This window comes from Pongo abelii, chromosome 3 (assembly GCF_028885655.2).
Source record: "Pongo abelii isolate AG06213 chromosome 3, NHGRI_mPonAbe1-v2.0_pri, whole genome shotgun sequence".
NCBI lineage: Eukaryota > Metazoa > Chordata > Mammalia > Primates > Hominidae > Pongo > Pongo abelii.
The window spans coordinates 190202648-190340899 of NC_071988.2; the positions used below are offsets into that span (position 1 = coordinate 190202648).

General features: G+C 36.3%; 1 protein-coding gene across 1 annotated transcript; it reads left to right on the forward strand.

The window, feature by feature from the left end:
- Window positions 1–20290: 20290 nt before the first annotated feature.
- ANXA10 (annexin A10) lies at window positions 20291–120319 on the forward strand. Its single transcript, XM_002815276.3, has 12 exons — window positions 20291–20472; window positions 63470–63551; window positions 74932–75026; window positions 97232–97345; window positions 98900–98990; window positions 99942–100021; window positions 110624–110677; window positions 110774–110867; window positions 112112–112207; window positions 114295–114353; window positions 117150–117272; window positions 119950–120319. Exons 1-12 carry the CDS (start codon window positions 20455–20457, stop codon window positions 120016–120018), a joined length of 975 nt encoding a protein of 324 aa, XP_002815322.2. The 5' UTR covers window positions 20291–20454; the 3' UTR covers window positions 120019–120319.
- The last annotated feature ends 17933 nt before the right edge of the window (window positions 120320–138252 follow it).

The following is a 138252-nucleotide window of genomic DNA, read 5'->3' on the forward strand; positions in this document are numbered from 1 at the left end:
TTCTAAAAATTTTCGTAACTCTACAGGTTTGGTCAAGATATAACAGATGGTATAAGGAGCTGCAACTGCTTGGACTCCTTATTTGACTTCATTATTGCAGGGATAAGATGGGATGAGCGAAACTATGGAAGGATTCCTTGTCCAAGTACTGCAAATAAGGGTTAATGATGGAAAAATGATTAGGATTAATAAAAAGAAAAGGAAATATGGATAAAAGGGGTAAAAAAAAGTCCTGAGAAAATTTAAACTGAATACTACTGTTCAGAAGGTTGATTAAAAATAACATTAATAAGGAAGAGACAGATGTTATAACCACTAAAATTGTAATGAATTTCTATGTAAAGATTAGGTGGTCTGGCTGCTCCATCAATTTTTCAACCTGTAAAGGAATTGTGACAGTTTTGCTCAATTTATTTTAGTCTCAATAAATTTTTAAGAATCTGATTATTGTACAAAAAGAAATTCATAATCCCCCAAGTGTCAATGCCCATGAAAATTGTATGGCGGAAAAGAGAAGATTCTGACTCTGGATGACAGGAGGGCCAGAGTCCCTTGACTCAACACCCCAGCCAGGGATCCAAGGCTGTTTCCATTGGTGTGAGTAAAATGGCCCGAGGGTGGTGAAGGAAATTTAGTTGGCTTTCTGGACACTGGTGTCCAATATAACATCATACAAAGCCCATTAAGGAAAAGTTAACAGGCAATAGAATTGAGTTAGGGAGATACAGTGAGCAACTCCAAGGAACAGCAGACAAAAGTACAGCTAAAATGTAGGCATTTATTAACAAAAGTTATGTAAGGTTGTTGCCTCACTCTGCCAGAAAGTATCGTTAGAATGATCTAATGTCTGAATGCAGGATTCTTATCTTACCCAGGTTATTAGGAAAAAAGTTGCCTTGCAAATCTGTTTTTAATCCTTTTTTATTGGAGCATAGTAGATGGGAAATTTCAAAATTATCTAAGCCCACTCAAGCGGCCAATTTAAAGCAATTACAATAGACTAGGTTTGGATACCTGAGGCACATAAAGAAATTTTGTTTTCAATTAAAAATGTTTTAGATGTAGGTATATTAATATCCACAATTTCCTGGTTTAATAGCCTGTGGAAGAAATTATGAAACCCAGAGATTCACTATAGAGTACAGAAATAATAATAAATAATAACCCTCATGCCACGCGTAGTGCACAGTATCATATTAACTATTCAAGCTAAACAACAAACTAAAGGAGACTATTATTCTGTGACCAATTTGACAGATGCTTTCTTTTCCATTTCTACTTATGAAGAAATTTAAAGCCAATTTGCATTCGTGTGAGATGGATGGAAAGATACACATTTACCATGCTCTCGCAAAGATATTTAAATTCTCCTGCTTATTGCTGTACCTGATGAGATGAAACAGATTTGAATCAATTGGAGAGTGCTGCTTTTTGTGATAGTAATGATATATTGTTTATGTATCAATCTCAACACTAAGCTAAAATTGCATTATAAATGCTTGTTAACCATGTGATTCCAGAAGATGGCTGATTAACTATCATACAATACATATCTCAGAAAAATGGTGAAATTCCTTGATATCTCTTGAACAGAGGAGACTAGGGCATCCCTCAGAAAACAAAAAATAAATGATTTTCTCTGTGAACTCCAAAATCAAAGCAAGCAATATAAAGATTGATTAGGTTCTTTGGTTTCTAGAGAATTCACATACAACATCTGAGAAATGTTATCAACCGCTATTCACAAAATTACCAAGACAAAAATAACCTGAATTTGAGCAAGAGCACTTCTTTTATTTTTTTTACAGTTTCAAAGAACCTTAGCACAATCAGGTCTTTGTGACCTTACTAAGCACATGGTAACTTTATTACCTCCATGTTCCAATGATTTTGGAAATGTCCAGTCAAAGCAGCCATGCTGACTGAAGTATTTGGCAAAAGCCCTTGACTGACACCCAGCGGTCATTGCTGGTATTTGGGACAAGAAAGTAGCCTATTTCAACTTCAAGGTAAGCATCACTTGAAAACTATCATTGGCTGGTTATTGTAATAGGGGCTTTAATTGAAATCGTTTTTATTACAAAAGAATATAAATTTATTTTGAGACATGAGATACCTATTGTTGTGGGTTATGTCATACCATCATTCCTACATGGAAGCAAATGAAGGAAATAATTTCCTCATCAAATAAACATGTACATTAAGTCTCTCTGTGGAATTGTGTAAGGACATAACTTGTCCCTATGACAAGTTTCCAAGGGTGCCAAAGGGTGTCAAACAAGTAACTGAAGTTTAGATGGTTCCCAAGGGTGGAAGACCAACACAATAAAAATTCAATCTAGAAAGCAGCCCCACTGTTGAAGTGTTGGTGACCTTACTTTAGGTGAAGAGGTAAAAGATAAATCTGCTTAATAGGCAGAAATGAGTCATGTTTCTTCTGGCATCCGAGGAACTGGATAATAACAAAAATGACTCTTGCCAATTCTTTGGTAAAAACCAATAGAGTTGACATATGGGCTGAGATAATGGGAAAATAAAGGAACCCCATAATATGAAATTTGATATGGAATTGGAGGTGGGCATCAAAGTGCATCACTCACAAAGTAAACCCCAAATACCTCCCAAAATAACACAGGTAACTCCTATTACTGATTACTCACCTTGGCTTAGCTACATAACTACAGGACATAAAAGATTCCACCAGAATACTTTTAAGAAGTTTTCCCAAAACAAGGCTCACTGCACAAATGGAAGCCGGAACTGGAGATGAAGCATGTTCTGTGCATATAAGGACTTTGATAAGCAGGTCCCTAATATTTGCCTCAACTCTTTCTCCTACTCGACTGTGTTCTTTACCTTTACTGAAAGCCTTATACAAGGATGCTCTGTGAAGTCTTGTGAGTCCTTTCAATTATCAAAATCTGATTTTCAATCTATGGAATCTCCATCTGTATTATGAAATAATAATAATGCCTACTTTGTAGGGTTGTTTCAAGGAATGAATTAAACCATTTAAAGTGCTTAGAACAGAACTGGCACATTCATTGCTTTAAAATCTTATTTTATATCACTGGAACAATGGCATCATCACAGTAATTTATGTATAATCTTTCATGGTAAATGACAATACACACTTGTATATATAAATTATAATACATTTAAATGACTTATGAAATCCTGTATTTCCATAAAAACCTATTTTTTATTTCAATGGATAAGACTATTATATGTATACATTGGAAACAGAATATTCTTATATTATAATACAAACTTTAGTGATTCCAACAAAAGAACAATCAGGTTTAAAGCTCTACTTATTGCCACATTTGTTCCATAAGAATAGAGTTTTCCCTACTGCAGGTTAATCATGTTGAAGATAAATAAGATGTACAATATGTAGTTTATTTCAAAACAAAAGTATTTATAAGCCAAAAGGTAAATATGATTCAGAAACACTTGCTACTATTTTAATATACTTTGCTTTTAATTGTAATATTACCTACTAAAATATTCAGATGAGACCAATTTAGCAGCACCTTATTTTTTCTTTAGTGATAATGATCCTCTGACTACTAATCTGTGTGTGGATATATGAAAATTATTATTCCAAGGATGTGAACTTTGTTTCAAATTAATACACATGACTAATATGCTAGAATTTAATTTTCAAAGTGATGAAAATCTTTATAGTAAGTTACTTTTCTTTGACTTTTAATTAAATTTCTTCTACAAGGATTAGGACATATAATTTTAAAAATAATTCAAATCGAATTATTTTTATTCATGACTTCTATTGCTACAAATTGGAAAGGGTCAGTGCAAATTTCTAACCAGAATGAATCTTAAATGGACTTTAGAACATCAGAATATGTCCAAAGTACAGAAATGAAGATAATTTTTAAAATCATATTTTGTTCATTTACCTAAAACATGGATATCTAGCGTATATTGTATGTAGATATTCAATCCTGGAAAATTGCTTTACATTTCAACATTAATTCTCTTTGACCAGCCATAAAAAGTAGTGACATTTTGAGAGGGATACATGGTATCTACACTAAAAATTTATTGTTCTAAATGATATGCAATATAATTCAAGAAAGACAGTTTTTGCTATTTTGCTTTACAAAGATTCATGAAGTATGCAGAGAAGGAGGTTACAGATATTGCTAGCTAGAATGATCAATGATAACATTTTTAAAGTTATAGAAACAGAAATTCAAAGAAAAGAGAATCTGGTGACAAATAACATTGGTTCTTAAGCTAATAGATGTTCTGTATACACACCAGAGGTTAAGAGACCTGCCACAGAGGATGGTCACCAGGGAAAGTATAATGGCCCCAACAACATAGACGATAGCCTTGCCCTCAGCTCCAGATTCTTAAAAATAAAATTCATTCAAAAAATACTTGTTGGATGCTGTTTTAGATGTTTTATACACTATTTTATGTATTGTCATTATGGTAGTGAAGAAGACCAAGACATTTTCTATCTCCATAGAGTTTGTTCTAATGTTAGAGGGGCATTTTTAAATAACATATTTTTAAAAATATAACACATATATATTTTTCATTAGTGAAAATATGAACCAAAAAACAGAATAATATAAAGATAGTAACATAAGTGGAATTTACAATAAAGGTGACTAAGAAGATACAATCAATCTAGTCAAAGTAAAACCAAGGGAATGTAAGTTCCAGAAGAATGTGTATCATGAAGGAGAGACAATTATGTCAAGATGAGAACAGAGAATAATCCACTAGACTTGCAAAGGTGACCATTATTTATGACAACAGCAGTTTCAGTGTTGTGTGGGAATACTTGATTGACGTGGGATAAAGCAAGAATAGACAAGTGGACAGAGAGGGTATAGAAAACTGTCTGAAGAAGCTTTCCCTGTGAAAAGAACAGAAAAACAAAAATGAAGTTGCAGCAGGTAGAGAATACAAAGCCAAGGGAATATTTCCATTTGGTTGCCTGCTTGCTTTTTAAAATTACAGTTGCTGTAACATAATTTTGGGTTGTTGGAAATAATAAAAGAATAAAATGATGATGTATAAAAATGAGATAATTTCAGGAATGAAATTCCTGGATAAGTGAGAAGAATTCATATAGTCAGCTGGTAGGAAAAGGAGACCAAGTTAGAAGCAATGTGCACTGTGAAAGGGGAAGATGGGAGAAAATACAAAGGTACAAATACACATAGTAGAAGAATGAAAAATCTCCCATTTGCATTAATGGATGTATCCTCAATAAAACAACAAGGGAGGGATCAGCTGAAAATTAGTAGGGTGAAAGAGTATAGGGGATGGAAGGTTGATAAAAATAAAAATGTGAAATAGATCTTCAAGAGAGTGACACAGCAAACAAGGATTTTCAGAAAGAACTGGTTATCACATACTCGATATTTGCTGTCACATATTAAAATTGTAGCCAATAAATATAATGTTTTTACTGTGAGTGTGTTTCTTGTATTTATTATGACTTGACCATATACTTTTCCCTCCTCACATATAAGTCTTAAGTATACATTTTAGATTTATATAAACATAACAGAAATGTGAATTTTATAATAAACTATTCGCTTAACAGGAATTACTAATGTAATTTGTAAGACCTGCACTTTTACTGGCCTAATAGTTACTCACTTTGATTGTTGTTAATACTCACAGAGCAAACAAGCCTGCGTTCTAAGAAGAACACCTCAACTTATACATAGGTGTAGGACAAAATGTCCTTTACTGCATTCTGAAACATAATGCCTAATATTTTGGAGTACCAGATTCATTGAATTAGGATGAATTATTCTCTCTCACAGATGTTGATATGCTGCTCTAATTCTGTCAGTCAAAATCTTAAACTTAATTATAGTTGACCCCTGAACAGTGTTGATTTGAACTACATGGGCCTGCTTATATGTGGATTTTCTTCAGCCTCTGACACTCCTGAGACAGCAACACCAGCCACTCCCTACTGAACATGAAGACCGTGAGGATGAAGAACTTTATGATGATCCACTTCCACTTAATGAATGGTGACTATATTTTCTCTTGCTTATGATTTTCTTAATATTTTTTTCTCTAACTCATATTACTACTATAAGAATACAGTGTATAATACATATAAAATACAAAATATGTGTTAATTGGTTATTTATGTTATTGGTAAGGTTTCCAGTTAACAGTAGACTATTAGTTAAGTTTTGGGGGAGTCAAAAATTATATGTAAATTTTTTACTGTTCATAGGGTCAGCACCCCTAACACCTGCACAGTTTAAGGACCAACTCTATTTTCAAACATGATATGAAATTACTAGTATATCTATATAAATATTTCTAAAATGTCTGTGCTTCTTTCCACTTGTCCTTTTCAAAGAACTTCAAGGTAATTAAGAAAATTAAACATTAATACATTACTATATAGGTTTTGTTACCAGGTGACAGAAACAGTTTGACCAATAGGTTTCCCGTTTATAGGGTTGTTTTTCTCTGTTTCTGTCAATTTTTAATTGTGATGACAAGGTGTATCTGGGAAAAGGATAACAACACAATAGGAATTGAGAAGTCTTCTCTTTTGATGTATTTATTAAAAAATTGAGATGATAAATGAATAACATATCCTTCTGCACCAAATTTATGTTGGTGATAAATTATAACATTAGTATCACTCAGGACTTGAGTCAGATTTCTCAAGAATTGAGTCAGATTTCTGTAATGAAATTTCTTCTCTTCACATCAAAATACTTATTTTAATATGCTTCTCAAGAACATGTACCTATTAAAGAAGTAAAACCAGAGTGTATGCTGTAGTTTTCTCTAACTTTAGCCATCCGTGGACACATGTACTCATTGAAAAAATGCTTTAGCCATCTCATTGTATTATAATATATCTGGAAATATAATGTTTTTTTTGGCAAATTGTGCACAATTAATCTAGGGGAATCTCCATCAAGAAAAAAAATTAACACTAAGGGGCTTATGTTTACAGATTTTTTAAAAAATTAAATCACAATATATTAAGGAAAGACTTTCAGTAATGGTATTTAAGTAAAGTTGTCATGTAAGCCCTCCCACAGACAGAAACTAGATAAAACTTAAAAATCAACTACATAAAAGCACTTAGAAATTGTCCAAAATCAGACAGAAACAGTAGCAAATGTTATTCCCTGCCCTCACCCCATGAAAAAAAAAAAAAAGCCAGCTCCCGAAACAGTAAGGAACGTGGGTTTGATGCTTTGAGACCTGACTGTGTGACTTTTTAATTAAAGACCCTCTCAACCCCACAGCCAAAGTGATGTAAACAAGCAGTAGAAAACCATTGTCTTACATGGTAAAAGTACCAGCAATGAGAGTTCAAGGTTGAAAGACCAGTTAGAAACTTAGAGTTAAAATATTGGCAGCAAGAGGACTGAAAAAGAAAGGAGAACAGGCAGCCTAGCCTTTTACAAATCTTAGGGGGAAGCATTCAGTTTCTCATCATTATGTATACTATTAGCTATTGGTCATTAATAGATGTTCTGTTTCATCTGAGGAAGTTTCTAACCACATCATTGGCTGATACAAAGTACATTTGTACAAAGAAGTCCTGAAATGTAGGGGTAGCAAGTAATAAAAAGGCAGGTAGAAATCAAAGAGAAATCTATTCTTGAAAATTTTGTGACTTTTTGTTTGTTTGTTTTTGAGAGAGAGTCTCGCTCTGTCACCCAGGCTGGAGTGTGGTGGCACGACCTCGGCTCACGGCAACCTCCACCTCCCAGGTTCAAGCGATTCTCCTGTCTCAACCTCCTGAGTGGCTGAGATTACAGGTGCGTGCCACCACACTTGGCTAATTTTGTTATATTTTTGGTAGAGTCTCGCTCTGTTCCCCAGGTAGGAGTGCAATGGCATGATCTCGGCTCACTGCAACCTCCTCCTCCCAGGTTCAAGCAATCCTCCTGCCTTAGTCTCCTGAGTAGGTGGGATTACAGATGCCCGCCACTACACCCAGCTAATTTTTGATATTTTCAGTAGAGATTGGGTTTCACCATGTTGGCCTGGCTGGCCTAGAACTCCTAACCTCAAATACCCCTCCTGCCTCAGCCTCCCAAAGTGCTTAGATTACAGACGTGAACCACTGCATCCAGCCAAAAAAAAAAAAAAAAGTGACTTTTATGAGTCAGAGTGCACTCTGACCATGCACAGTTTGAGTGGCAAAAGAAGAAGTCTTATTGGCTTAAAGTATGAGAAGAGAGCTTAAGGCCAGAATAGTAGTAGAAAATTACACGTGAATTTCTAGAAACAAGTAGGCCACAGGCATGGAAGGACCACATATCTAACTATAATCTCTGGCCCAAAACTTGGCTAACAGTGAATCCAGGCAAATGGAAACACCCCCTACAAGAAACAAGATAAGAAAAGCAGTAGCTGGAAGTTGTTAAGACCAGAGCAGAAAATTCAGCTGTTGCATAACATAGGGAAGACACATTTTCTGTCTGAGTCTAGGCAACTTGACTACCTATTAGAAAAAAATCAAGCAATCCTTACAAAAATGCAACAGTATCCAGAGTTCATTACCAGTGGTTGGCTTTAAAACAAAAATTACTAGACATTCCAAGAAACAGCAAAGTGTGGCACATATTCAGGAAAAAGGATAGTTCCTTGAAACTGGTTCTAAGTGGGTCCCCCTTTAAATTTACAAGAAAAGTCTTCAAAGTCCATATTAAAAACATTTGAACATAAAATCAAAGAGAAATTTGGACAACTATAGAAATTGCATCCATAATTTATAAAATAAACCTTTTCACATAAAAATCTGGATAAGATTGGCTTCACTGGTAAAATCTACCAAATATTTTAAAAAGAAAAAATATCAATATCACACAAATATTTTTTAAAATGGAGAAAAATTGAATACTTTTCAACTTGTATTCAGAGGCCAGCATTGCTCTGATAAAAAAAGCTAGACAAAGTCACTATGAAATTTTAAAAAGTGCTACTGATGAATATCCCTTGTATTATATGCAAATTTTTAAAAAATAATTTAGCAAATCAAAGTTAACAATATATAAAATATGTAATGCCGAATGACCAAGTGAAGCTTTTCCCAGAAATATAGGTTAATTTAATATTCAAAATAGATTACTATAACTCACTACATTAATAGAATTTAAAAAAATTGATCACCTCAGTTTCAGAAAAAGGAATTATTAAATCCACTAAACTATGAATAAAAGGAAACTTCTCAGATGTCCTAAAAAAGGACATCTATTACAAAGCCATAATTAATAACGTACATAGTGATGAAAAATGAAATGCTTCCTCCTAAGAGTCATAAAAGGCTATATTGCCTCTACCATGTATCCAATATTATACTGGAATTCATATTTAATAAAATAAGAAAAATGGGTTTTTTGAAAGGATCAACAAAATTGATAGACCACTAGCAAGATTAATAAAGAAAAAAAGAGAGAAGAATCAAATAGATGCAATAAAAAATGATAAAGGGGATATCACCACCGATCCCACAGAAATACAAACTACCATCAGAGACTATTACAAACACCTCTACGCAAATAAACTAGAAAATCTAGAAGAAATGGATAAATTCCTCAACACATACACCCTCCCAAGACTAAACCAGGAAGAAGTTGAATCTCTGAATAGACCAATAACAGGAGCTGAAATTGTGGCAATAATCAATAGCTTACCAACCAAAAAAAGTCCAGGACCAGATGGGTTCACAGCCGAATTCTACCAGAGGTACAAGGAGGAGCTGGTACCATTCCTTCTGAAACTATTCCAATCAATAGAAAAAGAGGGAATCCTCCCTAACTCATTTTATGAGGCCAGCATCATCCTGATATCAAAGCCTGGCAGAGACACAACAAAAAAAGAGAATTTTAGACCAATATCCTTGATGAATATTGATGCAAAAATCCTCAATAAAATACTGGCAAACAGAATCCAGCAGCACATCAAAAAGCTTATCCACCATGATCAAGTGGGCTTCATCCCTGGGATGCAAGGCTGGTTCAATATACGCAAATCAATAAATGTAATCCAGCATATAAACAGAACCAAAGACAAAAACCACATGATTATCTCAATAGATGCAGAAAAGGCCTTTGACAAAATTCAACAACACTTCATGCTAAAAACTCTCAATAAACTAGGTATTGATGGGACGTATCTCAAAATAATAAGAGCTGTTTATGATGAACCCACAGCCAATATCATATTGAATGGGCAAAAATTGGAAGCATTCCTTTTGAAAACTGGCACAAGAAAGGGATGCCCTCTCTCACCACTCCTATTCGACATAGTGTTGGGAGTTATGGCCAGGGCAATCAGGTAAGAGAAAGAAATAAAGGGTATTCAATTAGGAAAAGAGGAAGTCAAATTGTTCTTGTTTGCAGATGACATGATTGTATATTTAGAAAATCCCATTGTCTCAGCCCAAAATCTCCTTAAGCTGATAAGCAACTTCAGCAGTCTCAGGATACAAAATCAATGTGCAAAAATCACAAGCATTCCTATAAACCAATAACAAGAAACAGAGAGCCAGATCATGGGTGAAATCCCATTCACAATTGCTTCAAAGAGAATAAAATACCTAGGAATCCAACTTACAAGGGATGTGAAGGACCTCTTCAAGGAGAACTACAAACCACTGCTCAAGGAAATAAAAGAGGATACAAACAAATGGAAGAACATTCCATGCTCATGGGTAGGAAGAATCAATATCATGAAAATGGCCATCCTTCCCAAGGTAATTTACAGATTCAATGCCATCCCCATCAAGTTACCAATGACTTTCTTCACAGAATTGGAAAAAACTACTTTAAAGTTCATATGGAACCAAAAAAGAGCCTGCATTGCCAAGTCAATCCTAAGCCAAAAGAGCAAAGCTGGAGGCATCACACTACCTGACTTCAAACTATACTACAAGGCTACAGTAACAAAAACAGCATGGTACTGGTACCAAAACAGAGATATAGATCAATGGAACAGAACAGAGCTGTCAGAAATAATGCCACATATCTACAACTATCTGATCTTTGACAAACCTGACAAAAACAAGAAATGGGGAAAGGATTCCCTATTTAATAAATGGTGCTGGGAAAACTGGCTAGCCATATGTAGAAAGCTGAAACTGGATCCCTTCCTTACACCTTATACAAAAATCAATTCAAGGTGGATTAAAGACTTAAATGTTAGACCTAAAACCATAAAAACCCTAGAAGAAAACCTAGGCATTACCATTCAGGACATAGGCATGGGCAAGGACTTCATGTCTAAAACACCAAAAGCAATGGCAACAAAAGCCAAAACTGACAAATGGGATCTAATTAAACTAAAGAGCTTCTGCACAGCAAAAGAAACTACCATCAGAGTGAACAGGCAACCTACAAAATGGGAGAAAATTTTCACAACCTACTCATCTGACAAAGGGCTAATATCCAGAATCTACAATGAACTCAAACAAATTTACAAGAAAAAAACAAACAACCCCATCAAAAAGTGGGTGAAGGACATGAACAGACACTTCTCAAAAGAAGACATTTATGCAGCCAAAAAACACATGAAAAAATGCTCACCATCACTGGCCATCAGAGAAATGCAAATCAAAACCACAATGAGATACCATCTCACACCAGTTAGAATGGCAATCATTAAAAAGTCAGGAAACAACAGGTGCTAGAGAGGATGTGGAGAAATAGGAACACTTTTACACTGTTGGTGGGACTGTAAACTAGTTCAACCCTTGTGGAAGTCAGTGTGGCGATTCCTCAGGGATCTAGAACTAGAAATTCCATTTGACCCAGCCATCCCATTACTGGGTATATACCCAAAGGACTATAAATCATGCTGCTATAAAGACACATGCACACGCATGTTTATTGCAGCATTATTCACAATAGCAAAGACTTGGAACCAACCCAAATGTCCAACAATGATAGACTGGATTAAGAAAATGTGGCACATATACACCATGGAATACTATGCAGCCATAAAAAATGATGAGTTCATATCCTTTGTAGGGACATGGATGAAATTGGAAATCATCATTCTCAGTAAACTATCACAAGAACAAAAAACCAAACACTGCATATTCTCACTCATAGGTGGGAATTGAACAATGAGAACACATGGACACAGGAAGGGGAACATCACACTTCGGGGACTGTTGTGGGGTTGGGGTGGGGGGAGGGATAGCATTGGGAGATATACCTAATGCTAGATGACGAGTTGGTGGGTGCAGCGCACCAGCATCGCACATGTATACATATGTAACTTACCCGCACGTTGCGCACATGTACCATAGAGTCTAAAGTATAATAATAATAATAATAATAAAGGAAAAAAAAGAAAAATGAATTTTTTAAAAAGTTCAGATTGGAGAGAAAGAAGTAAAACTATCTTTTAAAAAAATTGACCTGGTCTTAGTCTGTTTGCATTGCTATAACAAAATACCACAGAGTGGGTAATTTACAAACAATAGAAATGTATTTCTCAGAGTTCAAGAGGGTGGGAAAACCATGATCAAGGCACTGACAGGTTTGGTGGCTGAGAAGGGACCAATCTCTCTGCTTCCAAGATGGTGCCTTGTTGTTGCATTCTCTGGAGAGAATGAATACTGTGTCCTCACACAGTGGAAGGGCAGGAAAGCTAAAAAAAAAGAAAAAAAAATTTAAAAAAAGGTTGAGCTCTGTGTGAAGCCTCTTCATTAAGGGGCCTTAAGCCCATTCACAAGGAAGGATTCCTTATGACTTAATCATCTTCAAGGCTCCACCTCTTCAAACAATTGTTTTGGAGGTTAAGTTTCAACACGAATTTTGAGTGGGTTGCAGACATTTAAACAATAACCTGATTGTATAAGTACAAAACTCTAAAAATTCTACAAAATAGCTGTAATAACTAACAATTTAACTTAGCAAAGTCACAGAATACAATGTGAACCTATACAATGCAATAGTATATTTATTTATTGACACAAATAATTCAAAAACAAAGTAACATATATGATTTTCAATGAAATCAGAAAATATGAGATATTTTAAGATAAAAATAAATGCACTGAAAAAATATTAATGAAAGTGGAGACTTCAATAGATTGAGAGATACACTATGTTCATGGATCAGAAGACTAGGCATTAATGTATTATTTATTCTTCCAGATAGTCCTATAGATTTAATGTAATTGTAATTAAGTTCCCAGTATACTTTTTAAGAAATTGACAAGGATATTAATAATTTATAAAATAAAAAACATAACCTATGGGAGCCAAAGCAATTTAAAAAGGAAGAGAAGGAGAAAAATAGTAACAAATTTGCAGAAATCACATTACTTGATTTTCACAATTATAAACCTACAGTTATGAATTAAGATGATGTGGTATTGGTGAAAGGAAGGACATCTAGATCAATGAGGCATAAGGTAGAGTCCAGAAATAGACCCATACATATATGGTAAAGTAATTTTTGACTAATGTGTAGAAACAAATCAATGAGAAAAAATATTTTAAATAAATAGTACTTTAACGACTGAGTATCCCTATGAAGAGAAAAAAATGAAACTTGACTATACGATACAAAATATAACTGAGTAATTATTATATTTCATAAAAGCTGTAACTATAAATTTCTAGAAGAAACATTGTGATCTTGGGGTAGGCAAAAATTTTTTAAACATAAAAAGCTTGAAAATGAATAATTAATTGGAGTTTATTCAATTATAAATTAAAAGCAAACAAAAACTACTCTATTCATGAGACATTTCAAAAATAAAAAGACAAGCCACAAACTGAAAGCAAATGTTTATAAATCAAAGCTGATAAAGGTTATGTATCCAGAATTTATAAAGATCTCTTGCAAATCAATACTAAATATACCAACATTGTTGAAAATGGAGAAAATATTTGAACAATTTGCGTAAGAACATGTAAGGATGGCCATTTAACATATAAAAAGATTACACTCTTAGTAATAAGAGAATTGCAAATTAGAAGCATGATGTGATACAAGCACACAACAATTTAATGGCTAAAACTTAAAAGGGTGAAAATGTCAAGTATTAGCCCGACATCATCTTTATTAGTAACAGTCAAATGATTATCAACATGTAAATGGATAAATAATGTGTGGTATATCTACTTTATTGGGTGATTTATGAAAATAACAAAGATTAGTGGGAAGAGCCCATGGCTTCCAGTTTGAATAAGGATGGAAATCATTACAAGCAATTTTCTTTAAGTTATAAATATAATTTATAAATATATGATAAGGTGATCCCCTAGAAGATATTCAGGCATAAATTACTTCATAATAAATGACTGTGCAGGAAATAGAATGGAAATAAGAATTAAGAGAAAGAGAGAAATGATGCAAAATATTCAATTGCTAAATAAGAACTTATTTTACATATTTAGATGAATTAAGTGGACATTGAATTGCTATGGTATTGAGATCACATTGGATGCTTTGAGAAGAGTAAAAAATAACTGTGACTATTTAAACTTGAATGAAAATATTTTATATGACATTTGTAAAAACGTAGAAGAGGTACATAGTTTTCCCAAATTCTTTGGGGAATGTTGAGACAAAACAATTTGAAGATCATTGTCTAATTGGAAAAAAAATGTTCTATGTCTAGCCTTCTTCTTATGATTGTTGTTTTAGGCAATTTGCAGTACTCAAAAAAGGCAGTGTCAATGTCAACCAGACATAAATATATATAAACATATTAAACGACTTTTGTTAATTATACTTTTTCATCATGTATAAAATAAAAATTTCAAATCATTAATTAATGTACATAAGCACCATAAAGCAGAGATTTTTGCCTATCTTGTTTCATGAAGTATCCCAAATACCTATTACACTGTCAGAAACCTTTTAGTTGCCTGATAAATATTTGCTAATAAATTGAATGAATGATAAAATCTGACTCCAAGAAAGATTAAATGCTTATTTAATATGGCACAGTAGACAGTAATTCAAATTTTTCTAGATGCTGACACCAGCAACATAGAAGAATAGGAGGATTCTAACTATCCCTCCTCCCACAGACACACCAGATTAACATCTACACATCAAACAATTCTTTCCAAGAGAATGACAGAATTTAGTTGAAAGACTCCTACACACTGGAGAATTGAGAAAATACACACATCAAAATGGGTAGGAAAGGCAGATATAAACCACCAAGCCCACCCTGAGCACTGCGCCTTATGATCAGGAAGAAATCCCCAACTCCTAGCTGCATCTAGAAGGATGAAGGATTTGTACCACACATAGAGTGCCCAACATTTATAATCTCTAACAGACAGCTTGTCTATTAAATTACCTTGCTTGAGGAGCAGCAGGAAAAGGGTATCAGAGAATTTCCTTCAAGCAAAAAGAACAAAGAGGAGTTTTAATCCACACAACTATTCCCAGTATCTGTAGTCCCTCAGATCAATCCAGCTTTCGACTTCTAGAAAGAGTTTGGATACACAGATTTCCAGAAGCTGCCTGTGATCCTGGCCTCGAACAAGCCTTTAGTTGGGAGCCTACATAGCAAATAAAAAATAAACCTCCTCAACCCTAAATAAGAGAGTCAGCAATTTCTGTGCCTTTGTCCTTACCTTTCTCTAGTGATAAATCCCTACAATCTTTCATTGGAAGGAGGGTGGGCTACCTTGCTGTGCTGAACTGGAAGCTCAGTGGATACCTATTGAATAAATCCAAAGAGATCCACATCAACACATCATAATCAGACTGTCAAAAATTATGGACAAAGAGAGGATACTGAAAGGACAAGGGGAAAGCAAATCATTACATACGAGGGAGATTTCATAAGACTATCAATGGGTTTTTCAGCAGGAATCTTGTAGGTCAGAGGGGACTGAGATAATATAGTCAAAAAGCTAGAAGAAAAACAACTGTCAACCAAGAATATTATACCCAGCAATACTATTTTTCAAAAGTGAAAAAGAGATAAAACCTTTTTTAAACAAACAGAAGTTGAGGGACTTTATCACTGCTAGCTCTGCCTTACAACAAATGCTGAAAGGATTCCTTCAAGATAAAGGAAAAGGTCACTAAATAGCAATAGGAAAGTATATAAAAATATATTTAAAAAACTCACTGGTAAAAGTGTACACAGAAAGAAGTAAAAGACATTTACACATGAAAGGAAGAAATGAAATTTTATCTGTATGCCGATGACATAATCTTATACATAGAAAATCCTATCAACTCCACTGAATAACTGTTAGAACTGATTTTAAAAATTCAGTAGGGGTGCGGGTTACAAAGTCATTATGCAAAATCAATTGTGTTTCTATATGCTAACAACAAACTATCCATAAAACAGACTAAGAAAACAATCTTATTTAAAATTGTATCACGAAAAAATAAAATACTTAGGAGTAAATTTAACCAAGCAGGTAAAATATCTGTACATTAAAAACTACAAAACATTGACGAAAGACTGAAGACAACACAAATAAGTGAAAATATATTTTATATTCATGGACTGAAGGATTAATACTGTTAAAGTAGCCATACCACTCAAGGCAATCTACAAACTTAATACAATTCCTATAAAAATTCTGATGTGATTTTTCACAGAAAAAGGCAAAACAATTTTAAAATTTGCATGGAATCAGAAGAGACCCCAGATAGCCAAAGAAATCTTGAGCAAAAAAAGAGCAAAGCTGGAGGCATCACACTATCTTATATCAAAATGTATTATAAATCAATCGTAACCAAAACAGCATGGAACTGGGATTAAAACAGACACACTGACCAATGGAACCAATTAGAAAGCCCAGAAGTAAGCCCAAGTATTTATGATCAATTGAGTTTTTTGGCAAAGGTATCAAGAACACACAATGATAAAAAGACAGTCTATTCAATAAATGTTGTTGGAAAAATAGGACATCCACGTGCAGAAGAATAAAATTGGACTATTAACTTACGCCCTACAGAAAAATTAACTGAAAATGGATTAAAGACTTAATGTAAGACCTGAAACTGTTTAAAATTGCTAGAAGAAAACGTAGGGGGAAGTCCATGTCATTGATTTCAGCAATTATTTCTTGGATAGGACCCCAAAAGCATGGAAAAGAAAATCAAAATTAGACAAATAGGATGGCATCAAACAAAAATGCTTCTGCACAGCAAAGAAAACAATCAAGAGTTACAAAACAATCCGTGTACTGGGAGAAAATATTTGCAAACCACACATCTGATAAGGTGCTAATATCAAAAATATCTAAGAGACTCAAACAACTCAATAACAAGAAAACAAGTAACCTGATTTAAAAATGGGCCAAGGACCCAAAGAGACAGTTCTCAAAATAAAACACGCTATTGGACAAAGGATGTTTAAAAATGTTCAGCATCTTTAATCATGAGGGATATGAAAATTAAAGCTGCAATGAGATATCACCTCCCACCTGTTAGAATGGCAATTATCAAGAAGACAAAAGATAAGTGTTGGTGAGGTTGTGCAGAAAAAGGACACCTGGTATTCTGTTCATGGGAATGTAAATTAGTATAGCATTTTGAAAAACAGTATGGAGATTCCTCAAAAAACAAAACATGGAATTACCATATGATCCACCATCTCACTTCTGGATATATATCCATAAAGATTGAGATCAGTATATCAAGGAGATGTCTGCACTCTCATATTCATTTCGGCACTGTCTACAAAAGCAAAGATATGGAAACAACCTAAGTATCCATCAATGGATAAATGGATACAGAAAATGTAGTATACACACAATAGAATAATATACACGCTTTAAAAAGAAGGAAATTCTGCCATGTGCAACAATATGGATGAAACTAGAGGACATTGCGGTAAGTCACATTTCAAACGCTAATTCATCTGTGAAGCATTCTTCATTTACTTGCTGCCTAAGTAACTTGCCTCTTGAGAAATTGTTCAAAATAGTTTTTGCAACTTGCTTATGGCTCTTACCATTTATCATCTTATATTCTGTTAATTTTTAAAACCTACTAAACTGTAAATCCTTTTGAATCAAGAAACATGCCTTTTCATTTTCTTTTTAAGTTGCTTTGTTTTATTCCTTAATAGAATATCTATGTAACATTGAGATTGAGGTTACAGGTTCTCTCACTGGACTGCTTAGGTTCAAATTTCACTCTCCCACTTCAAGAGTGACATTTTAGGCAACATTCTTGACTACAGAGTAATTCCATTTCCTCTCTACTATCTATCTATGCTGTGGATAAAATATGGGCAATAACAGTACCAAGCTAATAGAGTTGCTGTAAGAATTAATTTATACAAGTATATTGACTTGAAACAATGTTTAGAATAGAGGAAAAGCTTTATTATTGATAACATTTATTACTGTACAGGTTGTAGATAATCAAATGATATTTCAGTATAAGTAAATAAGTTACAACCAAACATTTAAAAATTTTCATCAGGGAAATTTTCATAAACATAAAATAGAATTATATTAACTAATTAACTACCATCTTTCCCAATAGTTTTCAAGATTTTGCCACACTGGTATCAAAAGATGTCTCATGACCCTCTTTTCCATGGAATATTATAAACCAAATACCTGATATCATAATTTCCCTTAAGGATATGTTTTTTAAAAGCTAAATCACAAAATAATGATGAATAAAATTATACATTAAGTAACTATTATCTGGGAGAGAATTAGGGATTATTATCAAATCTCTTTTCTCTGAATTATCTAATAATCTTAGGGAAAGGATTTTGGTCTCAAATATTTTGACAATTTTTGTTCATATTCACATATTTAGTATATAATAAAAGCCATAAGACCTGCAACTTACTAAAATAATCATAAAAAATCATTGTAGTTGAAAACTCTTCTATTGTTTCTAATTAAAAAATAATTGTAGTTAAAAATTCTTCTTTTGTTTCTAATTCTGAATCCTATAGTTTTAATAAGTATATCTATTATTTTATCATTGCTATATGCTGTCTACATATAGCAATTATACAATATAAATTATACAATTATAGCAATTATACAATATAAATTATACAATTTTATAATTGCTATATGCTGTCTACATAGCAAAAACACAAGACCCTGATTCATACACAGACACATACACATACATAGTAGGACCTACTAGATTTTAATGTTTTTGAGCCAAGCAGCATGGTTCTATATATCTCTCATAGTACCAGGTATATTGGTAAGGTAATCAGATAATATTATAAATTGAATGCTGAAGAATATATATATATAGTTGCTCATTTTATATATATATATATGTATATATATATATTTGTGTTTGTGTGTGTGTGTGTGTGTATGTATTATATAAATACATCCTGCTTCATGGCTTTTACTCATATTTTAACATCAGAATTATTTTGGGTAGTTCTAGACCTATGGATGCTGATCAGTTGACACTTGTCTTGTAGTATTTTGTTCTTTCAATAAAGGATTATTTGCTCCTAATTCTTATTCAAAGTATTTTAAAATTTTTATAAATGAACACCATATTGTTCAATAAATAGCAAGTAGCAGTAAAATAATATAACACAGATTCATTTTGTTATTTTTGGAATGATATATGAATGTATCTAGATAGTTTCCAACACTATATTGAACTTTACAAGTTTTTCTAAAATTTGTTTCCTTAAAATGCAATAGTTAAATATTAAAATTACATATATATAAATATAGGAAAATTAAGTGCAAAAAATGATGGTGAATATATTTCTCCAAAGACTTTTATTGGTGGATAATGAATTCTTTTCTAAATATATTTAAAATAATTTTTTTTTAATTTGTGTATTTTTAGTAGAGATGGGGTTTCACCATGTTGGGCAGCCTGGTCTCGAATTCCTGACCTCAAGTGGTCTGCCTGCCTTAGCCTCCCAAAGTGCTGGGATTAGACACATGAGCCACCAGGCCCAGCCCCTAAATACATTATTTTTTAATATAAGAGCAGATAAACAGTAGTTGAAATATTTTTTTAAAATTGTATGGATACACATAGAACCTAGCAATTTAAGATAGGAAACTAGGGCTGGAGCACCTGAAAGAGTTTCCATGTTAACAACAATTAATCAGAAAATAAATGATTAACTTTATGGGTAATCAACTTAGCTTTCCATAAGTCATCAGCTTTTTCAAAAGATTACATTTCTTTCATTAGTTGGCTACTTTATGAGTCTTAAATCAACATACAACTGGGGATTAGGTTAATGGTTCTATTTATTTTGTGCAATAATTCTGCCTACTCACCTATGACTGATAACTAAGTATAAATACAGTATCTCAAGTCATGCTGTATCCAGATTTGCTTTTACATTTTCTTGCCTGAGTCTGAGGTGAACAGTGAACATATTTAGGTTTGATTTAACAGTGAACCTCAATTCTTTCTGGCTTCACAGTGAAACAAGTTTATGCAATTGATCAAATATTTTCATCCCTGAAGTTAACGATTACCATCAAAATGTTTTGTGGAGACTATGTGAGTATAATGCTTATTTCTGTAAAGCTTTTCACTGTTTTGAAAATTTATTTATAAAATTTCATTTGTGTTTTTTGACGTTTTTAACAGAAAATATTGTTTTAATTTGTTTTTATTAAATTTTTAATTAGTGGGTCTTCAATATAACTATTAAACAGAGTTAATATTATGAAATCTTAAATCCATGCTAATTTTGAAACATCATATTATCCCACAGAGGCAAGTTAGTTGTCCCTACTTTCATATGTAATTTGATTCAGAATTCTAACTGAAGTTATCATAAGATTTTTATCTCAATATTTATTTCTATCTATAAAAAATTAAAATAATTTTGACTATTAATTTTATTTTAAATCCATGCTTTCTTTAGAAGATAGCTTATTTCTGAATAATTTTCTGTTGAATAGAAGCAATATATAACAAGATTTGGTCTTTTTTTTCTTTTGGCCTTGTCTGAATCATTTTAGTCCAACTGCTCTAATAGTCATTCACTTTTTCAAAAGCCAACATGAACATTAAGTTGTCTGAATATGCTTTATATGAAAAGGTCTCCATTTCACATGGTCTTGAAAATTATATACAAATGTGAATTTATGCCTTGTGGTCTTAGAAATTATATACAAGTCTATGTGTGTCAATGATGATTCTTTACAAATCTATATTATAAAAAAAACTTTCAGGAGGCTGAGGCAAGAGAATGGCGTGAACCCGGGAGGCGGAGCTTGCAGTGAGCCGAGATCGCGCCACTGCACTCCAGCCTGGGCCACAGAGCGAGACTCCATCTCAAAAAACAAAAAACAACTTTCTGGGAACTTTTATACAAAAAAATTATAGCATAATTATTTTGTTAAACTTTGGCGCACAAAACATATTGTTTACTCATACAAAGTAATCAATGCAGGAAAATTTTACTTATGTATTGTGTTTCTTCAGATAAATATTGAATTAGGACTTAAAAGGCGGCTATTTTCCATCACTGTTAGTTTAACAATCTTAATTTCATCTTAAGATTTCAAGATCTCATTTTGCAGTTGAAAGTTACCATTATTGTTTTATTAATTGTCAGGTGGTCATATTTCACTACAGAGAAAAAATGTATCAAGTAATTAGGCCAGCATAGTAAATGATTAAATTTGCAAATGCCTATTGTTTTCTCTTTCTGTCCATTTGAGTATAATTATTTGGGAGTAATTACTATTATATTCTATGCATTGTGCGGTCTAACATTACTATTTATATGCCCATTTTTCAAAAGAAACATTTATAGAATATTTAAATTATATTTCTGGGATTATTAAACATTACCATGATAACAAGATTTTTTTTAAATGCAATTATTTGCTATGCTTCTGAAGCAAATGAAGAAAACTGAAGATTAAAGATTTGGATTTGAGCATACCTAAGAATCCATTTTAAGTACTTTTGATTAGCTATTTTAGAGGTGAATGTTATGTTTTATGTATAATCTCAGCAAGTGTGGATGGTAAAATGGTTTTACATAATCAATATCAGTATAGTTTAAAGTAATTTTCTATCTTAAGGTATATGACCCCAGTGGTCAGAATTTAGCGTCAAAAAGGCCAATATTTGAGGCCAAGCTTATCTCTTTAATCTGATGTTCTCAAGCAAGAGACAGGCTCTTCTGTTGACAAGTAATTTCTTATTTTATAATGTGAGTAGTAATTGACTGAGTTGTTTGTTAAAGATACGTCCCTAGATCCTCCTTATTTGGCAGTCCTGATGCAGTATATATAACATCTGAACTTATACACTTGATATAAAATGGTTATCATTTTTCAGAGCACTACCGCAGAGATAGGTAGTGCATTACTCTGTTACAAAGTATAGAAAATTTAAATATACTTCAAGCAAGAGACAAGAATCATGGAAAAATGGTTACAGTTCTGTAGGAGATAAACATACATAATATGTTAAAATTACTTCCTATATTTATGGGGTTAGGTGGGCCCCAGTGATTAAGGTAGTTTAAGTGTGCTTGTTACATTAAGAAGGAAATTTATCTTTGGTGCAATAGTGTATTTTACTTACGTGCTTGACTGTAAGACCATCTTTCAAAAGCAAGGTTTAATTAAGAGATTATTGCAAGCCTGAGTTTTGATATATTAGTCAGATATAAATCACCTTGTAGGAAGATATTATTATAATATTATAATAGCTCTCTTTGAATGGAGGAAATTTTACTATACAGTGTACTTGCCCAAGTCAGGATCTAAACCCAGATATCTCTACGGCCCTAGGTTCAAATTCTTTTTATTAATATATAATGTCTCTTTAGAATACACCTGCCTCTTTAGAATACAATTTTCTTGTAAAAATTGTTCACTGATTTTGTCTTGTTTTGTCATCAACTGATCCCCCTTTTTCATACAGTAGCATCTTATTTACTATAGATTCATTTCTTAGATGATACCCTTCCTTTTGACCTCTAATAGGATTAGAGTTAACTTTAATCCTATTCCCTTTTCTACCCTTTTGACACTTTTTCCTATTTCTATCATATTTATTGACTGACAGAAAATGTTAATCATAGCAGTATGAAAAGTAGGATACATGTTGATATCATATTTCTTACCTAAAATAGCATTATGTATTATACAAACATATAGAAATTATAATAATAATTTACTGAGTGTCTATATACATCATCCATACCTTGTTTAATTTAATCTTCACAGCAAATTGTCCTATAAGAATACCATTTAACATGCAAAGGTTTGAAGTTCTTTTGGAAGTACTAGATATTCTACCCAAATGTTTTATATATATTATTTTTGTGTTTGCAAACTTCTAGGACAATATTATCATCCCCTTTTTCCAGATGAAAATACTAAGGTTCAGAAAAATTAAATACTTTTCCCAGGAGTTTAAAGCCAGGAGGTGACAGATACATAGGATCCTGTGTAACTCCAAAATCATTTCTACCACAATGAGAGAGAGAAAAAAATCCCTAGGTATGATTATTCTTTGTGACCCCAGTTAAACGAGAAAAACTTAGCAGCGGTATCTTTACAAAGATGCTTTGACTCATGAGTTTGCCTCAGAATAGCTCAAGAGCACCAAAGTCAGGCAACAGCATGTTAGGCAGTGTCTACTATGGGCAATGAGACATACGGCATTTTAGCCTAACTAGAATAAAAATAAATGCATTGGTTTTTAGCAGTGGATTACATGTAGCGAAGGAAAAGCACTCCATAAATCAGAAATGAATTCAGGGCATATTACCTGGGAGTGATTGCAGACTGACAAGACATCTCATGGGAGGAGAGGCTGTTGATAAGGCAAGATTATTTTCAAGACTGTCTTTTCCTATAGAAAGTAATTCCCAGGACAAAAACTTCCATCCAAGAAATCTGACTTTGATTGTTTATCTGCAATATGACTTACTGAGCAAATATTATTAAAAGGTTATTCATACTTTAGATTGCTTTTCACTATCACAAGGCTACATGGTCTGAACTTTACACACTTTGATTCAACAAAAGTTATGAATCATGCTGTTATGGCTTCAACTTTTACTGAAGCTTCTGTAGAACTAATAAGAGTTGGATTGGAAAAATTAAATTTAACTTTTTCCTTGAAGTGGCATGCATACATGTTGCTAATTTTTAAAAATATACCATTATAACAACCATAGATTGCTTTTAATCTAGGGGCTGGGCATATAAAGCACCAAGAAGAGTATCTGGAGCATAGAAGCATCCCAAAAAGATGAGCTATTATTATTCACAGTTTTATTTAGTACCAGTGCCAAAGCTTGAATCCAACTCTGTCTAATTCAAAACCCCTGGCCTTCAGCAGCCCAATGCACTGTTTCTAGAGGGGAGGTTAAGTTTGTATCCATTACTAATACAATGCATATATACATATATATATGTATATACAATACATACATAAGCATATATGTATGTGTAGATACATATATGTATATACAATACATACATAAGCATATATGTATGTGTATATACATATATATGTATACACGGTACATTCATAAGCATATATGTATGTGTATATACATACATATGTATATACAATACATACATAAGCATATATGTATGTGTATATATACAACAGTCCCAAATTTTATAAAGAAATTTGAGAAACAACAAAAGTTTCACGGGGGAAATAAATTTTCTCTTGTACTTACCATAATGTTTATTTGTAAGTAGATTGTATCATGCAAAAAAAATTTCATAAACCCACTTACTTCAATTTCTGGTAACTTCTCTTCTTTATTATGGTAAAACTCCTCAAACATGTGTTACACCCATTGTATACATTTCTTCTCCTTCAATTCTTTCCGTATCCACTCATTAGGTTTCTTTCTCAAATGCCCTGCCTGAACTGCTCTTATTAAGGTAAACGATGACCTTCATATGGGTAAATCCCATGCCTAATCCTCTCCTCTCATCTTACTAGATATACGGGTGTTATTAGAGGGTGTTATTAGACACAATTGCCTTTGCCAGAAATATTCCAGGGCTAAATTCTTGAAACTCTTCTCCTTCCTCCTTGCAGCCTCTCCTTTGGTCATAACATCCAATATAATGGTTTTAATTACATTCTATATACAGACTCTTTTCTGAATTTATGTCTCAACCCAGAACTTATGCATGAACCCCGGATTCCTGTAACCAAGTGTCTACTCAGTGAGTAGAAACTCATCCTCTTATTAGTACAGAAAAAGGAAAGTTAAAAAAAATTAAGCCTTGCTATTATCTTTGGCTCAGGTTCTCTCACACCTTACATTATCATTGCCTGCCAACTTCCGCAGTGGCTTCCTACCTGGTGTCCCTGGTCACTGTCAGACAGTAATAAATATGATTGTCATAAATATGATTTTCATAAACCCTGCCCTCTTGAAAAATGTATTTCATTGATGTATAGGATTCATACTCACTCTGAAATTAGACAAAGTAATGGAATAGGAGGTAAATGTCAGCAAAGAGGATATTTTGAGAAAGCCATCTCGGTTTGCAAGTTCTTAATTTATCATAATAGCTAGAAAAATAAGAAGACTTCAATTTGTAGAATCACTTGCATTTTTCCAAGTGAGAAGTTAGAACACCTCTCTAGATATGTTGGTTTCTCTTGAATTGGCTAGTTTTTGAGATTATTATAAAATTATCTGTTATTTTGATATTGTACTTATACCATTAACATTAGTACAGTGTGCCCATTTAAATAAGTATTACTTTAAATCTAAGGCACTCTTGAAATTTAAAAAAAAGATGGTTAACTATATGTTCTTTTTTTAATTTTTCCTAATTAATCAACGTATTTAACAAACAGTAAAGGAAGAAAGTCATTAGATTATCACAAATGACAAGCGTTAAGAACATACTTCTTTCCTTAACCCTTAAGGTGAAGTCTTCAGAAATTATGTTTAAGCAGTATGAATCATAGTTAGTTTAATGAGTCATTTATTTCCCCAATTAGGTGGAAAGGAAAAAGCAGAAAGAAAGGAGTCATTTTAAGGTCATTACTTACCAACTTTTCATTTTTCAGTACAGCCTCACACACCAACATCCGACCCTTATCTACCTTAGCGTTCTTCTATCAGTAGAAATTATTTGTAATCAGAAGTAGCTCAGCCTGATTCATCCAAAAGGAAGGGTTTGCAATAATTTTTAAAAAGAGATTTCAGAGTTTATGCTATCAATCTCCCAGCATCAGCTTCTTCTAAATAGTCTCCAGCTATTTGTAAGACTTTACTCATAGCTTTTGGACATGCATTTGTAATCAAAGGCAGAGTAAAACTTGCTTCCTGGGGCCTATTTTTCTTTGCCAGTATCACAGTCTTACACTACACAGTTATGAATATATTCTTCCTCAGTTACACTTTTATTTATGTCCTGTAGACATTCTGGGGAATTATGCTAGAAGGAACCAGAAAAAAAAAAAAAAGACTATTACAAGTATCACATATAAAACATAAAAGTAAATCCACACAAGATAATGTGTTTTATATACCCTATTATAGATACAGTGGGAATCAACTTCACTCACAGCAACTTTGGATTGGCTTTTCATCTTTATTTGGTAGCAATTTGTAATAATAAAGCAACAGAATGTCTTCATGAATTTTATCATTCTATCTCTTAATTAAAACATTTCTACCATTTTATAAATAAGGCAGAATGGAAGGCATTGTAGTAATACTTTTTCAGTTATGTAAAAAGAAAGCACTTTAACTACAGCAGATATAGCATTCTTAGTACTGTGTATTAGTAATCGTTTTAAAATATGTAAATCATATTGTATTTTATTGGTGGGTTATTCTTTTATTGTTGCCATTAGTACAGTAGTAAACTTCTTGATTATTGTTCAACCCTTTGGAGATATTGAATAAATGTACATATTCTGCTAGGCATTCATTTAGTTGCCAGTCTGAAAATATTGTTTGAAAAGGTAAGTAAGAAAACGGTCAAAGGTGCCGAAAGACAGAGGCGTCAGTACCTGGGGACACATGCACCTTCTGTGTACCTTTCCTCACCTGTGGGCTGACTGCTGTGTGTTTAATCAAGAGTGCAACTCACATATAGAAACGTAAATATTCACAGTGAATACAGTAGTCCCTTCACAGTAGAAAAGGGTTAGATTCATGAACCATCAGTGAAAGGTAATTAGTGGTTTTGAAGTAAGACTTTTTCATGTAACAATGGTTACAACTGAACCTAATACAACTTAAGTACCAGAAGAAACTCTTCGAGATCTCACTCCCTGCTGGTTCTTCTTTTGTTTCATTCCAGATATTGTGAATACTAGAATGACTGTGGGCGGCTATGCTTGGTTTTCCTTCAAGATATTCAATGACTTCTAATTTCATGACTTAGTGGACTTGCTCTTTTTTTTAATATATGATCCATATGTCTCTGAATGCTTCAGAGACAGAAATGGTTTTTATAAAATGTTATTTTAGTCATTTGGCAGAGGGAAATCAGTATCAAATAATACCTCCTCTCAGAATCACAGGGTTACGTATAAACTGTCTGCCAACAATAACAGAGAAACAAGTGAGTTAGTCCCTTTCAAATATTAGGCTTCTTTCTCTCTCCTACAACATGCAAGAGTTCAGCTTTATAATCTAGGTTCATCTCCTTTTTGTTCTTTCTCAATGCTTTTTGCATATTGAGAAAATTTTCAAACAAAAATTCACGTAATCTAGAATCAGTCGTAGAAATTAAGATAGGTGCACTAAACTCAGAAAACTAGTCAAATGGTGTATTGTAATTAAAAGCATCAGATTAACTTTTCTTACATTTAGTCATGTTTTTAATCTAGATTTTTTAAGTCTGATTTAGAGAGACATGTAGACAGGTTGAATTTTCAAAAATACTTAGCTTTATTGGCAATGTAGCTTATTCTTCTCTCATCTGATTTTGATTTACAAGAACATTCTTTCCTTAGAGTGGGATATAAAACAGATTCATCATAAACTTGTACTTCCCTGTAAGGCTTTCTGTCACCTCACTATGACAATGTGTGAGGCAGGACATTTCCATATGGTTAAGATGATTGTCACCTGTCTTTCTATTCACAAACTTGTTCCCTCCTTAAGCCTCTCATACAGGTTCCTTCATCTTTAGCTCTAAGTGCTCTGCTTCTCTCTCTTGTATGGGGTGCTCTTCAAAGTGAAGACAAAAACAACTGGTATCTGTTTCCTGCTACAACTCATTATTATTCTCACGTTTGAACCTCTATCTTAATTTTACAGTTGTAATTCTTGTGAAATTATTTTGTCAAACTATACAGCTTGAAGCTAAATTCAAACCAATGTGGCAATTTCTGATTTAAAAGTTTGCCATATTTGGTTTTATGAGACTAGATATGCACCTAAAAATACTATGTTTAATCTTTTTGTTTTGGGAACATTTCAGATTTACAAGAAGTCATCAAAATAATTCATAATTTTAATTACCCTTCCCGCAGCTTTCCCTAATGTTTACATTTTATATAACCATATTGAAGTTATCAAAACAGGATATTAAAATAAGCACAGTGCAATTAACTGAACCACAGATATTGTTTAGATTATACCAGTTTTTCTGCTGATCTTTTGGTTTCCTGCTTGATATGGTTTGGATCTGTGTCCCCACCAAATCTCATGTAGAATTGTAATTCCAGGAATTGAAAGTGGGGCCTGGTGGGAGGTGATTGGATAGTGGGGGCTGTTTCTCATGAATGGTTTAGTACTATTCCCTTGGTGCTGTTCTCATGAGAGTGAGTTCTTGCAAGATCTGGTTGCTTAAAAGTGTGTAGCACCTCCCACTTCGTTCTCTCATTTTCCTTCTCTGGCTGTGTGACGTGCTGGCTGCCCCTTTGCCCTCCTCCATGATTGTAAGTTTCCTGAGGCCTCCCCAGAAGCTGAGCCCATGACAGCATCATGCTTCCTGTTCCTGTGGAACTGTGGGTCAATGAGACCTCTTTTCTTTATAAATTACCCAGCGTCAGATATTTCTTTATGGCAATGTGAGAATGAACTAATACACTGCTCCCAGGAGCTAATGGCCATTGGGAACACTTTTAGGCTTAGTCTTATTTTTGACATTTCTTTTTTCTTTGTTTTTTGTTTGTTTGTTTGTTTGTTTGTTTGGTAGAGGGCAGGGGGAAGCTTTTCCTTACTTACAGCTACAAGATGCGTTCATCTAATCTTGTATTTTTTCTTATTCCAGCCCTGGAATTAACCACTTCTCCAAAAAGCCCTGATTCCTTTCATTGAAGACCAATATTTAAAACCAAGATCTGGATACTAGTTATACTCATTGCTACTGGGATATCACTGTTTATATGCCCTCTTAAGAGTACAGAGCAAAAAATATGTGTGTATACTAACCCATTTATCTGTACACATCTATATTTACTTTTGTACATGTGTATGCATATATGTTTGCATGTATGCATGTCTCCATCTACCTTCCTACTTATCTATTTCTCTGTCTCTATCTATACATCTATCTACCATCTATCTTCATACTAATACCTCCAATCTAATCAACAACACTGTTCTAACCTTCACCATTATTTGTTACTTCTTTCTCAGACAGTGAAAACTAAGACTATCAATATCTGAAACATGTTTGCTGATTTGTTTAACCCTACCATACATGTAGTTTAAAACTTCCTAAGCCATTACTCTGTGAGAAACAACTTTACCAAGAGGAGTACATTGTTTGGATTATTTTTATTTTTAGCTTTACAGTTCAGTCAAAACACTGTTTTCTAAAGTTACTTAGGGCACATCCCCTCTCTCCACTGAGCTTATTGTGGTTATGAGATTTATTTGTCATATAAATAGATAAATTTGCTACAAACTGCATTTTCTGTTGGATTTCCCATACATCTTTGTTGATTTTGTTAAACTTACATTTACCAAAATGTGCTTTTTGTGGTATAAAATTTTATGATTTAAGTCATGTATCCAATGCCACATTTCCTTATAGAAGACTTCCATTATCCAAAAATTCCACCACACTGCCTGCCTGTAGTCAGCTACTGACCCCAAACTCCAAACTCTGGCAAATATTGCACTGTTTGCCGCTGCTATAGTTTCACCTTCTCCAGAATGTCATACGAACAGAATCATAACTATTGAACCTTTTGGACATGGCTTCCTCCACTTAGTAGAACACATTTAACCCTTATTCATATTGTATTAATCAATAGTTCTGCCATTTTATTGCTGAGTCGCTGTCTGTTGTATGGATGTACCATAATTTGTTTATCTATTCACAGTTTGAATGGATAAACTGTGGGTTGTTTCAGGATTTAGTGATTATAAACAAAGCTGCTATAAACATATCAAGTTAAAGTTTTTGAGTGCAGTTATGTTTCCATTTCTTTTGGGTAAACACTTAGGAGCGAGATTGTTAGGTCATATGGTAACAGTACGTTTAGCTTTAGAAAAAACTGGCAAACTGTTTTCCCAAAGTGACTATACAATTTTGCATTCTCACCAGCAATATATTACAGTAGAATATCATTGTAGTTTTACTTTGCATTTCTTTATGGGTAATGATATTGATCATATCTTCATGTGTTCATTTACTATACCTTCATTGTGAATGTGTTTGTTTAAAATACTTCCCTATTTTTATATCATTTTCTTTGTTTATTTATATTGTCCTATACATATTCTGGAGTAAACGTTTTATGAAAATGTAACTTACACACCTTTCCTTTCTTTCTGTGGATTGTCTTTTCAGTCCTTTAACAGTGCTTTTCACCAAGCAAAAGTTTTCAGTTTTGACAAAGTCTAATTTATTTTTTCATTATGGATCATATTTTTGTTGTCATTTCTAAAAATTCTTTCACTGACCCAAGTCATGTAGATTTTTTCCTATATTTTTCTTCTAGAAGTTTTATAGACTTACATTTCTATTTAGGTCTATGACAAATTTTGAATCAATTTTTGTATAAGGCATGAAGTATAGGTCAAGCTTTTTTTTATATGAATCTTCAATTTTTATAGTACCATTTATTGGGAAAACTGGGTTTTCTCTATCGAATTGTTTTCACTACTTTGTCAAAAGTTACTTGTCTGCATTTATGTGAGTCTAGATTCTTTATTCTGTCCAATCAAGCTATACTTCAAGATTGTTACCTAATAGCAGAGTTTCATTAGTACTATGACTTAATAATAACAATTCTTAAAATCAATTAGCATTACTTCCACAATTTTGGAGTTTCTTTTCAAAATTGTTTCAGCTATTCTAGGTATTTTGCATTTCCATAAAAATTTTTGAATAAAATTGTCAACGTCGACACAAAATTCTGCCAGGATTTCTACTGGGATTTTGTTGAAAATGTAGGCCAATTTAAGGAGAATTGGCATCTTAACAATATTAAGTTTTCTAGCCATGAAAATGGTACATATTTTTATTTATTTAAGTCTTCTTTAATAACTGTCAGAAGTATTCTGTTTCTTCGATTCCAATATGTGTAATACTTATTTCTTATAATTTTCTTATTGCATTGCCTAAGATTTTTCGGTATGGTATTGAAGTGATGAAAAATAACATTCTTGCTTTCTTCCTAGTCTACAGCACACTGGGGTGGTGGAAAGGAGGTGAAGCATTCAATATTTCACCTTTAAGTAAATTTTAGATGTAGGGCTTTTGTAGATATCTTTTACCAAATTAATGAAGTTGCTTTGTCTTTTAAGTTTGCTGAGTTTTTAACATGAATAGATGCTATACTTGTCAAGTGTTTTTTCTGCATCATGTTTTGATGACCACATAAGTTTTATTTCTTAAATTGTTAATAAGGTGAACTAAACTGATTGATTTTTGAACGTTGTGCCAGTCTTGCATTATTGGGATAAACACAACTAAGTTGTACTACATCCTCCTTTTTATATATTACTACATTGAATTTTCTTGTATTATGTTGGGCATATTTGCATTTATGTTCATAAGGGTTACTAGCCTACAATTTTCTTTCCTTGTAATGTTGATTTGGTTTTTGTATTAGTATAATCTAAATTCATAAAATGAGTCAGAAAGTGTTCTCTTCTATTTTCTAGAAAAAATTTGGTGGAATTGGTATTATTTCTTCCTTAAATGGTTGGCAGAAATATCCAGTAAAACCATGTAAGCTGGAGATTTTCTTGCTGAAAGGTTTCTAAATACAAATTCAATTTTCTCAATAGATATGAGGCAATTTAAGTTAACTGCTTTTCTTGAATGAGTTTGGGTAATTTTAGTCTGTCAAGAAATTTAAATTGAATATATATGGGCATTGAATCATTCATAGCATTCCTTTTGGTAGGAATGTCGTCACCTATTTTTATGTTTATAGTTTGTATCTTAGTTTTTCTTTGTAAATTGGCTACAGTTCTATCAATTTTATTGTTATCCAAATAACTTTACTTCATTTTATTTATTTTTCTCTTTTTAATTTTATTGATTTTACTCGTCTTTATTATCTGCTACCTCCTGCTTGCATTGCATGTAAATTTCTATTATTTATCTAATTTCTTAAGGTGAAAACTTAAATTTTATTTTGTTCTAATATATATATTTAATGTTATAAATTTTCCTTTAGGCACAGAAATATATGAGTATTAAAAGTGGCAGAATTGTGTGATAAATGTAGATGAGTGAATTTGTTTCTTCTCTTGTTTTGATCAGCAAAGGTCCATGTGGTCTTGAAAGCTTTTGGGATCTGTAGATTTGGGCACTTTTTTTTTTAACTTTTATTTTGAGTTCAGGAGTACATGTGCAGGTTTGTTATACAGGTAAACTCGTGTCATGGGAATTCACTGTACAGATTACTTTGTGACTCAGGTATTAAGCCTATTACCCCTGAGTTATTTTTCCTGACTCTCTCCATTTTCCCACCCACCTGCCTCCAGTATGCCCCAGTTTCTGTTGTTCCTTCTATGTGTCCATGTGTTCTCATTATTTAGCTCCCACTTATAAATGAGAACATGGGATATTTGTTTTTCTCTTCCTGTGGTAGTTTGCTAAGGATAATGGCCTCCAGCTCCATCCATGTTTCTGCAAAGCACACAATCTCATTCTTCTTTATGGCTATGTAGTATTCCATGTTGTATATGTGCCACATTTTCTTTATCCAGTCTACCATTGATAAGCATTTAGGTTGATTTCATGTCTTTGCTATTGTGAATAGTGCTATAGTGCTATAGTGAACATACACATGCATTTGTCTTTATGATAGAATGGTTTATATTCCTTTGGGTATATACCCAGTAGTGGGATTGCTGGGTCAAATAGTAGTTCTGTTTTCAGCTCCTTCAGGAATCACTACATTGTTTTCCACAATGGTTGAACTAATTTACACTCCCACCAACAGTATATAAGCATTCCTTTTTCTCTATAAGCTCAACAGCATTTGTTATTTTTTGACTTTTTATTAATAGCCATTCCGATTGGTGTGAGATGATATCTTATTGTAGTTTTCATTTGCATTTGTCTAATAATCAGTGATGAGCTTTTTTTTCATGTGCCTCTTAGCCACATATATGTCTTCTTTTTAAAAGTGTCTGTTCATGTCCTTTGCCCACTTTTTGGAGTGTTTTACACATACTCCAAACATGGAATTGTTTGTTTTTTCTTTGTAGATATGTTTAAGTTGCTTATAAATGCTGGATGTTAGACCTTTGTCAGCTGCATAGTTTGCAAAAGTTTCTCCCATTCTGTAGATTGTTTACTATGTTGACAGCTTCTTTTGTTGTAATTTATTAGATCCCATTTGTCAATTTTTGCCTTTGTTGCAATTGTTGGTATCTTTGTCATGAAATCTTTGTCCATTCCTATTACTTGGGTACTTTTCAATGCAAACAATTATAGGTCAACAATAAGTACAAACAATTTTGGGCCAACGATATTTTAAAAACATTTATTATGAATTTCTATAGTATAATGTGTGGGAAATTGATAAAATATAGATTGTGGACCTGTAAAAATCTTAAAGTTTTAATTTTACAACTCAATTAAGCTAGGGCATTTCTAATTTTATATCAGTGTGATTCTTGAAAACAATATAGTGTTTCATGGAACTCTTGGAAGAAAAAACAAAACCTGTGTGATATTCCAGACAGGTACTAATTATAAGAAGAAGAAAGAAGAGAAATAGGATGAATGATAATTACTATTAATTGAAATACATATCTCATTAATCTTCATAGTAACTGAAACTTGCAAAATGTCTACAACTTTTACTTTACAAGGTGTGAAGTAGGGGAGTTAAAATAATTTACCACTTTGTACAGCAAGGAACAAAGATGATTTAAAATCAAGTCGGCTTTACTGCCTTACTTTAGTGAGATATCTATGTCTGTTATCACAAGAGAAATGGAGAGGAGGTTGTAACATTTTCTGGCTGTGCTTTATTTTTTACAATGTCCAGGGAAGATAATTATCAGATGTTTTCTGGTTACATGATACATGATTTTTGCTCCAGTTTGTCACTTACTTGATAGATGCATGCTTCTTTTTATGCCCTTCTCTTCCCAATCAGAAAAAAAAGTTAAATCATATAGGATAAAATGCATTACATATAAAAGTTCCTGCTATTTTTAGATGTGTTGCCCATGAGATGCCTCAAAGATGGAGGCATTTAAGTTAGTGGCAAAAAGTATGGAGAGCCTCATGGAGTTCTTAGGAATATTATCCCCCACATTGCAGGTTAGTTGAGAGCCTCTTCAAAAGACCAAAGTATACTGTAAAATTATCACATTAGAATTCCTTTTATATGGATTCCATTGGCAGTAATATAAGCAGACCAATAAAAAAAGAAAAAAATATGGATTTACTTGAGTACAAAACTGTTAAATAGTTCTTTGAGGATAAAATAGATTTAGACCAAGAATGTCAATAAAAGGGGGCAACAGAGTCAAGGAAACAAAGAGTTTCAGCGGAGAATAGGAGCAATTTAAGTGTTTAGAGATTTTTTAGTGAATATCTCTCTGACATTGTTAATTTCACTTTCCAATTATGTAAAGTGATGAGAAATTGTTGTATTTATCCTTTACCTAAAATATATTTTTGAACAACACTGAAATGTTTTTATCAGATAGTATAATTAATTAAACTCAGGATAATTACTGGAGGCAAAAACCATGTGCATTTATTTCATTCTTAAATTGTTCATTGAAACTCACTAGGACTAGTTTTCCATAGGTCCTATATTAGTAAGTTTAGGCTACTATAACAAAATACCATAGACTGGGTAGCTGAAATAACAGAAATTTATTTATCACAGTTCTGGAGGCTGGAAAGTCCAAGATCAAGGTATCAGCAAATTCATTGTCTGCAGAGGGCCCTCTTCCTGGCTTGCAGACGGCCACTTTCTTGCTGTATCTTTACATAGGGGATGGAGACTCAGCTTTTTCTCATAAAGATACTAATCCCATCATAGGGTACCCATTCCCATGACCTCATCTACGTCTAATTATTTCCCAAAGGCCTCATCTCCAAATACCATTATATTGGGGGTTAGGGCTTGAACATATTAATTTTGGGAGACATGAACATCCAGTCCATTGAAGTACCATTACTTTTCTGTTACTCTTAGATAATTAAATGTTCATAAGTCACTTGCACTCACAAAAATTTATAGAAATTTAAAATGTGTAATGTTGTGTCAAGGTAAAAATTGTTCCCCTTTTTAGACCATATAGGGTAACTTCCTGACATTGCCATGGCATTTGTAAACTGTGATGGCACTTGTGAGAGTGTCTTTTAGTATGTTAATGTATTATAACTAGAGTATAATGAGCAGTGAGGATGACCAGCGGTCACTCTCATTGCCATCTTAATTTTGGTGGGTTTTAGCCGGCTTCTTTACTGCAACCCCTTGTATCAGCAAGGTCTTTATGACCTGTATCTTGTGCTGACCTCCTGTCTCATCCTGTGACTTAGAATGCCTAACTGTCTGGGAATGCAGGCCAGGAGGTCTCAGCCTTATTTTACCCAACCTCTACTCAAGATGGAGTTGCTCTTTTTGAAACACCTCTGACATTTGGTGTCATTTAGCTGGTATTATAGTCATTTAGCACTGATACACTATGGCCTTCAAAGATGTTTCTTTGGAACCATTATAGGTTTTTAGGATATTTCTCATGGCAAACAATCTTCTCTTGCCATCTTCTTATCAATCTGCTCCCTCTTAGAGTTCCTGTCATTCCTTCTAAAGGAGAATTTGGAGCCACATCCCTTCAAAATGGTTTATGGCCAACTCCTCCTACTTTGTAGCACTTATGTAGTCTGTGGCAAAGTCTCACATCTTATGTGCCAATAAACTCTGGGAGTGCAACAAATTATTGGAATTCAGATATCCATTGTGAAGCCACCCTCTCACTTAAAATAGCTACGTAGCCACGCAATCTGAGCTTTAGACATTTCTCAATGTGCACCTAAGGTGTTCCCCAAATATGGTACACATTTCAAGTTCTCTGGGTGGACTCCTTGATGCTGACATCACCACCCTTCACCTCATTCCCCATGGCAGGACAAGGAGGTCTCAGAGAACACTATCACCTCTACCCGAATAAATCCCCTTTATAACCTCATCTAGGTTAGTAAGTGGCTATGAAAAACAACACTGATTTTTATAATTTTCTTTGCAAACCTGGTCTAGGGAACCTGTTCTTCACTTTGGAATGTGAATACTCTTGGCAGCTATTATTTTGCCATCAGGTTACAGCCTCAGTGAAAACTGAATTATAAAGGGACCAATTTTAAAATCTTGTTATGGTGGTACATGAACACTTTGATGTTTCCCACATTTTTTTCTACTATGTACCCATCGAATGAGAATTTCTACCAACCCTCACTTTCCAGAAAGGAGATCAATATGTGTTTGGTGCAGAGCAACCCATAACTGATTTCTGCTCAACATACCATATTTATTCAGCAAAAATTTTCATTTTAATATAAAACACAGTATGAATTTTAAAGGATTTTAGTCTCCTAGGCATATGTGCTCAAGTTTTTTTATATTATCAAAATTCTCTTACTCCTATCTTTGTAGCTATTACATTTTTTAAATGAAGAAAATTGATATCAAATACTCCAAATGCAATTTATATCAGAAAATTTATTTGGACTTAAGTACATGTTAGGAAAATGTTAGATACATTACCAACAATTCAAAGTATAAAATAAATCACCAAGTTAGTATTATTTTTTAAAATAAAATGATAAAATTTCATTCCCCCTTTAGGCAAGTGACTTTATCATTTCCTGAATCTGTCATTGAGTGGTTTGGCAAAGAGCTGACAGATAAATTTGAAGATTTTTTAAAAAATAACTGCAGACTCCTTACCATATAATTTCATGATAATCAATATTTGCTGAATCATCTTTTTCTTACCTATATAAAATCATAACAAAATATACATTCAATGTCTTTATAAAACTAGGTACTCCTGAGAAATTAAAAATTACCTTTAAATATATTTTAAAAGCATTTTAGCTATATTCAGCTAAGTTATCTAAGTTATCTCACTTAGTTTACACTCCTTACTATAATGCATCAATAAACTCCATGTTAGGCCGGGCACGGTGGCTCATGCCTGTAATCCCAGCACTTTAGGAGGCCAAGACGGGCGGATCACGAGGTCAGGAGATCGAGACCATCCTGGCGAAGACGGTAAAACCCCACCTCCACTAAAAATACAAAAGAATTAGCCAGATGTGGTGGCGGGCACCTGTAATCTCAGCTACTCAAGAGGCTGAGGCAAGAGAATGGCAGGAACCAGGGAGGCGGAGCTTGCAGTGAGCCGGGATAGTGCGCCACTGCACTCCAGCCTGGGTGACAGAGTGAGACTCCTTCTCAAAAAATAATAATAATTTAAATAAATAAAAATAAATAAACTCCATGTTAGAAGTAGAAACCTGTTAACCAACTGATAGAAAACCAATCAAGATAAAATGTGCTCCTTTTGTCTCCATCCCCTGGTTTAGTTATAGCTAGATGTATAGTTAATGTTTATAAAGAAAACTAGTAATGAAATGTCTTCCACCCATATTAATGATGCTACAACATTTTTATTTGTGTTAATTCTTTTTTTTTTTTTTTTGAGATTGGTACATCTTATTTCATTGACTAGAATAGAAATGCTGTGTAAGACATTCATTTAAAATAGTTTAAGGTAAAAATTACCCTAAACAAACTGGCTGTTATTTCTAACTCTGTAATATATATTATTTGTCTATCAAGGTTAATTTCAAAATTCTGAAACTTTTGTTTTCATTGAAATTCTTTCATATAGAAGTCTAGAAGTTCTTTAGTATATAGTTAAACAACTTATTTATGGATTGCCCAGCCCAGGTTTTGTTTAGCTGCAAACTGGCTTTACTTTAAAATCACATACTGTTGCTTAAGTATTAACTCAAGGAAAGGAAGAAAAAAAAACAATAAAACCAACCAGAGCCGTGCATTATTATAAAGGTAAAAATCTGCTGGGAATAGAATTTCATGATACTTTCAATGATAGTCTATTGGTGTACAAAAAGGAGGAAAGTAAAAGGTAATCTAAAGGACCATTCTTTTTCTCATTAACATCTCAAGAACATACAGTTCTCTAGATAACAATATCATTGGTCTCTGCTACTGAAAGCTAAAGAACTTTTAATCTCCAGGAATCTGTTTCTGTTTGTGAAATAGATGACTATGCTTTGTGAGTGCTGATTATTAACCTATCTAAAAACATCAAATGAGATTAAAGTTGTTGAAATTTTAGAATCACCATTCATCTAAGGTTTTTAATACCATTTTGTAGAAATTTTTCTAATAAATCTACAGAATTCAGTCCTTCACACATTAAATGTCAGCATAATCTCTGTTTTAAGTGTGAGATTCAGGAGTGCATGCGTTCCCTGAGGATGAGCAAACACTTAGATCCTATGTTAAATTTGCTTTATGCTGAACCCTTCAAAAATCTTAAATTACTATATGTTTTATCCTTTCTAGATTAATTTATGTGTACTAGGCCTTTTAACCACTTTATGGGACATGAAAAACATAAAATAAGCCTTAATTTTTCAAAATGTGAGAATAATAATCAAAAAAAGAGTAGGAAAGCATAAAATTGACAGGTAAGATACACTATAAAAGCAGTTTAAATCCAGAACACTTTAGAGAGGACACAACATTCAAGGCACCTATTCTAGGCTGCCAATTAGTAAGCCACTGGCCTTGTATAAATATTGTCATTTTTTCATATATAATATAGAAATAGGAACACTTACCTTGCCTGATATACTCGTATTAACATCAAATAAGATAAAGAATATGGAGGTGCTGTTTAAACTGCACAGTAGCTATAAAAATAGTATAATCCTCCTTCGTCTCTAGAATGTCATGATTTGCAAAATATACTTATCACTATTTTATTTGGGACACAGATATGTTCACTGAATTTAAACATTATTTCAGTTCTTTTTAAATAATATAGTACTGATCAATAAAAAGCATGTAATGACATCTTATTATTAATTAAACTATTTACGAGGAGGGCTGAGTAGTATTTTCAGATCTGCTCCTTGACATTTATCTTCAAGATAAGCACAATAGACTTTAAGAAATATCCTATTAGTGGTATATTATGAAAAAGAAAACCCAGGCTGGGTGCAGTGGCTCACATCTGTAATCCTAGCACACTTTGGGAGGCCGAGGCAGGTGGATCACTTGAGGCCAGCAGTTCAAGACCAACCTGGCCAACATGGAGAAACCCCATCTCTACTAAAAACACACAAAAATTAGTCAGGCGTGGTGGCATTCACTTGTAGTCCCAGCTACTCAGGAGGCCAAGGCAGGAGAATTCCTTACACCTGGGAGGCAGAGGCTGCAGTGAGCCGAGATCGTACCACTGCACTCCAGAGCCTGTGCAACAGAGCAAGACTCTGTCTAGGGGGAAAAAAAAGGCAACAAAAGAAAAGCCGGATTACAAAAAAAATATGTAAATATGACTTCATTATTTCATTTAGAAACAAATACCTTATGACTATATGTAAAGATGTGAAAAGTACAAGAAGAGCACTTGGTGGACTATTTTCTCTTTTGACAGCTATTAAAATATTTAACAATAATTTGTAGACAATGAGATCATAAATGATTTTTCTAAACTTTTTATGTCAGAGTTTTTTTATTCACCAAATTTAATACATTAAGTATATATTAATTTTCTAATGACTAAAAAATATTCCCATCTGTATTTCTCCTTCATATGGAAGACTAGTCTAGCAATCAAGAGCATAGCCTTTGGAATCAGACAGATTGGGCTTTCAATGTAGGCTCCATACTTTACTAGCCATATGACCTAGAAACAGAAATGCATCTCCCTGCTGGCATGGTGGCTCATGCCTGTAATCCCAGCATTTTACAAGGCCAGGGTGGATGGATCATTTGAAGTCAGGAGTTCGAGACTAGCCTGACCAACATGATGAAATCCCGTCTCTACTAAAAATACAAAAAAATTAGCCAGGTGTGGAGGCACATGCTTGTAGTCCCAGAAAGTCAGGAGTCTGAAGCAGGAGAATCACTTTAATTTGGGAAGCAAAGGTTGCAGTGAGCCAAGATCATGCCATGGTACTCCAGCCTGGGTGACAGACGGAGACTCCATTGGAAAAAAAAAAAGAAAGAAAGAAATCAGTCTCTCTGAATCTGTTTCTTCAACTTTAGTAATAGGACCAATCCCATTTGTTTGTATATTTGATGGCTTAATGCCTGAGAGTTAAATATGCTGTCTTAGTTCATTTTGTGCTGCTATAACACAATATTTAAAACTGTGTAATTTATAAAGAGCAGGAATTTATGTTCTGATGGTTCTGGAGGCTGGAAAGTCCAAGATCAAGGTGCTCTCTCTTGGTCTGGTGAGAGCCCAGTCTCTGCTTTCATCTCACTTGGTCTGGTGAGAGCCCAGTCTCTGCTTTCATCTCACTTGGTCTGGTGAGAGCCCAGTCTCTGCTTCCACAATGGTGCCTTGAACATTGTGTCCTCTCTAAAGGAAAAGTGCTGTGTTCTCAAGTAACAGAAGGTGGAGGAACTCCTTTCATCAAGCCCTTGTATGAAAGTACATAATCCCATTTATTAGGACACAGCTGTCATGGCCTCATCACCTCCCAGAGGCTCCACCTTCTGATCCCATCAACTTGGTAATTAGGTTTTATTATAGATATTGGAAAAGACACCACATTCAAACCATAGCACAGGGTAATATAAATTATTTAGCACTATTCTTGATATATAATTGAAAACTCAGTGTGTTGACTATGACTTTTGAACACTTATTCATGGTATTGAATTACTTCTTTTCTTACCTTTACTTTTTTACATTTATTCAGCTTTCATTTGGTTGGAATTACTCTTTAATATTATGCTTGGAAAGGTTATGTAGGTGGCATTTTTCCTTTTGCCTTTCCTTTAAATTATAGTTTTGCTGGTTTTAAAGCTTTTCAGTTTATAACCTTTCTCTCTGGATTCTGGAAGGGCTGATCAATTGGCTTCTCGTATTTAATTTTGCAGAAAAGAATGCTAAGGGCAGTTTTGTTATTTCTTTTGTAAATAACCTAAATAGGTCTAAATATTATGTTTCAAATGTTAATCTTGCTTTTTTCATTAATATTCTCCAACATGAGGTAATCTCTTTTCATTTAAGGACTTGATTCTTTCATTACCTACATTATGTTTTATTTGTTCTTGTTTTTTCTTTCATTGCTCTGCTATCTTCCAGATGTGTGTATATATATATATTTTATTTATTTATTTTTTAGACAGAGTCTTGCTCTGTTGCCCAGGCTGGAGTGCAGTGGTACAGTCTTGGCTCACTGCTACCTCCGCCTCCCAGGTTCAAGCAATTCTCCTGACTCAGCCTCCTGAGTAGCTGGGATTATAGGCGCCTGCCACCACACCCAGCTAATTTTTTGTATTTTTAGTAGAGATGGGTTTCACCATGTTGGTCAGGCTGGTCTCCAACTCCTGACCTCGTGATCCGCCTGCCTCGGCCTCCCAAAGTGCAGGGATTACAGCCATGAGCCACCACGCCCATCCTAAAAATCTTTTGATGAGAATAGAGGGCTCAATGAGGATTGGGCAAATTTGTGGCGTGTGAGTTTAGGACTGGTGGACACATAAGATACATGGATTTCAAAGTAAATGTATTAGTTTCCTGTTGCTACTGTAACAATTATTAGCACAAACTTAGTGGCTTGAAATAACACATATTTATTCTCTTACAGTTCTAGAGGTCATAAATTTTGAAATCAATTTCACTGAGCTAAAGTGAAGGTAGCAGCAGAGATGATTCCTTCTGGAGACTCTAGGGAAGAAACAGCTTCTTGCCTTTTCTAGCTTCTAGGGGTCACCTACATTCTTTGGGTCATGTTTCCTTCCTTCATCTTCAAATCTGGTAACACAGCATCTTGCTTTCATTATCATGCTGCCTTCTTCTGTAGTCAAATCTTCCTCTGCCTCCCTCTTATGACAAGACATTTGGAAAGGTATTTATGGCCCACCCAGATAATCCAGGATAATCTCAAGAATCTTAATTAAACACATGTGCAAATTCCCTTTTTCTATACAAGGCCACACTGACAGGGTTCAGGGATTGGAGATAGGATATCTTGAGACTTGAATGGTAACAAGTCATGTCATACTATCTCTTTTAAGTGTAGTAGTCTTCTATTGAAGTAATTTTCAATGACATCTTCCCAGAAAATTGTTTTTAAAAATAGTAAAAGCACATTAGTTGAAGATACTCTTAGATCTTAATTGTAAGAGGCTGGGTGAGTGAAATCAGTTCCCCTCTATCTCTTTTTTAACTCCAGACATCTACCCACTTAATTTTAAAGATTTTATGGCAACTAACTTATCATAAATTTGGTCATGTAGCAAATTGCTTGCAAATTGGCTGTGATAGCACACTAGGAATTATCAAAATGATTGCAGATGTCCGTGACTCATAAGGCTGATTTTCATTTAGCACACCTTCTCATATACAGGTGGAGTGAAGCAATCAATTATCATAGAATCACAGAATTTTTAATTTTCAATTGAGTTCTGAGTTTTTCTAAAGCAACCACCATACAAAGGGACCATGTTTATGCTATATGGTTTATAGGTACCTGGATTTAATAGCTTGCACTGAGCTTTGCAATTCAACTGTATACGTTTCAAAAAGTTTAGAACTATATTAATATGTATATCTTTGGTTAATAGATATTTTGAAATATTGTTATACACTGCAAACAATTGATTAGTTATAAGCCCAGCCAAAGTGCTAGGCCTTGAACTTTGAGAAATAGAAAGTACTGCACAAAGCATAATTCCTAATTATGGGGGCATAAAATTTGGTTTGTCCCCCAAACAAATTATTTCAATGATAAGAAGGTACTGCAATAAGGTATACACACACCAAATTCATGGTACAAGAAACTAGGGAAATAATTTAAGTTTTCTGGCCGTAATACTTTGGCATAAAATTTGAAAAAATATTACTAAGCCTATTTTAATATCACTGACTGTACCAGTACTAATGAACTGTCCATCAGTTCATTAAATTTTATATTGATTAGGTAATACATTCATATTTTCTTTACAAGCATAACACAGCTAGAAGCTGAAGTAAGCTTTAAGATTTAAATCAGGTTCACAGAATTTCTATTCCAGTGACTGTCTCCCTAAATATTTTTTTCTGAGGCTAGAAGAACACAGGAAATAAAGATTAACAATTATCTTACTCATTTGAAACTCTATGTTTTCATGTCATTTGACTAATTAGTTTAAGGAACATGCAGCCAGCGCATGCATACTGTCCCCTCTTGTTTTTTAAGCAATTTTTAAAACTTTTATTTTAAGTTCAATGATATAACTGCAGGGTTTGTTACAAAGGTAAACTTGTGTCATGGAAGTTTGTTGTACCTAATAGTTATTTTTCCTGATCATATCCCTCCTCCCAAAATCCACCCTCTGAAAGGATCCAGTGTGTGCTCTTCTCCCTCTATGTGTCCATGTGTTCTCATCATTTAGCTTCCACTTGTAAGTGAGAACATGCAATATTTGGTTTTCTGTTCCTGTGTTAATTTGCTAAGGATAATGGCCTCAAGCTCCAACCATGTGCCTGCAGAGAACATGATCTCATTTATTTTTATGGCTACATAGTATTCCATGGTGTATATGTACCACATTTTCTTTTTTTATTATTTTATTTTATTTTTTTGAGACAGGGTCTTACTTTTTAGACTAGGCTGGAGTGCAATGATACAATCTCAGCTCACCATAACCTCCACATCCAGGGCTCAAGAAATCCTCCCATCTCAGCCTCCCAAGTGGCTGGGACCACAAGCATGCACCACCATGCCCAGCTAATTTTGTATAGAGTTAGGGTTTTGCCATGTTGCCTGCTCAGGCTGGTCTGGAACTCCTGGGCTGAAGCAATCTACCTGCCTCAGATTCCCAGAGTGCTGGGATTTCAGACATGAGTCACTGTGCCCAGCCTCTGTACCTTGTTTTATTTATCTAGTCTATCACTGGTGGGCATTTAGGCTGATCCCATCTTGATGCTGAATAACCCTATCATGGGGAAAACCCTGATACCTTCACTCCCCCAAAATACCACCAACTAAAATCTGTTCCAACTCACCTCTATTGAAAGTTCATGACAACAGATGGGTTTACACAGGGGTTGTGCAAATAACTTGAAATCAAATATTAGACATTCTATTCTTAACAAATTTCAGCAACCCAGACAATGGGAATTTCTTTTTGGGTGTCTTTCTTACTCTGTTTCCATCCCTCCCTACAAAACACACACACACCCCTCTTCTTTCTTTTTGAACTGACATAAAAATAAGAGCTCATCCTTTTAGAATTTTGTTTTTACTTGTAGGGTCCTTTGAAAATGGAAATGTTTTTGTTCACATAAGTGAAAAAAAAGTCTTAATAGTATATGTTATTTTATTTTACACAAATTACAGCTATAATGGAAAGGGCACTAACCATGAAGTTAAATTTGGATTTGAATGTTAGCTTCATGAGTCAATACCTGTGTGGCTTTAAACAACTTACTCAGCCTCATAGTCTTCTCGTGTGTGAAATAAGATTCATATTATCAGTCTCACAAGACTGCTGAGGTGATTACCAAGGAAATGCAGGCGAAGATGCCTAGAGCATAGCTTGCTTATATGAATAATGAATTTTTAAAACCACTGGGTAAACAAAAGATGTCACTGTGGTACATGGATTTTTTTATACTTCATAAACATTCTCTGAGCTCACATTATTTCTAAGGCACTGCCCTAGGTGCTTTGAAAAGCAAGAAAAGAAAGGTACCTGCCCTCCGGAAGTTTAAAATTTAGAGATAAAGACAAATGCAAAAAAATGGAATGCCATGTGTAATAGAGATGCAAAGGGAATAATAATAATAATACTTGGTAAAATCTGTAGAGACTTCACATAATATAGTTGGAGCATGAACTAGGTCTCAAATTTTGGGTGGGATACAATCCATATAGATAAAACACGTGCAGAAAAAAAAAATCCTACTTTTTGAATCTAAAAAATCACTATTAAACAGTCTATTGACAAGCATGAGTAAAACCCAAAGACTGAGCCTACAGATGTGACCAGCTTGGAGATTTTAGACAAAATCACTATATTCCATTTGTCTTCTTCTGAATCTATGCCTCTTTGTGTAAATTATATGTGCAATATTCCTCTGAGCCAATTTTGTTTTGCATGAGCCAGTAATGGGCTGGTGAACATTTATTTCAAGAAAAACAGAAGTATGGTGTTTATTATAGCAACCCCTATAGCCAGAATAACAAAATAAAATAAATAAATAAATAAAAGAATGAGTATCTCCAGATATCTCCCCCACCCCCAAAAAAATAACTAGAAGTTTCAGTAAGCTACTGAATCAGAGGCAAAAAGGCACTATTTTAATTTTTCATATTTTGTTTATTATTGTAGAAGAAATCCAATTAATATGCAATTTGTTTTAATAACTAAGAAAAACATCCCATTATGGAATAAAGGTAGTATTATAAACTGGTGTCATTTTTCATATAGGATGACTACCAACCAGAGCTCAGTAAGGCAAATATTTTTCCGGAAGTAGGGATGTGTTTGAGCCAAATCCACTCTCATTTTTTAAATCCATGTTCTTTGTGACCTAACAGTGAAGTTTGATTCATTGAAGCCACTAAGTGATGAAACACTATGGAATTTACTAGCAATTATTTCTCCATTTAATTTTATAAATTTCCTCCAGTTTCACTAATATCATCAGCAAATTTTTCACACAGACACACACAAACACACACACACAAATAACGTGGTGTTATTAATAGCTTTATTAATCTGTATCTCATTAGTCTTAACCTTCGCTAATTGTAAACATCAAATCCATCATAAAATAATAAGTACTCAGCCGGGCACATGTGGTCCCAGCTACTTAGGAGGCTGAGGTGGGAAGATCACTTGAGCCTGGTTGGTTGAGGATGCAGTGAGCCATGATTGCACCACTGCACTCCAGCCTGGGCAACAGAACAAAATCCTGTCTCAAAAATACTAATAAGAAGAAGAGGTATTCAAATATCTCTGAAAGCAATTCTGAAATACTTATCCCAAAGTGATATTTGAACAATTGGAAAAAGTGTGCATTCTCCAAAATAACTCCTTTTAAAAATACAACCTTAAGATTAAATACATAAATATATGCTGTATTTGTCTAATTTTTGGCAGGAACACATCACATCACTTCATGGTTTCTTATAACACTCTTTGCATTACCAGCTGCATATACCAACTCTTTGTGAATAGTGACTGAATCTTCCATGTGTAGCTCTGCCATTGTATGGTAAGTCCTCACCTAATGTCATGGATAGGTTCCTGGAATCTGCACCTTTAAGGAAAACAATGTATAACAAAATCAATTTTACCCATAGGCTAGTTGATATACGTATGAGTTACGTTCCTACATCTCTCATCACAAAAACATCACCGAAGTTCTAAATAGACCAAAGACTTCCAATATTAAAATTCAAATAAATGTGAGGTAAGAAAGATTAGTAAAAACAAGATAAGTGTTTACCAACTTATTCCACTTCAGGGTTACAGGTGGCCTCAGAGCCTATCCCAGCAGCTCAGGCACAAGGTGGCAACTGACCTTGGCCAGGATGCCTGTCCACCACAGGGTGCACTCATACAATACTCACTCACTCACTCACTCACTCACTCACACTGGGACCATGGGGACAAGTGGATGAACCTAATGTGCACATCAATGGAATGTGGGAGAATACAGGAGTACTTGGAGAAAACCCACACAGACATAAGGAGAACATGCAAACTCCACACAGTGTCACTGCCGGGGATTCTTTTTTTTTTTTTTTTTTAACTCATCAATTTATAACCAAACAATGTTGATCAAAATGACGTAACTAGAGGACCTTCTGTGTATAAGGATTGAGGACTATTGTAAAACTCTAAAGAAACAAGGGGGAAAAATGGGCTCTTGGCCTAATTAGCATGGGATAGCAAAGAATTGAGCTTTCAAAAGATTAAATATAAACATAAGCATTTCCTCTTTCAGCTGAAATGAGTATGGTGAATATTGTATGATGATCAGTGTCACAGCAGTCCCAGCCATTTCCCAGCCATGTATTTTCTATTTCAGGGAGGAAGCTATTGTAACTCTGCAGGGTCTCACTCACTTTGATTTATGCTGTGCTCTCAGCTCCTGAAAAATTCTTTAGAACAACCTGAGAAGTGACTGTAATCTGATTGCTCTCTCGGAGCAGTAAGGATTCTACGATGGCACTAGTAGTGTTCTGTTTTTTCAAATGACTTCTAGTAACGAATGGGGAGTTGGTACCCAAACTATTGAGAACCTGGCTGGTATTTTGCTCAAAAAGGGTGTACTCTCCTTAGAAAATATACTCTGTACTCTAGAGGATTTCTCCTTCAGAGCCATTTCATGATTGGGAAGCAGACTTTTAGAGATTTGCTTTTAAAAAATATGTGTGTATATATATTTTTTAACCAAGAAGAAAACAATTCTGCAAACATTGCTGAAATGTGTAAAGATACCTTCATGGTATATCCTATTTTTCACTTGGAGAAATAAATAATATCAAGAAGCAAAAATTATTATTCATGTTTTTCTGCATTTTTATTAATAAATTTTGTAACTGATTCTAAAGTATCTGGCTAACAGAGAACAATATTTGTGCAAATAATCAAAGATGATTAAAAACTCAACTAGCTGAAAATATTTCGTATCTATGCTTGCTTCTATATTTACTCATTACCCACATGATTTTTATTTAGTGTGCCTTGATATATATTTTTCTTCCACAATGTGTAAGATTCTATCTCATAAGTCTTGTTCTCTTCTTAGTTCTAAGCATTTGCTACTATTTAGATTTGTGATGAGGAAATAAGGCTGAAAATAATATGACATAGTGAAAAAGGAACTAATAGTGTCAGCCCATAGAACTATCTCAGGAAATGAGGTGGAACCTCATAGAGATAACCTCGTTAAGAGGGGTCAGAAAAATGTACATTGCACATCCACATAATTGGAAATAGGCTGTGATAGCAAATTAGGAATTATCAAAATGATTGCAGATGTCCTTGACTTATAAGGCTGATTTTCATTTAGCACACCTTCTCATATACAGGTGGAGCAAAGCAATCAATTGTCATAGAATCACAGAATTTTCAATTTACTTTTTTTTTTTGGCTTATAAACAACAGAAATTTATTTCCCACAGTTCTGAAAGCTGGGAAGTCCCAAATTAAGGAACTGGTAGATTTGGTGTCTGGTGAGGGCCGTTTTCTTTTATTTATTTATTTATTTATTTATTATTATTATACTTCAGGTTTTAGGGTACATGCGTGCAATGTGCAGGTTAGTTACATATGTATACATGTGCCATGCTGCTGCTCTGCACCCACTAACTCGTCATCTAGCATTAGGTATATCTCCCAATGCTATCCCTCCCCCCTCCCCCCACCTCACAACAGTCCCCAGAGTCTGACGTTCCCCTTCCTGTGTCCATGTGTTCTCATTGTTTAATTCCCACCTATGAGTGAGAATATGCGATGTTTGGTTTTTTGTTCTTGCGATGGTTTACTGAGAATGATGATTTCCAATTTCATTCATATCCCTACAAAGGACATGAACTCATCATTTTTTATGGCTGCATAGTATTCCATGGTGTATATGTGCCACATTTTCTTAATCCACTCTATCATTGTTGGACATTTGGGTTGGTTCCAAGTCTTTGCTATTGTGAATAATGCCTCAATAAACATACGTGTGCATGTGTCTTTATAGCAGCATGATTTATAGTCCTTTGGGTATATACCCAGTAATGGGATGGCTGGGTCAAATGGTATTTCTAGTTCTAGATCCCTGAGGAATCGCCACACTGACTTCCACAATGGTTGAACTAGTTTACAGTCCCACCAACAGTGTAAAAGTGTTCCTGTTTCTCCACATCCTCTCCAGCACCTGTTGTTTCCTGACTTTTTAATGATTGCCATTCTAACTGGTGTGAGATGGTATCTCATTGTGGTTTTGATTTGCATTTCTCTGATGGCCAGTGATGGTGAGCATTTTTTCGTATGTTTTTTGGCTGCATAAATGTCTTCTTTTGAGAAGTGTCTGTTCATGTCCTTCGCCCACTTTTTGATGGGGTCGTTTGTTTAATTCTTGTAAATTTGTTGGAGTTCATTGTAGATTCTGGATATTAGCCCTTTGTCAGATGAGTAGGTTGCAAAAATTTTCTCCCATTTTGTAGGTTGCCTGTTCACTCTGATGGTAGTTTCTTTTGCTGTGCAGAAGCTCTTTAGTTTAATTAGATCCCATTTGTCTATTTTGGCTTTTGTTGCCATTGTTTTTGGTGTTTTAGACATGAAGTCCTTGCCCATGCCTATGTCCTGAATGGTATTGCCTAGGTTTTCTTCTAGGGTTTTTATGGTTTTAGGTCTAACGTTTAAGTCTTTAATCCATCTTGAATTGATTTTTGTATAAGGTGTAAGGAAGGGATCCAGTTTCAGCTTTCTACATATGGCTAGCCAGTTTTCCCAGCACCATTTATTAAATAGGGAATCCTTTCCCCATTGCTTGTTTTTCTCAGGTTTGTCAAAGATCAGATAGTTGTAGATATGCAGCTTTATTTCTGACGGCTCTGTTCTGTTCCATTGATCTATATCTCTGTTTTGGTACCAGTACCATGCTGTTTTGCTTACTGTAGCCTTGTAGTATAGTTTGAAGTCTGGTAGTGTGATGCCTCCAGCTTTGTTCTTTTGGCTTAGGATTGACTTGGCAATGCGGGCTCTTTTTTGGTTCCATATGAACTTTAAAGTAGTTTTTTCCAATTCTGTGAAGAAAGTCATTGGTAGCTTGATGGAGATGGCATTGAATCTGTAAATTACCTTGGGCAGTATGGCCATTTTCACGATATTGATTCTTCTTACCCATGAGCATGGAATGTTCTTCCATTTGTTTGTATCCTCTTTTATTTCCTTGAGCAGTGGTTTGTAGTTCTCCTCAAAGACGTCCTTCACATCCCTTGTAAGTTGGATTCCTAGGTATTTTATTCTCTTTGAAGCAATTGTGAATGGGAGTTCACTCATGATTTGACTGTTTGTCTGTTGTTGGTGTGTAAGAATGCTTGTGATTTTTGTACACTGATTTTGTATCCTGAGACTTTGCTGAAGTTGCTTATCAGCTTAAGGAGATTTTGGGCTGAGACAATGGGGTTTTCTAGATATACAATCATGTCATCTGCAAACAGGGACAATTTGACTTCCTCTTTTCCTAATTGAATACCCTTGATTTCCTTCTCCTGCCTAATTGCCCTGGCCAGAACTTCCAACACTATGTTGAATCGGAGTGGTGAGAGAGGGCATCCCTGTCTTGTGCCAGTTTTCAAAGGGAATGCTTCCAGTTTTTGCCCATTCAGTATGATATTGGCTGTGGGTTTGTCATAGATAGCTCTTATTATTTTGAGATATGTCCCATCAATACCTAATTTATTGAGAGTTTTTAGCATGAAGCGTTGTTGAATTTTGTCAAAGGCCTTTTCTGCATCTATTGAGATAATCATGTGGTTTTTGTTTTTGGTTCTGTTTATATGCTGGATTACATTAATTGATTTGCGTATATTGAACCAGCCTTGCATCCCAGGGATACAGCCCACTTGATCATGGTGGAGAAGCTTTTTGATGTGCTGCTGGATTCAGTTTGCCAGTATTTTATTGAGGATTTTTGCATCAATGTTCATGAAGGATATTGGTCTAAAATTCTCTTTTTTGGTTGTGTCTCTGCCCGGCTTTGGTATCAGGATGATGCTGGCCTCATAAAATGAGTTAGGGAGGATTCCCTCTTTTTCTATTGATTGGAATAGTTTCAGAAGGAATGGTACCAGTTCCTCCTTGTACCTCTGGTAGAATTCAGCTGTGAATCCATATGGTCCTGGACTCTTTTTGGTTGGTAAGCTATTGATTATTGCCACAATTTCAGCTCCTGTTATTGGTCTATTCAGAGATTCAACTTCTTCCTGGTTTAGTCTTGGGAGAGTGTATGTGTTGAAAAATTTATCCATTTCTTCTAGATTTTCTAGTTTATTTGCGTAGAGTTGTTTGTAGTATTCTCTGATGGTAGTTTGTATTTCTGTGGGATCGGTGGTGATATCCCCTTTATCATTTTTTATTGCATCGATTTGATTCTTCTCTCTTTTTTTCTTTATTAGTCTTGCTAGCGGTCTATCAATTTTGTTGATCCTTTCAAAAAACCAGCTCCTGGATTCATTAATTTTTTGAAGGGCTTTTTGTGTCTCTATTTCCTTCAGTTCTGCTCTGACTTCAGTTATTTCTTGCCTTCTGCTAGCTTTTGAATGTGTTTGCTCTTGCTTTTCTAGTTCTTTTCATTGTGATGTTAGGGTGTCAATTTTGGATCTTTCCCGCTTTCTCTCGTGGGCATTTAGTGCTATAAATTTCCCTCTACACACTGCTTTGAATGTGTTCCAGAGATTCTGGTATGTTGTGTCTTGGTTCTCGTTGGTTTCAAAGAACATCTTTATTTCTGCCTTCATTTCATTATGTACCCAGTAGTCATTCAGGAGCAGGTTGTTCAGTTTCCATGTAGTTGAGTGGTTTTGAGTGAGATTGTTAATCCTGAGTTCTAGCTTGATTGCAATGTGATCTGAGAGATAGTTTGTTATAATTTCTGTTCTTTTACATTTGCTGAGGAGAGCTTTACTTCCAAGTATGTGGTCAATTTTGGAATAGGTGTGGTGTGGTGCTGAAAAAAACGTATATTCTGTTGATTTGGGGTGGAGAGTTCTGTAGATGTCTATTAGGTCCGCTTGGTGCAGAGCTGAGTTCAATTCCTGGGTATCCTTGTTAACTTTCTGTCTCGTTGATCTGTCTAATGTTGACAGTGGGCTGTTAAAGTCTCCCATTATTATTGTGTGGGAGTCTAAGTCTCTTTGAAGGTCACTCAGGACTTGCTTTATGAATCTGGGTGCTCCTGTATTGGATGCATATATATTTAGGATAGTTAGCTCTTCTTGTTGAATTGATACCTTTACCATTATGTAATGGCCTTCTTTGTCTCTTTTGATCTTTGTTGGTTTAAAGTCTGTTTCATGAGAGACTAGGATTGCAACCCCTGCCTTTTTTTGTTTTCCATTTGCTTGGTAGATCTTCCTCCATCCTTTTATTTTGAGCCTATGTGTGTCTCTGCACGTGAGATGGGTCTCCTGAATACAGCACAATGATGGGTCTTGACTCTATCCAATTTGCCAGTCTGTGTCTTTTAATTGGAGCATTCAGTCCATTTACATTTAAAGTTAATATTGTTATGTGTGAATTTGATCCTGTCATTATGATGTTAGCTGGTTATTTTGCTCGTTAGTTGATGCAGTCTCTTCCTAGTCTCAATGGTCTTTACATTTTGGCATGATTTTGCAGTGGCTGGTACCGGTTGTTCCTTTCCATGTTTAGCGCTTCCTTCAGGAGCTCTTTTAGGGCAGGCCTGGTGGTGACAAAATCTCTCAGCATTTGCTTGTCTATAAAGTATTTTATTTCTCCTTCACTTATGAAGCTTAGTTTGGCTGGATATGAAATTCTGGGTTGAAAATTCTTTTCTTTAAGAATGTTGAATATTGGCCCCCACTCTCTTCTGGCTTGTAGAGTTTCTGCCGAGAGATCCGCTGTTAGTCCGATGGGCTTCCCTTTGAGGGTAACCCGACCTTTCTCTCTGGCTGCCCTTAACATTTTTTCCTTCATTTCAACTTTGGCGAATCTGACAAATATGTGTCTTGGAGTTACTCTTCTCGAGGAGTATCTTTGTGGCATTCTCTGTATTTTCTGAATCTGAATGTTGGCCTGCCTTGCTAGATTGGGGAAATTCTCCTGGATAATATCCTGCAGAGTGTTTTCCAACTTGGTTCCATTCTCCCCGTCACTTTCAGGTACACCAATCAGACGTAGATTTGGTCTTTTCACATAGTCCCATATTTCTTGGAGGCTTTGCTCGTTTCTTTTATTTTTTTTTTTCTCTAAACTTCCCTTCTCGCTTCATTTCATTCATTTCATCTTCCATCGCTGATACCCTTTCTTCCATTTTATTGCATCGGCTCCTGAGGCTTCTGCATTCTTCACGTAGTTCTCAGGCCTTGGTTTTCAGTTCCATCAGCTCCTTTAAGCACTTCTCTGTATTGGTTATTCTAGTTATACATTCTTCTAAAGTTTTTTGAAAGTTTTCAACTTCTTTGCCTTTGGTTTGAATATCCTCCCGTAGCTCAGAGTAATTTGATCGTCTGAAGCCTTCTTCTCTCAGCTCGTCAAAGTCATTCTCCGTCCAGCTTTGTTCCATTGCTGGTGAGGAACTGCGTTCCTTTGGAGGAGGAGAGGTACTCTGCTTTTTAGAGTTTCCAGTTTTTCTGCTCTGTTTTTTCCCCATCTTTGTGGTTTCATCTACTTTTGGTCTTTGATGATGGTGATGTACAGATGGGTTTTTGGTGTGGATGTCCTTTCTGATTGTTCATTTTCCTTCTAACAGACAGGACCCTCAGCTGCAGGTCTGTTGGAGTAGCCGGCCGTGTGAGGTGTCAGTCTGCCCCTGCTGGGGGGTGCCTCCCAGTTAGGCTGCTCGGGGGTCAGGGGTCAGGGACCCACTTGAGGAGGCAGTCTGCCCGTTCTCAGATCTCCAGCTGCATGCTGGGAGAACCACTGCTCTCTTCAAAGCTGTCAGACAGGGACATTTAAGTCTGCAGAGGTTACTGCTGTCTTTTTGTTTGTCTGTGCCCTGCCCCCAGAGGTGGAGCCTACAGAGGCAGGCAGGCCTCCTTGAGCTGTGGTGGGCTCCACCCAGTTTGTGCTTGCTGGCTGCTTTGTTTACCTAAGCGAGCCTGGGCAATGGCGGGCACCCCTCCCCCAGCCTCGCTGCCACCTTGCAGTTTGATCTCAGGCTGCTGTGCTAGCAATCAGCGAGACTCTGTGGGCGTAGGACCCTCTGAGCCAGGTGCGGGATATAATCTCCTGGTGCGCGGTTTTTTAAGCCTGTCAGAAAAGCGCAGTATTCGGGTGGGAGTGACCCGATTTTCCAGGTGCCATCTGTCACCCCTTTCTTTGACTAGGAAAGGGAACTCCCTGACCCCTTGCGCTTCCCGAGGGAGGCAATGCCTCGCCCTGCTTCGGCTGGCGCACGGTGCGCTCACCCACTGACCTGCGCCCAATGTCTGGCGCTCCCTAGTGAGATGAACTCGGTACCTCAGATGGAATTGCAGAAATCACCCGTCTTCTGCGTTGCTCACGCTGGGAGCTGTAGACTGGAGCTGTTCCTATTCGGCCATCTTGGCTCCTCCCCAGAATTTTTAATTTTCAATTGAGTTCTGAGTTCTTCCAAAGCAGCCACCGTACAATGGGGCCATGTTTATGCTACATGGTTTATAGGTACCTGGATTTAATAGCTTGCACTGAGCTTTACAGTTCAGCTGTATATGTTTCAAAAAGTTTAGAACCATATTAATATGTATGTCTTTTGTTAATATATGAAATATTTTGAAATATTGTTATACACTGCAAACAATTGGTTAGTTACAAGCCCAGCCAAAGTGCTAGGCCTTGAACTTTGAGAAATAGAAAGTACTACACAAAGCATGATTTCTAATTATGGGGTGCATGAAATTTGGTTGTGTCCCCCAAACAAATTATTTCAGTGGTAAGATAGTGCTGGAAAATAAGTATATACATACCAGATTAACTGGTACAAGAAATTAGGGAAAGAATTTAAGTTTTTTGGCTCAGTACCAGATAAATTTGGATTCAAGCCTCTTCTTTGCCACTAAGTAGCTGTATTGCCACAGTGAGTCCTTACCTTTGCTGTGTCTCACTTTTTGCATTTACAAAATGGGGAATAATATAGCTGTAATAGCATAGGGTAGCTTTCAGGATGAAATACAATACCGAGAAATACAGTTTTGCAATACTTGGCACTCCGTAAATGGCAGCTATTTACAGCAACTCATGAAAGATTATTTATAAGTTTGGTGACTTAATGGAGATGGGGCTTTACTGGAACATTGAAATATATTATGAACTTCATAAATGTGAAACTCATAGGAAAAAAGTCAAAATAGGAAGCCTCGAACCTAGAAATAGTACCAGCTGTGAAAACTTGTTAAATAATTTTTATTTAAAGCTGGTTTCCAGGAAATATAAAATTTCCAAGCAATGTTTTTCCACATGTTGCAATCTAATCAAGCATAAAATTTTCACCTCAAGTAAAACATCATTCATAAGCACGTCTTGGAGGAAAAATACTTGTTGGCAAAATTCATTTAAGAAAATATTAACACTTCAGGAACAAAAAAGCCTGGGTAAATAACTGGTTATAAGACTTAACTTTATTAATATATTTCTATAAATTTATTGGAATATTGTTGGACAATTGTGGTCATTATGGTAATGGTACAGAATGTACATGTAATAAATTTTGATGACATCGTAATGTTAATAAAATACCTAACAATGTTGACAGGGAGAAGAGGGAAATTAGGAAGCAATGTGGGAGGTTCAATATCCTCATCTTTTACATAATGTTTGTATTTGAATCCATCTAAAATTGAAAAATTGTTTATAAGATATAATGACTTAATGTTAATGTTTTTATTTCTTCTCCTAACCTGAAAGTGACACTTTAAAATGTCAATACTTACGGTGCTTAAAGTGGATTTGTTAAAAATCAGTACATTTTTTCAATATCACTTCATTAATTTTTTTTTCATTTAATCTAAGTAGTATTTATCCCAAATTGCATTTAGTAAAACGTATTTCTTGCTTTATATCCAGATCTAGGACACAGCTACTTTGGCCCATAAGGAAAAATTCATTTAGCTGTCTGCTTAAGTTTTTGGCACTTCATTCAATGTATTTCTGTTTCTTTAATATAAAAGTTTTTAAAAAGCAATTTTATCTTTTAAAAATATTTATACTCCTAACCATGTTTTCATTTGATGTTTATAATTTTTAATTCTGAGTAGTGAGACTGAGGGTTTTTAAAAATTATTTGTAGTTTTCTTCCTTGTTTACATTCTTTGAGTAAACATATGTCTTTTACACACACCAAAAAAAAAACACACACACACATTCTAACAAGGCATTAACTGTTTTCTATTTTTCACTTGAAGATTAGTCATTTTTCTTCAAATTCCATGGAATTTTGTTAGACTTTTATGATACAATGTATCATCTTCTTCCTTGAATCCATTGTGTATATGCATTTAATTTACAATAGTAAAACTATATTACACATGTTAGCCATTTATTTTAACTTTCTTCAAAAAGTAACATGACATTTAGTTATTTGAATCTAGGAAATTTAAATTCTATAAAATTACAGTAAGTGTAGGCTACAATTTTAATCAAAATGCACTTAACTTTTAAAGTGAATAGTTTAATTATCGTTTAATAATATCAAAGTTAATCTCAAAAATTTGATTAAAAACACATTATCAAATAATTAAATGCTTAGAGCTAAAAATTGAGAACATTTGGTGCTTATTCAACAAAGTTCCAAGTTTCATTGTTTTAGAATATTAAAAGTCGTGTTTTCATATGTTATAGTATACACCAAAAATATTTATTTCCCATATACTCTCAATTTTTTTCATTGAACATGTTCTTTTCACAGGGAAACATTCCCTTTACTTTTTCAGCTTTTTTGTTTGTTTTGTTTTGTTTTTTGTTTTGTTTTGTTTTATTTTTATGAGACAGAGTCTCACTCTGTCACCCAGGCAGGAGTGCAGTGGTGCAATCTCCACTCACAGCAACCTCCACCTCCTGGGTTCTAGCAATTCTCTGCCTCAGCCTCCCGAGTAGCTGGGATTACAGGCGCCCGCCACCACACCGCGCTACTTTTGGTATTTTTCGTAGAGATGGGGTTTCACCATCTTGGCCAGGCGTTTCGTAAACTCCTGATCTTGTGATCCACCCACCTCGCGTCCCAAAGTGCTGGGATTACTGGCGTGAGCCACCGCCCCCGGCCAGTTTTTCAGCTTTTTACTCCTCCATTTTGACCTTCCGTGAATGAGACTCATTCTCTCAAATCCATATCCATTGAAGTCTCTTCGGATCAGTGGTGTCTTGATATTGTTTCTAAACCTCCTAATCTCATTAGAAATATAAGGGTAATAGGATGGAGAGGAAGTTTCCGACTGAGATCAGGTGATTAGAAAATAGTTACCTCTTACTGGATTGTCTAGAAAGTAATTTACTTTGAAACTTGCACATACATTTTAAGCCCAATATAATACTCTGTATTATAGAACTAAATTCCACTTGTGTGAATTACAACTACTGAGAGAGAATACCTAGAACTGAAGTCAATATATCATATTGTATTAGGCCGTTCTTACATTGCTTTAAAGAAATACCTGAGACTGAGTAATTTATAAGGAAAAGAGGTTTAATTGGCTCACAGTTCTGCAGGCTGTACAAGCATGGTGCTGGCATCTTCTTGGCCTTTGGGGAAGCCTCAGGAAGCATTATTCATAGCAGAAGGTGAAGCAGGAGGTTGACTGTCACATGGTGAAAACAGGAGCAAGAGAGATGATTGGCGGGGAGGGTGTCACGCACTTTTAAACGACTAAATCTCGTGAGAACTCACTGACTATTGTAAGGACAGCATCAAGCCATGAGGTATCCACCCCTATGACCCCAACGCCTCCCATTAGGCCCCACCTCCAACATTGGAGACCACATTTCAACATGAGATTTGGAGGGGACAAATATCCAAATCGTATCACATATTTAGCGTCATTTCAAGTTAATGTTGTGAAGGAATTTGTGTAATCAAAATTCTGCCAGTCTACTGAAAACTTTGAAAAGGCAAAGTCAGAAATTATTTCAAATCGAATACAGTATTATTAATAGAATTACACTGCACAAAATCTATGGTTTTGAGAGCTTATAGCCTAGAAGAAGCAGGAAACCACGTAGGTTTTTGTGGGGGTCTACGCATAAGATTGCCTCAAATACCCTGATATGCAATGTGGAGTCCAAAGCCTTCCCAGATTTCTTCAAACTCCTAGCATGTTATGCTGCCTTGATTCTTTCCCCACGTGAGCTCTATAGCTGTGCATTATTGAAGAAACCAGAGCTGAGTAGCAGTTAAAATGGAAAACAAACAAACAAACAAACAAAAACAGACTTTATTTAGAAACTATTGCAATAGGGGGAAAGAGATTTCAGTATTGAATAGAACTGAGCGCAATTTCAAATATATCATGGATAAGTGGGGATTTATATTCAAGGGAGGCATCTGGAATGAAAAAATACTGAGATTAAGCATCAAGAGTAGAGGGTTGATTCTGGTTTAATATACCTAACAGGAATCTTGCTGAAGGCAGGCTGGAGTGACCAGCCATCACTTGGGGGATGAGGAATTTGATCAGACATTGAGGTTCATCAGAAATCACATTTAGGACATTTTCTTTAAACTGACTTAGCAAGATTGTCATTACAATTGAGTGATGCCAAGACTAACAGAGACCCCCAAATGTAGATGTCTAGCTGGGAACAGGATTCAGAGGTGCTCAACTGCAGTTTGACTAACTAACTAAAGTTTAAACTGAAGAGAGCCTTTGTCAGCCTGTTATTTTTTTTTTCACCCAGACAAACCCAAATAACTCATTCTTTTCCCCAGCTTCTATAAAAAAAAAATCACTTATAACAACCTTTTAACAAATGTTAACGAAAAGTTGTGACTAGTAAGGGGAGGTCACAGAGAGGAATTTTGCCTCGTTTTCCATTCTTGTTCCTTGTTAGGTGTCTTCCCAAATTATTTCCTGGAGATCCAAATCCTTCTCCTTTACTTGCAAGAACAGTTCTATTTCCATATTTGCACAGCCACTCCCATTCAGGTTTACTCTTAAGAAAACTGAGGAAGCCCTGTTAATAGGAGCCATTATTCTCAGAAACCCAGTAGAATTAGAAATGGAAATTTTCTGCTGATGTGCAATTGATGCTGTAGTAGCGTGTGCTACAGTTCCGTGCCCAGGATAAAATAGCGGGCACCATGTTGGGAGTGGACAGTCTACTAGAGGCATCATGAATGGCTGCATGTAAAAGATGACTCTGGAGCTAAAGCTTGAAAGATAACATCTTGTATAGACATTCGCCGTGATCATAAGGTGAAATCAAGAGATGCGAGTTGAGGAGGAAATATTCAAACAGAGGGAACAAAATGAACAATGACACAGAAGTTCCTTTCAGCTGGAGTGTGTGACTGTGAGTCACGGTGTAGGAATAGAGAGGCTCAGGAGAGAGAAAATAAAACATGAAACTATCCAGGGAGTAAAGAATCAGGTCATGAAGAATATTATATACTCTTAAAATATTTGAGTTGAATCCCTTGAGTCATCTATTCTGAGTCACAGGAATATGTTACAGCATGCATTGAAAATGTTTAATATTGAAGAACCAAAGTTTGACTTTTTCTATCCTATGTGATTCCTGCATTTCCTATATGATACTCTCACCCAGTTGGATTGCAATATACTTTCTTGAGTGGACAAGAATGGGATGTAATTAAAGTAAGCATACTGGGACATGTTCATAAGCCTAGATGCTCCCAAGGATGTTTTTTTCTTCTGAAAACCATGTTTCACGTGGGCCAGAGTACAAAACAAATATTGAGAAGCATTGTTTTGGGCATTAAGGATTTTGAGCATGGAAGGGCAAATAACATTGATCTTTTAGAAGGATCATTTTGGTAGACAAATAGGATCTACTTGGCAGCTTATAAGATATAACTCAAAGAAAAATTGGCAAAGGTCTGTATTAAGTAGTAGTAACAGAAATTAAAAGAAGGCAAATTACATGAAAACTATTGTGAGGCTAGGAACGAGGGAATGGGACTGAAGGGCTCGTTAGCTGCGGAAGGGTAAGGAAGACAATGTGCTCAGTAATCCACCCTTTAATGTTGGCTGTGTTTAAAGCCATCGAAACCACTTTGGAAGAACTCTTGGGAGACATGAGGCAGAGGGTGATAAATGCCTGAAGACCTTTAGGAGAATTTAGAGCATTTAGTTCTGTCCAAAGTAAAATCCAAGGAGCAATGCTCCAAAGTTAAGCCAATGCCATGTTCTGGGTAAATGCCTCATGAAAGGAAATCCTAAGATTTATGTACAATTTCCTTTTAGGACTCTTAAAGTCTTTAATTAACTAGAGATCTAATATCAACTGCACTAAAACTAAGCTACTTCAAACATCTGAATTATCCATTGAAACCCACACTCCAGCAGGCGTCTTGTTAGTCAAACTGTCACCTTGCCTAGCTGACATTTCAAACTCAAAAAGTCTTGAGGCACTCAGATTGCCAAGGTGCATGTGACTCAAAACCCACATGAGAAAAAGTACTCAAATGTGGGAAGCATAGGGATGCTGAATCTGGAGGGACGTGGTTTTATGAATCCTGGCCACCTAATTGGCTATGAATAAGTGAAATATGATCCATATATTGGTGTACCTATTGATATGAGATAGTAAAAATAATTTTTTCGACTTCACGTGCAAAACAAGTGTTTTCTTTCAGTCTGTACTCAGTCTCAGGCATTAATAAATTTGAAATTTTTCTGTCATTTAAGGATATCTATTTGCAGAGGCGGGGAGATAGTTTCTAGAACTAAATTTTAAACATACAATTACTCATGCTCTTCTGTATAGTAAGTTTATGTGGCTGTTTATTCTGTCTTCTAAAAGGAGAGTATTCTTTATTCGTTTTCCAAAACCTAAATTCTTATGTAACTAGAAGCAAAGATTATATTTTGATTACCTTGTGGTAAGAATTTAAATAGAAATGACAGGTATTACAATTTATTTTGGCTTAGACAAGTTATACTATTTCTAAATCTGGCCACTTCCAAAGAAATGAAAAAAATCTTAATACATACAGATATACATTATTTCTCACTGTCACATTGAAAAATGTACATTTTTTCAAAATTTCCAATTTACTCTAAGGCCAGAATAAAAAAATAGTCATGCATATAAAAAGGGCATTGTTCAAAAAGTATAAATTCTGGAAAACTCCTAAAACAGTCTCTGACTGTTCAAGGTAACTTTTCAGGGTAAACTGCCATTATTAGGTTAAGTTAAAATGTGTCTCAAAAAAATTAGTAGGTTAAGTTACATTTAGTTAACCAAGAAATCTGTATTTATTGAAAACATGCTGTTTGCCTCAGTTCAAGTTTACATTATAGCTCAACTGGCATTCTAAATTACCCACTCTTGCAACTTGTATTGCTTCTTTTTGTTTCATTCTTTACATTGTTATAAAGTGTTACCACTGGAACTCAAATCAAATTGTATCACTCTCTTACTTAGTAACCTTGTGGCTACCACCTCCAACTCTTTTTTTTTAACTCATATACAATCAGCTGTGGAAACACTGCAGTCCCACTTCCCAGATCGCTTATTCATTCATAGATGTGGTTGGGGGAAATTTACACCCTCTTATCTAGGACCAGCTCTTTCCCCCACACCTTCTTCTCCAAGGTAATTCTTATGAGTCTGTCTGATATATTTATTTCTGTTTTGTTTTCCTGATGCAAAACATTAAATATGATAAGTATAATGATTGAAAGAATCTGCATAACTCACAGAATAAGAATTCCACTAATTTAGTTGTACCTCTAAGAATAAAAATATAGACATATCACCATCATCATGTTTTTTGGTCTACTTCAGATAGACAACTTCATATTTATTAGTATCAGTGAGGTAGAATCCAAACTGAATTCAATTCTTAGTTTTCAGTTCTTAGTCCTTCAAATTCCTTTTACAAGTATTTTGATATCAGTATATGCATATTCATTTAGCTAGAAATTATGGTCTAGTCCCGTTCTCATTAATTAATTAACTTAATTAATAGGAATGTCTGAGTTCATGTCAGGGCCCAGAAGACTCATCTGCTGTGGGAAGGCATGAATTCCCCAATGTGTCTGGGCATACTGACAACAAACAGGGAGAGGTGCCCTTCTTAATAAAGTTTGATTGACAGCTCTATTGTGCTGAGTGTGATTATACGTTGCCTAGTCCTGACGGGTTCAGTCTAAAATAATGCACCATGTGGATCACAAGCCTGCTTTAAATGTTCTACCATTCTATAATTGTCAAGAGAGAGAATTTAGATAGAATGTCAGTCAGGTTTTTATGTTTACCTCTGCAGCCATGAGCTTTGGTTAGATAATTCTGCCTTATCTATATCACCTGGATATTTATGAAGCTCATAATGCAAATTCAATTATTTTTATGTTTTTCTAATATGATTTTAGGGTCCCTTATATAGAAAAAAGCTGTAGTAGCAGGTACCATTTCTAATTCATATGAATGAAATGAATCCCACCAATATGGTACCCTTTTTCAGTTTCTATAAAATAATCTCCATTCCTTAAAAAAAAAACTTACTGTTTGTCAAGAAGGTATATATTATTAATTTGATTCTTCCATTTTTTTACTGTTGGTTTTGGTATCACAGTCCCTTATTTGAATAATAGATGCAAACAAGTAGAGACCAACAGATAAAATGAACTCAACCAAATTTTCTCTCTGCAACTGACACACAAGTAAGGCATTTGTTTAACAGCCCTTGTGTGTATGTTTTGTAGTAATTTAAATTTACACAATATACTTTCATTTTCATTTGTCTGGAAAACAATGCTGAAACTTTTTTTTTTTTTTTTTTTTTTGCCTCCTGAGTAGCTGGGATTACAGGCGCCACAAGGCCCAGTTAATTTTTTGTATTTTTAGTAAAGACGGGGTTTTATCATGTTGGCCAGGTTGGTCTTGAACTCCTGACGTCAGGTGATCCACCCGCCTCTGCCTCCCAAAGTGCAGGGATTACAGGCGTGAGCCACTGTGCCTGGCCACAATGTTGAAACAATAACGTAAATTATTACAATCACTTTCTCACTGATTTTCCCACCAGGTGCAAGGAACCATCTTCCCAGCTCCCAATTTCAATCCCATAATGGATGCCCAAATGCTAGGAGGAGCACTCCAAGGATTTGGTAAGTCTGATTATTTCTACCATCTTTTATTGTGATTATTTTTTGCTTTACCATGTTTTAAGACTATACTGTGGGTATAAAATAGTTGATGTCTTACAAAACACAGATACAGATTAGACAAAAAAAAAAAACTGAGCAAAGAAGTAGAATGAGAAGAAAAATAATATAAAAAGACAATAATGAACAAATTTGCCTTTAGAAATTGCTAGTCTAATCTTAAAATGTTTGCCTTAAATCCATTAAGTGCCTCATCACTAACTACTACATGAAATCTTTACTAAAACACCTTAATCCAGGATACAGCATTCTTTTTAACCTTTGCTTCTGTTTTCTAGCTTGTTTCATTTGCTATTTGCTATTTCCACTTCCAATCAAATCAAACTTTTTGCTCTTCCCTCAAATGACTCTGCTTTTCACATCTCTGTAAATTGGCCCAATCACTTCTCTGCCTGGAATGCTATTTTCTTCTCTTGTCTACTTTTCACCTAAATTCTCTTTCTTCAAGAATCTGTTCAGATGAGCCTTCCTCTTTGAATCCTTCTTTGGGCACTGCAAGCTCAATCAGCTATGCCAACCCCCCAGGCGCCTTACTTCCTACCTCTCACTCCCCTAATCTCATTTGTACTGTGCTTGTGTTTGTCTCACCTGCTGACTGGACTGTGAACTCCCAGAGCTTGGAGTTTGACATAGAGGTGATTAGTAATGGATGAGACTAGAGTTTAGAAAAAGCATATATAGAGAGAAGAAGGGAGGAAAATTTGGGGATTCTTTTACAAGAAAAAATATATATATATATAATTTTTAAGATATCATATGGTGGTATTAAACTTTCATATAGTTTCCTACAATAAAACCTGTTTTAAGAAGACTCTTGATGAGCGCAAAGATAGACAACATAAAAGAAATCTTTGCATAAGGCATGCAAAACCTTTCATAAGAAAGCAAGCTCTTAACTTTAAAGACAAGGTCGCCTTTACAGGAACTTGACTGTGTGTGTGTATGCATGAATGCACATCTGTGTGTTTTATTCACTAGCAGTATCCCATAGGAAAACAATAGAGGACTTGAAATATGCTCGCTAAAACTGACTTTAGGAGTTTGCAATGCTTTCATGCCTTTTAAAATATCAGTCATCACTAGAACAATAAAAAGACAAGTTAACACAAAGTTACGAATTAACTTTTTATTGAGGAGTGCAATTTTTGCTTTAAAACTATGGGTCACAGCAATCTGTTCACCAAAAAGTTTTTCTTTGCTCCAGTTTCAATGTTCCTGTCGTTGCAATTTTAGGGTCAGAATAAGATTCATTTTGACCATCATAATTTGTTGCTTGTCAGTGTATTAGGCTGAAGTACGTTAGGAGGTTTTGGGCTTTGATTGCACGGTGTCCACTGTAGCATGCCAGAGCATGAACACAGCTCAAATTGCCTTAAAGGTCTATCCATCCCCATGACTCTGGCGAAGTGTTATTGAAAAAGACAATTACGAATGCTTTTCTTAGCTACTGTGTTTTATTTAGAAAAATCTGAAAGCAAAAACGTATTCTGAAACAAATGAAAATGAGTAGCTTTGATAGAAATTGCTTTAAGTTGTATAAAAATTTACTCATCATCTATCAAAAGAAACACTTATTAGTTAACATTCCCTAATAGTGCAGTCTGCTTTCCAATTTCTCACCACTTGAAGATGCTTTCCTGCCCATACATTCTTATAACCAGTTTTATTTTGTATCTATTAACATGTGTAATTGCTAGGTCAGCCCTCTGAGATCCTGGACAACTGAAATCATTTTTAACCTACATTCTTAAATCTTGACAAAGGAGCACACAAGTCAAAATTAATCTTTTTTGAAACACTCAGTCTATTCAGAGTGGAGATTCTCAGCTTGTTCCTGATCTTTCTGATCATTAAGTGTGATGCAAGCTATAGGATTTTTGAAAATGTTCATTATGAAGTTAAGAAGTTCCCCTCTATTCTTAGTTTGCTAACAGTTTTTATCTTGAATAGGTATGGGATTTTGTAAAGTGATTTTTCTTCATCTGTTGATATAATCACGTGATTTTTCTCCTTTTTCCTGTTGATGCAATGGATGACATTAACTGATTTTTAAATGGTGAAACTTCCTTGCATATCTGGAATAAATCCCACTTAATCATGAAATATAATGCTTTGTATGCATTATTATATTTGACTTTCAAACTTTTTGAGGATTTTTGCATCTATCTATGCTCATGAGAAATGTTGGTCAGTAATTTTCTTTTCTTGTTGTGCCTTTCTCTGGTTTTGGTATTAGGGTAAGGCTGACCTAGTAGAATGAGTTATGAAGCATTCTCTATGCTTCTAATTTCTGAAGGAGATTGTAGAAAATTGATATTTCTTTCTTAAAAGTTTGGTAGAATTCATAAATGAAGCCACATGGACCTACTGCTTTCTATTTTGTGGGTTATTAATTACCACCGACTTAAGTTTTTGATATATATGGGCCCATTCAGATTGTCTATGAGTTTGGGTAGGTTGTGTCTTTGAAGAAATTGATCCATTTCATCTAGACTATCAAATTTGTGGTCTTAGAGTTATTAATAATATTTTATTATGATTTTAATGTCCATTGAGATTGGTAGTAATGGCTCCTGTTTTGTTTCTGATATTTGTAAGTTTTATCTCTCTCTCTCTCTCTCTGTGTCTGTCTCTCTCTCCCTCTCTTGCTTTCTCTCTCTTTCCTTATCCTAGCTAAAGACCTATAAATTTTATTGATGTTTCCCCCAAAAAAACCTAGCTTTTGGTGCCATGGATGTTTTCTCTTGATTTTCCAATTTCAAATTCATTGATTATTGCTCTAATCTTTCTTTTCTTCTATTTATGTTAGGTTTAATTTTCTCTTCTTTTTCCAGTTTCCTAAGATGCAAGCTTAGATTCTTGCTTTCAGATTTCTTTTTGTTTCTCTATATGCAATGCTATACATTTTTCTCTAAGCATTGCTTTTGCTGCATCTCATAAATTTTGAGTAGTATTTTTACTTTCAATTTGTTTGAAATTTTTAAAAATTCTCTTGTCACTTCTTCTTAGTCTCATGTGTATTTAGAAGTGTGCTGTTTAACCTGTGTATATTTGGTGATTTTTCCAGCCATCTTTCTGTTACTGATTTCTAGTTTAATTTCATTGTGGCCTCAGAGCATATTTTGTATGTTTTTTATTATTTTAAATTGTTAAGATGTGTTTTGTGGTCCAGACTGTGGTCTATTTTGGTTAATGCTCCATGTAACTTGAGAAGAATGTGTATTCTGCTTTTGTGGCAATAAGCATTCTATAGATGTTAATTAAATCCCATTGATTGATGGTACTGTTCATTTCAATGATACCCTCACTGGTTTTCTGTCTGCTGGATTTTTAAATTACTTATAGAGTAATTGAAAAATTACTTATAGAGTAATTGAAAAATTACTTATAGAGTAATTGAAAAATTACTTATAGAGTAATTGAAAAATTACTCTAGAGGTGTTAAATTGCCCAGTTATAATAGTGGATTCTTCTATTTCTCTTTGCAATTCTATTATTTTTTCCTCATCTCTTTTGGCACTCTGTTGTTTGGCACATACATATTAAGGTTTGTTATATCTTCTTGGAGAACTGACCCCTTTAACATTTTGTAATAACCCTTTTATTCCTGATAGTTTTCTTTGCTTTGAAGTATTCTTTGTCTAAAATTAACATAGCTACTCCAACTTTCTTTTGATTGCATTTGCATGGTATATAATTCTTCATTCTTTACTTTTAATCTCTCTGTGTCTTTAATGTTGATTTCTTGTAGACCACTTAATGCTATTAAGAAATAATTTTACTCACCTCAGTTAAAATGAGTTTTATCCAAAAGACAGGCAATAACAAATGTTGGCAAGAATGTGGAGAAAAGAGTACCCTTGTACATTGTTTCTGGGAATGTACATTAGTACCATCACTATGTGGAACAGTTTAAAGGTTCCTCAAAAAAATTAAAAAGTGAGTTATACCATGTGATTCAGAAAATCCACTGATGGGTATATACCTAAAAGAAAGGAAATCAATATATCAAAGACATATCTGCATTCCTGTGTTTGTTCCAGCACTATTTACAATAGCTAAGATTTGGAAGCAACCTGTGCATCAACAGATGACTGGATAAGGAAAATATAATACAAATACTCAACAGAGTACAATTCAACCATAAAAAAGAATGAGATCCTGTCATTTGCCACAACATGGATGAAAGTGGAGATCATATGTTAAATGAAATAAGCCAGGCACAGAAAGACAAACATTGCATATTCTCACTTATTTATGAGATCTAAAAATCAAAACAATTTAACACATGGACATAAAAAAGTAGAAGGATGATTACCAGAGGTTGTGAAGGGTAGTGGAGGGCTGCTGGGGACTCGAGGATGGTTCATGGGTACAAAAAATAGTTGGAAAGAATGAATAAAACATACTATTTGATAGCACAACAGGGTGACTATAGTCAATAACAACTGTGTATTTTAAAATATCTAAAACTGTGTAATTGGGTTGTTTGCAACTCAATGGATAAATGCTTAAGGGGGTGGATAACCCATTCTTCATGATGTGCTTATTTCATATTGCATGCCTATATCAAAACATCTTGTGTACCCCATAAATATATATACCTATTATGTAACCACAAAAATTAAAAATAAAAAATTAAGGAATAATTTTAAATTTTAGTAATAATTATTTTCTTGCCTAGGAGGCCACTTTTACCTATTTGACCATACAGTCAATTCTCATTATTCACAAATGCTATATTTACAAATTTATCTACTCACTAAAATTGTTTTATAACCCCCAAATCAATATTCACAGATATTTCGTGGTCATTTGCAGACATGTGCAGAGAGGTGAAAAATTTTAGTCAGTAGAATGCATATTGCTGGTTGAAATCAAACAAGGTGACCTCTGCCATCTTCTTTTAGCTTTCATGCTGTAAATAAGTCCTTTATGCAATCTATGTAGTGACACAATTTTGCATTTTTATGCTTTGCTTGGTGATTGTGCTGTTTAAAATGGCCCCAAGCGTAGTGCTGAAGTACTGCCTAGTGTGTTCCTATGCACAAAAAGAAGTATTCAAGAAAAAAATACGTGTGTTACATAAACTAAATTCAAGAATTAGCTATAGTACTGTTGGCCATGAGTTTAATGTTAATGAATTAATAAAATAATACATCCATAAAAAAGAATAGAAAATGTATTGATCTATGCACGATGCTGTTTGGAAAATGCTGCAGTAACATCTATTCTATGTTATGAAGTATGGAAAAGATGAAAAAATGGCTGAATTTGTGGGTTCATGAGACGATAACTGATAACAAAATTAATAATTTTAAAAAATAATCAAAGCGGTCAGCTTTCTTTTGAAAGCAGTGTTGGGTGGCAGGTTAGAAAAATTCTGTAGATCAGGACGCTATAGAAGAGCTTTAAAAATATCTCTTAAATGTTTATACAGGAGAAGGTTATGTGGAAGCATAGTTTTCAGTGCTAACAAGACTGGCTTGTTTCATAAGGACATTGGCAAACAAACATAATGCAAATGACATTTCAGTTGACAAAAAATATTGTAACCACAGGGTTACAGAAACCTAACCCTGCATTTTCCCTAGGAACAATAGTTCAGTATTTACTAATTCAGTGTTCATGGCAAATTTGTAGAATATAAATACCACATACAACAAGAGTCACTTGTACAAAAGAAAATTTGATAAAATTGTGATGGTTCATTATGCCCAAATTTTCCATTAAAATCAGAAAAAGATAAATTATTTAGAAATCCCTGACCTAAAGCAGTAGGAGAAGAAAGAGAAAAACACATAATGATTACAAAGAAGAAATTAAAGTGTGATTATATGAAGAAGTTATATATCTAGAAATTCAAGTTTAATAAAAAGTTACTTAATATTATAAGAGAGTTCAATAACTTTTCAGGATACAAAGTAAACACAAAAATCAATATCACTTCTTCAATTAAGCAATTATGTGTTAGGAAATAAAACAAAAATAACATAACTGGGAATATCAATAGAAGTGCAAATATAAATAACTTTAGCAAAATAAACCTTCTTGTCATTAGCAAAAAGCTCCACAAATCTTTACTAAGTCTTTTAGAGAAGAAAAAACCTTAAATAGTAGGTTGGCAGAAATATCATGTAAGTGACAGAAAGACAACACTTACAAAATTGATTCCTAAATTTACAGTTATTTTAATTTAAAAATTGTAATACAATTATTGAGATTCATATAAAATATCTCTGGAAGAATAAATAAACAAGAATTGCTATGAAAACTTAATAGAGCAATTCAGAGCACTAGATTGTGGATAATCTCAACAGAACAAGAACAAAAAGCAAGACTATAATAATTTCATAAATGTGATAATAGTAAGAATAAGACAAAGAAAGTAATTTTAAAATCTTCTATTTATTATTAAATATATGTTCACTTTAGAATGTCCATCATGCCATTAACAGATTCCTCTACAGCTATTTTTTTTTCTTTTTTTTTTGCCTTTTAGTTCAGGGTCTTAACCAAACTTCAGCCAGACATCACCTTTCTCTATGCCTTTTCAGTGGAGTCTGCCTTTTCTCTCAGTAGCCATTAATTTCTATCTTTGAAGCCAATTCTAGGCCTTCCTCCCTCCCTGTTACAGTTTTCAGACCATTTGTCTGTGCATAAAATACCCTGATGCTCCCCCTGCTTTTCAGTGGTACAGTCATCTATGTTAATTCCAAACACTTGTTCTCATTCGCTGGATATTTCAGCAGCTTATTCATAGCCTTCCTGTGATCCTAAGCCCATCCAGGATGGACTTAATTTCAAAAAAGATGATTTGCTTAACATTCTAGCTTTTCAATTCATTTTTCTCCTCATCTCCATTATATATCTCCCCTTGTCGTAGAAAAATTATACCAGATGGAATTAAACGGCAAGGAAGATTCTGCAGTAGGAATCAAGACCATTGCAAGAAGGGAGAGAGAGTGAACTCAAATCCTATGAAACAAAGGCAAGAGAGTTTTTAAGCAGTATGGTGAGATAGTAGGAAAGAACTGAAGGATGTTGGGCAGGGAGGGCATTGGTCAATGTGATTAGGCTATCTGTGATTGCTAAGTGGCACTTAACAAAGTCAGGTTCCTGTCCTAACACAGACACTGGGAAAAGGAAATACAGTTTCTATCTTCCCAATGATTACATTTCAAAAGGATGACTCCATATCTCTGAGAAAGACAATTTTGGGTTGTCAAACTGCAAAAGGCTGGGAGGAGACTTACATCTCTAAGAGGCAGAGAAAGAATTTAAAATAGCATGTTTTATAAAATGAATGCTCTAATAAAAGGGAGGTTAGGAGTCTGTAGTTGGGAAGAAACTTATCTAAATTTTAGTCAAGCTAAGGGAAAGGTTAATGTCATATTGCTGACTCTACTATGACTACAAAGTTCATCTAAACTAGTTGTGCACTAAACTGATCTATTAGCTTGGTGTGTTGGTACATGAGGAAGTGAAGGATACACAGACCAGAAACAGTCTATACTAGTGAGGAGACAGACAGGGTAGCAGGTGTTCCATGAAAAGCATGACGGGTTCACACTATCCCTCAGAAGCACACAGGTGCCTTGTACTTTCACGATTTCCTTCTCTATTACTCCTCCCTCCTTAATATGTGTTCATTATAAGCCATATCTCTATTCAACAAGAAAGACTAATATTAGTCAGTTCTCACACTACTATAAAGAACTACCTGCGACTACATAATTTATAAAGAAAAGACATTTAATTGGCTCATGGCTTTGCAGGCTGTACAGGAAGCATGGCTGGGGAGACCTCAGGAAACTTACAATCATGGCAGAAGGCAAAGGGGAAGCAGGCACATCCTACATGGCCTTCCTACAAGGAGGAAGAGAGGAAAAGGAGTTGTGACACACTTTTAAACAACCAGATCTCATGAGAACTCACTCACTATCAGAAGACCAGCAAGGGGGAAATCTGCCCCCATGATCCAGTCACCTCCCACCAGGTCCCTCCTCCACCACTGGGGATTAAAATTCTACATGAGCTTTGCAAAGAGACACAAATCCAAACCATATGATTCTGCCCCTGTCCCCCCACAAATCTCATGTTCTCACATTGCAAAATATAATTACTCATTTTCAACAGTCTCCTAAGCCTTAACTCATTTCAGCATTAACTCAAGAGTCCACAGTCCAAAGTCTCATGTGAGACAAGGCAAGTCCTTTCTGCCTATGAGCCTGTAAAATCAAAAACAAGTTAGTTACTTCCAATATACAATTGGGGTACAGGTATTGGCTAAATACTCTCTTTCCAAAGGGGAAAAATCAGCAAAACAAAGGGCCTAGAGGCCCTGTGCAAGCCTGAAACTTAGCAGGGCAGTCATTGAATCTTAAAGTTCCCAAATAATATCCTTCAACTCCATGTCTCATATCCAGGCCACACTGATGCAAGAGGTGGGCTCCCAAGGCCTCAGGAAGCTCCACCCCTGTGGCTCTGCAGAGCTCAGCCCCCACGGCTACTCTCAAGGGCTGGTGTTGAGTCCCTGTGCTTTTCCAGGTGCTTGGTGCAAGATGTCAGTGCATCTACCATTCTAGGATCTGAAGGATGGTGGCCCCCTTCTCAAAGCTCCACTAGGCAGTGCCCCAGTGTGGGGGCTCCAACCCCACATTTTCCCTCCACACTGCCTTAGTAGAGGTTCCCCATGAAGGCTCTGCTTCTGCAGCAGACTTCTGCTTGGACATCCATGTGTTTCCATACATCCTTTAAAATCTAGGCAAAGGCTCCAAAACCTCAACTCTTGCTGTGCATGCACTCACAGACTTAACACCATGTGGAAGCCTTGGCAATTTTCAGCTTGTACCCTCTGGAGCAGCAGCCTGGGATATATCTGGGGTCCTTTTAGCCAAGGCTGGAGCTGGAGCAGCTGCGATGCAGAGAGCAGTGTCCCAAAGTTGTGCAGGGTAGCCAGGCAGGGACCTAAATCCAAATATCAGATGTTGCTCCCATTTAAACACTAATCAGCTTAAAGGTCAAGGAGCCATTTTTTAGTGGAGTAAGAGCTGATTGAAGAGACACTATATTTTCTTCACTCCTCTGTGCTTTTGATTGGATTTTTATTTTCCTTTCAAAATTTTTTTACAGATTTAAGGGGTATGAGTGCAGATTTGTTGCATGCATATATTGCACACTGGTGGAGTCTGTGCTTTTAGTGTACCCATCACCTGAATAGTGAACATCATACCCAATAGGTAATTTTTTAACCCTTGCCCCTCTTCCACCCTCTCACTGTTTGGAGTCTCTAATATCTATTATCCTACTCAATATGTCCATGTGTACCCTTTGTTTAGCTCCCACCCATCAGTGAGAACATATGGTACTTGACAGTTTCTGAGTTATTTCACTTAGGATAATGGCCTCTGATTCCATCTATGTTGCTGCAAAAGACAAGATTTCATTCTTTTTTATAGCTGAGTAGTATTCCATGGTTCCACGGTGTGTATATGCCACATTTTATTTATCTAATCATCTGTTGATAGACACTTAGGTTGATTACATATCTTGGCTATTGTAAATGGTAATGCAATAAACATATAGATGAAAATATCTTTTTTATATAATGATTACTTTCCCTTTGAGTATGTACACACAGTAGTGAAATTTCTGAGTCAAATGGTAGTTCTATTTTTAGTTCTTTGAGAAATCTTCATACTGTTTCCCACAAAGATCATACTAATTTACATTTCCACCAACAGTCTTTAAGCATTCCTTTTTTTGCACATCCTCTCCAACATCTGTTGTTTTAACTTTTTTTTTTTTTTTTCTTGAGATGGAGTCTTACTCTGTTGCCCAGGCTGGAGTGCAGTGGCATGCTCTCGGCACACTGCAACCTCCACCTCCCAGGTTCAAGCAATTCTCCTGCCTCAGCCTACTGAGTAGCTGGGACTACAGGCGCCCGCCAGCACACCCAGCTAATTTTTTGTACTTTTAGTAGAGATGGGGTTTCACCATGTTAGCCAGGATGGTCTCGATCTCCTGACCTCATGATCCACCCACCTCGACCCCTCAAAGTGCTGGGATTACAGGCATGAGCCATCGTGTCTGGCCATTAACTTTTTAATAATAGGCATTCTGACTGACGTAAGATGGTATCTCATTGTGGTTTTAACTTGCATTTATCTGCTGATTCATGATGTTAAGCATTTTTCATATGTTTGGTGGCTGCTTGTATGTCTTCTTTTGGAAAAAAAAAAGTCTGTTCATATCCTTTGCCCACTTTTTAATGGAGTTATTTGTTTTCTCCTGTTCTTATTGCAGTACCATGCTGTTTTGATTACTATAGCCTTGTAATATAGTGTGAAATCAGGTAATGTGATGACTTTGGCTTTGTTCTCTTTGTGTAAGATTGCATTGGCTATTCAGGCCCTTTTTTGGCTCCATATGAACTTTAGGATTGTTTGTCGTAATTCTAGGAAAAATGACACTGATAAGCTGATAGTGATTGCATTGAACCTGTAAATTGCTTTGGATAGTATGATAATTTTACTGATATTTATTCTTCCAATTCATGAGCATGAAATAATTTTCCATTTGTTTGTGCTATCTGTGATTTCTTTCAAGTGTTTTGTAGTTACCCTTATAGAGATCTTTCACTTCCTTGGTTAAATGTATTCCTAGATATTTTATTTATTTTTTGTAACTATTATAAATGGAATTGAGTTCTTGATTTGGTTCTCAGCTTGATTGTTGTTGGTGTATAGAAATGATGCTGATTTTCATATGTTGATTCTGTATCCTGAAACTTTACTGAAGTCATTTATCAAATCTAGGAGTCTTTTAGAGGAGTCTTTATGGTTTTCTATAAGATGGTAAGATCATATCATCAGCAAACTGAGATAGTTTGGCTTCCTCTTTTCCAATTTCGGTGCTTTTTATTTTTTTCTCTTCCCTGATTGCTCTAGCTAGGGCTCCTAGTACTATGTTGAATAGGAGTGGGGAAAGGAAATATCTTTGTCTTGTTTCTGTTCTCAGGGGGAAAGTTTTCCCTGTTCAGCATGATGTTGGTTGTGAGTTTGTCATATATGGCTTTTATTATTTTGAGGAATGTTCCTTCAATGCCTAGTTTATAGTAATGGCACTAAATTAGGAGATAGGAAGGATCCAGGCTTCATCAAGCATCATTACATGATTTCCAATTTTAGTTAAAATTGTTCCCTGCTGTAAAATACCATCGGGGGTAATGCTTACACACTGGTTATGATCGTTAGATAATGGATTCTTCCCAACTACTAAGTAGCGACTTTACTAATCTTCAAATATTATTCTTTTCCAGACTGTGACAAAGACATGCTGATCAACATTCTGACTCAGCGCTGCAATGCACAAAGGCTGATGATTGCAGAGGCATACCAGAGCATGTATGGCCGGGTAAGGCCACTTTATCTTGACCTATTTCTAGGGCAATCTCTTGAGAACTAACCACACTCACGGATAATAGGTATTATTTTTTTTTCAATCTCACAGATTGCAAATATCTCAGACATCATTATATGTCAGAAACAGTTCATATTCCTCTAACATGTTTCAAGGAATAAAATCTATATTATGAAACAAATATACATGTGAGATATGTTCACACTCACAGTGACCAGTGACAAGTTCTTTCCCCAAAATCATTCAGTGTCCCCAGATGAAAAGTTTTAATAAACTTACATTGCCAGTGGGTCCAATTAGGCTTAAAGCGTTGTGCTGGAAACACCCCTGTGGAGAGCTTTAGGGAAGGCACATAAAAAACTAATGATCACCAGGTCAAAATATAACAGCTTTTCCTACAGTTCCTTGCAAGTCCTCACCTAACTCGCAAGCAAAGTGAATTCTCTACTAGCTTTTCCTTTCACCAGCATGCAGCTATATAGACCATTAAAAAAGAATGGCAGTTTAAAAATAGTTTAAGGCAATAAAACTATCCATAGTGTTTTAAAGTAATCACACTCTAATTTCAAAGCAAGTACCATTAAAGATTCCTTGCTTTTGCTATGCATTTAAACCACAAATTCAGAACAAAAACTCTTCAGGCCAAAAGTGCCTGAAACAACAATTACTTCATCAGCTGAGCTTTATCCATGAAACATTATCATAAAACTTTCTCTGTATAGTTAATCCATGTAAATTTACTCCACCTCTAAACCCCAGTCTTTGAACAACTATAGTAGATGAAATAAAAGATATCCCTCAGCTTTAGATTGAATTAATAATCCAAAAGCTACTATCAGTAGTGACCTTAGTTAAATTAAGCCAAAGTAGAAGACCAGTGATATCTTCTTTTCCACATAAACTGTTACCTCAGCCTATGTTCCACCTACACCAGTACTAGTTTTCTTTTGAAAGAGAATATAAAAACTATAAAAGTTGTATCATTGGTAATCTAACATTGTTTTAATATGCATAGTGCTATAAGAAATGTCTTTTTTTTTTTTTTGAGATGGAGTTTCGCTCCTGTTGCTCAAGCTGGAGTGCAATGGCATGATCTCAGCTCACTGCAACCTCCGCCTCCTGGGTTCAAGCGATGCCCCCGCGTCAGCCTCCTGAGTAGCTGGGATTACAGGCATGCGTCACCACGCCCAGCTAATTTTTTGTATTTTTAGTAGAAACGGGGTTTCACCATGTTAGCCATGCTGGTATTGACCTCCTGACCTCAGGTGATCTGCCCACCTCGGCCTCGCAAAGTGTTGGGATTACAGGCGTGAGCCACTGTGCCCAGACAAGAAATGTCATTTTTAAGTAACTTTTTTTTAACCCAAAGGTTTACATGCATTTTTGCTTTTTACAAATCAGGTTAAATTTAGCCTGAAAACATTACTTTATCAAGCTCTACAAAACTATGCTAAAGCAGATTTAAACAATTTTAAAATGAAGTACTTACACGCAAGGAATTTAAAATCTACTAAACAATTTATACTCCAGTGAAGAACTTTTCACTGTGCATATAAAGTCTCAGAGTTTGTTAAACCCTCAGTTTTGCTAAATAATTCATACCTCCTGGAAAACCTTGGCTGATACACTAAATTGCACTGCCTGGAAAACTGGAAGTCATGTTTGCCTCTTTCCTCTGAAATACCCTTGTCATTTACAATCAATTAGTGAGTTCTGTAAATTATTTCTCTTCACACATTTCTCTCTTTAAACTCACTTACACAGTCTTGATTTAGATCTTCATCATTTTGTGCCCAGACTAATGCTGAAACTCCTAAATGGTCCTGTCTACCCTAGTCCCTTCCCACTCCAGTCTGTCCCCAAACTGTAGCCAGAATGACTCAAAATCTAAATTTTCACACATCACTTTGCCACTTTAATCCTTGAGTGTTTATCTTGTTTCTCCCTACAAACATCCGTGTTTCCATGCGCTACTAAAAAGTATGGGGAATCCTCGGTCCTTGATCATCTTGGGAGTAAGATAATGGCCATGTGACAATTCAAAGACAGCAGAAATCTTTACTTGAAGGGAAAGAGGGAGCAGAGAGTTTATTTACAGGGACAGGACATTCTGAAAGATGAGGCAGAGCAGGCTGCTGAAAGAGAATGGGCCGGCAGAGTCCTGGGTTGGGTTTTCATAACGTTGGATTTTTCTTCACGTTTCCCGCTCTGTCTCAAGTCTCTGCCTTTTTTCATTATCTAGTTTTTCTGCTTCTGCCGTAAGCCCTTGCCTTTTCCCTGCCTAGTTTCCACCCGAGGTTTGTGGAGCCCTCCGCTACTATTAGTCGGTGCGCATGCGTGGGCCAGGGGTTAGCTACGAATTCTATCTAATGGCTGCATTGCTCATTACCGCCACCCCGGGAAGGTCGTACAGCAGTCAAATTGGTACTTGTGCCTATATATCTCTTAGGAATTTCCCCTCTGCCCTTTTCCTTTCTTTCTGCTCACAGTTGACTAATTGTCCACCCACTCATTAGAGATTCTATTAATATGTAAATGATGGGTGGTCCCTTGGGCCTAAGACTTCCCAAGCTTTTCCTTTCTCAAGGGCTCCCCTTGAGTAACCTGCTCATGTCTAGCCATCTGCCTACACATATTCCTACACATGGAATAAACCTAATGCCTTCCCAGGGCACACAAAGCCTTGCTTGCTTTGTTCTGCTCTCCATCTTCATCCCTCTCCCCTTCCCTAACACACTTTCCACCTGCAGCCAAATAGAACTGCTATACTTGTAGTTCTTCAAATTAACCATGCCTGCCCCTCACCTCCAGTCATGTTGTTTTATCTGTCTTCAATAACCTGATCTCAATACCACAGGCTGGACACCTATCATCCTTCCAGGTACTGGACACAAGACCTCACAGCCCCCCACCAGATCGAGTGGAACAGACTTGGGCTGCTAATACATCCTTTTTGTAGCTTCCTCACAGCAACTAATGACACATCTGTGAGCTTGTTTGTATCTGTTTCACTTTACCACAGTCTAAGGCTTTGAAAGCTGGGATGATTCTTGTTCATCCTAGAGCTTACCATAAATGTCTGTCTAGCATACCAAGATTGCTTAATTAATGTTTATTGAATGACATTGTAAAGGTGCATCTAACTACAACTCCTCCAATAAGACACTGGCAGGCTTTGACTGCTCCTGTATACCTTCCCAACTGGTCATGCTCACCCTCTACTCTGTGTTTCCTGCTTGGTTCCAAGAGGTCCTTGTGCATAATGCTACTTGGTTGTGCTGGTTCACTTTTACATCTTGCCAACAACACTGTAATCTCCTGGAAAAGCAGGGATTGTAATATTTGCTGCTATCCCTCCAGAGCCCAGCCCAGGTCTGGCATAGAAAAGGCACTTCATTTACAGAATCAGTGAATCTAAGGCATTATATTCTGCCTATTTACTTTTTTTCAAAGAAAAGGAAAAACATCCTTTCATTATCCACTCTGTAGTTAAAATGAATCTACACTAATTGCCTAGATTTCTTTTCTCTCATTCCTTGCCCTGGCTGCTACCAGGTTAATTTCTCTGACCATCAGTAAGGTCTTCTTGACATCCACCACCGCTCACATTTAGGACTACTTCTTCCACCTAGCCAAGGTGTATCTCCTGCTACTTTTTCCCTTTCTGTGGTAAGAATGTATACATTAGCCCCTATGTTAATCAATGATATTTTAAATTTTCATTAACAAAAATCATCAAGAGTTGACAGAATCATTTTCTTAGCTGCTGAGTGAAGTACAATTCTCAGCAGGCTCCATGAACACTTCTTACTTGACATTTTACATTGGTGCAGAGTGGCTGAATTTCATCAGCTTTGCCTTACCTATTGCAGAAACTAATCCCTAGACTCAACTGAAAATCCACTTGGAATTCTGCTGATTGACATATTTATCAAAGTAATTCATGAGGTCACTTCTGATCTTCCCCACCAAAGCAAGTGCTTGTTAAAAACTATGCAGTGACACCAAGGGAACAATGAAATGCCCTTGTGAATGGGGAGAAGAATAAACAGACAATGATTCTTGAAAAAGTTCAAATTCAGCATTGATGCAATTCATTTTCTCATTTTTTCATCTAAAACAGGGACTATCCAGTCTAAAATATGCTGGCTTCTGTCATTCATTTAACCTATATTGTTGGTTAAGAAATTTAGTGCCGGAGCTGACTTGCCCAAAAGTAAAACTTCAGCCTAGGTTATCTGACTATTAAATTGTCTCTTCCACAGCTTCTCAGTAATGCCCACTGTTCTCAATGGAGCAAACACTCAGGCTTACAAGGGCAGACATCTATACTGCTAATTCCCTCACATCTTTCAAGGTTTTGCTTACGTGTCAGCTACTCAAGAGGGCCCAATCTAAAGCTGTCACTCACCCCAAGCCCTATGCTAGAGCTCCAGATATCCCTCACCTGACCCACAGGAGGAAGTCCAGGGCAAGCCTATCACCTAACAGTCTTGGCCAGTGAGTTAAGGCAATCCTGAATGCCTTCTAAGGCCAAAATGGTGTAATTAAGTGTTCTCTCTCCAGGTGCCAAGATTGTTGTTCTTTTTTTTTCCCTCTTTTCTTCCTTTCAGACAAAGTCTTGCTCTGTCGCCCAGGCTGGAGTGCACTGGCGCGATCTCAGCTCACTGCAACCTCTGCCTCCCGGGTTCAAGCAATCTCCTGCATCAGCCTCCCAAGTAGCTGAGATTACAGGACCGTGCCACCACGCCCAGCTAATTTTTGTATTTTTAGTAGAGATAGGGATTTGCCATGTTGGCCAGGCTGATCTCGCACTCCTGACCTCAGGTGATCCAGCCGCCTTGGCCTCCCAAAGTGCTGGGATTACAGGCATGAGCCACTGCGCCCAGTTGTTGTTCTTACTCTACCACTAGAAAATTGACCTGTTCCATTCCGGTAGGTGTAACATCAGTTTTTTTCTATCATTTCCAACTTACACCCAGAACTTTAATATGGAATGGTCAGGTACAAGAGGGACAAAGCCATTTGTATACAATTTCCGGAAAGCTATTATGTCCCACACATAGTGTACCCAAAACAATGATCCTTATCCTTATGATCTGGGATGATGAGATTCCAGAGAGAATCCAAGTGACTGAATCAGAATTGAGTTTGAATTCCTATGTCCACTTTTGATTAGGCTGCTACCCAGAGAATAGACCAACCAGGACACCCTGAGGTTGGTATTGTAACCGCCCAGTGGTTTCTCCTTGCTCACTGACAAGACAGAGCTGGTTTATCAAGACAGGGGAATATAAATAGAGGGAGTTTAATTCACACAGAGCCAGCTGTACAGGAGACAGGAGTTCAATTATCACTCAAATCAGTCTCTCCAAAAACTTGGGGACTGGGGTTTTTAAGGATAATTTAGTGGGTAGGGGGTCAGAAAGTGTGGAGTGCTGATTGGCTGGTTCAGAAGTGAAATCATAGGGAGTCAAAGCTGTCCTCCTCCACTGAGTCAGTTGCTGGGTGGGGGCCGCAAGACCAGATGAGCCAGCTTATCAACCTGGGTGTTGCCAGCTAATCCACTGAGCACAGGGTCTGCAAAATATCTCAAGCACTAACCCTAGGTTTTATAATACTGACGTGGTATTGCTTCCCAGCCTTTTGGCTAAGATCAAGTGTATAACACTGATGTTTTCCTGAGGAACAATTTAGGGAGGTTCAGAATGTCACAGCCTCCAGCTGCAAGACTCCTAACCCATAATTTCTAATCTTGTAGCTAATTTGTTAGTCTTGCAAAGGCAGCCTAGGGAATTTGTTTTAGAAAAGGGCTGTTACCATCTTTGTTTCAAAGTTAAACTATAACCTAAGTTCTCCCAAAGTTAGTTCAGCCTATGACCAGGAATGAACAAATACATCTTGGAGGTTAGAAGCAAGATGGAGTCAGTTAGGCCAGCTCTCTTTCACTGGAATTGCCTTGGTTGTAAGTTTTGCAAAGTTTTGCTAACACCCTACCCACTAAATTATCCTTTCAGTGTTAAGAGAAAGAAGCATCATGCTTAGAAAAGGTCAGAGTGAAATCCCAAATTTTACAAATAGGTTTATATGACCCTCTTCCTCCATCACGGTCATTTTCCAAGAAATTGAAAGGAGGTTAATATTTTCCAGGAACCATTGAATTCAGGGACCAAGCTTCCCTACTAAGCTAAGTAGGACAGACGAAGGTCAAGAAGATAGAGTCAGAAGTCTTACTGAGCTGATCAATTTGCAGCAATACCAGAAGCCTAGGGATGGTGGAGATCATCAAATACCTTGACTCTTAGTCTATTGTTGAGTGACTTTTTTTTCTTTGAGACAGAGTCTTGCTCTGTCACCCAGGCTGGAGTGCAGTGGCGTGATCTTGGCTCACTGCAACCTCTACTTTCCAGGTTCAAGCAGCGCAGCCTCCTGAGTAGCTGGGATTACAGGTGCATGCCACCATGCCTGGCTAATTTTTGTATTTTTAGTAGGGACGGGGTTTCACCATGTTGGACAGGCTGGTCTTGAACTCCTGACCTCAGATGATCCACCCGCCTCGGCCTCCTAAAGTGCTGGGATTACAGGCATGAGCCACCATGCCCAGCCTTGAGTGGCATCTTTAATAAAACTGCATGATGGTCAGACTTCAAGTAGTCTAGAAAGCCAAAAACATGGCACAGATTATTTTCATGGGCCACAGTGATGTGACGGAAGTCAGCTGATTGACCTGAAACAGCAATATTGTAACTTGAAAAAGTGTTATCATTTGTGAGGACCTACAGAAGTCTATGAGGTGATCAAAGTCTGATGCAATCCATCTTCCAGAACTACAGGGGCAATATCCTATGAATTGTGATTTCCTTTGCCAGGAAAAACGCAAGTCAACCTTTGACAAAAGTGACAAGATTGGCAAGCGGTGGTAACCTTGGCATCAGAAACGTAGAATGCTTTACCACATGCCCAGTCTGTTGATGAATCCAGGTAGCAATTGTGTGATCTGAGCAATGCAGGCTGGATCAGCACCTGGATTCCAGTTGGCCTCATCAGAGAATCAGCCCTTAGTGTGGACAGCTGCAAGAAGGACACAAAAGTTATCAGCACCTGCAATTTTTCCCCACAGACTACAGAAGGAAACTCCTGTTTAATATGCAGTTCGTGTTTTTCCAAGAGTTAACCCAAAGAGAAGGCTAACAGCCCAAGAGCGAATAAAAAGATTGAGTTTATCAAAGGGAACACTGTTCAGAGCTATAATAGCCTTGATTTCTGCCCATGGGGCAATAATCATTCATTTTTTGTTCTGCACAGGTGTTTCTGAGTTGAGTAGCCACAGCAGCCCAGTGGACACTATCTGGTTTCAGCTTATCTGAATCGCCAGTGAACCAGGCCATGGCATTTAGGGCAACAGATTGAGGTCCCCATTGAATCAGCAGCTTGCTGATTTCCCCAAAAGTTTCCCCCAAAGGAATAGCTACCATTTTTTTCATGTAAATGCAAGACACTGCAGGGTCCAGGCCTACTGGATTCTTCGATGTACCACTTCTATTTGACAGGTGAGACTGGCTGGGTTCTTCCACCTTGCCATTCATTGAGTCCCAGTTGACCTACCCTAATAATGGGAATATCAGGCATCAGGGTCACAAGGCCTTCATGGGTCAGGCATTCAGTTTCTACAAGAGTCCAATAGCAGGCCAGTAGCTGCTTTTCAAAAGGGATAGACCCGGAATTGTATCGGGAAGGCAACAAGTTTGAAACATCAAGAGGCACCTTTGAGAGGCTGCTTTCCCTTGCCAGAGGCTCCAATCAGCAAACCATCTATCATAGAAACTTATGCCTGAAAGTGATCATTAGGCTTATGGGGCTTCATAGGTAGTAGCACTTCTTACATATGCTGTTTTCCTGTGGAAAGCATCCCCTCCAGTATTTAGGAGCATTCACAGAGGAAACAAATAAACATGAATACCAAGCACATTCAACAGTGGCAGTTATACTAGTCTAAAGGTCTCCAATCATAAGGTTTTTTGACTTTCCTTCTCCATTTCAAACCTTTCTCAAACCCATCCTTTGAATTTGGGTGTACATTCACCAATGGGTCCAGGTAGAATGGTGACATGGACACCTGCATCCAACAGATTCACATATCCTTGAGTCCTCCTGCTCCACAAAGGCAAATGTGCATGGCCCTAGTCCACAGTGGGAACAGGAAGATCTCTGTCCCACCCTCACTCACTTTTTTCCTGAAAGCAGTAGAAGTTGGGGTAGAGGGAAGGAAAAGTTCAGGGGATATGAGGGAGACAGAGGCTCTGCATCAGTCAGCATGACACATTGATTTCCTGTACAGTGGCTGTGCACACCTCAATCAAATAAATTTCCAATGGTTTTGGCCTACACAAAGTCCTCCATCAGGTGCAACTTCATCATTACTGACCCCATGTGTTTCAGCTTTGTGGGCCCTTGAGTCAGAGGTCAGAACCACAGTTATTTCTGTCACAGCCAAGGGGTCTGAGTCCTTTGACTGAATTGGGTTTGACCCATATGTGACAATTTTTTTTTTTTTTTTGAGACAGAGTCTTGCTGTGTTGCCTGGAGTGCAGTGGCACGATCTCAGCTCACTGCAACCTCCGTCTCTTAGGTTCAAGCAATTCTCTGCCTCAGCCTCCTGAGTGGCTGGGATTACAGGTGCCCACCACCACGCCTAGCTAATTTTTGTATTTTTAGTAGAGACAGCGTTTCACCATCTTGGCCAGGCTGGTCTTGAATTCCTGACCTTGTGATCCACCCACCTTAGCCTCCCAAAGTGCTGGGATTACAGTTGCCCACCACCACGCCCAGCTAATTTTTGTATTTTTAGTAGAGACAGGGTTTCACCATCTCGGCCAGGCTGGTCTTGAATTCCTGACCTTGTGATCCACCCGCCTTGGCCTCCCAAAGTGCTGGGATTACAGGCATGAGCCACCGTGCCTGGCCGTGACAATTTTTTTTTCTTTCTTTTTTTTTTTTTTTTGACACGGAGTCTCGCTCAGTCGCCCAGGCTGGAGTACAGTGGCGGGATCTCAGCTCACTGCAAGCTCCACCTCCCGGGTTCACGCCATTCTCCTGCCTCAGCCTCCCAAGTAGCTGGGACTACAGGCGCCTGCCACTACGCCCGGCTAATTTTTTTTGTATTTTTAGTAGAGACGGGGTTTCAGCATGTTAGCCAGGATGGTCTCGATCTCCTGACCTTGTGATCCGCCCGCCTCGGCCTCCCAAAGTGCTGGGATTACAGGCGTGAGCCACCGCGCCTGGCCAACAATTTTTTATAATGAGTCAGTCTTTGAAATGGACTCTTTCTTACTTGCTAACCTACGTTCACAATAACATCTCTTACCTCAAGTTTTTTCCTGTAATTGACATAAAAGCTGGGGAAATTTTCTAGGCGCATATTATTATTGACCAATATTTTTATTCCACCCTGTTTTATACTCCCCCAAATTAGTCATTATTATGCCATTGTGTAAGTTAGTGTTTCTTTAGTTTTATTTGTGATTCTTAATTTATTTGTACATTTTTCTTCTAATACCCAGTTCTATGTTTCTGATTTCAATGTGATTTTTTTCAAAAGGAGATTCATTAGCAGTTCCTTTTTTTCTGGAAATAACAAATAAATGTTAAATTATTTCAGTCTTTTCCTAAGAATATTTTTATTATTTCCTCATTGTTAGATATTAGTTTAGATAGCTATAGAATTCAGGGTGGAATTCTAGTTATTCTTCCCTACATCTTTGCAAATATAACTTCAGTTTTTTTTTGTTGTTGTTGTTGTTTTTCCTGGTCCTTATCGACACTTCTGAGAAAACTCTTCTGACATCGAGAGGTTATTATTTTGTTTGTTTTGGTCCTTTTTTCTGTAGATTCTCTGTTATTCTCTGGATGCTTTTAAGATAGTTTTCTTTGCTTTTGGTATTCTGTAGTTTCACTGTGATAGTCAACAGGCTTGTATATTTTTGTCTAAACAGCTGAGGATTCACGTATTCTGGAAGACTGGAAATAGTGTCTCTCCAGCATTGTCCACATTCTCTCCTACTGTAAATCCTTTTAGACCAAAGTCTGTCCTTCTCATTCACTTTCAAGTCTGTTAACTTTATGTTACCATATAAATACCATATATTTCTTGTCTACATATGTAGAATATTTTTGTCACTTTAAAATGTATTTTCCCAATGTACTGATTACATTTTAGTTTTTTATTAGCTACTCTTTTTAGTTTTTAATTTCTAGAATTTTATTTGCTTTCTTTAAAAAGTCTGTTAACTTTTTTCATAGTATTCCCTCAGAGTGTTATTAACGATCTCAAATTCATGGGGTTTCAATTCTGATTGTTGCAGAGTCCACTATATCACCTAGGAGGTGGGTCTTGTTTTTTGCTTCTTTAGGGAGAATCTTTTTCTGTTCTGGAGTGTCAGAGATTTTCTGAAGATTGGTTTTGCATTTGCTTCTTCTGTTCCATGAGAATCACTAGTTTGAAGTCAGCTTTCATGATGATTTCTCTTCATGGAGGTCTCAGTTCATATGAGTTAAATAAATTTGAACTTCAACCCCCAGGAAAGCACAGGTCTATTGTTTCAGATTATCAGGGAAAATGTTCCCCTACTCAAAGCCTAGGCAATGAGTGGTGAGTGTGAGTTTTCTGCCAATCTTTCAATGCTGAATAATATTTTTCTTCTAGTTCACGCTGCTACTGAGGATGCAACCCTTTGAGGATAGCAACCTCATATGTGAGGTTTCAGACTTGATTCCCTGTGTTACATTGCCCAGTAAATGTTCTCGTCTCCTCATACAGTGCCCTAAATTAGGCATTAAACCCCAAGCCAAATATCTCTCAAAACCAGCCTCTACTTTCCCCAGTCACCTGCAGGATCATCTCCAAGGTCAGCTCACTTTCCTATCTTCTGGTTTTCATTTTTTCCTGATTTTTACATCAAGCGGTTTCTCTTTCTTCTGAAATCATGTATACTGTTAAAAGTATTTGTGTTACTTTTTGTCAGGTATTTGAAAGCGGAGAGTTTAGCTTAAATATACTATGTGTGTCTAGAAGACCAAAGTATTATCATTATTATCAAACAAAAAAACCCCAAATTTCATTGAAAATTAAATAATTATGTAAACTGCGAAAATATCTGTAAAATGAAGCTATTCGAAAGAATATTCTCTTACCACTGCAAAGTGACGAAGCAACTTGCACAAACATTTTTATAATACTGTCAACTGAATAACAAGGTTCATAAATTTGGAAAAGAAAGCTTTATTTTTTATAAAAGGTTGCAGCCTGCAGGGTGGCCATTCTGACAGGCTGGGAAGCATGGTCTCCTGCCGAAAACCGGAAACAGACACTTTGATAGCCAGAAGAATAAGACAGAAATTTATGCAGAACAGGGTGGCTGAATATACATATTCCATAAGCTATAGGAGTCATGAATATTTATGAAAGGAGAAACACGCACATGTGCAGTTAAGCTTCATAGCTCTCCACAGGACCCATGTTCAAAACACGGTGGTGTTAGCATGTTGCGAGGGTGGAATTTTCAGCCCTCTGACACTGAAGGGTGACAGAAAACCCTCACTGCACATCCTCCGTAGACTGGCCAGAACCACTCAGTGGTCAGTGGTCTCTAGCCAGGAAAGGATGCTGGCTGGTTGTTTTGTCTAAACCACAAAAACGAGAGGCAGTGTAAGAGGGTTGGTTGATATCAGGGGTGGAGCAAGTCTTCCCAAAGGGCCGGTTTCTGGTTAACTCTTAGGAAAGAAAGGCTGTGAGCTAGGGAGGGGGTACCATAAGGTGTATTCTAAATTCCATCCCATCATTGCTAGGAACTCAGTTTTCAGGATTGCTCTTGGGCCCCCTTGGCCAGGAACGGGTTCATCCAGTCAGTTGAGGGACTTAGGATTTCATTTTAATTTTTCAATATAATATAAAATGATGCAAGTATTTACATAGTGACCACTGGGGGAGGGAGATAGAATTAAGACAAATTCTAAATTTCACTTTATACAGCATGCATCATTGATATTTAAACAGTAAATAACATTTTAAATAATAATAGAAAAAGCCATATAAGTGAAAAGCATATGAAACTCTTCCCCTGAGCATATTCAGACAAGAAAAATGTTAGTCTTACTTCTATTTCTTGCTCCTGTTTATCCATAATAAGATAAAGGTAAGATGAATAAGAAATAAGAAAATGCCACTTTATTTTTAATTTAAATGGAGTGGTTAGAATAGCTGCAGCAGGGGTAGTCTGCAGTTTCATCGGCAACACGGAACAGCTCAATTTGCAAAGCAAGTACTCATTAGCTTAATGTAAGGCCAAGCTGTGATTCCAGCAGAGTATGCTTTAGGGCAAGTCTTCCGAATACAGGAAAGCAGAGGCAGTCCAGCTGGGGAAAGTCACGCTACAAAGGTTGCATTTGAAAAGTGGTGTATATATATATCTAAGTCCTAGTGAGAATTTAATACTCTAATTAGAGAACCTATTTGAAGGCTCCACTTTGAACTTGTAATGTTTAGTTATTTAAACATATTATTCAATATTTATCTTCCCAACTGAAAGTAACACCTCCTTCCAGTGTCCTGATAATAGCATGCTATTCCCATTACTATAGCACTTACCAAATTTTGTATTGTAATTTAATTGTAATTCCTGTATTTCTCTCCACTGAAGAAAACTGCTTGATGATAAGGACCTTCACTTATTTATGTTCAAATTGCCAAGAATGACTCCAAGCAAATAATTGTTGAACTACAAGTAGTCCTCATTCTCTCTTTCATTCACTCATTCATTTTGTACCTATATTGTAAGTGATGACTATGTAGCAGGCACAGTTCTATGGGCTGGTGAAATAGCCGTGAAGAAAACAGACCAACAGCTCTGCATGATGGAGCTTACATTCCACCTGTTCCACCTGGGTGGGCGAGATCATGCTTAGAAGGCAATAAATGCTTCGGAAAAAAGCAGAAGCCAGGTAAGAAATACGGGAAGTGTTGGGAGATGGGGTATAACTTTAAATAGGATAAACAGGGCAGGCTTCACTAAGAAGGCAGAGGGGGTGGGCCCTGTGAATACCTAGGGGAAGAACATGAAGGTCAGAGTGAAGGGCAAAAGCAAAGGGCCTGACTTCAGCAAATCTGCTATTCCAGGTTCAGGAAGAAGCCCACTGTAGCCAGAGCAAGAGAAATCAGGAGCAAGGAGAATTGTAGGTGATGAAGTCAGAGAAGTTACCAAGAAGATATTATGTATCTTGTTGACCATGTAAGGACTTTGTCATTTACAAGGGAATAAAATACTGAGTGTTCATTTTCTTCTAAGATCAATTGTATAAAATAATGGTATAGTTTATTTTGGAGTGTGGCTTGAGAGAAAACATTTTGAGCAGAGGAGTAACTAATTTGATTTTTATTTTCCCAAGATCACACTCTCAAGGTTATTGAAGGAGATTGCAAGATACAAGGACAGAAGGGAAACTCACTTGGAGGCTGTTTTATATATATATATAATAAATAAGTAAATTATATATAATATCACCTCCCAGCAATTCTATTTATATAAAATATATTTTATGTAAATAAACTATAACTCATAGGGCTTATTTAATATTTAATATATAAATAATATATATATATATATAATATATATAAACAATATATCTATTGTTTTTGAGACAAGATCTCACAGTTAGTCACTAGGCTAGAGTGCCACGGGACAATCACAGCTCACTGCAGCCTCACCCTCGCGGGCTCAGGTAATCTTCCCACCTCAGCCTTCCAAGTAGCTAGGACTACAGGTGCATGCCATCACACTCAGCAAGTTTTTGGCATTTTCTTGTGGAGACGGGGCTTCACCATGCTGCCCAGTCTGGTCTTGAACTCCTGGATTCAAGCAATCTGCCAGCCTCAGCCTCCCAAAACACAGGCATGCACCACTGTGCCCAGCCAGAGGCTATTATATTAACAAAGGAGAGTGATGATGGTGGCCTGGGTAAGGATTGTAGCAGTAAAAGTAGTAACAGTTCATCAGTTTCTAGATAGATTTGTAAGTTGGAGACAATAGAATCCATTGACAATCGGATATAGCAGGGGTAACCAAGGAGAAAATACAGTCATGGTTCTTAGTTTCTGTTTCTGGTTGGGCCAAGAAAGGGCCTTCCCCATCCCTCTTTTCTGCTTATCACTAGAGAGAGAAACTAAAAACCATGGCTTCAAGCTGCTAAAAGCCTAAAGCAAAAAAACAACAACAACAAAGAAAACAAAATAAGACAGGTTGGACAAGCTTGGGATATAGTAAAAGTTGCAAAAAATACGGGAAAACTGTGAGGTGAAGAGAGACAGACAAAGATGGGGGATGGTAGAGAGGGAAACAACCTAACTAATCATGTTTTATTTGCAACAAGTTACTTAAGGTTTTATGAGGTTGGAAAGACATATATTGAATGCCTATAATATGCCATAAAATATTTTCAGAATTTTACCTGAGTTAAATCTTTTAACATTTATATTAACTCTGCGAGGCAGATGCTGTGATTATTTTCACTTTGCAGATTGGGAAACAGACACAAAGAAGTTAAGGAACATATTTGGAATCTCATAGCTGGTATTTTGCACTGTGAGGATTCAAGCCTAAAAAGCCTACCTCCAGAACCTGTACATTCTAACATTAGATGATATCTGATATTGTTTATTTTCCTAAAATTATATTATTTCTTTTTTTTTACAAAATTAGTTCACCGTAACTATAGGTATGTACACACACACAAACACACACACACACCCCCACGCGCGCATGCCTCTGAGTTAAAAACAAAGATACAAGCGCCATCTACTGGCACTACTAATCTCAGTCTACAATTCAGTATTAGTATAAACATATAATATGTAAAGGGAAGAAATATGTTGTGATACATGTGTGGGGTGGGAATAGTGATCAAAGAAATGTGACTAAAGGTTAAATAACAAACTTTCGCAATGTTTGCACAGTCTTCAGCTGGAACATTGCCTTTTTTATCCTTTACCAAGTTTTTCTTTATTCACATTCATCCATTATTCTTTCATTTGCTTATACATTCATTTATGTATTATTTATAAGCTGTACTCTACATATTTTGTGCACTCAGTACTTTGTTAGAGCTAGATGCTGAATTTTGAAGAATTTGTGAGAAAGTCCATGTCCTGATAGACTTTTGGGGGAAATATGCACATATATTTATCATATAATATGGTCATTGAAATATAATAAATGCAAAGATAAAGCAGTGGTGGCCAGGAAATAATCAATTTCACTTAGGGATAGAAGAAGGCTCATGGAAGAGATGATCATTTTAATTTTTCTACCTTTCTATCAACTGTCAAGTGCCACTATCCTGTAGAGATAAAAGTATATTGAATTGATCCATTTGCATGCAAACCTTCAACGCACTGCCACCAGATTTATTAAAAAATGCCTAAAACATGCCACAAGTACCACCTATTTTCTATGTTCATCAGTTTGGTGGCATATAATTAGTGGCTTCCTATGGTGCTAGCTATGTCACCTTTGTGTGCCTGATTTTCTTAACTACATAGTGGAATGAATACAGTTCCTAACTCACAGGGTTGTTGTAATAAATTATTACAGTTATTCTAATATTCAGAATAAGGTCTGACAAATATTAAGTATTCAGTAAATGCTAGTTGTTAGGATAATCATCACATTCTTCTGCCTGGCCTACTCAACTTTCCATTATAAGGGCCTCATGGTATACCCTTTGCACTACAAGGACATCCAAAGTCTCTTTTGAAATATTCAGATTTCAAATCAACCCAACATTTATTGCAGGCTAGCTGTATACTTCACAGGCACGTTTTGCTCTACCCAGAACAGTACCTTCTCTGTCCTGAAACATTATTTATTGTTGGTATCTCCTAAGCCTTTGCCTGACCAAATCCCACTTCATCTTTCAAAGCTCACCTCACAACTACGCTTTCCACGAACCTTCATTTTATGAATAATATCTCTAATTTATACACTCATACAATTCTGTAAGTTTCAATGCCTTGCCCTTAAGGGTCTCATGTTGGCCCTTAGTAATATACACATAATAGGTGACCACATTGCTTTTAAGTGCATATTTCTTGTTTTTTGTTTTTTGTTTTGTTTTGTTTTTTTGAGACGGAGTCTTGCTCTGTCGCTCAGGCTGGAATGCAATGGCGGGATCTCGGCTCACTGCAAGCTCCACCTCCCAGGTTCATGCCATTCTCCTGCCTCAGCCTCCCTAGTAGCTGGGACTACAGGCACCCGCCACCATGCCCAGCTAATTTTTGTATTTTTAGTAGAGACGGGGTTTCACCGTGTTAGCCAGGATGGTCTCGATCTCCTGACCTCCTGATCCTCCCGCCTTGGCCTCCCAAAGTGCTGGGGTTACAGGCGTGAGCCACCGTGCCTGGCCCCTATTTCTTGTTTTTATCCATCTTGGTGATGTTTGGCTGGAGTAAAGGGACAAACACCTGGCCTCCAAACAGGAGACTCTATTAATTTTGAATAATTTTACAAACTCTTCCTCTTACCTAGGATTCTCATGTCACCTCTATCCTCAGGCTTATTAAAAAATCATTCCTCTAGGGCACCAATATTAATGATGAAGTTCATATTTTTTCTAAGGTACACTGGTGTGGAAAAAATGCTAAAACTACTAAATTACCTGATAAATAACTTGAAACCAGTGATCAAGTGGTATGGCATATAAATTTGAAAGAAGTGAATAAATTGAAGAGTTTGAAAATACTCACATTATAGATGCCAAAATAACATTTTAAAATTAAAAATTCACAATATTGAGTACAATTTCTATAAAATAAACTTTATTTATGTTAATACAGTTTGAACACTGTACAGTTGAATCAAGGTATAGATCATTTCTTTATATATTTTTTCTTTTTTGAGATGGAGTCTTGCTCTATTGCCCAGGCTGGAGTGCAGTGGCATGATCTCGGCTCACTGCAACCTCTGCCACCCGGGTTCAAGTGATCCTCCTGACTCAGCCTCCCCAGTAGCTGGGATTACAGGAGCCTGCCATCACCCCTGGCTAATTTTTGTATTTTTAGTAGAGATGGGATTTCAGCATCTTGGCCGGGCTGGTCTTGAATGCCTGACCTGACTCTACCCGTCTCAGCCTCCCAAAGTGCTGGGATTACAGGTGTGAGCCACAACGCCCGGCCAGTGTAGAGCATTTCTAATATCTCCAGACTTTGTGTCTGCTCCTTTGCAGCCCATCTCCTGACATCCTCCTGCTGAAAGAAACCACTGATCTGCTTTCTACTTGTCCTTATAGATGAATTTTTGCTATTTCTAGAATTTAATATAAATGTAATCATGTCATATGTGCTCTTTTATGTCTAGATTCATTTTCTCAGAATAATGTTTTTAAGATTCACTTGTGAAGCTATGTGTATTCTTTTATTGCTGAGTATTTTTCTAGCACATATATATACCAATATTTGTTTATTCATTCACATGTTGATGGACATTCATTTTCAATTTGGGGTTATTATGAATAAATGTGCTATAAATATGCATGTTCTTTGGGTTTATAAATGTTCATTTTTGTTGGTTATTACTAAGGAATGCATTTGATGGATTGCTTTTAAATATATGTTTAAACTCATGAGAAACTACAAAAGAGTTTGCTAACGTGGTTGCAATATATTACATTCTCATCAGTGATGACAGTTCCAAATGATCCACATCCTCACCAACACCTGGTATTATCAGTCTTTTAACTTTAGCCACTCTAGAGAATATGTGGTGGTATCTCATGATGGTTTTAATTTCCATTAGTCTAATGATTAATGTTTTAAGCATGAAAACATTTAAACATTCCACAGGCTTATTCCCAGTTTGTAAGTTTTATTTAGGGAAGTTCTAGTTGAAAGGTCTTGTCCATGTTTTCATCAGAATGTCTTACTGGGTTTTAAGAGATTCTGATATCTTCTGGGCACAATTCTTTTGTCAAATATGTGAAGTGACAACTGTGGTTCTCTTTTACTTTCTTAAAAGTTCCTTTCAAAAATTTAAGGTTTTTATTTCAAAGAAATTAAATTCATCATTTTTTCATATATTGTTTATTCTTCCATGTATCATGTAAGAATTTTTTGTCTACACCAAGTTGCAAAGATTTGTTCCTATACTTTCTTCTAGAAGATTTAGAGTTTTGGCTTTTCTTTTTAAGTATATAGTTCTAGTACAAATTCAAATAGAATATATCAGTAAGAGCAGACATCCTGCCTTGTTCTCAATCTTAGAGGATAAGCATTTAGTTTTTCACTGGTATCCTCTTCCCTGTAGAAATTTTGTAAATGCCCTCTATCAGTTTGAGAAAGATTCCTTCTTTCTTTGCTAAGAATTTTTTTATATGATTATGTGCTAAATATTCTCAAATGCTTTTGCTACATTATTTGGTTTAGATATGTGTCTTCTCCAAATCTCATGTTGAAATGTGACCTCTAGTGCTGGAGGTGGGCCTGAAGATAGGTGTTTGGGTCATGGGAGCAGATTCCTCATGAAGAGCTCTTTCCGTCAGTAATAAGTTCCCCTTAAAGAGCCTGGCAGCTCCTCCCTCCAGCTCTTGCTCCTCCTTTGCCTTCTGCCATGATTGTAAGCTTCTTGAGGCCTCACCAGAAGCAGATACTGGTGCCCTGCTTCTTGTACAGCTTGCAGAACCATGAGACAATTAAACCAATTTGTAAATTACCCAGCCACAGGCTTTTCTTTATGGCAACACAAAGTGGACTAACACGCTACTTCTATTGATATCATCATATAGCTTTTCTCCTTATACTGCTAAAATGGAAATTTACATTGATTAATTTTCAAATGCAAACCAACCTTGCATTCCTGGGATAAACCCTACTTGCTCGTTAGGTGGCATTCCTTTTATGTATTACTAGATGTGCTTTATAAATATTTGAATACGCACGTTTGTGTCTAGGTTTATAAGGGATATCAGTCTGCAATTTTCTTATGAAGTTTTTATTTTAATTTTTGTATTACAGCAATGCTGGCCAGATAAAGTAAACTGAGAAATCTTCTATCATCCACTAATTTCTTCAAGATTTTGTATAGGATTTACTTTACTCCTTCCGTAAGAGCTTGCTAGATTACATTAGTGATTCCACCTGGGTCTAGAGATAGGAGGGAGAATTAACTACAAATTCAATTTCTTTAATTAACATTGGGCAATCTAAATTTTCTGTTTATACTTGAGCCTATTTTGGTAATTTGTATTTGTCATGGAATTTGTCCATTTCAACTAAATTTTAAAATATAGTGGCAGAAATTTGTTTATAATAGTCTCTTTTTACTCCTTAGTGTCTATAGTATACATACACATAACTCTTACACTTCCAATATTGGTATTTTGTGTTTTCTCTCTTCTTATAATGCTTTTATCTACTAAAAAAGAAAATCCACAGTATATGAAAGGTGTTGTTGGATTATGCCAAATAAAATGAAAATTAGGACTATTTTGTTGTTATTTCAATGTGCAATGTGCAATGTTTTACTTGAATTCCAGTATTGAACCACCTCAGAACTAAAGTATTGCATGTTTTTAAGTAAAACTGAATATGCTTTACACACTTTAGTGAGAGATTATTTTAAACATCATTCAGATTTCTTGGTAACCCTACAGAAAATAAATTGAACATACATATTTTTTCCCTCAAATGTTATTTTAAGTTCAGGGATACATGTGCAGGATATGCAGGTTTATTTCATAGGTAAATATGTGCCGTGGTGGTTTGTTGCACCTATCAACCTATAACCTAGATATTAAGCCCAGTATCCATTAGCTATTCTTCCTGATGTCCTCCCTCCCTGCTTACCCCCACCCCCAACAGGCCCCAGTGTATGTTGTTCTCCTCCATGTGTCCATGTGTTCTCATCATTCAGCTCCTACTTGTAAGTGAGAACATGCAGTGTTTGGTCTTCTCTTCCTGTGTTACTTTGCAGAGGATAATGGCTTCCAACTATCCATGTCCCTGCAAAGGACATAATCTCATCCCTTTTTAATAGCTGCATAGTATTCCATGGCATATATGTACCACATTTTCTTTATCCAGTCTATCATTGATGGGCATTTAGGCTGATTATATATCTTTGCTATTGTGAACAGAGCTGCAATGAACATACACATGCATGTATCTTTATAATATTAATGTAATGGTTTTTATTCCTTTGGGCATATAGCCAGTAATGAGATTGCTGGGTCAAATAGTATTTCTGCCTCTAGGTCTTTGAGGAATCGCCACGCTGTCTTCCACAATGGTTCAACTGATTTACACTCCCAGAGTGTAAAAATGTTCCTTTTTGTCCACAACCTCACCAACATCTGTTGTTTCTTGACTTTTTAGTAATCACCTTTCTGACTGGGGTGAAACAATATCTCATGGTGGTTTTGATTTGTATTTCTCTAATAATCAGTGATGTTAAGCTTCTTTCCATGTATTTGTTGGCCACGTGTCTGTCTTCTTTTGAGAAGTGTCTGTTCATGTCTTTCATCCACTATTTAATGGGGTTGTTTGTTTCCTGTAAATTTGCTTAAGTTCTTCACAGACTCACTCTGGTTATTAGACCTTTGTCCGATGGACAGATGGCAAAAACTTTCTCCCATTCTGTAGGCTGTCTGTTCACTCTGATGATAGTTTCTTTTGCTGTGCAGAAGCTCTTTAGTTTAATTAGATTCCATTTGTCAATTTTTGCTTTTGTTGCAATTGCTTTTGGAGTTTTCATCATGAAATATTTGCCTGGGCCTATGTCCTCAATGGTATTGCCTAGATTTTCTTCTAGGTTTTTTATAGTTTTGGGTTTTACGTTTAAGTCTTTAATTCATCTTGAGTTAATTTTTGTATACAGCATAAAGAAGGTATCCAGTTTCAGTTTTCTGCATATAACTAGACAGTTCTCCCAGCACCATTTATTAAATAGAGAATCTTTTCCCCATTGCTTATTTTTGTCAGGTTTGTCAAAGATCAGATGGTTGTAGCTGTGTGGGCTTATTTCTGAGTTTTCTATTCTGTTCCATTGGTCTGTGTGTCTGTTCTTGTACCAGTACCATGCTGTTTTGATTACTGTAGCCTTGTATTATAGTTTGAAGTTGGGTAGTGTGATGCGTCCAGCTTTGTTCTTTTTGCTTAGGATTGACTTGGCTATTCAGGCTCTTTTTTTGGTTCCATATGAATTTTAAAATAGTTTTTTTCTAATCCTCTGAAGAATGTTAATGGGAGTTTAATGGGGGTAGCATTGAATCTATAAATTACTTTGAACAGTATGGCCATTTTCATGATATCGATTCTTCCTATCCATGAATATGGAATGTTCTTCCATGTGTTTGTGTCATCTCTGATTTCCTTGAGCAGTGGTTTGTAGCTCTCCTTGAAGAGTTCCTTCAATTCCCTTGTTAGCTGTATACCTAGGTATTTTATTCCTTTTGTAGCAATTGTGAATTGGAGTTCATTCATGATTTGGCTCTTAGCTTGCCTGTTGTTGTTGTATAGGAAGAGCATATATATTTTTTAATTCCACTTTACATTTGTAAAATAAATGCAAAATATTTTGTCTGTTTTCATAGCACAAAAATTTAGTATGCATGTATTTCTCTTTAAGTGTTTGACTTTCAATATTTAAAATAATATAGCTTGTTATTTGAAGAAAGTTCTAAGACTACTTAATGAATTTACATAAGCTGTTTGGCTTATGTAAATAGTATAACCAGGGACTTCTGCTAAAAGAGACTGTTGCAATGATAAAATAAAGTGCATATTTTCTTTAAGGATTAATGTTTCAGTAATTCCACAAGAAAACTAAAGACCCCCAATTAAATGTTTTTAAGTTTAGCTTTTATATATTTTCATAATGAGATCAAAAGAGGAGTTGGAGTTTAGGGTCAGAAAAAGAAAATCATTCAATGTTCAAATGACTACAATGTGCCTATGCTATGTCATGCGGGGTGAGATTAAATCAATAATTTTCAAGTTCCTCATCTCATGTAATGCATACATATACATGTGAATCAGACTTGTTATTCTGTTATTATTAAATGACATGGAAAAGAAAATATTAAAAGACTTTCTGCAATTATCTCATTTCTCTTGCAAATCTGGTAACATATAATAAAAATATGTACTTTTTCCTCCACAGGACCTGATTGGGGATCTGAGGGAGCAGCTTTCAGATCACTTCAAAGATGTGATGGTTGGCCTCTTGTACCCGCCACCACTGTATGATGCTCATGAGCTCTGGCATGCCATGAAGGTAGTGATCTGATCCAAAAATATGCCTGTAACAAGTACAGGCCAGTATTTCAATAGAGGGGAAACTGCCCTGTGATGCTCCTACATACTTATATGATCAAGGAGAGGGGAGGGAATATCTAAACAATGATGTAACAATGGAAATGTTGTGGTCAAGGGCAGTGGCCTTGTTAGGGAACTGGAGCCTCCCGGGCTGAGTGGCTGGGATCAGCCTGTTCTTTTGTTGTACAAAGTCACAAACTTACTGAGCCAGCCCCAATGCTGACCTACAACAAGGAAAAGTGAACAAGCCTCCAGGGCTATTCAGATTTGTCCCTGAGCATGTATTCCTATATTGAGGATAATGTATTAAAAATGATGTGAATCTTGTTACATTATTTGTAAAAATTTGATTAAGTCAAAAGAAGATATTGAATCAGGGACAATATATAGATGACGTCTTTATATTTTCTTTTTATGACCTGAAGTTCATTCTTTAGAGAAACATTTTTTTTTTCTCAAATGTATAAAAATCTTAATTTGGAAGAATTAGAATCAGTGTTTCTTACAGGAAAGTCATTTCCATGAAATAAGTTGACTGGATTTGTTACAGATTTTGTTCGCTAGGTACAGGGAACAAAGAGGACCTTGGCTTTACTTCTTTCCAAATGCAGGTATTAAACACCTGCAGAACTGTTGAAATCATTCCAGTACGATGCTTGCCAATGACCAGATTACCACAATCTGTGAACAATGTGTGACAGAAAAGAGGCAACAGGAAAAAATTTAAGGACATGGATTTTGGCCATCACATTTACTGATCCAAATAGACATTGTACAAAAATTATGTGAATTTTAACTAATCGCTTTTAATACATGTTACATGTCAATTCCTACCTCTTGCAAAATTATGTCTAAAAATTATTTTAAAAATAAAGTTATATGTTTATATGTTGCTGTTTTGATTAAACAAGTGTATTTTATCAATAATTCATAGAATGCTAAGGATTTCTGAGGCTTTCCTAAAAAAGGTATATTGTCTTTAAGATCACTTTCACAGATCAATATATCCATGTGTCTGAAAGAGACCACAGAAAGCATCCATCCAAATATTTATGCAAATTGTACAAAATTCCACATCTAGAGAGGCAGGCACAGGTCTCTAAAATATTCTCGGCAAATTAGAAAACCTGTATTCTAATGTCAGCTTGCAAAGAATTAATATTCCAGCAGCAAATGGAATATCAAATATCATTCCAACAGCAAATGGAAATGCTCAATGCTATGAGGATTGCTTGAACATGTCTTTCTCCACATTGTTTAGAAATGCTCATACTGTTTTATTCTAAATGAAGAAACAGAGTTTCCTTCAGATAATATTAATTATTCAGGGTCAAATAGGTAGTTAATGGCAAAGCTGGAACTAAGATTGTGCCTGCCTTCACCCTAAACACACTTCCTTTCCCCTGCCACGTCTCAAAACACTGGAAATGCTGTGTCCCTTTCTTGTACAAAAGGTGCACTATTACTTCCAATAAGAATATCCTTACATTTATCGCTTTTTTCCTTTCTCTAGGGAGTAGGCACTGATGAGAATTGCCTCATTGAAATACTAGCTTCAAGAACAAATGGAGAAATTTTCCAGATGCGAGAAGCCTACTGCTTGCGTAAGGAAATATGTGAATATATTTTACACATATAAGAACTTTATAACACATTAAATATTCCAGTTTATGTATTTTGAAGAATTATCTAAGACATTCTTACATTTAACATAGGATTCGCTGAGGACCAATTAACTCATTAGGTAAAATTGATTATTAGTGCACTAAAAATGAAACAGTTCACTAGATAATCAAGTTAAGCAAATTTTCCAGGAAAATAATTACAAGTCTGTATGAGGTGAATGTTTTCATTAAGACAGGAAAGTGTCCCACACTTTAATTCAGGGGGCATTTCACCTCTTACCCAGGAAAGACCCAGCATATAGAAAAAATAAGGTACAATAATGGCTCAGTGAATTCTACAAATGTCTGCTTCGCTTTACATAAATTTCACATTCCTGTAATCTACTGCAAAATCAGATTTTTTATACATTTCAAAAGTAGAAAGGGTAACTATTTTCACTTTCAAAAAGGTATGATACCTTAAGTTCTATTGCGTTATGTATTGTATGACATTGTGTGTCAAGAAAATGTTGTGGACAGTCATCTCTATCGCATTCAAACAAAAACAAGACTTTTCTGAAGGGAATGAAGTTAGAACTTTCACTAAAATGTTAAAATGAGATGACGCACTTAGAAAAAGTATTGGGCTGGGCAGCATTCTATGGAAATAGAATGCATAATTCTGAATTTTGAGAATCACAGAATGTGAAATGACTCTCGATCCTGTTTTTCAATTTTGGACTAAAGATTTTTAAAAAATAGTCCTATGCTTATGTTACCATTAGGTGATAGAATTCTTTGGCAGACACTTTATTAACAAAGAAATGTCAACAGGTGGACTATATTTCCTGGACTTTCTACTCACAACTGGGAAATAACATTAACTTATTCAAAACACACTGATACATAGTTCTATAATAAATCATACCTTTAACATGTTTTCTTATGCAGAATACAGCAATAACCTCCAGGAGGACATTTATTCAGAGACCTCGGGACACTTCAGAGATACTCTCATGAACTTGGTCCAGGTATGGCATTCCAAAATTTACATTACTTTGCACTATCTAAGCAAATAAGTATATGTCATTGCCAAAAAAAAAAAAATAGAACAGAAAACTCCAGTATATTACAGTTCAACAGTAAATTCTGTGTAGTAACATCTACTGAAGCCATGTTCAAAGTATTCAACTAGAAATTTAAGTTGTTAAAGACAAATATGGATAATGCATCAACTCTATTTTCAAAAAATTAAAAATCTATTCTAAAGACATTATAAATATACATGTATATATAATTAATTTTATATTCTGAGAAAATTAAAGATTAAAAATATTACAGTTAATAATTCTAATTAGAAACAATTTCTTTCTTTCTTTTTTTTTTTTTTTTTGAGACAGTCTCGCTCTGTCACCCAGGCTGGAGTGCAGTGGTGTGACCTCAGCTCACTGCAACCTCCTCCTGGGTTCAAGTGATTTTCCTGCCTCAGCCTCCCACGTAGCTGGGACTCTAGGCACGTGCCACCACATCCAGCTAATTTTTGTATTTTTAGAGAGATGGGGTTTCACCATGTTGGCAAGGCTGGTCTCAAACTCCTGACTTCAGCTGATCCGCCTGCCTCAGCCTCCCACGGTGCTAGAATTACAGGCGTGAACCACCACGCCCAGCCTTATAAATAATTTCATTTTTAAAACTGCTACATGGGCTTAGCACACACTAACATTTCTGAGCTCCTACAATGTGCCTAGTACTGTGTGAGGAGAAGAACAATTTTCTCATTTAATAACAGCAAAACACTATAATACAAATATTCTCATAAGTAATTCAGAAAAGAATAGAGAATCACAAAGTATAAAGTTCTAGCTCTATGATTGTCTAAAGAGCTAATAAGTAGAAATCCAGAATTTGATTGAATGCTAGAGACTCTAAATGCCAGCATATGATCTTCGATGCAACCTATAAAAATTCTGTGGTGTTATATATTACCAAAAAGGAACACTACTTCAAGTTAAAAATAGATTTTATCATTTATGTTTCTGTACTGACTAAATGATATGTATTTCCATTTAATAAATATTTCTTGAAAATATTCCACATATTAGCATTGTAATACAAATAATATTTTTAAAGATATAATTATCTCCTGTTTTATACATATTCTCCAATGTGCCTGTTATCCTATTTAGCAAAGGCACTCAGGAATGCAAAGAGAAAGAGAGTCAGTGTTCAGCTCTTAATCTCTAAAAGAGAATCTCAAAGGCCACAGCTGAGAAAAATGTCTTAAAAGCCAGAATTTTGGTTTGGTTTGGTTTTGTGTTTCGTGTGTCTGTGTGTGTGTGTGTGTGTGTGTGTTTGAAATGAAACAAGAGTTTCTAAACCCCCAAACCTTTCCTTTACACATCAAAGGCATATAGTAGTTAGCAAAGAATTAGTAGTCACCAAAGAATTTCACTAAAACCAAGAAGTCGATAGAATTTTGTACATGGGAACATGACATTAGAAAAGATTTCAATGCCTTTAAAAAAAGAAGAATACGTGAAAGCCTTTTTAGTAGGAACAAAGCTGGAAGAGTAGGACCTAGGAGAGAGAAGGATCTATAGTCCAGGTGGAGGGGACTAGAGTGAGAATCCTGCCTAAGGCCCTCAGGAACCCAGAGCCCCACACTCTTAGGTGAGGAGTTGGAATCACCAGATAAAAATGCAAGGTAGATCATTGTCTATTCTTTCATCCTGTTCTCTGAACCCCTCCAGTCTCAATTGCTTCCATGAGTTCTTGGATTTGTTTTTAATCTAAACGTTTCTGTGGCTACTGTGGATAAACTCTGAGAAGTCCTTCCCTGTCGTTTATCCTGGTTGGCTTTATCTGAAGAGGTGCTATGGAGAACAGACAGTCCTCAGTGCCTGAATTTTTATGGTCTGACTTATCTATTTCGTGGTACCTTTCTACTTTATGATGGTGCAAAACTGTTTCAATTTTCACATAATAGTTGATATTCCATAAATTATGTGAGATATGTAACACACTTTATTGTAAAATGGGCTTTGTGTTAGATAATTTTGCCCAACTGTAGGCTACTGCAAGTGTTCTCAGCACATTTAAGGTAGGCTAGGCTAAGCTATGATATTCAATAGGTTAGGTGTATTAAATGCATTTTTGACTTGGGATATTTTAATTTACAATGGATTTATCAGGAAGTAACCCCATCATAAGTCGAGAAGCCTCTCTATATCCTTGAGGGTTGTACCACTTTCATAGCAGCTCAACTTTGACAAATTTAGAGTCCTCACGTTTTGTTTATAGCATACGTTATCAATGTTTCTTTAATCTGAGTTTGAAATGTCTTTGAAAATGAGGATCTCTTAAAAACTTAGAAGAGTTGTGATCTACTTGCTTTTGGTTAGGTCCATTTACCACTTAACCACATGCAAAGTTCTTTCCTAGATATATTTCTCCAGTATGACTTTCTTTGCATCCTTGCTCCCTCATTTATGCCTTTTTTATTTTCACGACTCAAAGACATTTCCTTGAAGGATCTCTTAGAAGGTAAAACTGGCCGGGTATTACTAGAGGGCTGAGTCATAAAAGACCCTTACTTTTCAAAGCCTCTTCAAGTCTCAGCTTACATTGCTTGGAATCAGTAAGTGGTTTCTCTTTCTAACTCTTCAAGGCACCAAATTTCTAAACTTTCTCTCTTCTCCCTTGTGTGTCTGCTTGCAAACTGGCAAGTTATTTACTGAGCTCATCTCTTTCTTGTAATAGATGACCGAAAGCATAAAGTAAATGCCATTTCTCAAGCTCACAGGAAGACCAGAACAGGTGCTACCGATCAGAGTGCATTTCCCTTCCAAGAAGTGATCCAGAGACTTAGTCTCCTTCCACCGTTACAACTGGCTTTTAAGTTTATCATGTCTGTCTTCAACCCGGGGAAGCAGAAAGAGAATAGAGGTTTCCTCATGGAAGTGATTATGAGCCTTGTTGTAATGCATATCCATTCTGCTCAGATATCATTGGCTAAACCCTCACTCAAGGAGGCCTACTTAATATCAAAGGTAGTGAAGTTATTTGTCTTCAAGGAAGTTGAAACAAGTTTTACAATCTGTATTTAGTGTATTTCTTCTTCTACTTTTTGTTTTTTTTTTTTACGGAGTTTCACTCTTGTCGCCCAGGCTGGAGTGCAATGGTGCAATCTCGGCTCACTGCAACCTCCCCCTCCCGGGTTCAAGTGATTCTCCTACCTCAGCCTCCTGAGTAGCTGGGATTACAGGCACGCGCCACCAAGCCCAGCTAATTTTTTTTTATTTTTAGTAGAGACGCGGTTTCACCATGTTGGCCAGGTTGGTCTCAATCTCTTGACCTCTTGATCCGCCCGCCTCGGCTTCCCAAAGTGCTGGGATTACAGGTGTGAGCTACCGTGCCTGGCCAATCAGTGTATTTCAAAGCTGTGAAAGAGAATTGAACATTGCAACCAAGAAATTCAAATGGGTAACAGAAGGTGGTAAAGACATATTTGTCAATAAATAGAAAACTTATGATGATGACTATATTAGGCCCAAATAGAATTTCTAAAAGGGAAGCATATATAAACAAAGAATTTGCTTTGTTGTGTTTGGTTTTGGTTTGGTTTAGTTTAATTTGGATTTCTGTGGTTTGGCTGCATAGTTCATAAAACTCCCATGTCACCACTCTCAGTAAATCATCCTATTCTGAGGATTTTCATCTGTAGGATTATCCATGTCAGTGCAGAAAAGATAATTTGGTTTTTCATAGTACAAACTGAAACTTCTGGTAAAATGTAGGTATAAGCTCATTTTAATTTGTAACAGAAGTTGAAGTCATTTGTAGAAAAATATATTTTCAATAATAATTACTATTTTAAAATAATCTCACTTGACAAGATGCCAACCGAGTATTTTCTAACTTTTACATTTTATAAGATTAATTTTAATTAAAAATTTTTCTCAATTTAAAAGGTAATTTTACAATAATGTTGCTACAATAATATAAATTAAAGCAACAGTTTCCACTCAGAGATTCTTCTTGGCACAGGTATTGCCCCTAACAGAGTGAAGCCAACAGTTCCATTATAAACCATTATAAATCCTAATATCAAACAAGTTTTTATTGTTTTAGTAGGAAGAAAATTATTTTCCTAAGGACTTTATTTAATTCCATTAGGTCTGCATCACAGCCAAATCCTGCTTTTGTTCCCTCCCTCCCAAAGGTGTTGATCCCAAGAACATTCCATAATTAACAGGCTGTATGCTGATCTCTGTCTCAAAGTCATCTTCCCAGGAAACCCAACTGGCAATATCCCCTCTGCGTAGAGATGAGGAGACTTAAGCTTAGAGAGGTTAAGTGGTGTGCCTGACATTACAGGTCTACTTAATGAAAGGGCTGACATGAAGTCAGGCCTACATGCACTACACCTCTGCTGTTGAATTGTACTGCTCCTACCTCCAACCCCATTTGGTTCCACTCCAATTCTACTTCTATTTGGTAAAATGTCAACGATCAAAACTCAAATCCTCTTAGCATTTCTGCACCTCTTTAAAGGTTGAGCTATAAACCACCTAAAATAACTGACATCTAAGAATTAGGATCACAGCGTATTTTTATAAAGCAGACATTCTTGTATTTCAGGGGAAAACACAAGTTCTGAAAATGAAACATGAGGGAAAATAAATCACAAGGGAAAAATAATCAATGAATGGTGACTTTTGGGATGTAATAGGGCAATCAATTTTATTCCCAATTGTAGTTATTTTTTTCCTAAAATTAAACAATGATGCTTTATTAATGATAGGGTGTGTACATGAGTACGAGTATTTGTATATATAATATCATTTGTGTAGATATACATATATTTTAAAATAACACACAATATTTTATCACTGGTTTTTACCTAATTTGGATTATGAATGTACAGGATGAACTATTACTTTTTTTTAAAGATAACATCAACTTGAATTTTTAATTTGATTTTCCTTCTTATATATTTATTAAAATTTTCAAAAAATGTAGCAGCTATAAATTTCTATGAATTACATGTATGAATAGCTCAGATTTTTATTGCTTCCACACACAACTTTATTTCCTAGTTTTATCTTAACAGAAAAAGCTAATCCTGTATACTGCAGACAGGACAGAATCAACATTCTATTGCTTGTGTTTTAAGTTTAGAGTTTTAGGCTTTTGGTTCCTAATAGGCATAAAGGTCTTCTCCAAACCATGATTCAGGACCCAAGACTCTTTTCTGTTTGTGGTTCCACCAAAAGTGTTACTCCTTAAGTTTGATTTCTAGAATTGGAACATTAAATATATGTATGAGTATTTAACCTTGGAACAGCATTTAAGTATAGTAAAATTTTCCTTTCAACATAGAATACCAAAAAGTGTGGGTGAATCAAGACTTACATTTTTATAAGAAGCCAAGGAAAATTAATAAAGTTTACTTTAACATTATATACTTCTGAAGTTTCACAGTACATTTTCCTTAAAATGTAAAATACACATTTTCCTTAAAATGTAAAATACAATTATAAAAATATAATAATACATATTTTGTAAAGATTATTTAACTCATAATAGAAAATGAAGGTAACCAACTATTAAAAACGTAATATAATCTCCTTTAATAATAGTTTCTCTGAAAATCAGAAGTTCCATGATAATTTATACTGTTAGTAAAATGTATGACTTCTCTTAGATTGTTAAATAGTTTGAAGATTTTCTATTGGCTTCTCACTTCTACATTAATGGCTCCTCAGTTTGGAACCACTGACTTAGGATTTGGATCAGTAAATTCAGAAAATTGGAAAAGATATAAAGTGAATAATGGGATTGTAAAAGTCCATCACTTCTCTTGATCATTGTCTGTGGTGTACACCATTTCAGAGAGAATCTGTCTAGATATTTTACAAAGAGAAATGGAGTTTTCTTCCTAACGGGAGGTGAAATTTGGAGCTGGTGAGTTCCTAGTGGATAACTGTGGGGCACCGTAGTGTAATCAAATCTCCCCCATCAGTTTTGTATCTTTGGATTTATCATTTAACCTTTATGAGATAAATCAATGTGATAGGATGTTCCAAGTAAAGAGTATAGCTAGAGAAATATGTAAGGTAAAAAAAAGCTAATGGGTATGAGGGATAGACACAAGGCCAGTTGGTAGCCTCTGAGCAAGGAAAGGAAATATACTATAATAGTAAATGAATTCAGAGAAGTAGCACGTGGTAAGATTATGTCAAATCCTGAAGCCATTTTAAGGACTTTGGCTTTTCCTTTGAGTGAAATGGATAAGAGGTAAGGCATTGCTGGGTCTTTAGTGAAGGGATGTGGTCTTATGCTTTAAAATATTCACAATAGCTGCTATATTGAGAAAAGACTACCGGGAGACAAAGCTAGAAACAGAAGCCTGTAAGGAGGCTGCTTCAGCAGTAAAGCTAGCTGTAATATTAACTTGGACCCACAGGAGAGCATTGGCAGTGGTGATAAGTGCCCAGTTTCTGGATGTATTTTAGATAGCAGCAGGAGACAGCCAAATCTTTAAGCAGATACGGGCAGTGAAATCCAATCTTCACACCAAAGACAGTTTAAAGCTGAAAACCCATCTACAAGTGTCAGATAAATCCACAGACTGGATTGGGAACCCCTCTTCCCATGTGAGGTGCTTTCCTCTGGTTGATCCCCACCCTTCACCTATTTTACGTATTACTACCCTTCCCTAATTGGTTTTTTACACTGTTGTGCCCATCTTTGAGTGGTGCCTTTTTTTACCCTTTTTGTGTACTAACAAACCAATCAGCACATACGCCCCCATTCTGAGCCCATAAAAAGGTTGGACTCAGTCAGAGCAGGGGATTGCCCACCTTCGGGTGGTGGGGGAGGAACTACCTGACTTTGGGTACGGGGGCTGCCCAACTTGGGTCTCCCTCTCTGCTGAGAGCTGTTTCTTCACTCAATAAAACTCTTCGCCTTGCTCACCCACTGGCTGTCAGTGTAACCTCATTCTCCTTGGATGTGGGACAACAACTTGAGACCTGCCAAACAGTGAGTGTGAATAGAGCTGTAGCCCTGTAGCACTCCCTTCCCACTCACCCAGCAATGGGAAAAGTAGCTGCTTGGCTACTAAAGGGGCCACATGCCCCCTTTAGTCAGGCTGTCGATGGTGGAACTAAAAGAGCTGTTAACACACCCCTATTCACCTGGAGTCTTCAAGTTTTCAGGCACCACCATGTCCCCTTAGTCTGCACACCGGAGTCACTTGTGACAAGCCTGGTCCAGCCACAAGCCCCACATGGAGCCCGCACCTGTGCCAGCAATTGGAGCAGCCAGCTGGACCCCATGCTCACTCGCTCACACATCCCCTCACTCTGCGGCCTGAGTGCACAGTCACAGTGGCCACGGGATCCAGGCCAGGTTGCAAGGCAAACACAGCCCAACAGGCTGAATGGGCAGGGTACCTCCTGCCACAAGCCCAGGGTGAGCAAGGCCCAGGCAGGAGCATTGCCAGCCACAGAGGTCTCCAACAGGCAAAACGCACAGAAAAAAAATCCTGTGTCATTTTTGAAGGCAGGGTCTATATTATTTCCCGAGGAATTGGATGTTGGCTATGAAAAGGCCGAAGAAAATGGAATCAAATGTGACTTTCAGTTTCTTAGTCTGAGCAACAGAAAGGATGAAGTGCAGTGTGGAAGACTGAGACTATAGCAAGAGTTTGAGGTGGAAGGAGTCAAGGCATTGGATTTTCAACATGCTAAACCTGATATGTATATTAGAAAATCAAGTGGAGATGCTGAATTGGCAATTGGAATATGCATATCTGAAGTTCAGATGACAGAGCTTTGCTAGAGATGTAAATAAATAAATGGGTAAGATAAATGGGTATCATTATAATATAGATGGAATTTAAAGCCACATGAGTAGATAACATTATCAAGAGAAGAAATGTAAATACAGACAAAAAGATGATCAAAGACTGACTACTTGGACCTCAAAATTAAGAGATTGAAAAGAAGAGAAACCAGTTCACAAGACTGAGGAGTAACCAATAAAATGAAATAGATTGCAGGATCCTGGAAGCCAAGTGATGAAAGTATAGCAAGAAGAGAGTGTCAATTATACCAAATCCTACTGATCGATTCAATAAGATGAAGACTAAGAATTACCACAAATGTATGTTATTAAATAAATGGCATATAGTCACAGAAGATATAGCATATTAATTGCTTCCAATTATTTGTTGCTTGGTATAAATTAAAATCATAAGAGAATTTGAAAGGGAGCCAGAGCATATTGTGTAAAAATAAGTTATTTAGGCTAAGGGAAGTGTATGGTAACCACACCTCAGAGTCAGAAATGCCACTGATATTTAATACACATTCTTCTCTAACAATCAGACCTTGGGCAATTCACTTAATATCTCTAATTTTTATCTCCAGAATATGAGGTGGAACTCCTAAGGTACCTGCACCGCAACATTTCCACGATTTGAAAATAACACCCATAGTCCTACCACTCAATAACATTATTCATTCCTTTAATTTAATACACAGATTTCAAAATAAGAATTGCATATGTGCAGTCTTAGTCTCTTGGTATTTTAAGCAAAGGAAATTGAGCAAGAAGAAATGTGACTGACAAACTCATGCCTATTTCCCATCAGTTGTTCACCTTTAGGGGACATACAACTTTTGAGTTATGATTAAACATTAAATGTTCCAGGGCTACAAATTTATGCACAAATGGTAGCTTACTTATTTCTTTGTGAATAAATTGCACTTTCTCATATGCCTCTAGCTTTTTGTTATCAAGAAAAACAGCCCTAATATTTAATCTAAAATGGCAAATTTCATCTATGTGATACTTTGAATAGTGAATGTGGTGCATGTTCTATCTCATTCATACTTTTATTGGGTTAAGTATTTGACTCTCAGATTTCTGGCCATCCTCCTCCTTTCTTTCCAAGAAGGCAATTGGTAGAGAGATGTGTGTGTGTGGTTAATGAACTATCTTGGCAACAGAAAGGTCACCACTGTGTCCTTAGATTAAGATATTGCCTGCATTTTGGCTGATCTTGACTATGGAATAGCAATTCTTGGCAATTCTGGACATTGAACATATGAGGTGTCAATGACCAGCATATGAGCATTTATCAGTGTTAGCTGCCAAGATAAGCCACTGATTTAATTTATGATCTTTTCTCTGTCTTACTTTGGTCAGAGCCAAACTGACCAGTTTGGTCAGAGAAACCTTTCATGATGATTTAGCCTCACCTTTACTCTCACGGGAGCTGAAGACTCCCCCAAAGGTCTAGCTGTGTTTCCCACATACTTCAAGTCAATGTGATCTATCCTGTAGCCCTTGGCTGATGGAACACTGTCCCTGCCATGGTCATAAACAACTCATTCTGGCAAGCTTCCCCACAGGTTCTCAGCTAGATTGCAAGTTCCTCCATCAGGAACAGGTAAGAAATTTGGGATCCCATTCATACTATTTAGGGATTGAGGTTTATTCAAGGAAGTTGTGTTCAAGACCTCCCTGTGCCCAATCTTGCTGTCTCACTGGATTCACTGCACTGTGGCTATTCCCAGTGTCCTAAAAGATGACAGGGCTAGGCACAGTGGCTCATGCCTGTAACCCCAACATTTTGAGAGGCTGAGATGGAAGAATCACTTGAGGCCAGGAGTTCAAGACCAGCCTTGTCAACATGGCGAGATCCTCTTTTTGAGAAAAAAAAAAAAAAATTAGCCACGCATAGTGGCACACGCCTGCAGTCCAAGCTACTTGGGAGGCTGAGGCAGGAGGATTGCTTGAGTCCAGGAGGTCAAGGTTACAGTGAACTATGATGATGCCACTGCATTCTAACCTGTGCAATGGAGCAAGGCCCTGTCTCAAAAAAAAAGAAAAATGGTAGAAGCAGAAGCTACTGTACTTTCAGTGTTCTCTTAACATAGTTGGAGCAAGGAGAAAGCCTCCCCTCTATATCTCGACCCAAAATAAACAGTTAATTAGACTGATAACATGTCTCCCTACCTCTTTCTCACCACTGGCCCTCATAACCTTCAGGAATCAATCGACCCTGCATTGGTTAGCGCCCCTTCCCTCCTGTTTGAAATCATCGACTGGACCATGTCTGGTCTCTAAATGATAATGGAGTGAGAGTTAAACAGATTTACAAAATATTCTGACTGCACAAAGTCTGAATTTCATTACTATTTTGTTGTTGTATAAATCCTATTGTGCAAGTCAGAGATGGACTTTCTCTGCGTTTTTGCTCTGACAATGTTAACACTCATTTCTAACACCCACTGCCATGGTCAGGCAGTGGATACTCAGTTTGATAAGGGAGAAGATACTGTACAGAGACTTGGAAAACTGAAAAATGCCTAAAAGTCTTTCAAATATTACCAGTGCTGCAAAGAAAAAGTAAAATAAAATAATGCACATTTTAAGACAAAACCTTACATACTATCTTCTAAAGTATTCATGAAATCAGGAAATGAATACTTACTCCAGATAATAATAGAAGTTCCTTGGGAACAATCAGAATGTTTGGTGGTTCAAGGGTTTCAGTCCCACTAACCAATATGAGTTGCTAAGAACATTTACATGGAAAACCTGTGCTTACTTTACAGGGGACCAGAGAGGAAGGATATACAGACCCTGCAATGGCTGCTCAGGATGCAATGGTAACTAGAACCAGTTCTCAGACTGACTGTAAAGCACCTTGGTTAAAATGGGCTGGAGTGGTTCTGATGCTACTTCTGTGCTGGCTGATGTTCCAGGTCCTATGGGAAGCCTGTCAGCAGAAGACGGGGGAGCACAAAACCATGCTGCAAATGATCCTGTGCAACAAGAGCTACCAGCAGCTGTGGCTGGGTAATTATTAACTGGGTTTCTTTCCAGCTATTCAACTGATTATATGACAAAAAGAAGGTGGTTAACTAGAAACAAAAATGAAATATTACAAGGAAATAGCAGAAAGTCAGTTATCTCAAAGGTACTTATTTTGAATTTTGTTTATAAGATATGCCTTATTTAATGACATTACTAAGGAATAAATATTTCCTTAATATTTTTTCCAATAACTTTCAAATACTGAGCATTTTAAAAATAATCTCTTTATTTGATGGAGTACTTATTCAAATATATTAGCTATTTCCTATTAGGTACATTATATGTTGTCTTGCAAAATGTATAGTAAATGTAGTTTAACCAGTCAATACTCCATCAAGGTCATTAGTATTGATGTCATGATTTCTGCAATATCGATAGAATCTTATTGGTCTTAGAGGGTGCACTCATGTTAGTTTGCCCTTTGACATTCCCTAAACTACAGTGTCTTTTTCTTTTATTAAAAAAAATTTTGTTTTTTTCTATATAAAATACACAAATGGCTGAAAATTTTCAACAGATGGCCTACCCTACCCCAATCCCACATCTAGACTTTACAAGTCAATAAGAGACATTCCTGTCTTAATGATAATCTTAATAATAATAACGAAAAGACATCTTCTTGCTTCTAATTTTCAGTAAGAATGGATGAGAACTAAAGTTGCCTGGGATAGTCAGATAACTAAGTTCATGAAATAGATAATCTTAATTTAACACAATTCTAAATTAGTAAACCCTAGTCTACACCCATAAAGTTGATTTCATATTTCTCAGAATATTCTTTATGGATACTTTGACTGCTATTTTAATCATCACAGAGAGGACTTTCACACTTAATTCTCATATTTAAGCTCTAGTAGGAAGTTTTCTGTTGACATAAGCCTATTATATATGTCCTAAATAACTGGTCCATAAATAATGGCTTGTTGTATGCTTCCTCTCAATTTAAATCAGCAGTGAGTTAGTGGGTCCTACTGGAGGTGGCATTTGTTCCCCAAGAGAAGAGAATAATAACAGGTCTTTGAAGTTCAAAATTTATGCTGACTCTACTAAGAGTATTTGTATTTGTTTCAATGGTATTTATAGCAAACAGAATTGATAGCAGTAGAACTTTTAGTTATTTTATGGAAAATATGGATTTTTACTATGTGTAACAATCTAATTAATATTTGTATTATAAATTTATAATATTTTCAAAATCTCCTTTGAATTACATCAATTTGTTAAAGTTTTCCAGGAATTTCAAAATATTTCTGGGCAAGACATGGTAGATGCCATTAATGAATGTTATGATGGATACTTTCAGGAGCTGCTGGTTGCAATTGGTAAGTAATAAATTATTTGAAGCACAGCAGACATTTTATTTCTCAGTAAATGCTGAGTGGCTCTGATTGAACTAAAGATGCATGAGTAAGCTCTTGATCAAGTCATTTTCCCTTGAATTTTATTATTCAAAAGCACATAAACTCCATAGGGGAAGAGTACATCAGCTACTAATAAAATGCACTAAACTGGCAACCTGATGACTTTAACGAACTGATACCCTTCCCTAACAGCTAGTTCAACTTTCATACCAGAAAACATATCATTCTCAGATATTTTCTCTTTGAATTGGCTTCTCACACTGTTCAATCCATTTTATCTTTACTGACTTCCATTCCCTGTTCAAGAGCCGATAAATACTTAACAGTGTGGTTTTCTTCTCTTTAGGAGGAAAAGGATTTTTTAGTGACCATTACTAATAAATTTTGGTTTAGGAGTAAATCCTACCATAAAAGAGATTTACCAAGTAGTGATTTTCCTCAGGCTATTGTGATAGCGGCACACCTCTTGCTCCTTCCTAAGTAAGAAATGATATCCCTCCATAGAGGACAAAACAGGGCGAGTTATCCAGAAAAACTGCAATAGAACTACCTGTGCAATAGAACTACCTTTGTCTTGTACTGTGCTGGTGAGTTGACAGCACACATTTCAGGGACGACCAAAGGAGGTCATTGTGAAATATCTCCATCGAAGGCATAGTCAAGTAATCACTTAAGATACTAGTTGAATAAATGAATATTGTGATTTTCCATCCTTGAATGGCAGAGGCGTACATGGGCGTGAGAGCTGAGAGATAAAGGAATTTTTGTAGCTTATCTAGTAAAGAAGTCTCAAACTAGGGTTCCATGAAAACAGTTTGATGAAACCCCTAAAATAGTATGCAATAGATGACTATTAATAACTGTGTATTTTTTCTGAGAATGTTACATTTATTCCAGAAAATCTCTACAAAATTTATTAACCATATATTACATCAAAATCCTTCATTTTATAAACAATGCCTAAGGAAACTAAGTGACTGCCTCCAAGCCTATCAGCTGATTAGCAACAAAGTTATGACTAAAACTCATAATATCTGAATCTCAAGATAGCTTTCTTTCCACTATAGACCCCTGCCACAAAGCAGTGGGCATAAGAGAGGAAGTGGTGGACATTAGAAATGGCAGAAAACATTTCAACTGATTTATTCACTCAGCAGACATTTATTGAGCACCTACTCTTCTAGACACTGACTTAGGCACTGCAGATAGAACAATGAAACAGCAAAAACAGCAAAAGTTCGCTGCCTTCAAGGAGCTTTTAAGGAGTAGTTACTCAAGAGTGATTACAAAGGTTTCGTGTATTAAAAATGAAAGAAAAGATGAGGGTATAATCTCACAATCTAAAATAATTACTTAAACTACCAGGGAAATACTGTTATGATGATTTCATTCTGGCTAGAAATTATAGCCTCTCATACATTACCTATTCATGTATTAATTTGTTAACCTCTTCAAATAAACACTACTGGATGTTTATGATCATCAACTGACTTCCAGCAAGGTAACTGTTGACCAGGCTCTAGGCTGTTCTACTGCCTTAGCAGTTTTTATTAGATAACTTCTAGAACTGGTCTAGACCAGTTGTGGTCCATAGTTTCCCCTTAAGAGATTTCAGGTCTACTCACAAATCTATAAGTTACTAAAAATAGCATTCAAATAGATGAACAGATTACATGGGAGCTATATCATATTGAATCCTAAAATAATAATAATAATCTATAATAGTGTTAATAACCTAGGTCTCTTTGCAGCTCTATTGATTTAATTTTCAGATAAAGATGATAAAGTTTTCTTCATTAGGCTACATGAAGGAACTAACAAGAGTTCCAAAAGACAGAAATAGACCAAGTGAAAATCTGCATGACTCATTATAATGTTGTTGCTTTATATTTTTTCCTGTGGCTTATAGTGTTACCATTATTCTAAGTGTTGACATCATAATACAATGTAAGAATTGTAACAGGAAACGTGTTATTGTTTCTCAAATTCTGATGAAAATATATGTTTTCACTCTCAATGTTTCTTCTTCTCTCTCTGATTTCTCCTAGTTCTCTGTGTTCGAGACAAACCAGCCTATTTTGCTTATAGATTATATAGTGCAATTCATGTAAGTAAGACTCATATATTTTTAAAATTTCTCCAGAAATTGTGTCTGTTTTCTCAAAGGATTAATTTTACTTCCATCATTTAAATGTTCATTACCATTTTTGAACTTGTATGTACAAAGAAAATACACCCAAGTGAAAAAATAAATGGATTAGACACCAAAAATAAGACATATCAGATAAAAATAATGTTCTGCTTTCTGTATCAAATTTAGGGAACCATATTTGGGGTGCATCTCCCCGTGCACTTTAGAGATTATTTAACATCTGCAGAAACTGGTAAACTCAAATGTTTTTGTATGTTTCCAAAGACCCCCACATCAGACTTATGCAAGTACAAAACATATGGCATTAAGCAGAAAATGTCAAAATATTACAAACTCTCAGCAAGAAATTGCCACGTTCATGAAGTTTCAATACACGAAATTATGTCAATGGATATTTTTAAACATTGTGCTCTTTTCAAAAAGTATTTAAAGTGATAACTAGAAAACCATAAACTCTAAATCTATTTTTGCAATTAAATGGGAATGTTTTTCATACTTCAGTGTGTTATTCAGTCACACATACTTTGGAGCATTCCTTTTTTTTTTTTTTTTTTTTTTTTTCAGACGGAGTCTCTCTCTGCCGCCCAGGCTGGAATACAATGGCACTATCTCTGCTCACTGCAAGCTCCGCCTCCCGGGTTCACGCCATTCTCCTGCCTCAGCCTCCCGAGTAGCTGGGACTACAGGCGCCCGCCACTGCGCCCGGCTAATTTTGTTTCGTATTTTTAGTAGAGACGAGGTTTCACCGTGTTAGCCAGGATGGTCTCGATCTCCTGACCTCATGATCCGCCTGCCTCGGCCTCCCAAAGTGCTGGGATTACAGGCGTGAGCCACCACGCCCGGCCTGGAGCATTCATTTTTTTAAAAACAAACACTTAAGTGCATCACATAATGCACTCCTTATCCATATCTACATGAAACAGAAAAAGAAAGTCTCGGTCGCGCACGGTGGCTCACGCCTGTAATCCCAGCACTTTGGGAGGCCGAGGTGGGCGGATCACGAAGTCAGGAGATCGAGACCTTCCTGGCTAACACAGTGAAACCCCGTCTCTACTAAAAATACAAAAAATTAGCCGGGCGTGGTTGCAGCGCCTGTAGTTCCAGCTACTCGGGAGGCTGAGGCAGGAGAATGGCGTGAACCCGGGAGGTGGAGCTTGCAGTGAGCCGAGATTGTGTCACTGCACTCCAGCCTGGGCAACACAGCAAGACTCCATCTCAAAAAAAAAAAAAAAGAAAGAAAGAAAGTCTCATACAGATAATTATATACATATCATAGCCTTGAAAACTCAAAGAAAATGATTAAAAATAATCCAATAATACAGTAATTTTAATAATCAGTTTTATCCTCAAAGTAAATTTAACAGATATACTTCTTAAAAGTAGACAGCATGCTGGGAAAATATGTTAATAGTCAGGAATATGTTATTATATATCTTCTGCAGTGTATTTTCTCATTTATGCAAAGGAAGAACCTGAGTAACCCCAGAACACAAAAGGAAGATCAATGCTCACAGTCTTGCTTCTCTTTTATTCTGTTTTCTAGGAGAAACAGTTGATTTGGTTAAACATTTATTTGAAACACTGTATTGGGAAATGCTATAGGATTATTTCAGTCGTTTCTTTCTCAAAGAACCAACCACTACAACAACAGTATGAAGCTTCACTTGTGAATGACTATGGGAAAATAATCACAATTACCTTGATTCCAATTATGCACAAATTCAAGGCTACTTATTCTAATAGTACATGAAAACTGTATTTTTGCTGTGTATGTGTTATAAGGCAAAAGGAAGATATGCGTATTCACAAATGGTTTGTAGGTACAGAGAAGGATGTATATTCAAGTAATGTAATTTTTGATACATGAAGATCTCAAATGTCAAATATTTGTCAAAAAGCTGCTTTAATCACCCCTGAACCAAAGATATATTCTGTGTTCTCCTCCAGTGCACTCTAAAGTGAACGATCTACATTTTAAATTTGAATAATTGTTAGATCATTCATTTTAACCACCTCAAATTATGAAAAGTTTATTAGTAATATACATTCAAAACATTCAGGCTTCAAAAATTAGATTCTGTTTTCTGGCCACTAGATGTCATGATTACTCCATTTGGAAAGACAATTTGAAACTGATTTGTTAGGGTGCAGTATTTCTGGGGCTAGCATACAGACATTGATTTTGTATTTTTCTGCATTTGAATTTAAATCTGCAAATATTTGAATCACCTAGAATTCTAATTTTTATAATTTCTCAATGATGACAAGAAAATAAAATTAAAATGTTATTGCTCTCTTAGACAAATCAATGTCCACCTGACAGAGCTGAGAATGTCTTCCCCTCCAAGGAAGAATTCTTACCTGGAAGGACCACAGGATGAGATTTGCAGTTTATAATGCAGTGTGAGCGGGACAGTGTGAAGGTTAACAAGGCTAGAAAGGGGGAGCAACTATTGCAGTATCAGGGTGAAATGATAAGGGTCAGAGTCAAGGTCGTGGCACTGGAATAGAGAGCACAAGGCATTCAGAAAATAGAAGAGAATAATTCACTGTCAGCATGCGGTAAGGGAGAGGGAGAAGTGACAGAAATGACTCAGGATCTGAGCCACAGCCTGTGTGGCCAGTGATGCCAGTGTTGGAAGAACTCAGGAAGAAGAGAAAATGACTACAGAAAAGGGGTGTGTCCACTTGGGAGAGACTGACTTTTAGGATGCTGTCTTCTCATTTCCCCCACTTCTCTGTATCTTTTAGGACTTTGGTTTCCATAATAAAACTGTAATCAGGATTCTCATTGCCAGAAGTGAAATAGACCTGCTGACCATAAGGAAACGATACAAAGAGCGATATGGAAAATCCCTATTTCATGATATCAGAGTAAGTTTCCGACACATGATTTATTTGGACCCACATTTTCTCCTTTTTGAAACTGAGATAAAAGCTCTCATTCAAATAACTTCATGGCAGACTCTAAAAAGTTAACTATTCAGACAGGGATAACCTAGTTTTGTCCTCTACACAGTCTTTAGAACATCAGCAGGGTGCTAACTTAGAAAACCCTTTACCTTGGCCGGGTGTGGTGGCTAACGCCTGTAATCCCAACACTTTGGGAGGCTGAGGCAGGCAGATCACGAGGTCAGGAGATCGAGACCATCCTGGCTAACACAGTGAAACCCCGTCTCTACTAAAAATACAAAAAATTAGCCGGGTGTGGTGGCACACGCCTGTAGTCCCAGCTACTCGGGAGGCTGAGGCAGGAGAATCGCTTGAACCTAGGAGGCAGAGGTTGCAGTGAGCTGAGATCATGCCACTGCACTCCAGCCTGGGCAACAGACTGAGATTCCATCTCAAAAAAAGAAAAAGAAAAAAAAAAGAAAACACTTTACCTCAGCGACAGAACTTATTCCTCTTTGATGTGTTTTACCCAGAAGCATTGATGCAGTCATGCAAAATATTCATCTCTATAATTATGCTTAAAGAGTTAAATTCTGAAGTATGATCAGGCTCAGGAAAAATATATATTGCAAAAGACTGCATTACTTTTGAAGAGGTTTCTTCAATCAGTTCAGCTGTCCTCTCATATTGTCATAGAAGGCAAGGCAGTCAGTCAAATATCATAAACTGCTAATTCGGAGAGACTTAATGTTCCTAGCTATATACAACTCTACATATCCTTATCCCTTTAGCCCTTGAAGGGCAAAGGAGCAATGATTCAGTACTGAACAAGCCAGTTTTTTCATTCTGATACTTTTAAACTTCATGCATTTTGATAAAACCTAACAAAGAATCCTCAGAATATATAGGGCCATTTACCTAACTGAGAGCCTAGTGGAAAATAAAAATGCTTGGCACCTTGTTCAAAAAAGTTTAAAGAATTTCAAGATGGTGAGAGCAGAGCATTAAACCAAGGCAAGCACAGGGACATGAGAATAGAGCTGAACTTATATTTTGTGCAGAGCTAAGAGCTATTACCTTGTTCACGTTGTTTTCATCTGAAATTTGTAATTCCAAGAAGCAGTGTTTTAGTTTATTGAAAGAGTAATCTAGAAGCAACCTAAAGCCCAAGAGATCACATAATACAGAAGACTTTGTAGGCCTCTGGAGAGCTGAAATGGTTTCTAAGAGGAAGAGTTGATGGAGCACTTAAGAGAAATCTTATTCCTTCATCTTTGATAAAACTCTCCTACAGCCACTTTCAAAACTCTAAACTCTTTTAGTGATGAGAAATGCATGGCATAATTCATTTTCTAAATGAACAAATTAGTTCTTAGGCACTTATTATAATTAATCACAACTGCCTCAAAGTCTGCTAATATGAAAATGTAATTAATGCAACTTTTCTATGTACATTTAAAGCACTGAATTATCATTACATGACTTTGTGCCAAAGCACCTTAATATGAAAGTTGATACTTAACAAAGAAACATTTTATAATAATATTTATTACTATCATTGATTTTGGAAAATATAGAAATTATAGAAGACCATTACAAGAAAATTAAAACCACCCTAATTTTCTACAGATAATCATTAATAAACTTTTATTCTGCTATGGTGTGCATGTTTGTGTCTCCCGAAAATGTATCTGCTGAAATTCTAACCCCAAAGTGATGATATTAGGAGGTGGGGTCTTTGTGAGGTGATTAGGTCATGAAAGTGAAGCCCATGAATGGGATTGATGTCCTTATAAAATAGGCCGAAGAGAACACCTTTGTCCCTTCTGCCATGTGAGCTTAGAATGAGAAGAAGGCTCTCTATGAGAGACAGGCACTCAGCAGGCACCACATCTACTTGATCTTGTCCTTGCCAGCCTCTAGAGCTGTTAGAAATAAATTCCTATTGTTCATAAGTCACCCAGTTTATGGTACTTTTGTCACAGCCTGAACACACTAAGACAGGTACTTTCAGTCATTTTCTAAAACTATATAAATAATAATATGTTTTACTATGTAAAAGAGTATTTTTATTGAATCATGGTATTCTGCCGTATAAGCTATAAAGTACACAAACTACCTCACATTATTATACATTGCTTCTCAGTTTTTCACTATTATACATAACATTATGGTGTATATATTTTTAGCACAAAACTTTGTGCTTATCAATGATTGATAACTTTCTTAATATATATTTCTTGAGGTAGAATTACTACATTAATAATTATAAACATTTTTAAATCTTTTGAGACATATTAATTTGTTCTCCACATTCTACATTCATTTATAACAATAATAATAATAATATTAGGGTACGTCTTCCTAAAGTTAAGAAGAATATTTAATTCTAAGGCAAGTTATTCTTATAAATACACATTCAGGTTCAACCAACTTTATATAAACCACATACTACTGACTATAACCAGAGCATTATTCTTCAACAACTTTCAGTGGGAATAGTACTTAGGTCATGTTAAATCTTTAGATAAGAAAAGTAAATAAGTTTAGAAAGGCTAATGGTCCATGGCTCTTTCATAGTGCAGTTCAGGGGAATTATGCTTCCTTTTTAGAACTATTATGATATTTTATTTCAAATATATTATATTTTTCTTTTCAGAATTTTGCTTCAGGGCATTATAAGAAAGCACTGCTTGCCATCTGTGCTGGTGATGCTGAGGACTACTGAAATGAAGAGGACTTAGAGCACTGTGCACTCCTCTTTCTAGACACTTCCAAATAGAGATTTTCTCATAAATTTATACTGTTCATGGCACTATAACAAAATTATACAATCACATTTTCTCTTCTATCTGTGAAATTATTCTAAGCCAAAGAAAACTATGAATGAAAGTATATGATACTGAATTTGCCTACTATCCTGAATTTGCCTACTATCTAATCAGCAATTAAATAAATTGTGCATGATGGAATAATACAAAAATTGCATTGGAATAGATTTTATTTAAATGTGAACCATCAACAACCTACAACAAGAGAGTCTGCTCAAGGCTGTCTTTATCATGATTTGAAAGACCAAGGAAAATGCAGTGTGACCATCCTCGTTTGGGGAATTTTTGAGACGCCTATACAATTACAATAAAGCTAGAGTGATCATCTAAAGCAGGCTTTAAAAATAAGTAAAGATGTAAACCAGCAAAATGCGGCCGGGCATGGTGGCTCATGCCTATAATCTCAGCACTTTGGGAGGCCAAGGCAGGCAGATCACTAGGTCAGGAGTTCGAGACCAGCCTGACCAACATGGTGAAACCCCATCTCTACTAAAAATACAAAAATTAGCCAGGCATAGTGGCGGGTGCCTGTAATCCCAGCTACTCAGGAGGCTGAGGCAGGAGAATCACTTAAACACAGGAGGCAGAGGTTGTGGTGAGCCGAGATCGCACCACTGCACTCCAGCCTGGACGACACAGCGAGACTCTGTCTCAAAAAAAAAAAAAAAAGATATAAACCGGTAAACTGCAGCCAGATACACGCTTGCCTGGATTAGATGTATAAGAGATTTGGGTGTAAAAATAGTGTGTGTGGTCGGGCGCAGTGGCTCACGCCTGTAATCCCAAAACTTTGGGAGGCTGAGGCAGGCAGATCATGAGGTCAGGAGATTGAGACCACGGTGAAACCCCGTTTCTACTAAAAATACAAAAAATTAGCCAGGCATGGTGGCGGGCACCTATAGTCCCAGCTACTTGGGAGGCTGAAGCAGGACAATGGCGTGAACCAGGGAGGTGGAGCTTGCAGTGAGCCTAGATCACGCCACTGCACTCCAGCTTGGGCAACAGAGTGAGAGATCGTCTCAAAAAAAAAAAAAAAAAAAAAAAAATATATATATATATATATATATATATATATATATATAGTGTGTGTGTGTGTGTGTACACGTGTGTGCGTGTGTTTGGCTTCCAGCTATTCTTTTTCTGTGACAGTACTTAACCAACTACTTGCCCAAGCTATATGAGAAAAGCCATTTCTCTCTGTTTTTATCTTCACCTTTTAACAGCAGCCTCAACGACTTTTGGAAGTTATGATATGTTTTTTTTGTGCCATCAGTAGAGCATGGTCTCTTCTGTCTCTCAAGGCTCAGAAAGTTAGGAGTGACAAAGGAAAAATACTCACTGAGATCAGATTTGGGGAATAACCTAAATGGATGCCACAATCTAGCCAGGACTGAAACCAGAGGCAGGATGGGTGAGTGTAACCTGGAACCAAAAGGAAGAAAATTATCATCCTGAAAACACGTGAAAGTGTAAAATTCACTAGTAAAGCAAACACACAAATGAGGAAGAGAAAGGAGTCACATGGTACCACCACTGAAAAACACCAAACCACAAGAATAAACAGAGTTGTAAAAAAAAGAAGCAAAGAATATACAAGTTGTTTACAACCAGTAAACAACTAACAATATGATAGGAACAAAACCTTGTATATCAGTAATAACCTTGGATATAAACAGATTACATTCTCCACTTAAAAGATATACACTGGCTGAAAAGATAAAAACAGATCCAACTATATGCTGCCTACAAGAAATGCACTTCACCTATGAAGACACATATAAACTGAAAATAAAACTACGGAAAAGACATTTCAAGCAAACAGAAACCCAAAGCAAGCAGGAGTAGCTATATTTATAGTACACAAAATAGACTTTGTGTCAAAAAGTAAAAAAAAGACTACATAAGTCATTTCATAATAATAAAAGAACCAATCCAGTGAAAGGAAATAACAATTCTAAATATATATGTACCCAACATTAGAGCATCCAGATTCAGAGAGTAAATACTACCACATCTAAACAGAGAGATGAACTCCAATACAATAATATTGCAAGAATTCAACACCCCACCTTTAGCATTAGGCAGATCATTGAGAAATAAAATTAACAAAGAAACATTGGATTTAAACTGCACTTTAGGGCTGGGCATGGTGGTTCATACCAGTAGTCTCAGCTATTTGGGCGGCTAAGGCGGGAGGATTGCTTGAGCCCAGGAGATTGAGACTGCAGTGAAATGTGATCATGCCACTGCAGTCCAACCTGGGCAATAGAGTGAGACCCTGTCTCAAAAAATAAATAAATAAGTAAACTGCTCTTTATACCAAATAGACCTAACGGACACTTATAGAACATTTTCTATAACAACTACAGAAGACACATTCTTCTTATCAGCACATGCAACATTCTCCAGAAAGGACTATATATTAGACCATAAAACAGTCTCATTGAATTTTTAAAAAATCAAAGTCATATCAAGCATCTTTTCAGACTACAATGAAATAAAACTAAAAATCCATAACAAGAGGAACTTTGGAACGTATACAAATAGGTGGAAATCAAATAACATGTTGCTAGATGAACATCAGATCAGTAAAAAAAATGAAGATGGAAATCAGAAAGTTTCTTGGACAAATGAAAATGGAAACACAACATACCAAAACCTGTGTAATACAGTAAAAGCAATGCTAAGAAGGAAGTTTATAGTAATAAATAACTACATATAGAAATATTTCAAATAAAATCTGACAATGCATTTCAAGGAACTAGAGGATCAAAAACAAACAATACCCAAAATTAGCAGAAGAAAAGAAAAATAAAGATTAGAGCAGAACTAAATGAAGTTGAGACTAAAAAAATCAATACAAAGGATCACCAAAATGAAAAACTGGTTCTTCTAGAAAAGAATGAAAATTGATAAACTTCTAGCTAGACTAACCAAGAAGAGAGACACAAATAAACAAAAACAGAAATGAAAATGGAGGGATTAAAACTGATATCACAGAAATATAGAAGATAATCAAAGACTATTATGAACAACTGTATGCTAACAACCTGCAAAACCTAGGAGAAATGGATAAATTCATGCAAACATAAAACCTATCAAGATTGAATCAGAAAGAAATAGAAAACAAGAAAAGACCAATAATGAATAGTAATTAGAATTGGTAATAAAATGTCTTCCAACAAAGAAAAGACCAGGACCAAATAGATTCTCTGCTGAATTCTGTCAAATGTATGTATAATGAAGAACTTATATCAATCCTCCACAAACTATTCCAAAAGACTGAAGAGGAGGGAATTCTCCCTAACTCATTTAACAAGGCCAGCATTACCAAATGCTGATACCAAAACCAGACAAGGAAAACTACAGGCCAATATACCTGATGAACATAGATACAAAAATCCTAAAGAAAATACTGGCAAATTAAATCCAATAGCACATCAAAAGGATAATACTTCACAAACAAGTGGGACTTATTCCAGGGGTACTATGATGGGTTGACATATGCAGATGAATAAATATGATGAGAAATCACATCAACAGAATGAAGGACAAGAAACATGTGATTATCTCAATAGATGCAAAAAAAGTATTTGATAAAATCCAACACTCCCTCATGATAAAAACACTCAACAAACTAGGTATAGAAGGGACATATAACAAAATAATAAAGGTCATTTATTACAAACCCACAGCTAACATCATACTCAATGGAGAAATATGGAAAGCATTTCATCCAGGAACTGGAACAAGACAAGGATGTCTACTTGCATCACTCCTATTCAACATGTTACTGGAAACCTTAGCCAGATTAGTCAGTGAAGAAAAAGAAATAAAATGCATCCAAATTGGGGAAAAGGAAGTCAAATTGTCCCTCTCTGCAGATAACAGAATTTTATATTATTTTAAAAAAAAGAAAAAACAAAAGACTCCACCAAAAACTCCTAGAATTGATAAGCATATGCAGTAAAGTTTCAGGATACAAAATCATAACACAAAAATTAGTTACATGCCTATACACCAATAACGAAATAGCCCAAAAAGAAATCAAGAACTAAATCCTATTTACGACAGCTACCAAAAAAATGCCTAGGAATAAATTTAATGAAGGAAGTGAAAGATTTCGACTAGGAAAACTACAAAACACTGATGAAAAATTAAAGAGGACAAATGGAAAGATACTATGTGCTCATGGATCAGAAGAATTAATATCATTAAAATGATTATATAACCCAAAGCAATCTACAGATGCAATTCAATCCCTATCAAAACACCAATGTCAGTTTTCACAAAAATAGAAAAAATTAGCCTGACACTTGTATTAATCAAAAAAGAGCCAGAAAAGCTAAAGCAATCCTGAGCAAAAAATAAAGCCAGAGACATCACAATACCTGATTTCCCAACATATTACAAGCCTATAGTAACCAAAACAACATTGTATTAATGTAAAAATAGACAGATAGACCAAAGAAATAGAATAGAGACTCAAGAAATAAATCTATATATTTACAGTCAATTGATCTTCAATAAAGTCATGAGGAACATACACTGGGGAAAAGACACCTTCTTCAATAAATGGTACATTAAAAAAACTGGCTAGCCATATGCAGAAGAATGAGACTAGACCCCTATATGTACAAAAATCAACTCAAGATGGATTAACAACTTAAATGTGATACCTGAAACTATAAAACTACTAGAAGAATACATAGGGAAAACTCTTCAGGACATTGGTCCATGCAACAATTTTATGACTAAAACCTTAAAATCACAAGCAACAAAACCCAAAATAGCCAAAAGGGACTATATTAAACAAAAAAGCTTCTGCACAGCAAAAGAAACATTCAATAAGTGAAGGGACAACTGCTTGAATAGGAGAAACTGTTTGCAAACTACTCATTCAAAAGGGGGCTATATCCAGAATATATAAGGAACTCAAACAACTCAACAGTAAAAAACCAATAGTCCCATTAAAAATTGGGCTAAGACATGAATAGACATTTCTCAAGAAGAAATGCAAGTGGCCAAGAGGTATATGACAAAATGCTCAAGATCACTAATCATCAGGGAAATGCAAGTCAAAACCACAATGAGATATCACCTCACCTCAGTTACAATGGCTTTTATTTAAAAATCACAAAATAACAGATGCTGGTGAGAATCCAGAGAAAAGGGAACTATTAAACACTGTTGGTGAAATGTAAATTATGCAGCCACTATAAAAAGCAGTGTGGGGATTTCTCAATAAACTAAAAATAGTACTACCACATGATCCAGAAATCCCACTGAGAGGTGAAGCCAGTTGGACTTCCTGGGTCAGTGGGGACTTGGAGAACTTTTCTGTTTTACAAGAGGATTGTAAAACGCACCAATCGGCTGGGCGTGTTGGCTCACGCCTGTAATCCCAGCACTTTGGGAGGCCGAGGTGGGCAGATCACAAGGTCAGGAGATCAAGACCATCCTGGCTAACACAGTGAAACCCCACCTCTACTAAAAATACAAAAATTTAGCTGGGCATGGTGGCAGGCACCTGTAGTCCCAGCTACTCGGGAGGCTGAGGCAGGAGAATGGCGTGAACCCGGAAGGTGGAGCTTGCAGTGAGCCAAGATTGCGTCACTGCACTCCAGCCTGGGCGGCAGAGTGAGACTCCATCTCAGAAAAAAAGAAAAAAAAAAGCACCAATCAGCACTCTGTGGCTAGGATTGTAAAACGCACCACTCAGCACTTTGTAGCTAGCAAGAGGTTTGTAAAATGCACCAATCAGCACTCTGTAAAGGGACCAATCAGCATCCTGTAAAATGGACCAATCAGCAGGATTCTAAAAGTAACCAATCATGGGAGGACTGAGAAAAGGGCATTCTGATAGGACAGAAACAGGACATGGGAGGGGAAAAATAAGGGAATAAAAGCTGGCCACCCCAGCCAGCAGTGGCAACCTGCTGGGGTCCCCTTCCACGTTGTGGAAGCTTTGTTCTTTTGCTCTTCACAGTAAATCTTGCTGCTCCTCACTCTTTGGGTCTGTGCCATCTTTAAGAGCTGTAACACTTACTGCGAAGGTCTGCGGCTCCATTCTTGAAGTGAGTGAGACCATGAACCCACCAGAAGGAACCAACTCTGGACACACCACTACTGAATATTTATCCAAAGGAAAATAAATCTGTATATCAGAGGGATACCTGCACTCATAGTTATTGTATCACTCTTCACAATAGCAAAGATATGGAATCAACCTAGGTGTCTATCAATAGATGACTCAACAAAGAAAATGTGGCATAAACACACAATAGAATACTAATTGGCCATAGAAAAGGAATGAAATCATGTCATTTGCAGCAACATGAATGGAACTGGAGGTTATTATATTAAGTGAAATAAGTCAGGCACAGAAAGACAAATACCACATCTTCTCATTCATATGTGGGAGTTAAGAAACTTGATCTCATTAACATGGAGAATAAAATGCTAGATACCACAGAGTGGGAAAGGTGGGTAGGTAGGAGGCTGTATAAAGAGATGTTGGTTAATGGGTATTAACATGCATTTAGATGGAAAAAAAATAAGTCTTAATGTTTGGTAGCAGACTATGATGACTATACTTAGCAAGAATATTGTGATAAAACTTGAAATGATACCAAAATGTAGAAAGGATAAATATGCAAGGTGACAGATACCCCAAGTACCCTGATGTTGAAACCAACCCAATAGTCCCACATACTGTTCTTTTTGATAAACGTAGAAATTGATCCTTCTGGTCTTAAAGCTTGAAGCTTATATTTGTTTTATCTGAGTTCCTTCCTTTGGACAGGATCTTCAGGCCTCTCAGAAAAATATCAAAAAACTGAAACTTGCCTCTGAAAAGTATCAAAGGACTGAAACTCACCAGATCACAGCACCAGTTGTCAGATTTCTCATTCGTGATGATGGCTTCCTTGCCCCTCCTTAGTTCCTGTTTTCTTATGCATGGTTACATTTCTTCCCTGCTATATAAACCCATAGTTAGTCAGTCAGGGAGATGAATTGGAGACTGAGCTCCCATCCCCTTGGCTGCAGCACCAAGTTAAAGCCTTCTTCCTTGGCAGTACTCATCATCCCAGTGATTGGCTTTCTGTGCAGTGAGCAGTAGGGCCTAGACCAAACCCTTGGTATTGCAGTAACAATGGGACCATTACATATTCTATCCCTGCAACAAACACTCACATGTACCCCATAAATATGTAAAATATTATATATCAAGGAAAGAAAAATAATAGGTAACTAGGTAACATGAACAAATTAATTTGCATCACTATGGTAATAATTTTACTATCTATAGCTATATCTTAAAACATCATGTTTTATACCTTACATATATACATTCAAATTTATTTTTTCAAATGGAAGATATATTTGAAAAACGTTAGAAAATGAGAAGGGATCAAAATGATAAAACATAAAAATCAATGGAAATAAAAGGAAGTGGCAATTGAGAAAATGAGGAACAATAATAGTAAAAGACTAAAAATCCATATTAGCAATTGCTTGAAATGTAAATGGTTTAAACATTCCAATCCAAAGGTAGACACTGGCAGAATAGATTTAAAAAATAAACATAATCCAATATATACTGTCTGAAAAGACTCCTTTTAGATCCCAAAGCACAAAGAGACTGGAAGTAAAATGATGGGAAAAGATATTCTATGCAACCAGCAAATAAAAGAGATTTGGGTTGGCTATACTAATATCAGACAACATAGATTTTCAGTCAGAAACTGTGATAGATTCTGTGGTGACCTGGCAGTGTTGCCACACAGGCATTTTAGTCTCAAGCGAGAGACTGGAGTGCCTGGCCTGGAGTTGGGTAGGGGCCTCCACAGCCAGAACTGTGGAAAGCATCTCAGCAGTAGGTGTTGGAATTGCATTCTATCCTGTTGCAATCCTGGGGAAAGAGGAGTACTTCTAAAGCTGCAGTTTCTCCTGGACAGTGAGATTTGCAGCCAGGTCAAGTTTAGTAATCTGGAATCAGTCTGCATGTGCCATTTCTTGGTGCCCCAGCCTGCTATCCTGAGATCATGATGCAATGGGGTCCACACCACTCCACTCCCAGGCAGAATTTCAGGCACTTGGAGCATCTATTTGATTGGACAAACAGCCTGAGCCACCCTATCCTTCATAGACATAGATTGTGGTGCAGTCAGGCCCTCTCCACTCCATGCCCAGACAGATGTCCATGCATGCAGGGTACCCATTCACCTGCTTCAGCAGCCTGAGCTGCCCCACACTTCCTGGGCATAAATTGTGTCTAGCATGGCTCTCTGCTCCATGCCTAGGCAAAGCTCCAGGTAGTCAGAGCATCTGCTTGCCTGATTCAGCAGCCCGAGTTCCCTCACCCCTCCTGTGCAGAGATCTTGGCACTCCTTGCTTCATACCAAGCAGATCTCCAGGCACTCAGAGCACCATGCTTACCTGGATCAGCAGCCTGACCTTCCCAGTCCTTCCTGTACAGAGATACTGGTGCATGGAGGCCCTCTTTGCTTCATGCCCAGGCAAATCTCCAGACATTCAGAGCACCCACTCATCTGATTCAGTAGCCTGAACCACCCCACTGTTCCTGGACATAGATTATGATGCAGTGAGCATCTCCCCACTCTGTCCCCAGGAAGATCTCCAGGAATTCAGAGCACCAATTCACCTGTATTACCATCCCAAGCTGCCCCATCCTTCCTATACAGACAACCTGGTGCAGAGGAGGTCCTCTCTGCTCCACATCCAGGTAGATCTCCAGGTACCCAGAGCACCTACTTTCCTCAAATAGGAGCTTAAGCCACCCTCCATCCCCATGCGGAAAACTTGGGGCCAAGGAGATTTCCCAGCTCCATGCCTAGGCACACCTCTGGGAACCTGGTGGCCACCCACTGGATTCTCTCTTGGCATTGGCGCTGTGCCTGACATTGGGGGATAGGTAGGTGAGCCTGCCTAGTCTGTCCCCATCTATTGTAGCCCCTGCCCCCTGCCTCCAGGGCTGAGCAGGGAACTCAGATAACTGCATTTCATGAATCAGCCCTTTGCCTGAGGCAAAGAGAGCCTCTACCAGAAAATAAGGATCAAGTATATACAAAGCTGTGTTGGCTGCATCTGGCTCTTTTCTATAAGCACCATCTAATATCTTGTAGGCAGAAACGCACAGTCTAATATAAAACCTGCTGAAGGAAGTAAATAGGACTATAGAAGCAAACCCAAAAGACCCTATTCAGCATTCTCTACAGTCACACCCCCTAGGGAGATATGGAAGAGAAAAGGAAAGAATAAAACCCAATAATATTATAGGAAAAGAAATAAAACACAAAAAAATCCTACCTACACAAAATAATTACAAATATTGGAAGTGCCAGCATCTCCAGATGAAAAAACCCAGTGCAAGAATTCTGGCATCACGAAAATCTGATTGTAGTAACACCACCAAAGAATTGCGCTAGCCCTCTAGCAATGGTCACTAGACAAAATGGAAACTAAGAAATGACAGCTTAAGAACTGAAAGCATGGACTGCAAGGAAGTTTAACGAGATCCAAGACAAGGATAAAAATCAACACACACACACACAAAAACTCTATAGCAACCCAGTAAACAAAGGAAAACATTAACATATTTAAAAAAAATCAATCAGAGCTCCTGGAATTGAAAACCTCACTTACGGAATTTCAAAATACAATTGGAAGCTTTAAAGCTTTATTAATAGAATAGACCAAAAGGAAGAAATGATATCACAGCTTGAAGATTGGTTGTTCAAATTAATTGAGTAAAAAAAATTAAGGTAAAATAATTTTTAAAAATGAACAAAGTCTTTTGAGACTTTGGGATCCCACACATAATATGGGACTACGTAAACCAACCAAACGTATAAATTTTGGCATTTCTGAGAGAGAAGGAGAAAAAAAGTAAACAGCATGAATAACATATTTGAAGGAATAATTCAAAAAAATTTCCCAGCTGGGTGTGGTGGCTCATGCCTGTAAACCCAGCATTTTCAGAGGCTGAGGTGGGCGGCCTCATGAGGTCAGGAGATCAAGACCATCCTGGCTACGAGACCATCGTAGAGATGACGAAACCCTGTCTCTACTAAAAATACAAAAAAAATTAGCTGGGCATGGTGGTGGGCACCTGTAGTCCCAGCTACTTGGGAGGCTGAGGCAGGAGAATGGTGTGAACCCGGGAAGTGGAGCTTTCAGTGACCCAGGATCACGCCACTGCACTGCAGCCTGGGTGACAGAGCAAGACTCTGTCTCAAAAAAAAAAAAATTCCCTAATCTTGCTAGATAGGTAGACATCCAGATACAAGAAATAGAAAGAACACCTGTACAAAAACACCTATACAAAATGAAAATCACCAAGGTATAGTCACCAGACCATCCAAGGTCAACAGTGAAGAAAATATCTTAAAGGCAGCTACAGAGAAGGGACAGGTCACTTATAAAAAGAACCACAACAGGCTAACAGCAGATTTCTCAACAGAAACTTACAATCCAGGAGAGACCACAGGCCTATTTTCACCATTCTTAAAAACAACAAATTCCAACCAAAGATTTTATATCCTGCCAAATTAAACTCCATATATGAAGAAGAAATATTTTCCAGACAAGTAAGAACAAAGGGAATGTGTCATCATTAGACCAGCCTTAGAAAAGATCCTTAAGGGAGTTCTAAACATGGAAAAAAAAGAATGATACATGCTACCCCAAAAACACACTTAAGTACACAGTGAACACATAAAGCAACCATATGATAGAAACTACAAAACAACCAATTAACAACTTCATAATAGAATCAAAACCTCACATATCAATATTAACTTTGAATGAAAGTGGTCTAAATGTCCCACTTAAAAGGCACACAGTGTCAAGTCGGATTAACAACAAGACTCATTTGTCTGCTGTTTTTAAGAGACCGATTTCATGTGTAATGACACCAGTAAGCTCAAAGTAAAGGGTTGGAGAAAGATTCTCCATGCAAAAGGAAAGTGAAAAAGAGCAGGGGTCACTAGTCTTCTATCAGATAAAACAGATTTTAAACAAAGAGCAGTAAAAAATGACACAGAAAGGCACTATAACTATAAAGGGCTTAAATCAACAAGAAGACTTAACTATCTTAAATATATATGCACCCAACATTAAAGCAGCCAGATTTAAAACACAAATACAAATACTTCCAGCCCTACAAAAAGACTTAAACATTTACACGATAACAGTGCAGGACTTCAACACCCCACTGACAGCATTAGACAGATAATCAAGGCAGGAAATTAACAAAATATTATGGACTTAAAGTCAGCATTTGACAAATTTGACCTAATAGACATCTACAGAATACTACACCCATCAACCATAGAATACACATTCTTCTCATCTGCACATGGAACATATTCCAAGATCAACCACATGCTTGGCCATTAAGCAAGTGTTGATAAATTTTTTAAAAAATTGAAATCATATCAACCATACTTTCAGGCCAGAGCAAGATAAAAATAGAAATAAATAACAAGAAGATCTCTTAAAACACACCATTACATGAACATTAAACAACCTGGTCCTGAATGACTTTGGGATAAACAATGAAATTAAGGCAGAAATAAAAAAATTATTTGAAATAAATGAAAACAAAGACCCAACATACAAAAATCTTTGAGATGCAGCAAAAGCAACATTAAGAGGAAAGTTTATAGTACTGGATGTATACTTCAAATAGTTAGAAACATCTCAAATAAACAATCTAATATCACACCCAGAGGAACTAGAAAAACAAGAAGTACACCAAAGCTAGCCAAAGAAAAAAAGGAAATAAGAGCAGAACTAAACAAAAGTGAGACCCAAAAATCCATATGAAGACTCAGTGAAATCAAAAGTAGGTTATTTGAAAGTTCTAGATCCTAGTTAACAGGCAACTAGCTAGATTAACAAGGAAAAAAAGAGACAATCCAAATAAGAACAATTGGAAATAACAAAGGTGACCTTACAACCAATTCCACAGAAATAAAAAAGATACTTGGAGAGTATTATGAACATTTCTATGCACAAACTAAAATTCCTAAAGGAAATTGATAAATTCCTTGAAACACACAATCTCCCAAGATTTTTTTTTTGTGTATATGGATAAGCTGATTCTTTTTTTAATTTTTGTATTATTAAAATTTAAGTTCTAGGGTACATGTGCATAATGTGCAGGTTTGTTACATACGTATTCATGTGCCATGTTGGTGTGCTGCACCCATTAACTCGTCATTTATATTAGGCATATCTCCTAATGCTATCCTTCCCCCTTCCCTTACCCCATGACAGGCCCCAGTGTGTGATGGTCCCTACCATGTGTCCAAGTGTTCTCATTGTTCAGTTCCCACCTATGAGTGAGAACATGTCGTGTTTGGTTTTCTGTCCTTGAGATAGTTTGCTGAGAATGATGGTTTTCAGCTTCATCCATGTCCCTACAAAGGACATGAACTCATCCTTTTTTGTGGCTGCATAGTATTCCATGGTGTATATGTGCCACATTTTCTTAATCCAGTCTATCATTGATGGACATTTGGGTTGGTTCCAAGTCTTTGCTATCGTGAATAGTGCCACAATAAACATATGTATGCATATGCCTTTATAGCAGCATGATTTATAATCCTTTGGGTGTATACCCAGTAATGGGATGGCTGGGTCAAATGGTATTTCTAGTTCTAGATCCTTGAGGAATCACCACACTGTCTTCCACAATGGTTGAACTAGTTTACAGTCCCACCAACAGGGTAAAAGTGTTCCTATTTCTCTATATCCTCTCCAGCACCTGTTGTTTCCTGACTTTTTAATGATCACCATTCTAAATGGTATGAGGTGGTATCTCATTGTGGTTTTGATATGAATTTATCTGATGGCCGGTGATGATGAGCATTTTTTCATGTGCCTCTTGGCTGCATAAATGTCTTCTTTTGAGAAGTGTCTGTTCATATCCTTTGTCCACTTTTTGATGGGGTTGTTTGATTTTTTCTTGTAAATTTAAGTTCTTCGTAGATTCTGGATATTAGCCCTTTGTCAGATGGGTAGATTGTAAAAATTTTCTCTCATTCTGTAGCTTGCCTGTTCACTCTGATGGTAGTTTCTTTTGCTGTGCAGAAGATCTTTAGTTTAATTAGACCCAATTTGTCAATTTTGGCTTTTGTTGACATTGCTTTTGGTGTTTTAGTCATGAAGTCCTTGCCCATGCCTATGTCCTGAATGGTATTACCTAGGTTTTCTTCTAGGGTTTTTATGGTTTTAGGTCTAACATTTAAGTCTTAATCCATCTTGAATTAATTTTTGTATAAGGTGTAAGGAAGGGATCCAGTTTCAGCTTTCTACATACAGCTAGCCAGTTTTCCCAGCACCATTTATTAAGTAAGGAATCCTTTCCCCATTTCTTATTTTTGTCAGGTTTGTCAAAGATCAGATGGTTGTAGATGTGTGGTATTATTTCTGAGGGCTCTGTTCTGTTCCATTAGTCTATATCTCTGTGGTGGTACCAGTAACATGCTGTTTTGGTTACTGTAGCCTTGTAGTATAGTTTGAAGTCAGGTAGCATGATGCCTCTAGCTTTTTCTTTTGGCTTAGGATTGTCTTGGCAATGTGGGAACTTTTTTGGTTCCACATGAACTTTAAAGTAGTTTTTTCCAATTCTGTGAAGAAAGTCATTGGTAACTTCATGGGGATGGCATTGAATCTATAAATTATCTTGGGCAGTATGGCCATTTTCACAATATTGATTCTTCCTATCCATGAGCATGGAATTTTCTTCCATTTGTTTGAGTCCTCTTTTATTTCATTGAGCAGTGATTTGTAGGTCTCCTTGAAGAGGTCCTTCGCATCCCTTGTAAGTTGGATTACTAGGTATTTTATTCTCTTTGAAGCAATTGTGAATGGTAGTTCACTCATGATTTGGCTCTCTGTTTGTCTGTTATTGGTGTATAGGAATGCTTGTGATTTTGCAAATTGATTTTGTATCCTGAGACTTTGCTGAAGTTGCTTATCAAATTAAGGAGATTTTGGGCTGAGATGATGGGGTTTTCCAGATATACAATCATGTCATCTGCAAACAGGGACAATTTGACTTCCTCTTTTCCTAATTGAATACCCTTTATTTCTTTCTCCTGCCTGATTGCCCTGGCCAGAACTTCCAACACCATGTTGAATAGGAGTGGTGAGAGAGGGCATCCCTGTCTTGTGCCAGTTTTCAAAGGGAATGCTTCCAGTTTTTGCCCATTCAGTATGATATTGGCTGTGGGTGTGTCATAGATAGCTCTTATTATTTTGAGATACATCCCATCAATACCTAATTTATTGAGAGTTTTTAGCAAGAAGTGTTGTTGAATTTTGTCAAAGGCCTTTTCTGCATCTATGGAGATAATCATGTGGTTTTTGTCTTAGGTTGTTTATATGATGGATTACATTTATTGATTTGCATATGTTGAACCAGCCTTGCATCCCAGGGATGAAGCCAACTTGATCGTGGTGGATAAACTTTTTGATGTGCCGCTGGATTCGGTTTGCCAGTATTTTATTGAGGATTTTTGCACCGACGTTCATCAGGGATATTGGTCTAAAATTCTCTTTTTTTGTTGTGTCTCTGCCAGGCTTTGGTATCAGGATGATGTTGGCCTCATAAAATGAGTTAGGGAGGATTCCTTCTTTTTCTATTGGTTGGAATAGTTTCAGAAGGAATGGTACCAGCTCCTCTTTGTACATCTGGTAGAATTCAGCTGTGAATCTGTCTGGTCCTGGATCTTTTTGATTAGTAGGCTATTAATTATTGCCTCAATTTCAGAACCTGTTATTGGTCTATTCAGGGATTCAACTTCTTCCTGGTTTAGTCTTGGGAGGGTGTATGTGTCGAGGAATTTATCCATTTCTTCTACATTTTCTAGTTTATTTGCATAGAGGTGTTTATAGTATTCTCTGATGGTAGTTTGTATTTCTGTGGAATTGGTGGTGATATCCCCTTTATCATTTTTTATTGCGTCTATTTGATTCTTCTCTCTTTTCTTCATTTTTAGTCTTGCTAGCAGTCTATCAGTTTTGTTGATCTTTTCAAAAAACCAGCTCCTGGATTCATTGATTTTTTGTTTCTTGTGGTGTCTCTATGTCCTTCAGTTCTGCTCCGATCTTAGTTATTTCTTGCCTTCTGTTAGCTTTTGAATGTGTTTGCTCCTGCTTCCTAGTTATTTTAATTGTGATGTTAGGGTGTCAATTTTAGATCTTTCCCACTTTCCCTTGTGGGCATTTAGTGCTATAAATTTCCCTCCACACACTGCTTTAAATGTGTCCCGGAGATTCTGGTATGTTGTGTCTTTGTTCTCATTGGTTTCAAAGAACATCTTTATTTCTGTCTTCATTTCGTTATGTACCCAGTAGTCATTCAGGAGCAGGCTGTTTAGTTTCCATGTAGTTGAGTGGTTTTGAGTGAGTTTCTTAATCTTGAGTTCTAGTTTGATTGCACTGTGTTCTGAAAGACAGTTTGTTACAATTTCTGTTCTTTTACATTTGCTGAGGAGTGCTTTATTTCCAACTATGTGGTTAATTTTGGAATAAGTGTGATGTGGTGCTGAGAAGAATGTATATTCTGTTTATTTGAGGTGGAGAGTTCTGTAGATGTCTATTATGCCCACCTGGTGCAGAGCTGAGTTCAATTCCTGGGTATCCTTGTTAACTTTCTGTCTTGTTGATCTGTCTAATGTTGACAGTGGGTGTTAAAGTCTCCCATTATTATTGTGTGGGAGTCTAAGTCTCTTTGTAGGCCTCTAAGGACTTCCTTTTTGAATCTCGGTGCTCCTGTATTCAGTATATATATATATATATATATATTTATTTATTTATTCATTTATAAATGTGTATATATAAATAAATAAATTTATTGATTATTTATTTATATATGTTTATATATATATATTTAGGATAGTTAGCCCTTCTTGTTGAATTGATCCCTTTACCATTATGTAATGGCCTTCTTTGTCTCTTTTGATCTTTGTTGGTTTAAAGTCTGTTTTATCAGAGACTAGGATTGCAACCTCTGCTTTTTTTTTATTTCTATTTGCTTGGTAGATCTTCCTCCATCCCTTTATTTTGAGCCTGTGTGTGTCTCTGCACATGAGATGGGTCTCCTGAATACAGCACACTGACGGGTCTTGACTCTTTATCCAATTTGCCAGTCTGTGTCTTTTAATGGGAGCATTTAGCCCATTTACATTTAAGGTTAATATTGTTATGTGTGAATATGATCTTGTCTTTATGATGTTAGCTGGTTATTTTGCTCATTAGTTGATGCAGTTTCTTCCTAGCATTGATGGTCTTCACAATTTGGCATGTTTTTGCAGTGGCTGGTACTGATTGTTCCTTTCCATGTTTAGTGCTTCCTTCAGGAGCTCTTGTAAGGTAGGCCTGGTAGTGACAAAATCTCTCAGCATTTGTTTGTCTGTAAAGGATTTTATTTCTCCTTCACTTATGAAGCTTAGCTTGGCTGGATATGAAATTCTGGGTTGAAAGTTCTTTTCTTTAAGAATGTTGAGTATTGGCCCCCACTCACTTCTGGCTTGTAGGGTTTCTGCTGAGAGATCTGCCGTTAGTCTGATGGGCTTCCTTTTGTGGGTAACCTGACCTTTCTCTCTGGCTGCCCTTAACATTTTTTCCTTCATTTCAACTTTGGTGAGTCTGACAATTATGTGTCTTGGAGTTGCTCTTCTCGAGGAGTATCTTTGTGGCGTTCTCTGTATTTCCTGAATTTGAATGTTGGCCTGCCTCACTAGGTTGGGGAAGTTCTCCTGGATAATATCCTGCAGGGTGTTTTCCAACTTGGTTCCATTCTCCCCGTCACTTTCAGGTACACCAATCAGATGTAGATTTGGTCTTTTCACATAGTCCCATATTTCTTGGAGGCTTTGTTCATTTCTTTTTACACTTTTTTCTCTAAACTTCTCTCCTCGCTTCATTTCATTCATTTGATCTTCAGTCACTGATACCCTTTCTTCCACTTGATCAAATCAGCTACTGAGGCTTGGGCATGCATCACGTAGTTTTCGTGCTATGGTTTTTGGCTCCATCAGGTCATTTAAGGACTTCTCTACACTGTTTATTCTAGTTAGCCATTCGTCTAATCTTTTTTCAAGGTTTTTAGCTTCTTTGCGATGGGTTCGAACATCCTCCTTTAGCTCAGAGAAGTTTGTTATTACCGATCGTTCGAAGCCTTCTCTCAACTTTTCAAAGTCATTCTCCGTCCAGCTTTATTCCATTGCTGGCAAGGAGCTGCGTTACTTTGGAGGAGAATAGGCGCTCTGATTTTTAGAATTTTCAGCTTTTCTGCTCTGGTTTCTCCCCACCTTTGTGGCTTTATCTACCTTTGGTCTTTGATGATGGTGACACACAGATGGGGTTTTGGTGTGGATGTCCTTTCTGTTTGTTAGTTTTCCTTCTAACAGTCAGAACCCTCAGCTGCAAGTCTGTTGGAGTTTGCTGGACCCAGCAACACTCCAGACCCTGTTTTCCTGGGTATTACCAGCAGAGGCTGCAGAACAGCAAATATTGCAGAACGGCAGATGTTGCTGCCTGATCCTGCCTCTGGAAGCTTTGTCTCAGAGGGGCACCTGGCTGTATGAGGTGTCAGTCAGCTCCTACTGGGAGGTGTCTCCCAGTTAGTCTACTCGGGGATCAGGGACCAACTTGAGTAAGTAGACTGTCCATTCTCAGATCTCAAACTCGGTGCTGGGAGAATGACTACTCTCTTCAAAGCTGTCAGACAGGGACTTTTAAGTATGCAGAAGTTTCTGCTGACTTTTGTTCAGCTATGCCCTGCCCCCAGAGGTGGAGTCTACAGAGGCAGGAAGGCCTCCTTGAGCTGTGGTGGGCTCCACCCAGTTCGAGCTTCCCCAGCCACTTTGTTTACCCACTCAAGTCTCAGCAATGGTGGACGCCCCTCCCCCAGCCTCACTGCTACCTTGCAGTTCAATCTCAGAATGCTGTGCTAGCAGTGAGCAGGCCTCTGTGGGCATGGGACCCTCCGAGCCAGGCACGGGATACAATCTCCCAGTGTGCCATTTGTTAAGGCCGTTGGAAAAGCGCAATATTATGGTGGGAGTGTCCCAATTTTCCAGGTACCATCT

Excerpts from the sequence above, each read along its gene's own strand:
- ANXA10 (XM_002815276.3), top strand. Across the intron at positions 112,208-114,294 it reads GGAGCTGCTGGTTGCAATTG|TTCTCTGTGTTCGAGACAAA; the intron begins GTAAGTAATAAA and ends GATTTCTCCTAG. Across the intron at positions 114,354-117,149 it reads GATTATATAGTGCAATTCAT|GACTTTGGTTTCCATAATAA; the intron begins GTAAGTAAGACT and ends TGTATCTTTTAG.